Source organism: Sceloporus occidentalis, unplaced genomic scaffold (assembly GCF_023333645.1).
Source record: "Sceloporus occidentalis isolate IW3139 unplaced genomic scaffold, rSceOcc1.0.p SCAF_1, whole genome shotgun sequence".
Taxonomy (NCBI): Eukaryota; Metazoa; Chordata; class Lepidosauria; order Squamata; family Phrynosomatidae; genus Sceloporus; species Sceloporus occidentalis.
In genome coordinates, this window is record NW_028316981.1 from 189,971,151 (window position 1) to 190,080,229 (window position 109,079).

At 40.2% G+C, this 109,079-nt stretch overlaps 1 protein-coding gene across 4 annotated transcripts; it reads left to right on the forward strand.

Annotated features, from left to right (window-relative positions):
• Positions 1–7,455: 7,455 nt before the first annotated feature.
• On the forward strand, positions 7,456–106,381 carry LOC149323138 (DENN domain-containing protein 4C-like). 4 transcript variants are annotated; one of them, XM_089487800.1, is made up of 33 exons: positions 7,456–7,823; positions 33,365–33,686; positions 36,846–37,098; positions 38,942–39,011; positions 40,317–40,486; positions 42,164–42,405; positions 51,635–51,701; positions 53,305–53,363; positions 54,094–54,238; positions 56,047–56,222; positions 66,794–66,894; positions 68,431–68,649; positions 70,324–70,469; positions 71,988–72,023; positions 72,359–72,489; positions 74,629–74,761; positions 75,127–75,333; positions 78,547–78,675; positions 79,429–79,573; positions 79,854–80,000; positions 82,008–82,133; positions 85,731–85,877; positions 87,716–88,866; positions 93,410–93,590; positions 94,848–94,957; positions 96,672–96,847; positions 97,253–97,432; positions 98,271–98,466; positions 100,160–100,405; positions 101,433–101,550; positions 102,950–103,103; positions 103,686–103,750; positions 104,594–106,381. In XM_089487800.1, the coding sequence occupies exons 2-33, from the start codon at positions 33,382–33,384 to the stop codon at positions 104,728–104,730; spliced, it is 5,868 nt and encodes a 1,955-aa protein (XP_089343926.1). In that variant the 5' UTR covers positions 7,456–7,823; positions 33,365–33,381; the 3' UTR covers positions 104,731–106,381. The 4 variants fall into 4 exon arrangements, with proteins under 4 accessions (XP_089343926.1, XP_089343935.1, XP_089343937.1 ...); XM_089487809.1 differs by lacking the exon at positions 7,456–7,823 and adding an exon at positions 10,794–10,859; XM_089487811.1 differs by lacking the exon at positions 7,456–7,823 and adding an exon at positions 31,736–31,750.
• Positions 106,382–109,079: the final 2,698 nt, after the last annotated feature.

Sequence of the window (109,079 nt, forward strand, 5' to 3'; positions counted from 1 at the left end):
CTCCTGACCATTACATTTATCTCAACTGACATATGGAGGGATTGATCCAGGAGTATTCCCAAACTGTAAACATAGGCCCAGTATAGACCAGTGCTTTGCGCCAGCCTGGGGCTGAAAGTAGGGCTCAGGAGAACTGAGTGTCCACACACTCCCAAATCCTATCGCATGCCGTGGGTGCCATCTTGGCACACTGCCGTTTACAGGGCGCACGTGATGATGACGTGCCTCGTGCACCATGTCCATATGGTGCAGCGCATGAGGGATGTCACAGCGCTGCTCCAGGATGCTTATGGTGCCTCGACAGCGGCAGAGAAAGGAGACGCATTCCACGGTTCCTTTTCCCCAATGCATCGTTGCTGTGCCATTTGGTTGGCACAGCCATGATCCAGGGGAGAAAGGGGCAGCCCCTGTCCACCCCTTGCTCCCAATCTGTATAGATCCACAGTCTTTCAGGGGGAGTGTAACTCCATCCAGAACTGGTTGACACTGGTGAAAAGATGAAAACAGGAGGATCAATCATAAAATCATAGAATCATAGAGTTGGAAGAGAGCACAGGGGCCATCCAGTCCAATCCCCTGCCCTGGAGGATCTCTCAATCAAAGCATACCTGACAGGAAGTTTCTCCTAATGTTGAGGTGAAATCTCTTCCTGTTTTCAGTGAGTTGGGATAGGTACAAGAGCAACTAAAAACAGCATATTCAGGGGTAGTCCAATTGCCCATGCAAGAAAATGCAACAAAATCCACAATCCACAAAACAGTGGGAATTTTACTGGACCAACTAAAAAACATAAAGCACATCATACAAGCTTTCAAAGATTCACTGGCTTCTTCATCAGGCAAATAACATGCAGCCCTACTCAGAAGCTGAACTACTTGGCAATGTGTTTCTCCTGTTCCACTCTTTGCCAATTCCTGCTTGCCTTTACTCCTGGCTGGCTCGCCAAATATGTAACAGAAATGTCAGGAAACTTAAATTTCTAGGATTGGCAGAGCAATAGGATTGGCAAGAGGACCTAGTAATTGAAAATCCATAAGTTTATTTCCAATTGTCGACAAAGGAAAACAACGAACTCAGTGGAATTCAAGTTCCAAAAGCTGAGACCCCGAACAAGACAAAATGGCTCTTTTTATATTATTCAAGACAAAGAAGCTTCTTCAATACACCTGATTGGCTAATTACAATTTAAACATACAGAATTCTTACAATCAGAACAGAAATACATGCATACATTAAAACTGCATCATCACTCCTTACCCCCTCCTGTAGCCTTCCTCCTAACCTTGCTTCTGAATGTCAACTATGTGTCCTTATCTCAGTAGTTTATGTTATGTCTTTTTACTGGTGCCAGCTTCCATCCAGGTCAAGATGCACTCATTATTCCTTTGCTCTAGTTTTTCTAAACTCCAAGCCTTTATTTCAAAAACCATCTCTCTGGCTGACAAAGGTGACTCCATCTTTCTATAGTTTTTTATTTCAACAAGGAATATTTCCACCACACTCCCTTGTGTCCCCCATCCCCCAGTAAAGCTCAATAGTAATACAATCATATTGTAATTTCCTAGATTTGTACACACACACACACACACACACACACACACACACACTCCTGCCCACAATGGCAGCAAGAGCTTTATGCTAAAGTATGGTGATATCTTTGGTTCAGGTCCCTATGCACTCAGACCATTTTTGGGGGCCCTGCCCATTACTGGAACGTGATCCTCCTGCAGAAAACCTCCCAAGTTTGACCCTCTGGTTGATAAAGGGGAGATGTCTCTTTTTCTGGTACTGTTATAGCCTTTCTGTTCCCAAGACAGCTGTCTTTCTAGGTTCTGTCCTTGGCAAGCACTGTTCAGTACTTGGGATGGAGAGGCCAAGAGAACGTCTCTAACAAGAGCTCAGCAAGAAGGCCCCATTTTTACCCATTGTTCAGCTCCAAGCCTGCTTTTAACTGTCAGGGCACCAAAGGAGCTAGGACCTGGAGCAATGGATGCAAGCTATAGGAAAAGAGATTCCACCTCAACATTAGGAAGAACTTCCTGACAGTAAGGGCTGTTCGACAGTGGAACACACGCCTTCCTCGGAGTGTAGTGGAGTCTCCCTCTTTGGAGGTCTTTAAACAGAGGCTGGATGGCCATCTGTCGGGGATGCTTTGACTAAGAGTTCCTGCATGGCAGGGGGTTGGACTGGATGGCCTTTGTGGTCTCTTCCAACTCTATGATTCTAGGATTCGCCTATGACTTTAGGAGAACCAAAACCAGAAAAAAAAGAACAACCTTGTTCTCATGGACACCAATTGAAGAAAGCAAATCTGACATTTTATTGTGTTTTCATTATTAAAAAAATCCCACTAACCATTCTTTGGTCATTTTCTTAAGCCAAACATTAACAGAATGCATAGTTGTAATTTGAAAGAGGACTGGACAGATATTTAATCAAACCAACAGTAGAAGGATTTGGAGTATGTTGGCTCATTTCTGGGATATCTACATATTGGGACAACACATTTGCCTGCACATAGCCCACGACACATGCCAAAGCCACATTCTTGGATTCTTCAATTGATACATTCCATGGAACACCACAGGCTTCATGTCCCTAGATGCTTATGCAAAAGTCATGCCCCATTATAGGGGCCCAGCAAGGACACTGTGAGCTGATAGCCCAATTAGTGGATAGGCCTAAACTGAAAACAAATGAATCACAAGTGAAAACGACTCTTTGGACCACTGTTACCAACATTTGCAAACACCTTTATTGTACAAAATCATCAAGGATAATGCAGGATTATTTAAGCACAATTAAAACTACAGAAAACAAAAACTGGATAAAATGATTATGAATCTGCTGCACAGGCTTATTACAGGCATATTGATTTTAAAAAATGACATAATGTACAAAGGTTTGATCTCCTACATCCCAAGCTTTCCCAAGCACTAAACTCAGGAGCTTATTTCCTAATGAGCATGTTTCTGTTTGCAAATTTAAAGAACATATATCTAGATCCCATGGTAAAGAGAGAGGCCGCAAATTTACAAGTGGTGTTAAATGTTCACCTATGTGTATACCTTCCTAATGCATGAAAGGCTTCTTTTAGTATTGAATTTTACAACAGTTTACCTCCCTTTTGATAGCTACAACTGGAGCCATGCTCCATTCCAGCACTTAAAATACACGGTGTGCCAAAAGTCATGCCTCATAGACAATTATTCAGGTTGAGTCTCCCTTATCTGGATTACTTCACTGGACTAAAACTTTGCTTCATACCTTCAGGCTATGTATATGGAACATAAACAATTAGAGCTGGGTTCTATATCCAAGATATCACACTATGTTTATGCAAAAGACTTCTAGACTAAATATAGGAGAGACATGGGGGAAAGGTATACACATAGGTGAACATTTAACACCACTTGTAAATTGACAAACCAGGGAAAACCCAAAAATATGAGGTCAAAGAAAGAAACAGAGAAGACTCCAGGAAGACCACAGGTGAAGGAGAGAAGGGGAAAGAAAAGGAGGAAGAAGGAGAAAAAGAAGTAATCTAGCCAATTCTAACAAAAGAAAGAGAAAAAGAGAAACAAGTAAATAAATAAATAAAATTATTATTTTTCTTAATTAAGGGGGATTAGATTAAATTAACTCTAAATTTTAATGTAAAAGAAGATAAAATGTATATAAAGATTATATGATGAACACAAAGGGATTAAATTCTGTACAAAAAAGAAGTAAGCTCTTTTGGAAAGAATATGTTGGGAAAGAATTTGTTTCATCATCACAAAAAAGAGAAATGGGTGTAGTCTTATATGCTAACCTAAAAATATAATCGAAAGAAATAATCAAAGATAGTGAGGGCCATTATATAGGAATAGAGGTTGAATTACAACCACAAAATATATTGATGGTAGCAGTCTATGTTAGAGAATAGACATAAGTTCTACAGGAAACTTAAAAACAGAGTTAATTGATTATAATTAAGAGAGAATAATAATGCTCAGGGATTGGAATGGAGTATTAGATCCTAAAATTGACAGGAAATAGAAGAAAAGGTAAGGAATAATCAGAGCCCCCCCCCCCCCAAAAAAAAAACTTGATGGGACAGTTTTCATTAGTTGATGTACAGAAGTAAAAATATGGATCAGCCAAAGACTATACAGTGGTACCCCGGGATACGAATTCACCGCGTTACGAAATTTCCGGGGTACGAAAAAGTTAGATTTAAAAAAACTGTTCCGGGTAACGAAAGATTTTTCGGGTTACGAAAATCTTTTCGGCGCGTTTCGGCGCGAAATCCAAAGCGCGGCTAGCGGCTAGCGGCTTTCCAGCGGCTTTTCGGGTTGCGAAATGTATCGGGTTACGAACGGTGCCGCGGAACGAATTAAATTCGTAACCCGAGGTAGCACTGTACTTTTTTTCTGACAGATATGTATCACTCTCATGAACTGACATGGTTTCAATGTCTAAAGTATTAATAAAGATAAATAGAGGTACAAAACAAGATTGCCCCTTATTCCTGATACTATTTCTCCGTGTAATTGAAATATTGATTAAAAGGATATGAGAAGATAAAGAGGTCAAGGGAATAAAAAGTGTGCATCAGGGAGATCTTCCGGCCTATGACGGAGGTGACCAGGCAGGCCCAGCTTCACCAAGGGCTAGCCTGAAGAAGAAGAGCCCTTCCTCTGGTCCATCTGCCTTGGTCCAGGCCTCAGAGGGAGAGGGGAATGCTGGACCTGATCCCCTCCCCTCCTCACCATTCCCTTCTCCTTTTGTGTCCTGTCTTTTAGATTGTAAGCCTGAGGGCAGGGAACCGTCTATTATCCCCTCTGTTGTAAACCACTTGGATTCCCAGTGATTGGGTGGTATATAAATAAATCCTATTATTATTATTATTGTGAAAACCAATATATTATGCTTGAGTAAAGTGGACAGTTCATTTCCTTTGCCTGTTTGGCATTCCTCTTATTTTCAATGTATGGTTGTGAAAGCTGGACAGTGAAGAAAGTTGATAGGAAGAAAATCGACTAATTTGAAATACGGTGCTGGAGGAGAGCCCTGTGGACTGCTAGAAAGACAAATAAATGGGTCCTAGAATAGATCAAGCCTGAAATCTCCACAGAAGTATAGATGACTAAACTGAGGCTGTCCTACTTTGGAAGCATCATATCAAGCCATGACTCACTAGAAAAGACAATAATGCTGATAAGGTAGAAAGCAGTAGGAAAAGAGGAAGACCATATTACATATTGATAGACATAACAGAGAAAGCCATGGCCCTGACTCTGTAAGACCTGAACCTTTGTATGTCCACAGAAACAGAATTCAACTTGCAGAATGTTACTGTGTTGTTGTGTGCCTTCAAGTCGTTTCCGACATATGGTGACCCTAAGGCAACTTTATCATGGAGTTTTCTTGGCAAGTTCGTTCAGAAAGCAATAGCATTTCCCTTTCCATACCAATGTGTAAGCCAATTGCCCACAACAAGCTGGGTACTCATTTTACCCATCTATGAAACGATGGAAAGCTGAGTCAACCTTGGAGCATTGGAATCGAATTTGCAACACTGTGGCTGCAGTACCAGCATTTAACCACTGCACCACCATGGCTTCCCTTCCAGAAAGGGTTTGCCATTGTCACCCTCTGAGGCTGAGAGAATGTGACTTGCCCAAAGTCATCCAGTGGGTTTACACGGCAGAGCCAGGATTCAAACCCTAGTCTCCACAGTCATAGCCCAATGCTCAAACCACTATATAATACTTGTTCTCCAGAATGTTACTGCTCAACCAAAGTACATTTTAAATTGTATAGCAGTGTTAAAACTCAAAGAGCGATAGACATCTTTTAAAAAGCGTTTACAAACATCACAATTTATTACCTGAACATGAGATTCTCTGGAAAGTTTAAGTTCTGTCTCTGGACAACAGTATGACTGAATTTTGCTGTCCTGATTTCTTTTTTGGGATGAATAACAAATGTTATTCCTGTTTCACCTGCATCTGTGGCTGGCATCTTCAGAGATTGCTGGCATGGGAGTGGGGTGTGTATGTATGTGTGTGCGTGTGTGTGTGTATATACACACACACTGTATAATAACCCTTAGTTGAGAGAAAGTAATTTACATGTTAATCTGTGTGTTGGTCTGTTGGTGAATGGCAAGACCTCCTCTCAAAGAAATCTTGCAAAGAAAGCCCCATGATAGCTTCGCCTTGGGGTCTCCATAAATCAGAAGGGACTTGAAGGCACACAAAAACAACCAACAATGTGTATTTTAAGTGTCTGAAAATGCACTATTTTCATTGTTTGATTTGTAGCAGATAAACCTTTTGTTATTTAAAAAGGATGCTGAGCCTGTCAGCAGTTAGCAAAAGAAAAAAAAGTATTATACATCTGTTGTGACTTTGTCTGGAAAACTGAGCTTCAGATATCTTTGGTGACCATCTCAATCCCACAATAGGTTCACTTTAGGGTTGCTATAAGTCGAAAACTTGAAGGCACAACACACAAGGATGACAATGTTGTTAAAACTGAAAGTGCAATTTCCTGGCTGGTTTCTTGTCTATACTTCAGACTGAATTAAAGGGTGTTTTGCAACTGTGAAATTAGAGAAAGAAGAAAAGTGATGGGGCCCTGCCTTCAGTAGGATTTGACTCAGAAGGCGCTGTCATTGGATACAAAATGGTTGTTGGTGTGCCTTTAGGTCATTTCTGGCTTATGGCGACCCTATCATGAGGCTTTCTTAGCAAGATTTCTTTAGAATAGGGAAGTTGCCATGGCCATCCTTTGAGGCTGAGAGAGTGTGACTTGTCCAAGGCCTTCAAGTCATTATGGCGATCCTAAGGCAGCCCTACCATGGGGGAGGTCTTGACAAGGTTTCTTCAGGAGGATTTTTTTGCCATGGGCATCCTCTGAGGCTGAGAGTGTGACTTTGCCCAAGGCTTTCAAGCAGTTCCTGACTTATGGCGACCTCTATCACGGGAACTTTGTTGTCATGATTTATCCATAGGGGTTATTGCCAAGCACACTCTCTCAGCCTCAGAGGACGGCCACAGCAATGCCCTTCTTCTGAAGAAACCTTGCCAAGGAAGCCGGAAACGGCACACAACAACCACAACCGCTTTACACCCAAAAAGGCAGCTCCTTCTGAGTCAAATCCTACTGAAGGAAGGAGCCTGTTGTTATTGTTTTTGCTGAGTTTTTCAGGGTTATGTGTGTCCATGTTCAAGAAGAGTGCTTCCTCATATTGTCTGAAGGGACTCATGGGAAGCAGAATGTCAAAATGTCCTCCATTTTGAGCATGACTGAAATGAATATACACACATATGTATGCACACACAGATTGTTATTAATGTTTTTGGCTTTTAGTTGGTCGTGTCCTCCATTATTTTTTGTTTTCCTTGAACATTTTGCCCTGGTCCTGTAGAAGGGAATTAGGGCAACCCTAGGCCCAGCAGCAGCAGCAGGGACCAAGAGGCCCAGGACTCAAAGCCCTTTAGGCCACGCAATGGGTGCAAAAGCGAGCTAATAAGCAACACAAGGCCCAGAAGTGGAAGTGGCGGCGGATGGTGTGGGACTGTGGGAGAGAGGATAGGCAGAAGGCCCCAAAATGGAGGCCCATCCTCCTCCCTCCTCCAGCCTAGGCTTGGGCGGGCCCCCCTGGATCCGCCTCCTCCACCTCCCAGTCCTCCTCCTCCTCCAGCCGAGGAAAGGAACATGGTGGACGGCGGACCCGTGAACCGCGGCGGAGGAGACGGTTGCTACTCCTCCTTCTCCTCCTCTTCCTGAGGGGCTCCCCAGCCTCCCCTCCATTGCTGCAGCCGCCTCAGGTGAGCCCCAGGCGGCCTCAGACTAGGGAAGGGAGGGGAAGGCCCACAACGTCCAAGTGGGCGCTTTGTAAACACTGGTTTTTATTATCTCTAGCCTTCTCTTCCTCCTCCCTCCATAGTTTTAGCCTCTCTTACTGCGTCCTCACTGGGGAAATAATCCGGGTTTGACACCACTTTTTTTTTAAACCGCCGTGTGGGGGGAGCCCCGTGCTATGGAATTCTGGGAAATTGTAGTTTGTTATTGGCTCAAAATCGGATAAAAATTGAAAATGGAGGGGGCATGACCAAAAGGAAAGGTTAAAAACTCTCCTATCAGGAATGTAAATTCATGGTTCTTAGGCTCAGGATGGAGGACTTTGAAGAAAAATGGAGGACATGACTTAAGGATAGCTAGGAATTCATAGAGATGTAAATTCTTGCTTCTTGGTCAGGCTCAGGATGGAGGACGTTGCAGAAAAATGGAGGACATGGCCCCAAAGGACAGCTCAAAACCGCTCCCAGGAATGTAAATTCATGCTTCTTAGCCAGGCTCAGAATGGAGGACGGTCACAGAAATGTAAATGCGTGTTTCTTAGGCTAAAAATGGAGGCCATTCAAGAAAAATGCAGGAAATGACTGAAGAAGAAGATCTAAAAACACTCACAGAAATGTAAACGCATGTTAGGCTAAAAATGGAGGACACTGAAGAAAAATGGAGGACGTGGCCAAAGAAAAGCTAAAAACACTAATATAAATGAAAATTCATGCTTCTTAGTCGTGTTAGGAATGAAGGGCATTTTGGAATTCCTCCTGGACAGAAGTCTGAAATGTAGGACATGTCCTGGGAAAAGGAGGATGTCAGGACACCCTGGGTGTGTGCATTGTGCCCCTAAGGCAGTGGGCTTTCATAGCTGAGCGGGGATTCGAACCCTGGTCTCCAGAGTCATAGACCAACACTCAAACCACTAGAGGACTTCTTTAAAAAGAGGGGGGCATCTGGTAGCTCTTATGTGGATTTGAAGGGCAAGAAAGAAGCAAGGTTTAATCTCCTGTGTGTGGCTTCTTCCTTCCTTCCTTCTCCTCCTCCTCTCCACACATGTCCTCACCTGCCCAGGTGAGAGGGTTCCCCTTCAGGTTAGGGCTAGGAAGGAGTATGGTGCTAGGAAGGCCCTGCCCTCTTTATTTTCTCGTTTCTCAGGTCCAAAAATAATCCAGTTTGAGACCACTTCAACTGCTCTGGCTCAGTGCTAGGGACTCCTGGGAATTGCTGTTTATTGTGGCACCAGAGCTGTCTCAAACTGCATTATTTCTGCAGTGTGTTTTGCACCTCACTTCCTTCCAAGTTGGTAAAAAAAAGCAAGCCTCCAACTTACCTGCCTCACCTACTCTCTACCTTGCATGTTTGATTTATTGTTTAATCTGAAACCCACTTGCCTGGGAATGAGAAGGGTGGTGTGAGGTTGCTTCCAGGTTGACCAGATGTCCTAACCCCAAAGGAGGACAAGACACCACAAAATGTAGAACATTTAAGAAAAATGTAGGATAGCAGTAGCAAGTACATTTCTACTCCCTAAGCGGTTTACAAAGTGTAAGCTAATTGCCCCCAACAAGCTGGGCACTCATTTTAGCCACCTTGGAAGGATGCAAGCCTGAGTCGAGCTTGAGCCCTTTGGGTGCTATTGAACTCGCAACCTTGCGGTTTGAGAGTGAGTGGTTGCAGTACAGCAATTTAACCATAATAGGATGTTACCATATAAAACTGAAACACACTCATATAAATTCATTCCTTCTTAGGTCCAAAACTCACTGCAGAAATAATCCAATTTGAGACCACTTTAACTGCCCTGGCTCAATGCTAGGGAATTTTGGGAACTGTAGTTTTGTGAGACATTGAGCCTTCTCTGTCAGAGAGCTCTGGTGCTACAATAAACTACAATTCCCAGGGTTCCCTAGCATTGAGACAGGGTAGTTAAAGCGGTCTCAAACTGGATTATTTCTGCAGTGTGTTTTGGACCATAGTCATGCTCAAGATGGAAGACATTTTTAATTTCCTACTGGACAGAAGGTTGAAATGGAGGACATCAGGTCATCCTGGTTGCTTCTGATCAGACATGCCTAGGATTGTGCTATTTGGACACTGTGTGACTGCAGGGATGTTGTAACACATTTGAAACAAACAGTGGGAAGAGTTGTAGCACAAGCTTTCATAGGCTTGGCCTTTGTTGTTGTTAGCTGCCCTTGAGTTAACCTGAAGTGTTGGTGAGACATCTCCAGGCTCCCCCATCATCCACTGCTCTGCTTAGGTCCTGAAGATTCAGGCCCGTGGCCTCCCTGATTTTGTCCATCCATCTGGCTTGTGGTCTTCCTCTCTTTCTATTACCCTCTCAGATGCGTGGAGGAAGTAGACCCAAGTCTCCCATAGCTTATCCTACAACTCCTTTTACACACTTAGTCTCAAATGTGCTACAAAGATCCCTGTGCATGCTGACATTCCAGACTAACACAGCCATGCCAATGACTTCACTGTTGTTGTTGTTTTGTTGTTGTGTACCTTCAAGTTGTTTCCAACTTATGGTGACCTTAAAACAACCCTATCATGGGGTTTTCTTGGCAGGATTTGTTCAGAGGAGGTTTGCCATTGCCTTCCCCTGAGGATGAGAGCGTGAGCCTGAGGCTGAGAGCAAGGTCACCCAAAGAGTTTCTGTGGCCAAGCTGGGAATCGAATGCTGGTGTTCAGAGTTGTAGTCCAATGCTCAAGCCACTACACCACACTTGTTTGATGCCAGTGACTACAGGGTACTTTCTTGCCTGGATTATATATTAGCCTTACTTGTGAATACCCCTTTCTGGTGTTCTGCTTTTCATGGGACTGTGGCCTTTTCAGCTGAACCTGAATTGCGAGTAAAATTCCTGCTTAGTATTATCTCATTAGATTTCCTCACAGCCTCTCCACTCCCTTCTTCGTTTGCTAGCTCTCTGCTTCCTCTGGGCCCAGCAGCTGTAGGATTAGTTAGTTCAAAGAACCCCCTCACAAAGGAGCTGGACCCAGGTGTTGAAGTAAGACTCTGAGCGCTTTCTATCTTATCTTTCTGCTTGCTTTCTGCTTCCCTGGCTCCTCCCTTTGACTCCTGGGAGATTTGACTTAACTCTTGCAGGAAATTGTGCAAGAAATCCTAAACTCTATTGCCCAGGAAACAGGGAAACAGAGTGTTTCGTATGCTGAGTGTCACAGTATCTGTTGCTCTGCGATCAGAGCATTTTAACAAAAAAGGACAGACGTGACATTAAGAAGAGTTGCTTTTTAATGCAGTTTTGAGTGGCTGTTTACGCATGTGTTACGTGAGCTAATGTTATCAAGTGTGCTTGCCGCCACCTTTCTTCATCCCTACTGGAGTTGCAAAACAATCCCATTCACTTCTGAATATGTTAGATGTTGTTTTTGTATTATATCTAGCTGAACATAGGTGGGTTATCCTTTCATATGTAATCTTCGGTTGGAATGAGTCCTGATCTAGTGTTTTGCTGTCTTTGTAGGTTTAGTCAATTGTTTATAGTGTGTGATCTGGAATCTATCTGTGCTGTTGTCTCTCTGATAGTAAACCAATTGCATGTCTTCGTGACACTGTTCATTGACAATTCCTGGGTCTTGTGTAACATAGCATTTTGATTACCACAGCTTTGCAATTATGAAACTCTTTTGGTACCTGGGCAGCTCTTCAAGTGTTGAGTGGAGGGGCGAATGAGCACAGGGGTTAATATTGATTTTTCAGTTTGAGCTTTGTAATATTTCAGTACACATTAAACTTGTTGTTGTATGCCCTCAAGTCATTTCCGACTTATGACGATTTTAAGGTGAACCTATTATAGGCTTTTCTTGGCAAGATTTCTTTACAGGGGGTTTGCTATTGCCTTCCTTTGACGTTTGAGAGAATGTGTGTTTGCCTAGTGGGTTTCCAAGGCTGAGTAGGGATTTGAACCCTGGTCTCCAGAGTTGTAATCCAATGCTCAAACTACCACGCTGGCTCTCACACATTAAATTAGGGCTATACAGTTTGGGAGCTGAATCTTTTCCTTGAATCTCCTTCCTTCCTTCCTTCCTTCCTTCCTTCCTTCCTTTCGTATCCTATCTCTCTCCCCCCCCCCCCCCACTCCTGGGACAGCTTGCAAAAGTTGAAACATATATAGCTGAAAAGTACACAGCAGGCAAAGGTTAAAATATAATGAAATTATCCATAGAATTAAAAGCAATTACAAGCATGCCCATTAAGACTGAATAACAATACATAGACAATGCAGCACATTATTAAAGGATCCTTCCATATGAGCAACCAGTCTTCAATTGCCTGTGGAAGAATACCAAGGAGAGCCTTAGCCTAGCCTCTCAGCCACCAAGCCTGGGAACAGCCAGCAAGAAGACCTTGTGTCCCATCACATGTACCTGAAGGGCCTCCCCACAAGATCTTAAAAACACAGTCCGTCTCTTAGGGTGCGATAGACTGTATATACTTGACTATAAACCAACCTCATGTACAAGTCAGGGGCAGGTTTTGAGGCCAAAATTATGGCTTTTGATGTGACCCATGGATAAACCGAGGGTAAAATTTTGAGGTATGCAACAAAGGATCTATTCTAAAGGATGAAGCAAAGGAAAACAATGCCAAAGAACCTACAAAATTCCAGCAGGCATAACTGTCTGTGCTCACACTAAAGACTGGATGGATGAGAGTAGGAGGCGGCCAGTGCTTCCAAGACAGGCTGAATTCTTGCCTTTCACCAGGATATAGTTCTTTTTTAAAAATAAGAGTTAAACTATAGTACTTACATTGACCCATGGATAAATCAACTCAGGTTTTGGGGGTCAATTTATTGACTAAAATTTCTAGACTTATCTGTGCTGGTCTATGATTGTAATAAAATTGAACTGAACTGAACAGACTTATACATGTGTATATACAGTAGTGTGTCATATTGACTGGATAGAGACTTTATCTAATATTTGGTTGACCTGCCATATTATAGTCAAGTTACATGTTATGATTTTTGTTACATTTGTACACTTGTTACCTTATAAAACATGTAATGACATTCAACATGCTGTTAATTTTTTTTTAACATTTATTGTAACTGGCATCCTGTTGGTTACTCCCAGCTAGAGTAGATCCATTGAATCGATTGTTCAATAGTCAGTCACATGTAGGCAAATCACATTGAGTCAATAAGTATTCTAGTCAGGACTAACAAAAAGTATTTAGGGCTGTATTTCATAAATATTGTTGTTTTTACATTCTTACACCTCCATGTGTACTTCAGGCAGTCAAAACACTTATTGATCCTGAATGTTTCTTTCAGCTCATTCTTCTTTCTCAACCTCTTGTCCTTGTTTGAATACATACTGTGTGACTGTATGAAGTTCTCATTGTTGGGTGATGACAACCTCTAGACTAGAGCCTGTCCATCAGGAACCTAAATCTTCAGATTTGTATCTGAAAAATAGTATCCTCTTGAGGATAGAGACAGTAACTATCTACACTTTAACTGGAAACTATAGATAAATTGCTTGCAATGACTCTGATTATCTTATGAAGGCTAGCTGTCTTCAATAGTTGCTCTGTACTTTTAAGCAGAAGCACAGTGTCAGCTGCCCTCCGTGTAAGTAACTGGAATAGACACATGACAGAGAAACTAAATTATGGTTTGTTTATGAATGTACTTTATCTTGGATGTTACAAAATAGTGACAAAACACAAATAAAAACTGGGCTGGAGGTGATCATATATGTGATTTAGAAGAGTTCTATTCAGTCATATAAAAATGAGAGGTTTGTGGGGACATTTTTAACAATAAAAATTACATAGGAGCTGGGAATACAGACATTTCCTGCTGCTAATAGTTCTTGGGGAGGAGGCTGTAGGGTGAAAAGTGGTACAGGTGTGTGGATTGTAGTGTATATTCAAGTTGTTTCTGAGGTCCAAAACACATTGCAGAAATAATTCACTATATACACAAGCCAGTATGGTATAATGGTTTAAATGTTGGACTATGACTCTGGACATCAGGATTCATGTTTTTGTGTGTGATTCTGTGGTCTTATAACTTGCAAGATTCATAACACAAATTTAACATTTTATAGCAAATGAAATGGATGTACATCAGAGTAATCAACCTATACTTCAGCCAAAAAAGTGCATATGGAATAAGTCTGAGTATTTGTGGCCAACTAGACCAGGGGTAGGCAAACTTTTTGAGTCGGGGGCCGGGTTGCTGTCCCTCAGACAACTGGGGGGGGGGGGGCGAAGCCAGGTGGTGGAGCTTCCACCCTCCGGGGGCGGAGCCGCACGCTGGGGGCGGAGCTTCCACCAAAGCCCCACGGGGAGGAGGAGGTGTGTGCCCGCCCTCTCCTCCTCGGTCCCTTCCTTTGGCCGAATGGGCTCCAAAGGGCCCTTTCGGCCGAAGGGGAGGGAGGCCAAAGGGAAGGGCTTGGGCACCCGTCCCAGGCCCTTCCCTTCGGCTCTTCCCTTCGGCCGAAAGGGCTCCAAGGGCCGTGGAGGAGCCCAGGAGGTGGCAGGCCGCTTCCGCGGGCCCCTTCTCGGCCCGTGCGGCCCCAGGCCTCCCTCCGGAGGGAGAGGCCTGGGGCCGCAAGGGCCCTGGGGGGAGCCCGCGGGGGTGGCAAGCCACTTTTGTGGGCCCCTTCTCAGCCCATGCGGCCCCAGGCCTCCCTCCGGAGGGAGAGGCCTAGGGCCGTGGGGGGAGCCCACGGAGGCGGCAGGCCGCTTCTGCGGGCTCCTTTTTGGCCCATGCGGCCCCAGGCCTCCCTCCGGAGAGAGAGGCCTGGGGCTGCAAGGGCCCTGGGAGGAGCCAGACAGAGCCACAGAGCCAGACAGGGCCAGACAGAGCCAGATAGAGCCACAGAGCCAGATAGAGCCAGTCAGAGCCAGATAGAGCCACAGAGCCAGATAGAGCCACAGAGCCAGAGTTAGTCAGACAGAGCCAGACAGAGCCAGAGCCAGAGCCAGAAAGAGCCATACAGAGCCAGAGCCAGAGCCAGACAGAGCCAGCCAGAGCCAGAGCCAGCCAGAGCCAGAGCCAGCCAGAGCCAGAGCCTGGCAGCCGCGGGAAGGGAGGGAAGGGGCAAGAGGACCCCCACCCCGTTCCTTCCCTCTGCGGGCCTGGTGTCGGCGGCAGTACCGGGCTGGGGCCGGTCCTGCCGCCTCGCCGGGCCAGATCCGGCCCGCGAGCCAGGGGTTGCTGACCCCTGAACTAGACGTTCTTGCTAGGCCAAGAAAATGATGGCTCTAAGTTCTTCTCTTAGGAAAAGTAAACCTATAATGGAACATTGGTGAAACAACCTAAACAAATTTGTGTAATTTTATGTGTGCTTCTATTATCATGCAAGTTGTCTAAGCCTGTGATAAATGTTTGTTTTGTTTTGTTTTTATTTATATACCGCTATTCCAAAGATCATAGCGGTGAACAGCAAGTAAGCTAATTAGCAAGTAAGCTAATTTGCCCCCAACAGTCTGGGTACTCATTTTAGCGACCTCGGAAGGATGCAAGCCTGAGTCGAGCTTGGGCCCTTTTTCTGGTCTTGAACTCGCAACCTTGTGGTTTTGAGTGAATGGCTGCAGTACAGGCATTTAACCACTGCACCACCAGGGCTCCTGTATGATTTTTATTTCAGCAGGAATATTTATCATGAACAAGTTGGCATTGTTGGTTACTTGAATGTCTTGAGAGAGCTGCACGCTAATCTCTCCTGTACCTTCACTTTTTTTTGTGGGACTTCTTTGCAGAGAAAAAATTACATGGACACTTTATCTTCTTCTGTGGGTCAAAACAGATGGTCCCTTTGCAGTGGCTTCCTGGCGGCTTGGGGAGCGTGTCGTTTATACGCTGCATGCCGCCAAGCCAGCAGGAAGCCGCTGTGAAGCTGCCCGGTGGGCAGTTTTGCGGCATTCCAGCAGTGCAGCATTCATAAGCTGCATGTCATAGGAGTGCTGCAAAGCCACAGCAGCAGAAAAGCAGATATTTTCTGCTGCTTCTCTTTGGGCTGGCAAAAAGCCAGCTTGAGGCTGCGGCCCCAGTCTGGCAATCAAAGGGGCGGCCTCAAGTTACCTCTTCAGGACCATCTGTTTTGACCCTTCCTTCCTTCCTTCCTTCCTTCCTTCCTTCCTTCCTTCCTTCCTTCCAAGATGAAATACATAAAGTGCTTTTTTAATGATAGTTGAGAAGTACAGTGATGCTCAACATTATGCAGTTCACAAGATGGAAGAAGAAAAAAGATAGAATCACAGAATCATAGAGTTGGAAGAGACCACAAGGACCATCCAGTCCAACCCCTCCCTCCAAGGAAGGAGACTCCACTACACTCTGAGGAAGGAGTGTGTTCCACTGTCGGACAGCCCTTACTGTCAAGAAGTTCCTCTTTTCCTGCAACTTGCATCCATTGTTCTGGGTCCTGTTCTCTGGAGCTGCAGAAAACAAGCTTGTTCCCTCCTCAATATGACATCCCTTCAAGTATTTAAACAGGGCTATCATATCACCACTTAACCTTCTTTTCTCCAGGCTAAACATCCCCAGCTCCCTCAGTCGTTCCTCATAGGGCATCGTTTCCAGACCCTTCACCATTTTAGTTGCCCTCCTTTTGGACATGCTCCAGTTTCTCCACATCCTTTTTAAATTGTGGTGCCAAGAACTGGACACAATATTCCAGGTGGGGTCTGACCAAAGCAGAATACAGTGGCACTATTACTTCTCTTGATCTAGACACTATACTTTTATTGATGCAGCCTAACATTGCATTGGCCTTTTACCTGCCACATCACACTGTTGACTCATGTTCAGCTTGTGGTCTACTTGGACTCCTAGATCCCTTTCACACGTAGTCTCATTCAGCCAGGTGTTCCCCATCCTATATCTGTGCATTTTATTTTTCCGCCCTAAGTGCAGTACCTTACATTTCTCTGTGTTGAACTTCATTTTGTTAGCTTTGGCCTAGCTTTCTAGTCTATTCAGGTCATTTTTAATTTTGATCCAGTCCTTTGGAGTATTAGCTATTCTTCCTAATTTGGTGTGATCTGCAAATTTGATAAATATGCTCCCAATTCTGTCATCCAAGTCGTTGATAAAGATGTTGAACAGCACTGGGCTCAGGACAGAACCCTGTGGGACCCCACTGGTCTCTTCTCTCCAGGATGAAAAGGAGCCATTGTTGAGCACCCTTTGGGTTTGGCCAGTCAACCAATTGCAAATCCATGTAACAGTTACTTTGTCTAGCCCACATTTTACAAGTTTGCTTGCAAGAATGTCATGGGGAACCTTGTCAAAGGCCATACTGAAATCAAGATATACTATATCCACAGCATTCCCTTAATCTACCAAGCTGGTCATTTTATCAAAGAAAGATAAAATTTGTCTGGCATGACTTGTTTCTCTGAAACCCATGTTGTCTTTTTGTGATTATGGAATTGCCTTCTAGATGTTCACAGACTTTAATGATCTGCTCTGGAACCTTTCCTGATATTTATGTCAGACTAACTGGACAATAATTGTTGGAATCCTCAGTCCAAGAATTGTTTTTAGTATGGATTACAAAGCACGACTCTGCTAACCTGAGGTAGTTGTTTTTTGTGCACAAAACAAGGGGTGGAATCAAGAATGCCTCACTACGTATATCGTCATTTTTAAGCTGCTTGGAATCAAAAATTGCAGAGCCATTGTAGGTCAGAGTGGAGTGAAGTAGATGGATCAATAATCTGACAAAACTACTTTTGTATTCCCATGTAATATGTTTAGTACCAGATCATGAAACACATTCTATTATGTCTGTGCCTGTGCATATACTAGGAGAAATGAAATACAAGTGCATAAAATCTCCTAAAGTAACCAATTTGATGACATTCCAGGCAATCATTAACAGTAATGCTGTGGTTTTGATTTTGAGCAGCTTAAAAATGATGATATAAGTAGTAATTTAAAAAGTACAAGCAATGTCAGCTTGTTTAGTAAGATCTGTAATGTGATTTTTCACATATCTTTTGCAAGTTGTCACATTTGAAACCACTCTTAGATATTATCCCTTTTGTGGCTATTTCTAACTCTTGTGTGGATTCATTAGCTTTGGTGGATTCTAGACTTACTCTTTAAGCAGTCCACAAAAACTATTGAATATAGTCTTTTATTAATTTACCTGCCAACATATACCTTAAACTTAGCAACCTCTGGCTTTAGGCTAGAGTATCAGTATTAGTAAAGTTCTTGACTTGGTTGTCTAGAAAAGACTCTTCTTTCCAGTCGTAATTAGATTGGTACATACAAGTATGTATGTATGTCAAAGGCAGACAAATAAATAATACTGCTTGGTTGAAATATTGCTTGGGTTTGTGCCAACAAAGTAACAGTCTATTAGCAGGTTTGTGGCACAGTTTCTACTTTTGAACAGAGGTAAACTGGTTTCTCAGCAATATTGGAAATACTTTGTGAAACAGTAAATTAACTGACGAACCACAGTGATGTAGTGGTTTGAGCATTGGGCAATGACTCTGGAGAACAGGGTTTGAATCCCTGTTTAGCCACGGAAGCCAAATGGATGATTTTGGACAAGTCACGTTTTCTCAGTCTCCGAGGAAAGGAAGGCCTCTGAACAAATCTTGCCAAGAAAAACTCTGTGATAGGTTCACCTTAGGATCATCATAAGTTAGCTGGCATATTGCTGCCTATATGCTACTTGGCATCTGATGTAGGTTTCTAGTGTATCCTTTAATCTTTGTCATGTATGTATGTATGTTTAAAGTGTGCAGAGTTTTGGTTAGCCACTGTATGATGTGTGGCCAGATATACTTGAGATTCAGGTGGACTTCTGGGAAATTTAAAAGGTGCATTATCAATACTGTTGTCTCTCTATCCATAGATATTGCATCCACAGATTAAATCATTCGCGGCTTGAAAACATTTTTTAAAAAATCCAAAAAGCAAACCTTGATTTTGTTAATTTGTATAAGGGCACCATTTTATTAATCTATTGTAGTAAACTGGAGCATTCATGGATTTTAGTATCCATGAGTGTCCTGGAACCAAACCTCAGTGTTTAAAAATGGCACACTGTACATTGCTTTGTTTTCTTGACTCCCATTTTGTTATTTTAATAAATATAATAATAATAATAATAATAATAATAATAATAAATATTATTGTTATTATTTTCATTTTGGGTCAGATTTGAATCTCAGGCAAGATTTTGTGTGTGTTGCCGAGTGTGTTATCTGGATGATCATTGGGATACAAGGTAACTGGAAAGAATCATTTGTAAAGTCCAACCCAGTTTGTAGTCTTAAGTGACACTCCAGAAAGTAGAATCTTGAGAAGCAGTGGTTATTGGTTCCTATTACTGAAAACAGGCATTCTTTTCTCCTTGGGCCAGTTAATTATGTTTCTGTCACATGAAGACTAGATTACAAGCATGGTTTATAGCAGTGTGTATTATGAGCAGAAGTTGATCAGTGATAAAAAGAGTCTTGGGAAGGCTCAGTTCATTTTATCGATAGGTTAACTGGTCTGTATAAGATCATATTGAGAGGCAATTGCAGTAACAAAATAGTCACAGAAAAGGCATAAGTGAGTCTGACCACGCTACAGCAGCACTGCTTTAGTTTGCTAGGAGTGACACTGATGGAGCTTTATCATATTTTTAATATAATATTTAAGTAGCCTTGTCTTGTTTGCCTCTACCTTTTAAGATGAGAAACGGAAGCTATTTTTCCTTACTCTCCTGCTTTGGTTTGTCTTTGTGTTTATCTCGTAGAGCAATCCTACCTTTTCTTGCTGTTTTCACTTAGACCAGGCAATGGAAATGATGTAGCCTTTCAGATGTTGTTGGAGTGCAACTTCCAATAGTACTCACCATTGTCTGTATGGCTAGGCTTGCTGGTGGTTGCTGTCTAAGAACATCTGGAGGGCCACATGATTCCTAGCCTTGATATCAACCATTATAATTGCTGACTGCTATGTTCTTGAAGTTTGGACCACACCCTTCCTACAGACAGGAAACCGGACCTTTTGGTCTTCTGGCTAGTGAAGACAATCTCTTACATAACATGTAGATCATAATGACGGAAAAATCTGTTCCTTCCTGTGTGTGTACAGCCATATCAGAAATATTGAAACATTTTCTTCTTTTTATGTCTAGTGTAGTAATTTCTAAACTGTCTGCCATAGCAGAAATGCCACTGAGCAGCCAGGAACACAGGAAATAAATGCTTCTTTGACTCGAAAGCACCACACGATAATCTGCCTGCTTATTTTCTCACCAGTTTATTGAATTGGTCTTTTCTCCTTCCATTCAGACACTGTAGGAGGATGGTAATGCTGCATCTCTTTATTGGATGCATCGTGCTTAGAACAGTAACTGAAACAAAATTATAGTCGGAGAAGGCAACTCCATTTTGTGTGGGGTGGGTTGTTGAGTGGGAATTAAGTTTTCTGCTAATAGGAGGCTACAGAAGGAAACGGAAAGCAGGTGGCTAAATTGGCGAACAGGTTGTTCTATAGTGGTTGCAAACAAATGGGTCTGCTTGCTGGAAGGAAACGAGAGCAGCTTAAAGCCAAACAAAACAAGCGTCAAGTTAGATGGTGAGGTAGGACATAATCTTTTGTTCTCCTGTGTTTTGCAGGTCTGTCTTCCCAACATGATCTTGCTCTTTCTAAGTTTGTTGAACTGGAGTCTTGAAAAATTAGGCCAGTATGAAAAGCCTTTTGGTAAAAGCTAAACTCCAGATTTCAATAGTTCTTTTAGAAAACAGAGACACAGTATCTGAGACATACAGGGTCTCAATAATTGAAATAACCCCAAAATATAATTAGAATTCACTTTTATAGCAGTACTTACTAAACCTTTTATTGATTTAAGTGGTAGATGTGAGATATAAAACATGTCAGATTTTTTTTTTTGCTTTTGTTTTGTTACAATGAAAGACAATTTAAACAAAGTATTGAAGATGGCCCTTTTATCTAGCAGTTCTGTAACCTGCTAGATAAAAACCTATTTTCCACTTCAGTATCTCAAAAATAAGTTTTAAGGAGTTTTATTTACATGTAATAAGTTGCCTCATGTGGGCAGAAAGTGGATCAAGATCCACTGATGACTTTCCAGTGATCTGGAATAGATCACCAGGCATTTCTGACTCCTATTTGTTGATCATGAGGTCACAGCAACAAAAAGAAAACAATTAAGCTGTGCTAAAATCAGTAAAGCCTGGTGGAGGAAAGATGAGATTTATGTGTAAAAGTTGTTGTGTGCATGTTCTTCTGCTTGTGGCACTGAAACCAAATTCCTTAGAAGCACCTACTTTAGTCCCGTGTCCCTCTTCCTGCATGGTTATTTTTGCTCTGGCTCTAGTTGTTGACTCTCAAGAATTCATGTGCAAAGCAAAGTTCATCCTGCCACCCAGAAGTATTCTTAAAAGATGGTATTTAAAGTTTCTCTGTTTTCTAATAGAACATAAGGAGTCTGAGACAGTGAACCCAATCCCCTCCCATTGTTTAAGAACATACAATCACCATAAAAGTGAGGGGTTTATTTAAAAGGAAAGATATCTTAGTCATTTTAGTGAATGGGTTTTAAGGGAAGAAAACCTCTGATGTGGAAAATGTATCAAGGGAATTATCTTATGCAAGTTGTAAACAGCAAACTTCAAGGAGATTATTACAGTTTCAAAGAAGTTCTTGGCAGAGTCTGTAAAAGATGAACAACATCTTCCTTCCACATGAAAGCCAGTCTTTTTGTGAGAGATAGGGAAGTGTCTTTTACCTTTATACAGGCATAACTCAGGGCTTGAACAGACAGGGCAAAATAAAGCTGCTTCGAGTCACTTTGGAGGCATGCTGTTTAAATGTTGCATGCATCCTAAGAGGCCAAAAGTCATGCCAAAGCCACGCTCCAGACCTAAGATCGCAGCTTCTGGCCTCTTAAGATGTGTGTGTCATTTAAACAGCATGCCTCCAAAGTGACCTGAAGCAGCTTTATTTTGGCCTGTCTGTTCGTGCCCTCAGTTAACAAAGCTTCTGAGGTCAGGATGAAGCTTTTACAATTAAGGCTTTTGGGCACACATGGTTAGAAGCATCTTCTTCCCTCTTGGTGAAAGAGAAGAGCCTCCCAGCGGCACCAACCCACCCACCAGGCTTGAAGCTATAGTGATGAATCAGCAACTTATCTGAACAAGAGAGTGACTCTTTAGGTTGATAACAAAGGTTTACTGGAACTAAAGCATATGTGTAGAGCCGATTAATTGTGCCTGTGGGGAGAGAGACATAGAGGGGAACTGGTTCTAGGAGATTTATAAAACCCTCCTTCCCAGTTCAGTAATAGGTTAACCCTTTGTGTTCTGGTTTTCAGTGACTCAGCCTGAGGTCTTCAACAGAGACTTCATATAAGAGTGTTCGTTTAGGTTGCTACAAAAGCAAGCTAGTCACAGTCTCTTAGCCTTAGAGGAAAGCAAAACAATCCCTCCCCCCCATGAACAAATTCTGCCAAGAAAACCTGGTGATAGGTTTGCCTTATGGTTAGATATGACTTAAAGGCACATAACAGCAATAGTATACTTGATATTGTAGGTTGGGTTCTCTTGCATATATAAGATTTGTTCTTCTTGTGGAAGGCTGATGATTAGAACATTGTTTTTCATTAGAACATTGCATAGCATGGGGTGATGGGGTGTTGTCATATTGCTTTAATGTATTTAAAGCATTTTAATCTTTTTAATCTTGATTTTAGCACTGAATTTGTTTTAATCATTGTGGTAATTTAATTCTCTTTCAATATACTATTTTTGTATGTTTTTAACTGTGTGGTGTTTTTTTAATGTTGTAAGCCGCTCTTGGGAGAATGGCGGTATATAAATCAATATAATAATAATAATAATAATAATAATGGGGCAGCACAAGTGAGACTAAATCTAGAGTTAATGATCTTTGTGGACAAATGTTTGTGGAGGCATGAGAAGTATCACACCGTTTCCAAGTTATAGAATCAGGAGCCAGATAACAGGGATAAATGTTCAGTTCTGACTATGGAGAGAATAGAAGATATAGGTTTCTCTGTGATTCTGTATTAGGGCTGGTGCTTTTTTCATACAGTTCAGAAGTTAACTAGAGTTAACAGTGTAGTGACATTTTGTATATGACATAAAATTATTAAGTGTGGTAGTGTGGGGTTCCTGGAAGAAACAGATTTCACTTTGGCTTTGGGCCTGACTGTGGAACAGAGACAGTTTTGGTCGCCTTGGTGGATGACCATCGCAGGAAACAGGATAGGGAGAGTGTGGCCCTGTTATTTCTGCTGGACCTCTCAACAGCTTTCAATGCTATCAACCATGGTATCCTTATGGGTTGCCTTTTTGAAATTAGCCTGGGGGGACACTATTTCACAGTGGCTCCAGTCCTTCTAGGAGGGGCAGACCCAGAAGATGGTGCTGGGGAACATACTGGCTAGTAGCCTCTGTTATCCCCCAAGGGCTTATTTCTGTCCTCTGTGCTGTTTAATATCCACATGAAGCTTCTAGAAGAGGTCACCCAGGGATTTGAGGTTACAGCATACTGATGACACCCAACTCTATTTCTCCTTTCCATCTGATTCCAAGGAAGCTTTTCCTGTTGTCAGTTGTCAGTAATGTACTGGTGAACAAATTGAAACATAATCCAGATAAGAGAAAGGTGTTGCCGATCAGTTGGAAGGCAACTCAGGGAATAGGGATTCAGCCTGTGGTGGATGGAGTTACACTCCCCTTAAATCTCAGGCTTACAGCTTGGGTGTGCTCCTACATTCAACTCTGAGCCTGGATACCCAGGTTTCAGCAGTGGTCAGGAGTGCTCTTGCACAGTTAAAACTAGTGTGCCAGCTGCACCTGTTCCTTGAGAAGTTAGATCTGACTACAGTGACCCATACCTTGATTACATCCTGTTTGGATATACTGTAATGTGCTCTACATAGGGCTGCCTTTGGAAACTGTTTGGCAGGTCCAAAATGCTGCGACCAGGACTGGAGTGTGGTTTTGGTGCGGCTTCCGGACTCTTAGGACGCATGCATCATTTAAACAGCATACCTCCAATGTGACCTGAAGCAGCTTTATTTGGGCCTATCTGAATGGGGCCTCTATTTTGGATTTTCATTCTGACTTATTTTTTAAAAATATCAAAGTGAGTGCAGTTTGTAGTTGCTTAACATCTTTACCTCTCATTCTAGAAAATATTTTCATATTCATATGTCCATTTCTTCAGTTCAACATATGGAGGATATCTTTTCTGTTAATTGGTGTGTTTATCATTGAAACCGTCAAGAAGTATGGCGAAATAACTTTTCATCACCATCTGTAACTTGATAAGGTTCCTTTGAAATTAAACAGAAAATAGTGTCACACTGTTTTGCAGTTGTATCATGATGCCTTGGTATTATGTTACTTCTCTTTTAAAGGAAGGAACACAATACTGTAACTTCTGTACATTCTATTGGTGTTACTACATGTCACATAGCAAGAACACTGAAGGAGTTCATTGCATCTCATGTTTACGTATACAGATAGAGTTTCCCTTATCCAGAATTCCAAAATCCAGAATACTCCAAAAACCAAAACCTTTTCATAAGTGATGGAGATACTGACACCTTTGCTTTCTGATTGTTCAGTGTGCATAAACTTTGTTTCATGCACAAAATTGTTTAAAATATTGTATAAAATTACCTTCAGGGTATGTGTTTGTATATATGCAACACATATGGATTTTGTGTTTAGACTTGGCTCCTATCTCCTTATGTATGTACACTCGCACTCACATTCGTGGACTTGGAGTCTATAGAGTTTTGGTCCTTTGTGAATGGCAAGCAAGGAGGGACAAAATGGCACGTGAGGGAGCGAGCCATCATTATAACCAATGGGGCTTGAATATCTGCAAAATTTCCAATTTGTGGGGGGATTTGGAACGGATCCCTCACAAATCGGGAGGGACGAGTGTACATGCAAATACAGTCTTTCCAAAATACTAAAAAAAAATCTAAAATCCAAAACATTTGTTGTCCTAGGCATTTTGGATAAAGTTTTCTCTTTATCTAAAGTGCTTTGGATAAAGGTTTCTCTGACAGAGAAGGCTAAATATCTCAGAAAACTACAAATCACAGAATTCCATACCCTGGAGCCATGGTGGTTAAAGCAGCATCAAACTGCATTGTTATGTTTTGCTTCATAAATGTAGGAACTTTGAGTTATATTGCGGGAGAACTAGCATTAGCCCAATCCTGCTCCCAAACAAAACCTCAAATGTTCAAGGATATTATTGTTGTTGTTGTTGTTGTTGTTGTTGTTGTTATTATTATTATTATTATTATTATTATTACTACCTATAAGATACATGATCTAGTGCCATGGAGGGAGAGATGCTGGCCCAGCTCCATCAGGCCTGGCCTAGATTAAGAAGCAGAGCCCTGCCTCCAGTCCATCTGCCTTGGTCCAGGCCTCAGAGGGAGAGAAGAACTGATTGACCTGCTTCCTTTCCCCACCACCATTCTCTTCTCCTTTTCTATCATGCCTTTTTAGATTGTAAGCCTGAGGGCAGAGAACCATTTAATTAAAAATAATAATAATTGTAAGCTGCTCTGAGAGCCTTTAGGGCTGAAGGGCGGGGTATAAATACCATAAATAAATAAATAAATAAAGATGAGAAATGTTTAGTCCATTGTGTTTCTCAAGCAGAACATCTGTTTACTTTTTGCCATGCATGTGGACAGTCCAATAAAATGGGAAAGCCATTCAGTACTAGAGTTAATATCGTATTGTAAGTGTTCTCTGTATGCATTAGCATGCAGAAAGTCACCCAGCATCTATTGTCTAATCTGCACTAGAAATAATGCAGTTTGACCCCACTTTAACAGCCATGCCTCCATCCTATGAAATCCTGAGGTTTGTACTTTGTTGTAGCACTAAATCTCTCTGACAGAGAAGGCTAAGTGTCTCAGAAAATTACAAATCGCAGAATTCTGTAGCATGGAGCCATGGTGGCTAAAGCAGTGTCAAACTGCATTATTTCTGCAGTGCAGATTGCATCTGTCTGGTTTGATGAAGCTGGATATGTATTGTTGTTAGAAACACTGGTCTAAAATTGCAGCTCTGAGGACGATCTCTTCAGATTACAGCTGCTTGCTGTCTTCCTCTATGATTGGTGTGCTCCCCTGTTATTTTTTTTTTTAATAATTAAAGTTACTTTGTCAACATAATGGTTAAGATGACAAGGTGGTTAGTATTGATCACACCTCTGTATTTTGTTATTTTAAGGAAATTTCATGTATTAGTTGATTTAGCTATTAACGTATAGCTGAACATGAGTCAAGTGTAGGTGTGAGCACAATATTGGGAGAAAGCAGCAATTTCCTCTGCTTGAAAAAAAAAGGCATTTATGCTATTCTTTTCACAGTCTGATTTCCCCCTAATTTGATGCTACTATTGATTCTGTCATAGAATTAGATTGCTGGGTCTTTTTGCGGTTCTGTCTTTTGATCACCATTGCTTCATTTGTTAAACCAAAACCTGAGATTTATTCTGCTTAAATGCAGGGATCACTTGTTTTTGAGCACTCCAGGAAATGGAAATTGTTTCTTGGGAGAATTTGGTCACCAGAGAAGATTAGAATGGAAGGAAATATGGAAAATGTTGCTTGAGAGGTTGCAAATTGCTGTTATGCCTGTATTACGGTGATTTGAAGCTCGCCATTAGAGATGCGCATTTGCAAAACTGTTGAGGCAACTTGAGGATTTCCATGTGATGATTCAGTGGAAATGAATCTGACTCACATTATAAGCATCTATTAAACTAGAACATATTAACAAGGAAAAATGAGACCAAATTCCACAGCTACCATTTATGGGTGGGAAAAAGTGAGTTTGTGAGGTAGGATATATAATTACTTTGAAAAATACATCTGAAAGTTCTGTTTATGGACAATACAGTTTTGTGTAGTTCTCCCTGCCTGCTTTTCTCCCTAGAGTGTTACTTCTGAATTCTAGATGCCTAAATAACATGTTTCTCGCTTGTTTAATTTGGAAGTTTTTAAATGTGTAAATTTAATGTGTGTGTATCATGTTGTGTTACGTACACTCAAAAGTTACAGCCGGCATACGGATAAACTGCTGGACCTGAACAATCCTATTCATCTCTACTTGTAAGTAAGGGGGCCCGAACAGACAGGACAAAATAAAGCTGCTTTGGGTCACTTTGGAGGTATGCTGTTTAAACGATGCATATGTCCTAAGAGGCTGGAAGCCACACCAAAGCCATGCTCCAGTCCTAAGGACTGCTTTGGCACAGCTTTGGCCTCTTAAGATGTGTGTGTCATTTAAACAAATCACATTGGAGGATGATCACGTTTAAGGTCCCCTTAATATTGTGGGTGATTCCATTAGGTCTTGTGATGACATTTCCTGGATAAATTTGTGGGCAGAGTTGGCATCTTGGTTTGTGGTAAAGCTTAGTACCAGTGTCCCCATCTGTGTCGTGTGTCTTCCTTTAAGTGAGTATCTGTTTAAGGTTTGGAAGCTATCTGTGGGCAAGTAAAGGTCTGCCACTAAGAATCCTTGAAAGAGTGACATTATTGTCCAGAATGGGTTGTAGTTTATTGATGATGCGCCCAAGAGGTCCCAGTTGGGAGCTGTATGTGACCACTAGTGGGGTTCTGTCATTTTCCCTCTTCAATCTGTTCTGTAATAGATCAATCCTGGGTACAAGTCTTGCCTTGTCTGTTTGTTTTTTCACTGCATGTGGTGGGTGCTGTAGTTTGCGGAATGTTTGTTGTAATTCCTTGAGTTTGGCATCCCCGTTTTGTGGGTCTGAACAGATGTGATTGTATTGGAGGACTTGGCTGTAGACTGTGGAACTGGTGCTGTGTTCAGGGTGGAAACTGGAGGCATGGAAGTACATGCAGTGGTCCATAGGTTTGCGATATAGTGCGGTGCTTAGATGCCCATTTTGTAGCTGTCCTGAAGGTGAACTTGTTCTGTAGATAGTTTCAGGCTGAGGTTGATGGTGACACGACAGAGCAACTTCTTTGGGCTGCAAAGTAATGGAAGAACTGGCCAGCATCATCTCTGTGCACCAGCAGAATCTTCATGAGCACAACTCTGTATCCAGTTCTTTAAGTGCTGGATGAATGTGATATTTCTCCAGAATAAGTGCAATCCTGCAAGCCGGTGTGGGATCCCTATAATAAAGGAATAGTAATAAATTAGGATTACCAGGTCAGGTCTACCCCAGGCTCTGAGATTGAACTCCTTGTGATGTCACTGGTGGCAATATTATTAAACATTGACAACAATGTTGGAGAATATGCCATTCAAATAACACTTTTACATTGTTTTTATTTGGAACATAGTAAGGAAAGTATATGTACATTCATTTTCAGTGCAGTGGTCTCAGCCTAAAAAGAGAACCAAGACCCTCATGTGTGTGTGGTCTGCCCAGAATGAAATCCCCTGTAGGGGCATTTCAGGTGAGTGACCCATTTGGATCTTCCTGTGCTTCAGAATGGAAAATGGATATTCAGGATAAGATAATATATAAAAAAAAAAAGCAAGGGAAATATCAGTCCAAAAGCAAGGGAAATATCAGTTTTGTTGTTGGCTTCCTCCTTAGAGATTGTTGTTAACTGCCATTAAATTGACTTTGATTTATGACAATCCTATGAATGAGAGGCCTCCAAGTCAGGCTATCATCAACAGCCCTGCTTAGGTCTTGCAGACTCAGGCTTCCTAGACTTGTGTCCATCTCCTAGATATCTCATTATGTATGTATATGCAAATAAAGGTATTCCAAAATAAAAAAAATCTGAAACCCAGAGCACTTATGTTCCCAAGCGTTTTTGATAAATACTTAACCTAAATACTATATTTTGCTTCATAAATGTAGGAACTTTGAGTTACATTGCCCAATCTTGCTCTCAAACAAACCCCCAAATGCTGAAGGATATCATTATTATTTGTATCCATTTGTAATGCAGGCTCCCTTTTTTATTACTGTCTTCTACCTTGTCAAGCTTTTTTTTCCTAATGAGTCAAGTCTCAGTTTAGTCTTCTTGGCTTCTAGGGAGAGTAAATGACAGAGAATGTGTTGTTATTGGAAAGCTGTCATTTTAAAGATAATCTTGAAGCCTTATCTGCATTGGCTCAGGGTCCCTGGAAGGTTGGGGGACAATAAATAAATGCCTTGAATAAATAATAAATAAAAGCAGTAGCCAATTTTTAGGGCTACACACCTCAGAGCAATGTAGAAAGGAAGAAACAAATATAAATATTTACACGTTAGCAATCGTTGTCATATTCCTTTGGTCCTAAATATTATTGTCACATTATTCTGGTTTGAATAAAGGGTAGAGATGTCCTGAGTTTGCTCTTCTGGGTTCAGTTTAACTTGAAAATGTTTTAGTATCATTTCCCAGAAAACACTGATGGGTCTACCTCCTTAAGAGCTCAGTTCTGGCATGTGCTGGGTAATCCTGCTGTCAAAGGGATTGTTGAGAAATACAGTACCACCTTTCCCAGGGTTTAATCCATTTACCATAGGTAGGAGCTGTAAGAGCTCTGTTAAAGCTTATTTTGTCTATTTAATTCAGGGATAGGCATGGTATTGAATATTTGCTATGGATAGATCTGCTACATAGCGAATTGAAAGAAAAAGCTAACCAAATACATTTCCTTAAAGACCAGGAACTAAGTAGAGAGGTGGAAGATAGGGGTTCTTGGAGGTGTCTCATCCACAGGGTCGCCATGAGCCGAAGTTGACTCAAGAGCAGATAACAACTACAACAAAGACCAAACAAAACACCTTCTCAGCTTAGTAGAAATGTATTTATTCCACAGATCAGGCACTGTCTGTGAGAGTGCCATCTTCACTTTAAGTTGGAAAGATTTCTGAAAACAGAACTAAACTGTAGTAAGAGAAAGGAATTCAGTTCATATACACTGATGAACAGGAGATGAGTGGTTTTTTTTAAAAAAAATACAAAGATAACCTCCTAGTCCATGAATGAAAATGAAATCTACTGTTGGCTAATACTTTTATTAGGATCAACCAAAATTCTCAAAAGTATGTAAAAGTAGTTTACTGAGATCCTCACAACTATGAACGTGCAAGAAGGAAGGCAAAGGCAGCTGTTAGTTTGTTGTTATACATGGTTGTACTTATGTTTGCAATCTAATAAACAGTTAATTAGAGGCAAATAACTTAATGATTTACCCCAGATCTAGCTTTACGTCTCAACAGTAAAAACCACATAAAAAGCAACATTTCTTCTTAAAGCAAAGCAAACTCCTTGTTAAAACTAACTCAGCTGTTATTCTTGAATCCTTCTCAAAGTGAAGTCAGCTATTCTTGATTCCTTGCCAAACCCAAAGCAAAACCAAACAGGTGTATTATAAATGCTAGGATGATCCTGCATCTGAATTTCTGGCTTATGATTGAATGGCCCATAGTGGAGTATAGTCTAGTATACTGATCTCCTATGTCAGTTAAAGTATAAATATAAAGATTATTTACATAACAGTTTAAAAAGTTAAACACATTAAACACTAAAAACATTACACGTCATTAAAAGACTACATTAACAACATTAAAAGTGCACCTCCATTTATTTCTAAAAGTGACAGCAAAAATATTTTAACTTGTTTGTTTGTTTGTTTACTGTTTATTGATGGAAAGAAAGCAAGGACAGGGCCGTCCTGGCCTCTTTAAGAAGGGAATTCCAAAGTTGGGAGCAGCCACTGAGAAAGCCCTCTTCCCTTCATCCCATCAAATGAACCTGAGAAGAAGATGGGACAGAGAGAAATATATCTCCAGAAGATCTTAGAGCTCTGATAGCCTCATAAAGGGAGATATGGACCTTCAAATAGCGTGAACCAAAGCCATATATGCCACGTCATTCTCCTCCAGTATTATTGTCTTTTTGTTGGAATACAGGTTAGATAATATAATGAAAAATTGGGAAGCTGCTTATTTAGTATTGTGCTGACATGCAGTACCTTGGTGCCAAGATTTTCAGTTGAAACCTGTCTTATGATTCAGAAGTGTGTGCCTACAGTACTGCTAACTGGCAAAGGATGTGAATCTCCTGTGAAATTTAAAAACTGACTGAACTGAATTATCACATGCTACATGGTGCTGTGGTTTGGACTGTGACTCTGGAGATCAGGGCTTGAATCTCCTCTTGGCAATGGAAATTCACTGAGTGACTTTGGGCAAGTCACATACTCACAGCTTTAGAAAACCCCGTGATAGGTTTGCCTTAGGATCACCGTAAGCCAGCAACAAGTTGAAGGCACACAACAGCAATAATCATCATAATAAAAATTCCCTATTATTTTCACCACCTATTTCATAGAATTTTTGATTTAGCAATTTTCCACATTTCCTAGATCATATTATCCTATCCTTTCATTTTCACTGTGATGGATTTGACATTGAGGAATCAGCTAGGTTCTGTTTGGCAGACATGAATGTAATTGTATAAACGTTTGGCAAATAGTGAAATATTATACCGGGTGAGGATGCATGTGGCAGTTAATTTTTAAATAAAGCATATACTGTATTGTATTACAGTGACCTTGAACATTCATTTTTCATAATTTCAGAGTAGTCTACATCCAAAAGTGTGCTAGTGGGCCTCTGCTTGAGCAGTGGACATGTCAGTTTTGTCCTGAAGCTTCCTGTGTGGCCTCTAAGTTTGCTTCAGAGGGTTCCCTAATCCTCCAAAGAAAATTTGGAGGGTTTCATGTTCATGGACTGTAGGGAGGAGGGGGAATTTGTTCTGCTTATGAATGCTGTTCTGTCAGTGGACAGTTGCCATTCTTTTAGATGAAGATTATTGTTGTCAGCATGGCCAGCCTTCCTCCTCTGTATTTGTTTTTTGCGGGTAGGGTCAGAAATAAATAGGTATAGGTAACTAGCAGAAATAATGGATTATAAGTAACAAGTTACTTTGAATGCTTTTTCTAATAACAAAAGTACAACCTTAGTTATATTATGATTTTATTATTTTACTAAACAAGTAACTTCACTTCTTTTGTTATGCATCTGTCAAGGTGTTTTCTCTTAAGGCTTCATTAAATGGTGGAGGAGGAATTTCACATATTGTCTGAATAAGTGTTGATGAGGAAGTGAGATATGACTCTGGAGGAAGTATGTAAAAAACATTTTTTGTATTAAATAGGAAGCTGTAGGTGTGCTATAGAGTGTCCCTGTTTTCTGTCCATTACAGAGGAATATAACTGTATGTAATATATTTATGTACCTGATGTACCTGGACATTTTAATATTACAGCAACAACAACAACAGAATGCCAGTTGTGAGAAGCAGAACCATATAACTATATAGATTTTAAACTGGCAACTTCCTTATAATTGTTCTCGCTGTTACGTTTTGGATGGAATCAGCAAGGAGGTCCCTAGATATAAAATGATGACTCAACTGTATTGAAACTTTTAAAATCACAGGCTGGTATAAATAAACAAAGTTGCCTTTCTGAATGCTTAAACTTTCTAAGCCAGTGGTTAATTAACAGAGCCAGTATAGTGAAGTAGGTTTGAATGTTGGACTCTGGGAGATCAGGGATCTGATCCCTGTTCAGCCATGGAAACCCATTGGGTGGTGCTGGGCTAGTCATACTCTCTCAGCCATAGAAGAAGGCCTTGGAAAATCTCAGAATAAATCTTGCCAAAAAAACTCTCAGAGGCCTGTTACAGACTGCCAAAATAAAGCTGCTTCAGGTCTCTTTGGAGGTATGCTGTTTAAATGATGCATGCATCCTAAGAATCGGGAAGCTGCACCAAAGCTGCACTCCAGTGCTTAGGACTGGAGTGTGGCTTTGGTGCGAACTCCGGACTCTTAGGACCCATGCATCATTTAAATAGCATACCTCCAAAGAGACCCGAAGCAGCTTTATTTTGGCAGTCTGTAACAGGCCAGAGTGGGTTGCAATAAATCAGAGTTGACTTGAAGGCATATAACAACATTAACTAGCAACATTTTTATAGTATTAAAATGGGAAGGATTTGTTTAGACTAGCAAATTTGTGTCATTTTTATACCCAGTATCTTCTTTTTGTTACTTTTTCTGTGTGTAAATATAAAAGCAATAATTACTTTCATTGGCTCTGTCTAATTGGTTATGGTTCATGTGTGTTGAGTGTGGGTGTGTATGGATGTGGCCCACAACTAAATTACATAGAAATGTCATGGCTGCGGCTATTTGGCAAAGGGATTGTTGTTTAGTCCATCAAGAATTTAGGAGTGGTAGCATCAAGGGAACCTTGTTGGAACGGAAGAAATGCTGTTATCTCATTGAGGCAGCTTGAAGCCAGGAAAGTTTATTTTGGCATGGTAACCCTCAACCAGTTGTATGCTTGGATGTGTTTAACATGTTGTGTCTTCATTTTGTCAGTTGTTGTAGTGCTGTTGTTTTTCTCATGACAGGGCTAAACAACTGATTGACTGGGATAAGATAGCTCTTGATGTGAACTTTGTTTCTTTCTTTTGTTGTTACCCCAGGAATCCCAGACACAACTATGATAGAAGATAAAGGCCCAAGAGTTGTGGACTATTTTGTAGTGGCAGGACTCACCGATACATCAACACTTCTGGATCAAGAAATAAATCGCTCTGAAACAAAGTCCCTTGGTCCGAAGGCTCCAATTACAGATCTTGCTGTCATCATCAAGTCAGCAGGTGAAACGGTTCCTGAGGGATACACGTGTGTCGAATCCACTCCAACAGCACTTCAAGCCAACTTGAACTATGGGAGTCTTAAAAGTCCAGAGCTTTTTCTTTGCTACAAGAGGAGCAGGGACAAGCCACCTCTTACTGACGTTGGGTGAGTTGGCTTTATATTGGTCATGGACAGCAGTGTTGTGGTGAGAAGGGAAAGGATCTATGTTAGTGAGAGAGACTTTGAAACATCTGAAGAGTAGAACTTTGATAATGCCTTCTAATCAATATAGTAGGTATTGGAAAGAAATGTTAGTGGTGGTTTGATATATCAGGAGGGTTAGGTCACTGATGTTTGAGATAAAGGCTGCAATTCTATGTCAGTTTGCTTGACAGTAAGACCTGTTAATTCAGTACAATTTACTGCTGAGTCTATGTATAAGATTGGACTGTGTGTGAAAGAAGGTCAAAGAGGAAGAACTGGAGAGAAGTACCAGGTCTGGTAGTTCACATGTTCCAAAATTTGCCTGAGGAGTTTTATGCGAAACTGTCTAAAGATATTATACTGTGCTCCTGATGATGTCAACCAGTGCTGAACTGAACATATTGATGCATGAAGTTGCATAGAATGTTCTAATTGACACATTTTGTTGGCTTAGGACAGTCAACAGTAATCAGTCAGAAAATAAACAGCATGTCTGTCCTGAGAAACAATACTAGAATTGGCATCCTGTGGTTGACACATACAGGCATAAGACCAACTTAGCCAGTGGGCCCTTGATGTTGGTTCCAGAACCCCCCGTGGATACAAAAATCTGTGGATGTTCAAGTCCCAATAAATAAAATGGATTGTAAAATGGTGTTCCTTATATAAAATGGCAAAATCAAGGTTTGGAATTTATATATTTTAAAAATATTTTCAAGCCATGGATGCTTGATCTGTGGACAATAGATAAAAAATCCATGGATATGGAGGGCCGAATGTAATCAGCACCACTGGAAGAATTCAGCTCTGCCAGCCATGATAATCTCCTGAGGCTTTCCTTTACTAGTAATTGTACCATGGCATCACCCCTGCCATTCAGTGGCAAGGGATAATGGGGTATGATCAGGCAGTGATTGCTTGCCTGCCACAGGAAGGTGATGTTACTTTCCTAGACCCCTAGAGGATCTCAAAATCATCCAGAAGGATACCTTTCTTATTTTGTGTGTGCGTGTGTGCATGTTCAAATTGTCTGTCAACTTAGGGCGGTCCCCTGAATTTCATAGAGATTTCTTAGGTAAGGAATATTCAGATACGGTTTTGTCAGTTCTTTTCTCTTAAATATAGCCTGTGTCACTTGGTATATGTTGCCGGTCTCCCTTCAAAGTACTAAACCGGGTTGACCCTGCTTATTTTCCAAGATCAGATGGGATCTAGTGATTTTAAGTGCTTAGGCTTTGTAGCCAGCTGATAAAGTGCATTCAACTGCTGCCTGGCTATCCCCTTGTCACCGCATGACTGGGGTGGGGACACTCCATCAACAGGAGAGATATGGGGAGACTCAAGGAGGGGGAAGGACATACCATTATATCTGGTGGAGCTTTGCACTTCCCAGTGTGATACAGAACTTTGGTCTATATATACATGTCTCTCTTTTTCCCCACTTCTGCTCCCATAACAGTTCTTGTAATTTAGAGATGAGGAGCATCTTCCGCTTGCATTGTTGTTGAATTGCAGTTCCTATTGCCCTGATCATTAGCCACAATGTCTTGAGATGATGGCATTGCAGTAAGACTATATGTGAAGGGGGGAATGTGTCCCCCAATTTGGTAGTAATCTAATCTGATGTTCTACTACTGTAAGATTGTATAAGGAAGAAGTGGCTTCTGTGTGAGGTTATACAGAGTTCAGGGGCCACATACAGAAAGTCTGTAGACAAGAGCCATGTTCTCTGCACTTTGACACGTGCTTTTATGGAATACAGAAACACTGAGATAGGCTTGATGTTTATAGATCACAATAGAGTGATAGCGCTGATAGGTGTTACAGTGCCACAGAATCTGGTGAATGATGGCTTCTGCCTCTTCGAATGTTATTTATAAATTACTGGTTTTGGACCCTGGGCCATTAGAACAGTGGTTCTGTAGCAACAGTAGTAAACCCATGGCTAGCATAAAACGTAGAAAGTTCATGGTCCATTACATGCTTCCATGTTTGGGCTTGTTAGTCCAAATGTGATTTTTGCGTGGTCTGGAACATCTAGGCAGTCAGATACCCTTCAGATGTTTTGCACTACAAATGCCATCAACCCCAGTCAGAATGACCAATGGTCAGGCATTGTGGAAAGCGTATTCCAAAATATTTGGAGGGCACCAGGCTACTTGCTCTAGTTTAAAAAGTAACTTGATCCAGATGGATGCTTTTGCTATACAGTGGGTCCTCCCCTTACGCGGGGGGATCCGGAACAGATCCCCCCGCATAAAGGAAAATCCGCATATGCTCGCATCCCATTGGAAACAATGGAGCGTGTGTTTGTGGCGGCGCGGGCACCATTGTTTTTCTCTCTGTGGCTTCTGCTTATGCTGGAAGCCACGTATAGTGCACCCGTGTATGGCATGGGCGCGCACTGTATATTGTTCAAAAAGTTTGTGAAATTACAGTTCATATAAATATTGATTAAACTAGAGAAGAGTACAAAAACGACCTTTCATGTCTTTCACTTTCCTTATTCCCACTACATTGTTTAAGAGCGACACTGATGCTGAAGTGCTTATGACGTTTGCTGTAAGATAGCAGCAAATGGTTCTTTTTTAAAAAATTGTTGCTTGAGTTTAAAAAATGATTTGCAGACCCATCTTCAGATGAGATCTTTTTGTTGTTGTCATTATCACTGGCATGTACTCATAGTATCTTCTTTATTTCCGTGCATGTCTCCCCCCCCTCTCTGTGTGTGTGTGTGTGTGAGAGAGAGAGAGAGGGAGAGAGAGAGAGATTGAAATGGAAATAAGAGAGCTAAGTATATTACGGTGCATACACAGATATATTTCAAAAGTGACCAGTGGCAAATGAGTTTTCAAAAACTTTGGGCAAAGGGATGCCACATACAAGTGCATTAAACTGCCATTTTGAAATCTCTTGTCTTAGGTTTCCATTCAATTTTTGGAAAAATTGAACCTGCTTCTTGCAGCTGTTAGCAGGCAATCAGAATTGTCTTGATGTTCCCTATTTTGAGAGTCATTTTTTGCATTTGTACAGAGAGGTGTAATTGTACAGTGCATTGACAAATAACTTGATTTATATGTGTGAAATACTCATGTGTCCATTATTCCTTGCTCCTTGCAGAGTTTTATATGAAGGAAAGGAGCGTTTAATGTCAGGTTGTGAGGTGATCCAGGCTACTCCATATGGCCGTTGTGCTAATGTCAATAACAGTTCAGCCACTTCCCAGCGGATCTTCATCACCTATCGGAGGGCTTTTCCAGTACGACCTCAGAACTCCTTGGCTGTTACGGACATCTGTGTTATTGTAACCAGCAAAGGAGAAACCCCTCCTCATACTTTCTGCAAAGTTGACAAGAATCTAAATTGTGGCATGGTGAGAATAATATGTTGTCTAAAACAGTAATGAAGTGGTGGGTTGGGCAGAAACTCTGGTTGCTGCTATTGAAGACCTAAATCCAGTTACAACTGCTGAATGGAAAGTCAACACTTATGTAAATCCCATTGCTTCAGTGGATCATACTTAGATTTAGACCTTAAAAAAAAAAACTCTACTCTGCTCCTACCCAACATATTAAACTTTGGATACCATTTACCCCACTTCAATTTCCCCAGCTCTATGTTTCGCCCTTTCTCCACTGTTGCAGCCAGAATTATACCTGTGAGAGAGCCAATTACACTCGGCCCTGCACATTCACAGCTTTGACATTCACGGTTTTGATTATTTGTGAGGTCAAGGCTGTGTGTGTGTGTGCACTCCACCTCCTTCCTCCCAGACTTTTCTTCTTGAGGCGGGGAACCCCAGGAGGGAGAAGTTGAAAAGAGTGCGCACGCCAACCCTGCCTCTTTCCCCGTCAGATATCTGCCTTCCCCAGGAAGTCTAGGAAAGAGGATTAGAGAGGATGGATCCATCCCCTCCCTTTCCTAGTTGGATGGGTGCCTGGGCAAGGCAGGCTCCCATCTACCTGGGAAAGAGGTTTGGATAGGATGGATCCATCCCCTCCAGGTCTCTTTCCCAGGCGGATGAGTACCTTCCTTCCCCAGGCATTGATACACCCGAAAAAGAGGGGGGGGGTTAATCCATCCCTTCCAAGCCTATTTCCCAGGTGGATGGGAGCCCAGAGAAGGTAGGCATTGTCTGTCTGGGAAAGTGACAGGGAACCAGTTAAAGGGACTAGAGGGTGGGGGGAAAAGGGGAGTGTGCTCGCCTGTTCATTTTCTCCCACCCACCCCTCCATTTAACTGGCTTCCATGGGGTTGGGGGGAGTTATTCACATTTTTTCCATATTCACAGGGGTCTTGTGTGCCTAACCCTCGCAAATGTAGAGGGCTGAGTGTACTGTATTTTCCTTCAAAGCACAGGGTGGGAATAAAAACAAGTGTTGGGCTTTGGAAGAGTGCACATGTTGTACTGATAAAAACTGTGATTCTTAATTCTGACATAAATAACAGCTGCAATTATTTAAATGAAAATGAAAATAGATTTACCTTTGAAACTACTTTTATTTTCTATAATCTATTCATTGTCTCCATTGTGGATAATAAGTTAACTGCAAAATGCACTACTGAGTTTTAACATTCGTAGTGTTTGCAGTATTAGCCATAGAAGCAAACATTTCTTTTCAAAGTTGTTTTCTAAATAAAAGCACTTGGGTTCAGGAAAAGTAGACCTTGTGGTTCTGAAGCCATTAATACATGGCTTAACATAAAATACAGAATCAGAACTAATGAGTAATACCTCTGTTTTTTTTATGGCTTCATGGCCTTAACAACTGCAGCTTTAAATAATAGCTTGAAAGTTTTAATGAGGCATGAAAACAAAACAGAATTTTCATGTTGCCCTGCACACATGATGGTGGTGGTCATTATTGTCCCCATTTATTAAGATTTAAAAAAAAAACCAAGCAAACTCTAAATATAGCTATTAAAATAAACAGAAATTAAAAACAAAAACAGTGTATTTATAATGTAGAACTACATTTTCTCTTAAAATCAACATATCCAAAGGATTACCAGTTCATACAAGGCTGGTCTTTAAGACATTAGCCAGTTCTCCATAGAGTCAACTGAGTGATTATGCACACATGTGAACCAAATTGTGTGTGTGTGTGTGTGTACACAGATACACACCATTAGTACAAAACTTCAAAGCATTCTTGTATTTTTGTCCATGTTTTCTGTGTCTGAATTTGATATTGACCCTATATGTTCCCTTATAGTGGGGTTCCAGTGTATACCTGTGCTATAAGAAGTCTGTTCCAGCTTCTAATTCAATTGCATATAAAGCAGGTAAAGTTCAAAAAGTGCAGATATATGAAACATTTATGGAGACTGAAATGTATTTTACAGTATCAAATTTTCTTGTTAAATAGATGAGTTGAAATTACTTGATTTGAAGAGCTGCCATCATTTCCCTTTGGTTGAGTCTTGTGTTTCATTAAACAAAAAATGTATTTGAGCATACTTATTCTATCCTTCTCCAAATACAAAAAATGTATTTGAGTATGCTTATTCTGTCCTTCTCCAAATAAATTAGAGCAACTTGCATGGTGTCCTGCCCTATCCTTAATTGTATACTTTTAATAAGTTGAGTAGGGATTTGAACATGTATAGCAGCCTGCTCACTGCATCATACTGGTTTTCAGTTCAGTCAGAATGAATAGCGCAGAACTGCAAAATAAACCAGTTGGAAATCCAGGCCCTGTTGTGCTAGAATGGATTATGCTACCTAGAAACATATTCTTCCAGATTCCTGAAGTCAGAAATTCAGGAGTAATTGGGCAAACTATATTTGTTGACCAAAAGACACTGATTCTCTTGACTTTAGATCTGAGTTCCTCAAAAAGTGGAGAGTCAAAGTAGACATGTAGGCTTTCAGGCATTGAGTCATACAGTGTGTTACTGAAGAATGCTGCTTGGCTTCACAGTATTTTGATGGGATTAGCGGGGATAATACAGAGAAGGGCCACTAGTACATCTGGTGGATAGACAGAATGGACTGCAACACAGAATGATGGGCATCTTGACATTTATTTATTTATTCATTTATTTTTATGGTGCCTTTCTCCCAAAAAGGGATTCAAGGGGTCTCACAAGATAGAAACACTTTAAAATTTTTACAATTTTAAAAAAATTAAATATAGACAGATATAGGAAAGCTTTAATTTTGAAGTGATTTACATCAGCACATAAAGAAGTGGAGCAAGCATAGATTTTGGTTTAGTTTTTAAATGTGCCAAAGCAGGCACTGGTGATAGTTTTGGTTATAGATGCTTTCTCTGGCCAGTTTCCAGGGATCCACAAATCCCTCTTAGTTTCCAGTCCTATAGGGCATGCCTTCAGAGGTGAAGGACTAGGAATGGCTAGCTTCCATTGTCCCTTTTGTGAATACATTAATGTGGATAAAACTGAATGGATTTTAAATTTTGTTTCATATCATTGTTTCAGATTGCATTATTTCAGATAGATTAATAAGGTTTATCTCCTGATACAAGGAAGTTATATTCACTTTTTATTAGTTGTATTTGCCAAAAGTATATGTTGTAATCTTGATAAGATAATAGACATCCTTTTTAAAATATTTTCTTTTAAAAGGCCTAATATTCAGATATCCAGAAGATGACTACGAGTCCTTTCCCTTGTCAGAATCCGTACCTCTGTTTTGTCTTCCAATGGGAGCTACCATTGAATGCTGGGATTCCCAAACCAAATATCCACTACCTGTATTCTCAACATTTGTTTTGACTGCTTCATCTGCAGAAAAGGTATGTAGCAATAGCAATAGGATTTACATTTCTATACCACTTAACAGTGAACTCAGCACTCTCTAAGCAGTTTACAATCTGTAAACCAATTTCCCCCAACAAGCTGAGTACTCCTTTTGCCAACCTATGAAAGGCTGAGTTAACCTTGGAGTCCTGGGATCGAACTCTGTGGCTGCAGTACCAGCAGTTAACCACTGCACCACCAGGGTTCCTTTGTTGGAGTAATGTATTAATTTTTTTTTCATATGACATACAAACAATTTATTTTTTATTTATTGAAATGAAACATCTTGTTTCTTGAGTTTTGAAATCATGATGTTGTATGCTGTTTAAAATACACAATATTCAGTTCAGATTTAGCCAGTCCTCCATCTCCACTTTTTTTTTATCCATGAACTCCATGGAATCCATGGATTCAAGCATCCATGGTTTGAAAATATTTTAAATTTTTAAAAATGTTTTAAAAATATATAAATTCCAAAAAGCAAACCTTAATTTTGTCGTTTTATACAAGAGACACCATCTTACTATGCCATTTAATGGGATTTGAGTATCGATGGATTTGGGCATCCACAGGGTGCCTTGGAACCAAACTGCAGCATTTACCAAGAGCCCACTGTACTTAAGACAGACCCAGTGCAGTCAGTGGACCTTAAGTTAGTTGTTTTATGTGGTGATTATGAATAGATTTTGTAAATGCATTTTAAAATTTTTAGGAAGTATTAGGGTTGAAAATCATGACATATACTTTAAGCTGATTGTGCAGGAGATCGGGGTGGTGTGAGAAATCATTCATAGGTAGCTTTTTTTTTCACAGTGTGTTTTTCTAAATATTTTTCTTGGGAGTGGGAATAAAAGCAATAAATATATCTAAGCTTAAATGCTTCATAACCCACTGGGTGACCATGGGCAAGTCACATGCTCTCAGCCTCAAGGGAAGGCAATGGCAAACCTCCTTTGAACAAATCTTGCCAAGAGAACCCTGTGATAGGTTCACCTTAGGGATGCCATAAGTTAGGAATGACTTGAAGGCGAGCAACAACAAAATTACTTAACTAGGTAGGCTTTAAATCATGGCTCAAAGAAAAATATTTGACAGCCTAATAGATACTTGTTTCTGGCTCTGGGAACCTCTTGGTTAACAGAGGAGCAGAGATATAGAGCACTTTACTGAAACTGCTTTTCTTCATGTCTTCCCCTCTGTCATTCAGCACAGGTATATCACATTGAGTCCAAGTTGTTGAGGCCCCCATGCAAGCTAGTATTTGTGTAACACACTCTGATTAAGCTAAAACATTTGTTCTGAGCAGTCTTGGAAAAGGACAGAATAGAAGAATATGCATATTTAAAAACATAATCAAGATTATCATTTTCAGCTCTCTTTAAATCAGGGGTGGGTTAAGTGCAGCCTTCAAAATCCTGTTGGACTGGAGCTCCCAGCATTCTTCACTATTGGCTATGCTGTCTAGAATGGCACTAGGAATATTGCAGTCCAAATCACCTGGAGGGATGCATGTTACTCACTCCTGTTCTAAATTTTGATGCATTATTATTATTATTATTAACCTTTATTTATAAAGCGCTGTAAATTTACACAGCGCTGTACATACAATCTTCTAATTGGACGGTTGTAATTGTGGCTTTGTCACCATTCCCACTCTCTCTTTGTTACTCTAGGTATATGGGGCTGCTATTCAGTTTTACGAGCCTTACTCACGAGAGCTGCTAACGGAAAAGCAGCACATGCAGCTGGGCCTCTTGACAGCAGTAGAGAGAAAAGTAGTTACTTCCAAATCCATAAATTCCAACAAATGTATCTGCCTTCTATCACACTGGCCTTTCTTTGACGCCTTCAGAAAATTTCTCATGTTCATCTATAAGTTGTCTGTGTCTGGACCGCATCCTCTTCCAATTGAAAAGTAAGTAAAACTCCTCCTCCAAGGCAGCTCTTTGTTTTCATGGGTACAGTTTGAAAAATGAGAAACCATGATGTGGATCTGTCCATTCTGGCTGTCTTACTGGTAGAGTGTGGTATGACTTTTACAACTGCAAACCCATTATACATTGAACAGGCATCTGAGTTTTATTCTGTCTAGTCTACACAGATGGTGTATGGATTGGAGTTGACGTTCACATACACACAAACCCAGGGGGTTAAGATTCCAGTTTTGAATTGTTTGTATGTAGTCATTCAATAACTTAATTATAGTTCAGAAGCAAAAGTAGTGCTGTTGATAGACAGCTCATGATGCATTTTGCCCACTGTGCATTGACACTCGAATTAGAGAAGAAACAGGACTTTTTGTACTGTGGTGTTTTGTAACTTTGCTGTTGTTTCCTGTTAGCTTTGTGTTGAAGGATAGAAGAGCACTGTTATCACAACACAGATAGGATGTTCATTACCATAGCAATGGCATTATCAGTGCTTCACTCTCCAGATTACAAATTTTACCAGTTAGGTTTTCTACTACCATATCTACTACCATGGCAATCATGCACTGCTCAGAAATGAATGAATAGCACGAAATTGCTGTTCATACATCAACTGCAGTGTACCTGCTAATCCTACTCCATACCATTGTATGGCCAACTGGTCTTCTCATTGTAACTAGAGCATTAACATATTAACTACAGAGAAAATTGATAAGGATCTTGTTTAGGTATTTTTAACACACTTCCGGCCATTTCACATGAAGAAAAAGTCAGTCGTCCATATCTACATGGGTTCCGTTCTGATAGAAGAAAGTGCGGGACCTCAAGTACTATTATTGTCAAAGGATGCATAATGTGCACCCGACCATGTTGGCATGGCTGCATACATGTGCCACCACTGAGGAGATTATCACATGGGGGACGGGATCACTTCCCTGTCTGTGACCCCGATCTCCCATCCATGAAGCACTAGAGAAAGTGTTCGTGTGAAACACTTTCACATAATATCACGCTGATCCTGTCAGTGAAGTGTAATTGTATTAATGGGTTCTTCCATTAATACAAAATTACAGCAAATGACAGGACAATTCAATTTCACTCACGGCTGAATGACAGGATCAGCACGATGGGATGTGAAAACCTTTCGCACGATCACTTTTACTAGCGCTTCCTAGACGGCTGAATGTCAGGATCAGCATGATGCAATGTGAAAGTGTTTCACGTGAACACTTTCACTGGTGCTTCCCAGACAGGTGACAGGTTAGCTGTGAAAGTCTTTTCCATGATTGGGCGGGAAGGAAGAGACAGGGAAGGGACAATGACCTCCTGTCTGCCGTATGATAATCTCCTGACAATAATGGAGTGGGCCATCCGCGGATGCTTCAGTCCATGGATCGCTAGCCCACTGATGGGCAACTGTATTTTTAAGAGATCCCACAGCCCATGTAAATGGTCTGGTTCCTAAATGTTTGTTTAAACATCCAAAATGAGGAGGAACAGCCAAGAAACCAAGAGAAATATTGGTTAATAAGTCCAAACTAAATGCAGCATTTATTAACTATGTGGACAATTCCAGTTTAAAAGTAATGAATTTGATCCAACTGAAATGAAACACTTAATACATTAAATCCTACTGATAATTAAACATATTTTAACCTGAAACCAGTAAGGCTTACAGTGTAGTCTTAATAACATGTATCGGAAATTAACTTCATTGTCTTTAACAGGATTTACCCTTAGTATGTTTGTTATTGTTGGCTTAAGCACTTTAGCTAGATAATGCATCATCTTCAGAGCCTTTATAGATTAAAAGTAAGCTCACATGTTGTTTCTTGTTTGTAGTTAACTTTTCCATGAATTCTTGTCTAGTGTTGCAATCCATAGAAGATGAAAAATTAACAATCATTTTAAGTCTCACTCACCCTTCCAGAGGCCAGAACTACCCTATTGCATCTCTTGAGAGCCTGTGATTGAAAAACATCATAGAGGGGGAAATTTCATGTCATTAGTTTCTTTTGGTTGTAGTTCATCAGGAGCTCAGTGATGCAGAATTCTAGCAGATGCTGGCTTGAAAACAGAAAACAACAACAACAACAACCCAGCGAAATTAGATGTATGAACAACAGTTCACTGTTTCCTATGGGTGATGAGGAAGTGTGTAAGCTTGTGTTGATATCACAACTAATGGTGTCTTTCTTGCATAATCAAAATGATGTTTTTCACATTATTTTTGTGTCAGTAGGCTTTTCAGATCTACAAGAGCTTTTTCAAAAGATTGTGCTACCAAGTTTTTAAAGGCACTTTTTAGGTGTGAATTTTTCAAAATCATTGTTCTTTTCTCTCTCTCTCTCTCTCTCTCTCTCTTTTTTTTTTTTTTTTTGGGGGGGGGGAGAGGAGAAGCTGAAATGAGCAAGAAAGTGTTCCTCCTTCAGATGTCCGTATTCCACTAATAGCAACATGTTCTGGACTTCTTTCTGTTCCCCATCAATCTCTCTCACAGTCTCAAATGCTCACTAGTAGTTATCTGAGGTGAGATAACCCTCAGTTGCCCTTCTCCAGCCTCTTTTCTACCACCGCTACATTCCCCATCTGTTCCCCTCCCTGTTCCCTGCTGCTGCTACATCCCTCTCCTGCTCTTCTCTTCGCTTCCTCTTTCCTTACTTGGAAAGGAAGGGAGAACAAGGAAAAAATATCTTTATTTTCACTGTCTGACACAGCTTGCTACAGAGCTGGCCGCCTCATGCCTGTGGGTCTTCATTGAGTCAAGGCTAGGGAGACTTGGGAAATCACCTATGTGCTTAAGAGTCAACAGATGAATTTTGTGTATGGGTCCAGAATAACACAAATGTCTAAATCTGGTCCTTAGTGGTTTACACTGCTTGAAAAGGAAAGTTCCTGAATATTTCAGAGTATTGAGCAATCAGTTTGGGAGGCAACTTCCCAGCAGTCTCTTTACCAGAGATGAAGAATGGGATGTGATTAAAAGTTACTTTAAAAGCAAGGATATTGGATATTTAAAAGAAAGGAAAACATTCTTGGTTTTTAAAGTTATATTGAAGAAACATGTTAATAAATAGAAAAATTGTGTAAAATATATTTAACAAGTGTCAAAGAGAAAACTCTCAAATTATTGGATTGGAGAACTTTGTAGTGTGCAGTAGACATGGAATAGGTCAGTAGACATGGAATAGGAGGGAGATGATGTATTTTAGAAGCTTGCATGTACTGATAATAATGCATTTAGCTAAGGCTGTACTTATATATATACTTAATTGGTAATCAGTCCTATTAAATTGTATGGAACTTACTTTTGAATATAAGATAATATTGTGCTGTGTGGACACCAACATCTATCCCAAACAATATTTTTAGTGTTACCAGAAGAAGTTTCTGTTTCTTCTCTAGAGTTCCCTAATTACAAAGTAATGATTTTGGAAGCCTTATCTAAGTGGTCTTGTAATTTTGAACCAGGGTTCAAATACAGCAGTCTGTTGAAAAATCAGTGGTCCCTCTACATTCACTGGGGTTAGGTGGGAAGGACCTCTGTGAATGTGAAAAAACTGCAAATAACACCTTTATTTTTACCTAAGAGAACACTTCTCTAGGAATCTTCAGGTCCTCCAGTGCAACTCTGTCGTCAACATCTGCCAGATGTTGATAATAGAATCGTGCTGGAGGACCTACAGATGCCTAGAGAAGTATTTTCTTTAGGAACTTCTAAGTTCTCCAGCAGAACTATACGGTCAGCTTCTGGCAGAGATGCGCTGGAGGACGTACAGATTCCTAGAAAGAACATATTAATTACAAATAAGCAAGTCTGCAGAAGTCAAAGCTGCAGATGTGGAGAGTCAACAGTGATACAGGAAAAAGGGTTCCTAAAACTCCAGTATTCCTCTTGTTTAGGCACGTGAAGTGTCTTTAGATAATTGTGTCTGAAATGGAATTGTAAGAAAACTAGACAGTGTTTAACATTTATGCCTTCTGCTTGGTCTGTATATAAATTCTTCAGTGTTACAAACAGTAACTTGAGATCCTCTAATCTGTCCCTTTTTAAAAAAAATGTAATTTTAATCTGATACTTTTTGCATCAAAGCATCTAATCTACCCCTTGTAAAATCCAGTTGAAAAACCATGTCTTTTATGATCAGAATGATTGTCAGGTACTGTGCAATCTCTTATGCTTAGCAGATTAAATACAGGGCAGATAGTAGGTGCTTTTAATATTACAATAAATTTGGGGATGGGGGTGGGGATCATGTATACAGATACACTCCCAGTCTTGCAGAGAAATACCTTCAAAAATCTCTGGTAGCTATGATATTAAAATCACAGAATTCAGCTGTGTAGAATCTAGTTTATTTTTATTTTTTTAGCTTTCAAGCAAGCCAGACCCTCCTCTCGGGGTTTTTTTTCTGACCCGCAGGCATATTGGAATAATTTCGTTACATAATTAAAACATTGGGTCAGAGGGAAACCTAGTTCAAGCCAGATAGTTATGCCAGAAAAGCCAAAGTTACTGCTAGTGGAGTTCTTTATTAAAGTGGATTTATTCATAGAGTTTGTGTTTGTTGCTGCCAGAACTCAAAGCTGTTTAGCTAGGAATGCTATGGAACAACCTCTCAGGAATGAAATTAAAAAGAAGATGTTGACAACTTTGTGTTGATAGTTCCTTGTGAACTGAGTTATTTGCAAAATCCAAGCAGTTACAAAGGGTTTGAGATCAAAGGAGGTTTTACTCCAGCCTTCTAATTAGATCAGAGCTATTCTTACACTTTGTTTAAATTGGCTTTGTTGGAGATGGAGGATTCTCTAATTTATACTCTTTTGTAGTAATATCTTCAAGTTTAAACATGGCTTTTTCGAGAGGCACAGTCATCCTTGAAATAAATCTGAAGTGCAGTTGGCCCTTTTTATATACTGATTTTTTATACACGGATTCAAGCATCTACTGTTTGAAAATGTTCAAAAAAAGTATAAATTTCAAATATCAAACCTTGATTTTCCATTCTTTATAAGGGACACCATTTTGTTATGTCATTATATTTAATGGGACTTGAGCATCCAGGGATTTTGTTATACATGGGGGATCTTGGAACCAAACCCCAGCATATAACAAAGGTCCATTGTATGTGTACTAAAGAAGGGAGCTGATTTTATTTTTAAATCTGTATAATTTACCATAAAAATGTGCTGAGGGTGACAGAAGGTAATAAAATACAGTTTATAAGTAAAATCTTAAGTAAAACATGATGTAAGACCTCATTGACTAAAACATATTTTAAAACAGATCAACCAAAGAAATAGATAGCACCCAACCAATTAAAGCCCTCTTCATCATTTGACTGTCTTAAATGTTGAAGATTTGACTGATTGAAAAACATTATTTTGCTGCTAGCAGAAAGGCAGCAGAAAAGGAACCAAACCTTATTCATGGACTACAAGCTCCAGAACTTGTAAGTGGTCACTGAGAATCCCTAGTCTTGCATCCCTACCAACCATGCTTCCAGGACCCTCCCCTGAAGATCTCAGACTCAGGGAGGTTGTAATATGAGAGAATATAGTCTTCATATAATCTGGACTATATAGGGTTTTGTAGGTCATAATCAGCACTTTAAATTGTTCCTAGAAAGAGAGAAGTGAAGCAGTCATATAATTCCTGTAACCAGCCTTGGTCAAGAGTTTGTTCCCACCAGGTTTTGAACAGTTTTCAAGGCAGTGGGGTGGCTGCAAGAGTCCAAAGTGTATGAAACTAAGGCAATGTATTACCATGCTTAAATCAGACATCTCCAGGCATGTTTGATGTTGTAGCTTCAATTGTACAAAGGCAGTCCTGGCCACCCCAGAAACTTGGATATCCAGGTTGAGGACTGAATCTAGGACTACAACCCAGACTTTGAGTCAGACTTTTCAGGGTTGTGTGACCCCACCCCACGCAGGTGGAACCCCTGTTTCTTGGTTTGCCTTTCAGCTAGCTAGAACCACCTCTGTCTTACCTGGATCACATTTGAATTTCTGTCTGTCTTATCTGTCTGTCAGGTCAATGTTATCAGCATATTGGTATCAGTCAACCTGAAAAACTCCAGCAAAACTCTCCCAGCAGATTACAGTCAGCCTTTCTTATACACAGATTTTTTATACACAGGTTCAAGCATCCATGGTTTGAAAATTTTCAAAAAAAGTATAAATTTCAAATATCAAACCTTGGTTTTCCATTCTTTATAAGGAACACCATTTTGCTATGTCATTATATTTAATGGGACTTGAGCATCCACAGATTTTGTTATCCACGGGGGATCTTGGAACCAAACCCAGCATATAACAGGGGTCCACTGTAGTAGAATCTAAAGTTTGCAAACCTAGCTGAAAAACTCAGTTTATAGAAACATTTACAATAATTTAGAAAGATGTTAATGTGAATTCTAATAAAAATGTAGGAATATCCTGTGGGCACATCTAAGTGGGTGTTCTGTTTTTTTAAGGCTATATATGCAGATTTTAATATGAAAGAAACCTAGTATTAGCAGTCTTGTATTCCTGTGTTATGAGATCTTAACACAGTTGTGAATCTGTAAGTTGAGAATTTGATAGTATTCCCAGTTTACAAGTGATGAAAAGGCTGAGAAACATTAGGATGAGTTAGCGAAGGTGCTCATATGTGAGTAATCTTGCTCTTTGTAGTTTTGCTCTGTTCCACCTTTTTTTTACAGAAGGCTAACACTAACTACATTTATTTTGGTAGAATATGATGCTGGCTGGGAACTAGAATGGAGTTGTGATAAGGAGACAAGAGAGCCTTATGTGTAGTGTTCTAATATGTGTAGTATACCAGGAAACCATTGTCTCTATTCAACCCACTGTTGATGGACTGGGGACTGGGAAATATTCCAATTTTCTGATGTTTTTCTGTCCAATCTCCCTTTGAAGATTTTTGTGGATGGACTGCTGTTCTGAGGACTACGGAGATTCAATCCAGGAAGATTCAAGTGTTCTGCAGCTGTGGAGTCGAAGGCTTTCATGGCCGGCATCCATAGATTTTTGTGGGGTTTTCAGGCTATGTGGCCATGTTCTAGAAGAGTTTCTTCCTGATGTTTCGCCAGCATCTGTGGCTGGCATATTCTCTGAAGGAAGAAACTCTTCTAGAACATGGCCACATAGCCCAAAAACTTCACAAAAAACTATGTTCTGCAACTGTTTTTGCGTATTCTCATCCTTAATGTCTGATTTATGTGAGTTTCTCCTTTGGTACAGAGACTGGCCTGTTTGCCCCATGTAGAGTGCTGAAGGGCATTTGTGACAGATGGTGGCATATATCACATTAGAGGATGAGCAAGCAAAAGTACTTTTAATGTTGTGGGTGATGTGATTAGATCCTGTGATGTTTCCCGAGTAATGTGTGAGTAGAATTGGTATTTGGGTTTATGGTAAGGTCTTGTACCTGTCTCCACAACCATGCTGCATGTCCTTCTGTAGCTAAGTAATTTTTTGAGCTTGGGAGACTGTATGTAGACAAGTAAAGGACTGCCATGAAGAGTGCTTGAGAGAGCAACATTGGCCTGTTACAGACAGCCAAAATAAAGCTGCTTTGGGTCTCTTTGGAGGTATGCTATTTAAATGATGCATGCATCCTAAGAATCCGGAAGCTGCACCAAAGTTGCACTCCAGTGCTTAGGAATGGAGTATGGCTTTGGCGCGACCTCCGGACTCTTAGGACCCATGCATCATTTAAATAGCATACCTCCAAAGAGACCCGAAGCAGCTTTATTTTGGCAGTCTGTAACAGGCCATTATTGTCCAGAATAGCGTGTAGTTCATTGATGATACATCTAAGTGGTCTCAATTCGGAGCTGTATGTGACCACTAGTAGGCTTTGCCATTTCCTGTCTTTTGTCTAATTTGTAATAAATCAGTCCTGGGTACAAGTCTTGCCTTGTTGCTTTTTTAAAAGATTTCATATGGTAAATAACGTAACTTGAAGAATGTTTGCTGTAATTTGCTGAATTTGGCATCCCTGTCTTCTTGGTCTGAGCAGATGTGAATGTATCAGAGGAGTTGGCTGTAAACTATGCATGTGATAGTGCCTGTCTTTTATGTAGGTTTGCTTTAGGATAGGTCACAAGGGGCTATCCTCTAGATTTTTGTATTCAATCCAAAGCCTCCCCCCACAGCTGTCAACCCCTAGCTTGACAGTGGGAAGGTGAGAAAGGAAGTAGTCAATACTAGGTCATCTCAGCTTGGAGGGAGAAGGAAATAAGAGTAGGCCTGGAGATGAATTCATCTGCAAGCCTACTCTTGTTTTCTTCTCCCTCCAAGCTGAGATGAGCTAGTATTAACTCCCTGCTTTCCCCTTGAAGCTACATGGTCTGAACTGCCCCCCTTCACTTCTTTCTTTCCTTACGTGTAGGCAGCAGCAGCCGCCTCTCTTTACATCTGAGTGCAGGGGATTTGGGGCACCAGAAGTTATGGAATAGCATCTTGCACTCTATCCAAAAACATTATTATTATTAAACAGGATGTTACAGGTCCGTATCATTTCACTCTTTCCTATTCGCTCTTGTCATTAGAGATTTTCAGGATTATTCCTGTCCCCCCCCCCCCCCCTCCTTGATGTGGTTGACTTAATTTGTATTTTTTTCCTGAGAAGATAATTCCTTTTGCTGTGTTTGGACAAAAGAGTACTTTTTAGATATTGGAACCTCCTAGAAACTATTTTTCCCATTTAGTCATACTTCTAGATTAATCTATGTGCATAGATTGTGGGCATAAGTAAGGAAGATACAAGCTGAATAATTTTTGGTAGATTGGTCATAGTTGTAACATTTGATGAATGGTACATAAGACTGTTGTTCCTTTGTCTGAAACATTATTGCTTTAATGAAATAACAAACAACCGCACAAATCCAGGTTCTCATGAACTAGCAAGAATCTAGCCGTGAAAAGTGCCTGATCTCTATGAGTATTTGTCCAAGTTTTTAAATGATCCTGTTCATTGAAAAAGCAAATTAGTGTTTGTTGATTGCATTATCCTTTGATTGAAGCAAGTGTTTCATAAAATATTATTAAAAGTCAGTTGTGTTACGAGTTTGACTAATAAATTAATATAGTTTGTTTACATGATTTTTTTATCCTCATTTTTAAAAAATTCAGTGTCAGTGTTTAATTTAAATACAAAAAATGTTGATTTTGAGGCAGCTTTTACTTTTAAATATTTCTTTACAGGCATATATCCCATTTCATGCATAACATACCTTTCCCATCTCCTCAAAGACCAAGAATCCTTGTACAGGTAAGTGTCCTCTTCTCTAAATAAAGCCTGTTGCTAGCTTTCATCTTCTGTCTTAAGCTGTTGCTTGGAAAGTACAGTACCAGTACATTCAAAACATTAATTAATCACAGTTGTACTTCCAGCATCCTCCAAAAGTAGGTTATTCCTGACGTTGTTACTATTCACTCTTTATTTTTTCATTTCTCAAAAGTAACTAAATATTACCTTTTTTAATTTTTAAGGAAGAAAAGGCCAAAAAAACTAAAAACCTCTTCCTTGTGGTACAAAACATGGTATTCTCCTGTGTGCCTCATTGTTGCTTTGACATCCACATCAGAGTATGAAGCAGCAAAATGAGATACAGTGGGAAAGGTCTCTTGAAGTCTGTTTTTCTTCCTTGATCAGTGAAGCCATACTGTGTAACTAGAAAAGTAATTAAAATTAGTTACACAGCAAAAGGAATGTTATTTTCCTTCATTAAGTTACATTATAGTCCTACTATAATGTAGCCATACCTTTGTTAAATGAAGAAGGAATTAATCACAAGTAACTAATTACTTGCAATAACTGGTCACTTTTCAAGCTCTTTGCTAATTGTGCATATTCAATGTTCCTTTTATCTTTTTATATTATACACATTTGAGATATCATGAAGAAGTTTCTATCGCCCTTATTCACATATTTATCGCTTTAAAATGTACAAGTCTATGCTTCTAGCTACATACCAGTGTGAAATATTCACACAAAACAACACATTAGTATACCTCAATGGAGAACCAGTGCACTGCAGTTAGTTGCAAAATAATCTTGTGCATCTACTGAGATGTAAGTATTATTGTTTTCAGCGAACCATACTCACTGGTAAATATATGTAGGACTGCAGCCTTATCCTGAATCATGAAGCAATAATGTTCCTGGTGTTTAAATTAACACTGGCAATATGGCATTAGTCATGCTGACCTACCGTATAGGCCAGGGGTAGGCAACCTGCGGCCTGCGGGCCGGATGCGGCCCGGCAAGGCCTTGGGACCGGCCCCAGCCCGGTCCTGCCGCTGATTGCCGCCGGGGCCTTTGACCTCTTGCACGCAGGGGCAAGGGGGGCAATTGTCTATAGGCGCCTCAGAAACATGCATTTATATTAACATTTTTTTAAAAAATCAGCATTTTTTTTTGCATGTCCTCCACTTTTTTTAAAAAAGTGTCCACCATTTGAAAATGTTGTCCTACATTTGTCCTGGTTTATTTATTTATTTACATTTTAAAAAATTTATTTAATTATTTATTTTTTGGCTTCGGCCCCCCAGTTGTCTGAGGGACAGCAACCCGGCCCCCGGCTCAAAAAGGTTGCCTACCCCTGGTATAGGCTTTTTGTATGGGTTATTTGAATAATGTGTGTTAAGTTCTTTGAGTACTCTCGAGTGCTATAGAAGTACTTTCCATGATTTCTATGCTGGTAGAGCTCATATGTCTAGTCACCTGTTTCTTGATCATACATTGCTGTATGACATCTACTTCATGGCCTAACAGTTAGAATACATGATTAATTAGAATATTCAAATTGCTGTTTTTTGAAAGCTGTCAAATAACTAATATTTGTGGGGTGCTTTTCTTTCCTATTTTGCAGCTTTCTGCACATGATGCATTAATACTGTCTCAGCCAGTTGCTACACCCCTGCCACTCAGGTAATGATGGTCAATGTCTAATAGTTTACAGGTGGAAGCTGGGTAAAATCTAACTGAATTTTCAAATTACTGAATCTTAATGCATAATATACAGCTCATTGGATTAAAACATGAACATAGCAATTCTTATGTAACTGAGTCACAACTAATGCCACTAAAAGCAGTGTTCCACTCTGTTTGTGTGTGAAAGTGTACTAAGGCTATAGTGATTTGTTTGAATAAGTGATAACTAGTTTCTGTCAATATAACAATGTTTTCCATAGTGCTGATATTGCTAAGAGAGAAAAACTTTTGAGCATAATGGAAAAGCTGAGTACGTCCAACAAATGAAATCCTACATATCTGACATATCAGACTGAGTTCAACATTGCAAGTGCCAGTGCAAGAGGATCTCTGTTTCCTCTTCTCTTTCATTGAAATGCTGAATCTAAGACACTAAGAGAGACCATGTGCAGTGCTACCATAGAATAACCTTCTGTTGCCCGTACTAAAAAAATGAGCATAGGTGACCCCCCCCCCCCCAAAAGAAGGAACAGATTGAATTGAGCTGGACTTGCTTGCCTGACTTACATAGGATACATACAGTACTTGTGTCCTAGAGCATTGGGGTGCCACAGCTAGAGATAGAGGTAGGATGTAGTTTTGTGTTCAATGTGGTGTTTTTTATTATTAACTATTGTTTTTATGAATAATGTATGTTGTAGTCCTAAGCTTTCTGATCTCATTCTAGTGGAGCAAACTTCAGCACTCTGCTAATGAATCTTGGACCAGAAAACTGTGCCACTTTGCTCCTCTTTGTGTTGCTGGAGGGCAAGATCCTGCTACACTCTCTCCGTCCAGCTGTACTGACTGGTGTAGCTGAAGCTGTGGCTGCTGTAAGTACACGTTGTTCTTTTCAAAGATGCACCAGTTATATTTACACAGATTGTGTAATGCCCTTTTCATTTCAGTAGGCAGACCCATTCTGTTTCTGATCTACATTTTGTTTTGGCTACAGAGCTTGAATGGTAAATTTTGTAAGTCTTTGCAAGTATTTTGAATTAGCAATCTGCTTTGTTCTATTAAGCAACCTTGTGCATAATGCAGCATTGTCTATATAGTACATGGATGGAAATCCTGTGGTGCTCTAGATGATATTGGACTGCAACTCCAAGCAGTCCTTACCATTGTATATGCTGGCTTCAGTCATCTGTGACTTGGAGTCCAGTGATGTCCAGAGAGCCATGCCTGATCTAATAAAATGTAGCAAATTAGCATGCAAATGAGAGAAATAAGTAAAGAGTCAGATAGTGAGATATTTACTATTATTACAGGACCAGTTAAAGCACAATTGCAGAAGTATATTACTCCATTTTGCTTCAATAGAAGAAAAATTACCTTTAAGAAATGGTTGATCCCCGAAAGGGAGCAATGTATCAGGGCAATTGGTAGTGTTTTCTTTGCGTGGGGAATTTTGTGGTATGGTTAACACTTTGAATACAGTGGTCCCTCCACATTTGGTGTGGATATGGGCACAGCACCCCCCATGAAAGTGGAAAAACCACTATTGCTTTTACCTGAGAGTGATTTCTATGAATCTCTATATCCTCCAGGGCAACTCTGTGGTCAACATCTTCTGGAAACTGACCATAGAGTTGTGTTGGAGGACCTACAAATGCCTAGAGAAGTGTTCTTTCTGGGAATCTAGGTTTTCCAGCACGACTTTTGGTGGAAGTTGACAACAGAGTCACGCTGGAGGACCTAGAAATTCCTAGAGTTAACATATTAATAAAATCTGCTAGTAATTAAATCCACAAAAGTCAAAGCTGCATATGTGGAGGGCCAACAGTATTTGAAAAACTGGATAGTAACCAAGCAGTAATAGTACCCAAAGTTGTACTTTAAAGCTAATTTCAAATGCAACTTTTTAATGGGGGAGTTTCTATTTATCTTTTTGTTTCTATTTATAATTTTATATGGTCCCTTATATTTCATAGCTTTTGAAAACGTTTATGCCATTATTTTATAAATTCAGTATTACAAGAAAAAATATGGATGATAATCAGGTTGCTTCTTCATTCCTTATGTTTATTCTCTTAAGTAGCTTCTTGATAATGGTTAAACTTATTTTTGGCCCTTCACCCACTGGGCACAATGCAGTATACATAATGCCAATAAAAACAATATAATACACCATAATAATAAAATCAAAACAGGAGCTAGAATATTCATCACATTAAAATCCAAAAATGGTGTTATGTTTTTGGCAGGATTCTTTGTACATCATATAACATTTATAAGTCCTTAAGACTTGTTTTACTAATTCTTTAAATTGTTTATCTTTAACTGAATTATCACAGATTTGCTTCCTTTACATCAAAGTGAAAGTTGACTTGAAAAGTTTACAAAATACTATTCAGACTATGAAAAAATTTCCAGTAATTTTTTTTTTTTTTTGCTTCAACAGGTGGCTAAAATCTTATTGCTTGGGTCCAAAATTACATACTTCTCAAGTGTGCCCCCACCACTCACATATCTAAGCTAGACGGTGTTTCAATAATAGGTCTGCAGGAGCAGTTTTGAGTTGGATATTATGTATAGGTGGTTGTCTTGTCCTGATGTTCTACATTTGTTAGCATTGCTTGACATTACAGAGTTTAAGTTGACTTTTTAATACATGAGTTTCATTTCATTTTTCCTTCAGATGATCTTTCCATTTCAGTGGCAATGTCCCTACATCCCCCTCTGTCCTTTGTCTCTGGCAACGGTGCTCAGTGCTCCTGTCCCATTTATAGTTGGAGTTGATTCACGGTACTTTGATCTGTATGACCCACCACAGGATGTTGTTTGCATTGACTTAGACACAAATATGGTGTACATGTAAGTGTGTTTCTTTTTAGTTTTTGTTTATATCCTCTGTCTTTGTGTATGTATGTTTTCAGGAATTAATGTAAATTATCAGTGTATTTATTTTATTCATTTTATTCAATCCTTCCTACTCAAAATAGATAAAAAGTCAATAAGGCTTGTTTAAACATTCCCACTTGTACTTTGGACTGCTCTGTTCTTTGTTTGTGTTTTGTTTTTGTTTCCATTACCTTATCCTAATCAGTTCAGTTCCTTACATCATGCCAAGAATTTGGGGAGTAGTTTGTCATATAGCATAGCAGATTCTTCAAATGCTAGGGAGGCATGAGGTGAGTTTCAGAAGCCTCTGTGTATGACCTGGGCAATTGACAGTGTTCCTGCCAAGCACTCTTTACTTAGGTGCAGAGCATGGGCTCCTTGGTTTTCTGAGGAGCTCATAGTAATGAAGACCTTGGGTAAACAACTGGAGTGACAGTGGGGGGAAATTCAAGATGAATCTGACTATGCACAGGTTAAGGCCCATTTTAGAACCTACTTTACAGTAGTATGGGTGGGGAAGAAATTATTCTTTTGCTTCCTTTGCTATCTCAGCTCAGTCTCATCCAGTACAGCTGTTCCAGGTAGTTAAAGGACTGTTATATCATTGACCTCAGACTGCTGAGGAAGAAACCTCAGAAAAGCACTGCAGTTGGATTTGCTAAATACATTCTGGAGAGAATTGCTCAGATTTGTTCTGACTTGGCATCCACATTGAAGGTAGAAATTGGGGGTTAACAGGCACGTATTTGTCTGGATTTGATGGATGAGTTTCAGGTTGTTGCTTGTAGAGATGAGACCAACCACTTGTCTGTTAGATCCATGTCCATCCTGGCTAATTAAAGCTACCAGACAGGACTGGCCAGTTGGCTGGTGGAAGTTGTAAATGCTTCTTTGAAAGAGGGCTATGTTCTAACCATTCTAAAGGAAGCTATTGTAAGACATGTGTTGAAAAAACTTTCATTAGACCTCACCTCCCCAGGTAACTATCAGCCAGTCTCTAACCTCCCCTTTCTAAGTAAGGTCCAAGAACAAGTGGTGACAACTCCAAGCATTAAATGGGTTACCTGGACCCATTCCAATCTGAGTTCTGGACTGGTTATGGGACAGAAACTGTCTTGGCTGTCTTGGTGAATGACTGACATTTCCTAGATTACTGCACTACCCTCTTATAGTGCTGCTATTCCACTTTAACAGCTCTGGTGGCCTCCTGTTGCATTCTGGGTTTTGCAGTTAAAGGAAGGGCATTTAGAATTCTCAATCAGAGAGCTCTTAGGCCTCATGGAACTGCAAACCCCAAAATGCAACAGAAGGCAGCCAGAGCAGTAAAAGTGGAATAGCAGCACTTTAAGAGTGTAGTGCGGTAATATGGTGGGGGTTGGACAGGGGGAATATGTCCCTGTTAGTCCTCCTAGATCTTTCAGGGCCATTTGATATTATCAACGATGGTATCCTTCTGGGTCATTTGCTTGATATGGGACTTGCGGACATTTCTTTGCAGTCTTTCCAGTGTTTCTTGGCTGAATGTTCGCAGAGAGTAGTGCTGAGAGATTGTTGCTCAGCCTTTTGGTCATTACCTGTGGTGTTCCACAGACATCAGTTTTGTCCCATATGCTTTTCAACATCTACATTGAGCTGCTGGGAGAGGTCATCCAGAACTCTGAGGCTGGGTGTTATCAGTATGCTAATGATACCCAGCTTTATCTCTCCATTACAACCAATGCCCAGGAGCCTGTGATGGTACTGAATCATTGCATGGGTACAGTAAAAGACTGGATGCAGTTTATTAGTCAAGATGGAAGCGCTAAGGTTCATGCCTTAGTTACCTCCTGATTAGACTACTGGTTTTAACTGCCTTTAATTCTGTTCTTAGTTTGATTATATTTTTAACTTTTGTATAATGTAATTTTTTTATAATAATATATAAAAATAATGATTTATTTATAGCCTGCCCAATCACTAAGAATCCAGGCGGGTTACAACAGTTAAAATGCATTAAAAATACAATAAAATACTAATTGATCCCTTCCCAACCCCCTCCCCAATATTAAAACTACAATTAAATAATCAAAGTTTAAAAACAATAAAATGCTATACAGCATTAGATTAAAATTAAAAGCAGTTTGGCAGGCAGAGAGACATACATCACAAAATTGAGATCATATTCATAAACATACACAAAAGGAGGAAGCTAGAATTTATTAGCTAGTTTGGGAAGGCCTGCTGGAAGAGATCCGTTTTAAGAGCCTTTTTGAAGGCTGTAAGAGTGGGGATATGGAGGATCTCTTCTGGCAGGTCATTCCACAACTTTGGCGGAGCAATAGAGAAGGCCCTTTGAGTGACAGAAGTTAGCCTAGCTCTTTTTGGCTGGAGTAGGTTCTTACTTGAGGACCTCAATGTGTGGGACGGGCAGTACGGAAGAAGGTGTTCCCTTAAGTATTCTGGACCCAAGCCATGTAGGGCTTTAAAGGTAATCACTAACACTTTGTACCTTTCCTGGAAACTGATTGGCAGCCAATGAAGGGATTTCAGAACAGGTGTTATATGGTCGTTCTGGGAAGTACCTGTGATTAGTCTTGCTTTTCCCTAGTTGTATCTCTTTTAACTTTTGTAAGGTGTCTTGAATCCCAAACTGGGAAAAAGGGGGATGGAGGAGGTGGTTGGAAACAATGACAAAGATAAAGGCTCCTTTTTAGGAGCTAAACCAGAGGTGGGCAAATTGCAGCCCATGGGCCACAAGCAGCCCTTGGGATGTCCCCAGAAGACCTCTGCAGTTCAGGCAATTTCTGGACAGTTTTTTTGTCCCCAAACAGGCCAAACCATTTTTTATCCTAACCTGCCTGAACTGCCTCAGAATACCAAAAAAAAAAAAAAAAAAAAAAAAAAAAAGAGAGAGAGAGAGAGAGAGAGAGAGAGAGAGAGAGAGGGAGGTTCATGCCCTCAAATCAGCCAAAGTGGTGGCTGGGAATGACATTACATCAGGCACATGGAAACTTACTGGTGCAGCCTGCCAGGTGGGCACAGAAGGAGCCTGCCCCTGTGCAGTTGCACCCCCTGGGTTAAACCATGGGTGGAAACTTATGGCTCTCCAGATGATGGTGGACTTGAGTCCCCATCATCTTTCACCAGTTACCATAATGCCTGGGGTTGATGTGAGTTGGCGTTCCACCCAGAAAATCTGGGTGGTGACAGATTTTCTATCTTTAATGTCTTGAAATATAAACCATGCTTAATGTAAATGTACAAGAAACCACAATTTGTTCTCCTACTGATAAAAATTGTAAGATGAATATTGCAGGGGAAATATTGTAATTTATTCCTGGAATATAACACATTTGTGGGCTTGGATATTACAATGAATGCGTAGATACTATAGTTCTCTGCATCAATGCCCCACAGTTCCCCAAACAGCAAAAAATACTCATTAAGAGTATTTTTACAGGGCTGGGTAGTAGGAGTAAGGAGTATGAATAGGAAGAAGGAGTAACAATGTGATAGCAAACCTCCACTGAATAAATTATGTCAAGAAAACCATTGGATAGGGTCACCATAAGCTGGAGTTTACTTGAAAGCACATAACAACTGCAATAACCTAGCAGAATATATATTTCTGGAAATTTCTGCAGAATTTTTTGTTTAATAGCTTGATCTGATCAAGTGAAGCTGAAAGAGAAATTGCTCTAATAAACATGAGCAAAAAAACCCTAGCTCAAATTAAATAGAATTAAATCATGCTATGTTGAGGGATTAGTCCACCTTCTAAATGTGTTTGAAAAATCCCTACTGTTCACTTGCTATTCCCCCCCTTCCCCTATTGAGAGGGCCTTTGTGAAACAAATACTTGCTCTTGATCTGACTTCAGGTAACGTGCACTAGGACATTCAGAATTCTCTACATCTGTATTCAGAGGATGTAGGTACTTCCCACAGGCTGGGTGATTCCATGTTCAAATGATTCAAGATACACTTCTAGCACCTTCCTGCATTTGTGATAGTGGGAATGGGGTAATTAATAATCTAGAATCTGTTCCCACTATCATCACACCAGTTAGGGTTCAATGATAAATAAAAAATGTACAGATTTAAATATTATAAATAACCCCTTTTTAGGAAGTTGTGTTTATACTTTCTGATGTGACCAATTTTTTTCTTATCCTTCTAAAGTTCAAATTTATTATTATTATTATTATTATTATTGAAATAGTAAAGTTCAAATATCTTTATGACTTGAAATAATTAAATTATTGTTGAAATCAGGTTGTCCACAGCAGTGATATGTAAGCTCTTCCCTGCTTTACAGTCAGAAGCACACTCCACATCTGGTCTAATTCTTGTTCTAATGTCTGGATTTGGGACTTCCGGTCCCTCCTGGGCAAAGTGTAAGGGCATGCTCTGCCCCCCCCCCCCATCCTGCCAGTCTTGTCAGGACCCCAGGTAGCTGGCTATGGCTTCCCTCTCAGCAAAGAAGCCTCGGTCGTGGGCCACTATCCCATCCCAGCTCCAACTGGGTTGGGCCCTCTAGGAAGGATCTGTTGGTGACTCTCCACCGCACTCCCCCTAGCTGAGAAATAAATAATAATAATAAAAATTTTATTTATATACCGCCCTTCCAACGATCAGGGCGGTGAACAACATATTAACAATACCAATACAATACAATACAATACAATACAATACATATTAAAATACAGTACATTACACAGCCATATTAAAATCAATACTAAAAACTCCATCAGCCAGCTGCCATTGCTGTCGAAGGGGGGGAAGACTAGCTGGAGCTTGATTCAGGGAATGCTGATCGAAATAGGAAGGTTTTTAACTCCCTCCTGAACTGGGCCAGGGAGGTGGCCGAGCGGAGCTCTATGGGCAGCGTATTCCAGAGGGCCGGGGCGACGATGGAATATGACCTCCTCGTTGTGGAGGCTAGTCTAGCCCCTGGAACCCTCAGTAGTTGCTGCCCAGATGTTCTGAGGGTGCGGGGCGGAATGTATGGAGAGAGGCGGTCCTCCAGGTATCCTGGGCCCAAGCCATGTAGGGCTTTATAGGTTATCACCAACACCTTGTACTGTGCCCGGAAGCGAATGGGCAGCCAATGCAGATCTTTAAGTATAGGTGTAATATGACTGGCCCTGGAAGTGCCAGTGACCAGTCTGGCTGCCATATTCTGTACCATCTGTAGCTTCCGGGTGTGGTATAAGGGTTGCCCCATGTAGAGCGCATTGCAGAAGTCCAATCGAGAGGTTACCAGAGTGTGTACCACCGTTTCAAGGTCTCTCTAGGCCAGGTATGGGCGCAGCTGGCGAATAAGCCGAAGCTGATAACAGGTGCTCTTGACCGTCACATCCACCTGAGATGTAAGGTGAAGCGACGAATCAAGAAGCACCCCCAGAAGTCTTTTCCCTGGACAACATCAAACATCTGAGTTGCTTGCTCACCAAATGCCACAATCTCCTGGTATCTCCAGTCCGTAGAGACCTCCCATCCCAGCTCCAACTGGGTTGGGCCCTCTGGGAAGGATCTGTTGGTGACTCTCCACCTCCTTAGCTGAGAAGTCTCTTCCCTGGACAATACCAAACATCCAAGTTGCTCACTTACCAATTGTCACAATCTTCTGGTATCTCCAGTCCGTAGAGACCTCCATCTCTTGGATTGGCGAGTTTGGGATCTTGTGTTGCTGATGTGTCTGCACTAACAAGACTCCTGACAGTTTGACATATCTCACCTTGGAGCCATGTTAGTGCAGACATGCTGGCACCACAAAATCCCAAATTCCCAATCCAATGGATGGAGATCTCTGCGGACTGGAGATACCAGGAGATTGTGGCGCTTGGTAAGCAAGCAACTCAGATGTCTAGCATTGTCCAGGGAAGAGACTTCTCAGACAAGGGTTGGAGGGCCCAACCGAGTTGGAGCTGGGATGGGGTGGTGGTCCATAGCAGGGCTTCTTCGCTGAGAGGGGAGCCACGTCCGGCCACCTGGAGCTCTGATGTGACTACATATCAGCATATCAGCACTCCTTACACAGATCTGAAATATTTTTTTAGAAATATTTGCAGCAACACTTGAAGACAGGAAATTTTGAAATAAAAAGCTAGGTTTTCTATAGTAGAATAGTGGAACAGCAAGATTTTTTAGAACTGTTGGGACCCTGTATAATGGGGCAACAAAACTTGGCCAGATTTCATGATAAAAATATTGGGAACCTGCCAACCTGACAAATGTGTTTTTGGTTTCTTATTGTTTAATTGTCCTCCACATGAGTTCTTTCTCTTTTGTGTGTTTGGTTGATTTCCTTTCTTTGTGTCAGGTTTTCCTATAATGGCAAGAGAGAAAAAGGGAGCAAGCAAAATAGAAAAATACCATTGTAGTGCTACACGCAAGAGTCAGCATGGTGTATTTGTTTGAGCATTGGACTCTGACACTGGAGACCAGTATTCGAATCCCCACTCAGCCAAGAAAACCCCCTGATAGGTTTGCCTTAGGGTTGCTAAATTGGAAACAACTTGAAGGCACACAACAAAAACAGAGCTACAAATGGCAGACAGGCCAAACATACAGTTCCTGTGGGATTCCCCCCCCCCCCCCCGGTTTTTTATGTGGTGTAGTTGGCCCCCCTCACATTTGCTGGCTTCCTTTCCACTTTTGGGAGAAGCTGACAATAGAACCACCCTGGAGGACATAGAGATTCCTAGAGAAGTGTTCTCTCAGGTTAAAAAGAATAGAATTTGCTATTTTTATTTATTTATATTTGTAGTTTTCCACCTTCACAGAGATATTGCCCCTAACCCCTTCGAATGTGTGGGGTGGGGCTGACTGTACTGACTGCTTGGTAATAGTGTACCCTTCCGCATTGTAGTCAAGGTCTCCTGTCACAGTGTAGGACTACCACTGCCCCCTCCCGAATTCATCCTTCCTCGCTTGCTGCCCCTTACTCCTGGAACCTTCTTCCCCCACATGCACACCTCATCACTTCTCTACCCAGTTTCAAAACTGAATTAAAGACTATATTGTTTAGAGAAGCATTCCCAGAGGTGAGCCCCTCACTGACCCAGGAAGCCTCCTTTTAACCATCCATCAAGAAGCCAAGCCCTTCCTCCAGTCCATCTGCCTTGGTCCAGGCCTCAGAGGTGGAGAAGATCTGCTGGACCTGATCCTATTCCCCACCACCACTCCCTTCTCCTTTTGTGTCGTGTCTTTTAGATTGTAAGCCTGAGGGCAGGGAACCATCTGACTAAAAAAATTATGTACAGCGCTGTGTAAATTTACAGCGCTTTATAAATAAAGGTTAATAATAATAATATAGTCTATACCTGCCTAAATAAATAGGGTATATTTCAAACCACATTTTTTTCACTTAACAAAAGTAGAGCTAGTGTGAACAGTAAATGTTTTGTAGAGTCATGAATTTATGCTATGTTCCTCTTCAGTTGAATTTTTAGTGAACTGATTTTTTTAAAAAAAACTACTACTGTCTTTTGACTAGAGAAGGAAACTTTTGTATTGAAGTGCTAGTATACTTCCTACGCATGTTCAGAGTGTCATGCATACTCTACTTTTCCCACTTGCTTTTTTGTCTCTTTATTCAAAGCAAGCAACAACTATTCTGTGTTAAGTTATGTCTTGAGGCAGCTCTGGGGCAGCTTGCTATGAAAAGCAAGAGGAATTTTGCTTGACGTAGATCCACTAACCTAATTCTGATATCTATATGCAGTGCGTGCACACACCATGGCCTTTAATATGATCTCTCTTTCTTGTTACATTGTTGTGGCATAACTGACAGTGACACTGTGGAGCCTTGAAGGCACAGATCCAATGCCTTCATGTTCATCAGGCTGCCATTGACATTTTAGCAGAGGTTATAGCTTTTCCAGAATGGCTACAACCTAACTATTCAAAGATAGACACTGAGAACTTTAGAATTTAGAGCACTTAATTTTCCATCCACATTCCAATAATGATTGGCTGTCTTGTGTGTGTAATTAACTTCTAACTGCACAGAAGGTAACATTAAAAGTAGTGTGGGTGCCTAACCACCACTGCTGATCTCTTCCTAGAGGCAGCTTAAGGGCTTGGGCAGGAGAAAAGGAGGAAATAGAGACTGAATACAAAAATGTACACAGTCACTCTCCCAGATTGTGTGCTATGCTAGATCTCAAGCTTTGGATTTTTGGAAATATTCTGCAAGAAATTCTAGCTGAGAAGAGGTGTGGATGTTTTTATGCTGTCTTTATGTTAGGCACTTATGCATAAGTCTCTGTATTTGCTTTTAGAATCCAGTGTGGTTTGTCTGATTTTAATGTGTTAGGGCTGCAAATGTGTATAATGTGCACCTCCTTCTGTAGTATAGTATAGCTACTTAAAATGCACAGATGTGTATAGTTACCTGGATAATACAGATTCTGGCCTAATAAAAGCTTGTCGCTTTGAGGAATATCTTTTGCATATAAAGTAATGATTACTAAGATGACTTTGGATTGAAGAAGCAGGAAAACTGCAGTTAAAGCAAAGCACTGTCACAGACATGATGCACAGATAAGTGGGTCTTCTGTATTGAGTGCTAGTGGCTATAATGTAGTATAGTGATGGAAACATTACAGGCTGCCAGAAAATTGCTGAATAGCTTTCATTCAGCCGACATTCTCTTCATTGTGTCCCTTCAGTTGCTTTCAGAGTCTATTAGCAGAATTGACAATGAAGAGAAACTCTTAGTTTTGATAGAAGATCAATCTTTAGCATGCTATTTTTTTTATTTTTTTTACTGCTTAGGAGGAGGTTGCTTATAGGTTGGTTTTAGGATTATCCTAAATATATGTCTGGTTGTTACGGAACAGCAGTAATTTTTATACTTGCCTTGACATGTTTTTATATTCCTCTTCTCCCCTATCTCCTCCAAATCCTGTTTTGACTCATGAATTTCCTGTTCTTTGCGTGTAGAATAGGGAAGTGTATGCTATCTCACCTTAAAGCATTTTAGTTCTCTCAGAGGCTTTTGATAATTTTCAGACAGTAGCACAACATGTATTAGTAGGCAACAGTCATTTGGAAGAGTTCTTGAACACGATCTGGTACTATTCATTTATTTTAAAAAATATCTACCATGTCATTGCTTATTAACAATATTAAAACAACAGTATACCTGTTATGGAATAAAGCAAGATAGATAGTAGCCAGTACTGGCTGAACAGGTAAATACCCTGAATACTGCTGGGAAAATGTCTCCCTTGTTTGCACCCTAGGGGGATAGGGAGAAAGGCTTAAAGTGATTAGGACTCCAGCTTGCATCTAGTTGTTTACTTCCATTTGAAAAACAGGAACGTATTGTAGCTACTGCCCTTTTAAGCAGGGCATGCCTTATTTTAGGTCCATTTAATTTGTAAAGTCAGTTGCATGTGATTTGCACTGTGTGGTAAATTTTTAGTTGTTTCTAATCACAGGTGAACTCTAAAAAAACCCTGAAAATAGAAATTTACTAAGGTTGCAGTGGAGCCACTTAACATCCTATGGAACTTGGAAGATAGGTTGCATGTCTACACATCATTCCTAAGTCAGTATTGATTCTTGATGGAGGAAACTCTATGCTTATTGGCTCAGACCTTCATAATACTTTTTCTTCCTCTTCAAATTTATATTTCATCAAGTGAAGAACTGAATGAGCCAGACTCTACATTTTAATGTGCCTGTGCCTCTTCCTGTTAAGTGCCTATGTGAGATTCTTCTTTATGTCTTGGACTAATTTCCCTATAGATGAATTGTTCCCATGTTTACTCATACATTGGTTTTGTGTGAAATGATAACATTTAGGATGACTTGGATTCTTCTGTGTTTGGGCGTGTTCCATTTCTATACTAGTTTTTTCTAAGACAGAGATTAAAGCATTTTTAAAAAATTGGATGGCAGTGCATTCCTAATATGTGAGCACCTCATTAAAAACAAAGCTGCTGCCCAGAAATGTACAATTTCTAATAATAATTACATTCAGGGGAAAAATAACATACAACTCTATCACCGCATTGGGTCTATGTATCTTAGTTTTCTGTGTATTTAAGTTTTCAAGGTAAGGAAATAATTTGTATCTGAAAAATTACATTTGGAACAGTTTCCACATACTGTACTAAATGCTTTTATATTCAAGACTTAATAAAACAGTATGAAATTTTATGCTTACTATATCTAATTGCATCCGAGGAAATACATTTGTGGGTTTTTGGTTGTTTTTATTTATTTTATTTTATTTTTTGCTGGAACAGTAGTCCAAATTAAAATGTAGAAATGGTTTTTAAAAATGCAGTATTGAAATGTGAATCTTAATCAAACTGACAGAAAGATCAGTGTAATGAGATTAAATCAGCATCCACTTGAAAGACCAATGTTGCTTTGTGTTGAAATTAATTACCAGATGTTACACTTTAGAAAGGAGAGGGCTTCTAGAAATAGAATGGAAGCTTTTGAATTTCCTTACTTGTTCTAGAAAACTTTAGAATTAAGCCATACATTTCCTATCTTTAAATACTTCCCAGTTTTGATTTGGTGTATTCTTGTCTCACTTAGCTCTGATGACAAGAAGAGCATGAATTGGAAACAGCTTCCCAAGAAACCATGCAAAAACCTTCTCAGCACCTTAAAAAAACTGCATCCACAACTGGCATTAGGTAAGGCATGGGAGAGAGTGAAAAGCTGAGCTAAGTGAAAGCAGAAAATTATAATGTTGGAAAGACTTTGATGCTTAAGGGTTTGTTTTCCTATAACTTAGTTTAAATGTCCTTCCTCTGCAATGCTGCTTATTGTAAAAGAGCAGGTGTTTTTTGAGCACCTAAAAGTTCAGGGCCTTCCATCTCTCCTTGTAATTTTTTTCTTTTTGCTCCTGGCCACTTTCTTCAGTAAAAAGGATAGTATCCAAATAACTCATCTGCTAACAGAACAGTTTCCATCAGCAGAATTCATCATGTGCCTTAAAAACCGTCTCCAGATGTTTGAGAAACCTTAAGGAACAGATTGTAATGGCTACATTGGACAGGGGGTGAGGGAAACATCTCACTCTGAAAGCAGAAGTCTGCTTGCCCAACAGTGATTGTCATCCAAAGCTAATATCAGTCCGATTCTGTTTGGAATCTCTTATTAGGACCTAAGTGAAAAATGGAGGAATAAAAACCCTTTGTAAAAGAACAAGGTTATTTTTGCTTATTGTTACCATTTTATCTCTTCTTTCCTTTCCTCCAAAATTCTAAGATTGGATTATGTTATCTTATTTATCCTCGCCTATTTTTTTAATAACCCTGTGGGGCAGGTTAGACAGTGACATATAAAAGTTTAAATTATGGCTGCCTGTCCATTTTGTTGCAGAACCAATAGGTAAAAATTTACTTTTTGTTCTGTGGGTGCATACTTCTTATCAGTTTACTTCCAAGTTAAACTGGAAAGCATAATGGGAAAAATAGGATGTTTTGAGCCTGAAGCTTTTCTGTGCAGATCCTTTTTTTCCTATCTAAAGGGGATTCTCTTTTGCTATGGGTTTAGGTAAAACAGATGGGATACAGTGGCTTAGTGATTAAGGTGCCAATTCTGACGATCACAAGATCAGAAGGTTGGCAGTTCAAGGCCTGAGTGCTGCATGATGGGTTGAGCTCCTGTCACTAGTCCCAGCTTCTGCCAACCTAGCAGTTTGAAAGCATGCAAACGCAAGTAGATAAATAAGTGCCATTTTGCTGGGAAGGTTTGATGCAGTCATACTGGCCACATGACCACCAGGGTAGTCCTTGGACAATGCTGGCTCTTCAGCTTAGAGCACAACCCCCTAGAGTTGGTTATGACTAGACATTCATGTCAAGGGACTACCTTTACCTTTTACCTAGGTAAGACAGACTTTTTTTTTACTTTTAGTTTTCAATGCACAATGCAAGCTATCAGTAACCAAACCAGCATAGCGAATATCATTCCTTTGCCTTTACTGGGTATGTTGCTAAATAATATAGCATAATAACTTGAGATGAATGAATCTTTAAACTGTTAAAAAAAGAAGGAAAAAATTCTAAATTGCTTGTGTGAAATATACTGTCCTAATTTTTGGGGCAGTAGGGAAGAACTTCAATTGAGGCCGAGCCTTTTCATAAGTACCCCTTTAGTTTTGCTAGGATAACTGTATTTTTGTGTGTGGGATTCAGCTTGTCGTCTTGCACCCTCTGCACTAGTTCACAGAAAGGCTCAAGAAGGCTCTGCAGTTGAGATGACACCTATAGAGGCAGACTTCTCATGGCAGAAAAAGATGACACAATTTGAAATGGAGATTCAGGAAGCCTTTCTGCGTTTCATGGCATCTATTTTAAAGGGCTATAGAACATTCCTCAAACCAATCACACAGGCACCTTCAAATAAAGCCACTGCTTCAGACTCCTTGTTTGACCTTCAAGGTGAGTTTAAGAGATCAATGATACTTGCTGAAATGAAATACTGAGTGTAGTTTCCAAATATCCTGAGTACAGTCGGCCCTTCTTATACACTGATTTTTTTTATACATGGATTCAAGCCTCCACGGTTTGACAATGTTCCAAAAATATATAAATTTCAAATATCAAACCTCAATTTTTCAATTTTTATAAGGGACACCATTTTGCTATGTCATTATATTTAATGGGACTTGAGCATCCACAGATTTTGTTATCCACAGGGGATCTTGGAACCAAACCCCAGTGTATAACAAGGGTCCACTGTACTTCCATACCTCTATATGACAGCTACAGGAAAAGAGATTCCACCTCAACTTTAGGGGGAACTTCCTGACAGTAAAAGATGTTAGACAGTGGAACACACTCCTTCGAAGTGTGGTGGAGCCTCCTTCTTTGGAGGTTTTTAAACAGAGGCTGGATGGCCATCTGTCTGGGATGCTTTGATTGTGGTTCCTGCATGGCAGAGAGTTGGACTGGATAGCCCTTGTGGTCTCTTCCAACTCTAGGTTGGAGTGGATGGCCCTTGTGGTCTCTTCCAACTCTATGATTCTGTGATTCTAAGTCTAGAAGGGATTTATATGGAATGAAGTAGATACATTGCATGTTTCATATAGCTCTTTAGATAACATTGCATGTTTTGTATAGGGCTTCAGTGCAGGATAGTGATACCATTCAGAACATTTGTGCTGCCCAGCACAGGTCCATACAGCATGTTAGATGTTTTTGTTTCTCAATCTGAAAAATGAGTACAATATCTTAAAAATATGTCAACTTTACAGAATATATATTTCAACCCTTTCAGAGTTAAGTAATAAAACATACCTGGTGCACATACACCAACCAGCTTGTCACAGCTTTCTAAATTTGCCATTGGAGAACTATACATTTCCACCCCCACCCTGTTATAGCGGCATAGAAATATAAAAAGGATGGTTAGTTTAACCAGCTCCTTGATTGCCTAAAATGTCTTTATGAAGGAAGCATCAGACTTTCTCTTACATAATGCATGAAATCTCAATAATATAATCACATTATCCTGTTTGAAATAGCATTTAACATTGTGTAAGAGGCAGGTATTCTTCCAGCAGAAAGATATTGCTTATGCTGCTTCATTGTGAAATAGTGAAACCATCTCGGTTATGCCTTGGTTATCTCATGTACTATTAAGCCAAGTGTCAATAGTTTGATAACTGAAGAAAAGGTGGGGTTTGGAATAAATAGGAGCTATGAGACCCTCGGATGCTTTCTTATACAAGCTTAATTGAAATAAATTGGAGTTATATAATCCCTGTTCATTTCAATGGGTCTATACGACTAAAACATTTTAATTTAATGCACCAGCACAGAAGGTAATTCTAGATCTCTCCCCCCCCCCCCCTTTGCATAACCTATATCCCCTTCTAAGTGTTGTGTACTGTAATTTGTAGAGTTTTTAAAAGAGGAGTTTCGCTGTGGTGCCCAAAGGGCTTGTATATGGGGGACATGATTTTAAGTGTAACAAGGCCTAGAAATTAAGTGCTTTTATAATATAATGAAAAAATTCTGATTGCTACAGTAAAAATAGAAAAATTGAGAAAATTGTGAACATTTTATCTGCAGCATATATTTTTAGCAGTTGTTTTGTATGTGTTTAACCAGGATTTTTAAAAAGTAGAGACCGTGCCTACACAAAATTCTACACGGTCTTAACAAAGACACAGATATTTAGCCGCTTCATAGAAGAATGCAGTTTTGTGAGTGACAAAGATACCGGATTGGCTTTTTTTGATGACTGTGTAGAAAAGGTAAAGATTATTTTTCCTTTCTAAATAAATTTGATAGTATAAGCCCATAACTTTTACAGATCTTCAGCTTTTGATTTTTTGTAGTAAAGTAAATACTTCCTAGGTGACTTCTTATATGATATTGTAGGAGATTTAAATTCCATCTTCTAAAGCTGCTTGGGTTGATTTTTTTCTGTTAATTCCTTGTACAGGAAATTCTGAAAGATCCTTTCCACTTGGATGTGGGTGTTGTTAAATACAAATGTAACATCAATCCACATTTATGAAACTCACATGCTAGAATGGATTGAACAGGAGTAGTAGTAACACACATGTAGAACTTTCACAGCCTGTTTTGATGGTGTATCTACAGTCCCCATATGATGTGATGGGAGCAGAATATCAACTGAGAACCAGAAAAGGGGTGGGGGGACTACAAAAATAAAAATTTAAAAATGTGACTGTGGGTGCATCTGAACTGTAGAAATAATGCAGTTTGACACCACTTTAACTGTCATGGCTGCATCCCACAGAATCCTGGAGTTTGAAGTTTTGTGATGCACAAACCTTCTCTTCGGCAGACCTTGTAAATCTACAGGTCCTAGGATTCCATAGGATGGAGCTAGAGCACTTAAAGTGGTATCAAACTCTATTATTTCTCAAGTGTATATGCACCCTATGGCAGTAAATAGTACTGACAACAAAACCATTCAGGCAATACAATATAGATGAAATCAATCTATCCATTACAATGCAAGATAACAAAAAACAGTAAAAAGGACAGCTGACATGAAGGACACAGGGCAACCGAAGACTATAGACAATACCATGTAGCTGAATATCAGTGAGTATTGTATAATAAAAGAAAATACAGTACCATAAAGGATAAATGGATGTGCAAAACAAGGGCTTCTGCATTGTAGAAAAATAATTCAAACCCAAATTTATGAAGAATGGAATCACATCAACATCCAGGTCCATTCAAGCATGCATACAAATAGTGTAGCTGAATATAGTCCACAAGCTGTATGTCACTGAAAGGGCTGTAATGAAGAGCTGTAAATGATATTCCCAGAAATATAGAGCTGTTTCAATGAATCTTCATCAGTAGTTAGATGAGAATACGTTTTTCAAAGTTAACCAGTGTTCATATACGGGATATACTGCACACCAATTATACTAAGTATTGTAGAAATTAGTCATAGTAACATAGTATCGCAAAAGCTAAATCAAACAAACAAACAAACAGGCATACAGAAATAGCTAAATACCAAACAGTAGTAAACTTCCCACCACACAAAGTAAGCAAGCAGTATCAATACTTGGAAGATCATGATGGGGAGCAATTAATGGCTATTATTTCTACTCTCCTTTCCATTATTGAGGTGGAGTTTTCCATGGCTCTGTGAATCTTTCTTATTCTGGGTAATATTTGTCTGTTTGGTTCATTGGCAAGAAAACATATGAACTATGTAAGAGGAAACTGCATTATGCTCATTAAAAAAAAGATTCTTACTGTATTTTTGCTGCCTTTTCTAGCTTTTTCCTGAGAAAGGATCAGAAAAAGGAGATAAGGTGTGTATTTACTTCACATTGGGATGTCTTACATTTCTGATAGTTAAGCTTGTATGGTAATAATATGAAGGCAGAAAACATAATTTTTAAATGCTTGTTTTAGAATCTTTGATATGTTCGTTCAGTGCATCTGACATATGTAATTTGCATGGATTGCATGCTTGCACTGCATTGATCTTCCAGTAGTCCTCAGGACAGGCTCAGCACATGTTTGGGAAGTGCCAGATATGGCTGTCCTCATATCTCTTCTTCTTACCACTTCATGTAGTTAGAATTGCACGCTAAGGGACTGAACTGTTGTTTTTACCTAAAAGTGGAATATGCTGTATTTGCAGGTTGATCTCGACTCTGCAGAGGATACACGGTTGATTGAGCTTGATGAATCCCAGAAGAGTGAACACACAGTGTTTATAATGCCACCAGAGCCACCTCCTGAAGATGAACAAGAGAGGTTGCCAAAGTACAGGTATTCTGTAATATAGGGATAGGCAGTTGTGGCAGGGCTGAGGACCACTTTTCAATTGGACAAGTATTCTTTTTCTTTTGAAAAGTTTAAAATTGTTTTAGAGATTAATGCTGGAGCTGATGCTGGAGCCAGAAGAATGGAAATGGAGTACATTTTGTTTTTCAATTTTTTTTTCACCATATGATAATGTATTCTATTTCCTTATTTTATTTATTTATATCCCACCTTTCCCCTGATACAGGGACTCAAGGCAGCCAATCACAACTTTAAAAACAAAAGCATTAAAATATAAATATAAAGTTTTAAAAAAAGAAATTATAAGATTAAAAAACTTAAACATTTAAAATATTAAAGTGTATTAGAAACTATACAAACCCTAAAATCTGAATCATACAGCTCAATCAGTTTGAAAAAGCCTGATGGTACACAAATGTTTTACCTGCCACCAAAAGAAGAACAGGGATGGAGCCATTCTGTGTAGCTATATTGAAGAGAAACTAGGACCTATAGTTTTCTGATAGAATCTCCCTTCTCTGTTCCTACTTGGCAGAATTCTTTGGAAACTGAGTAGCTGTCAAACCCAATATGTGATAATAGCGTCAGGATCTGCCATTCACAGAAAGTGTCTCTGTGTATGAGAGAGAGAGAGAGAGAGAGAAAGGAACGTTGGGTACTTACCGTGACACGTTCATTTCCTGCAGAGAAGGGTCCTGGCATCCTGCCCACCCGGGTGCTGCCTGCGGCCTCCGACCCTGCCTGCCTGTTGGTGGACCTGCCTTGTTCTTCTTCTTGTTGCTGGATTGGTTTTTCTGAGTTCTTGTTTGTTCTTGGACTAGTTTTTTCTAAGGTGTTCTAGTTAACCCTTAGCTGATGTTACTAAAGTTCAGTTCCTTGATTTACCTTGCTACTCACTTGGCTTGTTATTGACTGAGGCTCAGGGGGGCTAGCTCCTCCCTATATAGGGGCCGGTCTTTTGTTTATAGTCCCTGCCTACAGGAGCAAATAGGAGGAGCTAAACCCATGGCTTTTGGCTGGCCTGTCCTCTGAACTCTGGCTGGGCAGAGATGCTGAGGAGGGAAGTTTCCATGACTTCTGGCCAGTTTCCTCACTGATCCCTGGCCTTAAACAGGCTGGGCAGAGGTGATGTGGAGAAACAGAGACATGGAGGGGAAACCCCTCACCATCTCTTCCCACGGCTCCCATGTGCTGCAATGCTGTTTGCAGAGATCTCCTGTGCTCCCACCATGAAAGGGGGCAGCCTTGGAGGAGAGGGAGAGTCATTGGCAAAGCCAAGACCTTTCTCCAATCCTGGGAGCCCTTGCCATTTTAAGTCTACTTCATGCTTCCAAGGCTGTAGTAAAGAAGCTGCAGAGCAACAGCAGACACCTCCCAATGGGTCTCCCTCTGAAGCCAGCTCCCTCTGTTGAGCTGGCAGACCCTGAGCTAGGGAAGCCTGGGTTAAGGATGGCCCTTCACCCATGCTCTCAGGGTCCTCTGCCATAGCCACCACCAAGGAAGGGGGGGAAAGGCAGGAGAGAGGAGAAGAAGGGAAGGCCAAGAAAATCTCAAACCGCTTTTGTAGAAAGGAAAAACTTCGCTGGCTCGAAGAGAACATCCTGCTAGGAGCTTAGGCAGGAACAAGACTGAGGCTCAGGGGGGCTAGCTCCTCCCTATATAGGGGCCGGTCTTTTGTTTATTGTCCCTGCCTACAGGAGCAAATAGGAGGAGCTAAACCCAGATTACAGGAGGACAGGACCCTCTCTGCTGGGAAATGTATACTCTCTCGCTCTCTCTCATACACATATACACACACAGAATGCTTGAACACCTTAGCACAGTCACTATTGATTAAAAGTTTTACTGGCAGATCCAGTATAAATCACTAGCATTCCCCAAAGCAGTAACTTGAAATTAACCTATCAATTTCCTCCAGTGTGTGTTCAAGTGCAGTACTTCTGTCAGCCCGAATTTAATATTATTCACCTACAGTTATTCCTCTCTTAGAAATATGGTAGATAATTTATTGAGAAACAGGCTTCTGTTTTTGTGCTGGGGTGGTGGTCTTAGGCTACGTATATTGTGCTGTGACAAATGGAAGGCTGGCTTACAGACTTTTAATTTTGCCTCTCTCTTTTCCAGCTATAAAACCTTCCCTAGGCTAGAGTTAAAGCTCTTTGACAGACCACGGGAGCTCAGGCTTTCATTCAGGAGACACCCAGTTGGAAGCAACGTTTTGAATAGTCCAGCACTCATGGCAAAGAGGACAAAACAGGTTTTTAAAATCTTTATATATACAGATCCATAAGCATTATGTCTTCTAGACTGTAAACCTAAGTTTTGGGACTGTCTTGTTTCCTGCTGATCTGTGATCAACTCTTGAAGTCTTTTTGACTAAAGAGCAGGATAAAAATGAATTAATATCCTTATTAGATAACTTAATAAGAAGCCTATATAATGTAGAGTACATACAGTTAACTATCCAAAGTTAAGTATCCAGAACTGGGGAAAGACCTTGAACATTGACGTTCATGAAAATTGATCATACTGTTTTCCATGTTGCATGTTGTTAAAGGAGCATGGATCTGTGAGATGCCAATTGAGCACAGTTAATACTTTGTTTACCTTTCTGTTTTGTAGGAGATAAAAGCTGCCCACAAGTTAGCCAAGAGGTACTACACAAGTCCTCCACAATGGGCCAAGTGCCTCTTCAGCCATTGTTATAGCTTATGGTTCATTTGTCTCCCAGCGTACGTTAGAGTATTCCATCCCAAAATCAAAGCTTTACAGCAAGCATATGATGTACTTATCAAAATGAAGAAAACTGATGCAGAGCCACTAGATGAAGTAAGTTTTAAGAAATACTATGCTATATGAAGTACATACAAGTATTATTTAATCTGTACATAATAATTATGTTACTGCTTTCTTCCAGGTTTCTTTAGCTTTGGACTTAATGCTCATCAGGTTACTAGTGGAGTTGAACAAAGCAAACAGATAATAGTGTGTTAAATAAGCAAGCCGAGGGGGGCGGGGTATTTGTTGAATCATTTTGAATTCCACCAGTTCTCAGAACTACTGATAGCAGTACTCCAGATCGTTTTAAAATAACAACTGGTACCTTAATACTTGTCCTTCACCATCGGGCATTTTCTAAGCATACTTCATCATTCTTTCTCATATCTAGATATTTTCAGCAAACTCTAGTTATCCTCTCTCAGAAAGATAAAATCAGCCTAATTCCTTTGTCAGGCATGTATCCAGATACTTCCCTTTCTTTTAGCCAACCATCTTATAATTTTGGGTTCTGCCCATTTTGAAGAAAAAAGTTGATTATCCCATTCTGCTCCTTGGCATTCCACCCAGAAAAATAAAGATTAATAACTAGATGACAACCAAACATTTCTTAGGGGGTGGGGGTGGGGGTGGGGGTGGGAAGCATTAATAAAAGTGGCATTGGCAGCTCTTGGGTGCATAAAAGGGAGATTGTTTCAAGTGGCTCATCTTAAACCATCTGTAAACTTTAAAAGGTTATTCTGACATTGTTTGTCTCCTCTTCCACTTGGACTGTAATGAGCAATTCAATAATCTTGGCAGTAATGCATCATCAAAGGTTGAACGGGCTCTCTTTCATGCTGACAGTTTCCCTTTTTAAAGCTGTCTTCATCCTGTTTTAAATTTAAAAAAATCAGAAGATATATCTAGAGATGCAGACTAAATTTCATATATATGACATATATGTGCTGTATATGTGTATGTATCAGTATATGTGTAGTTCATAGTGTCAAATTTGACAGATTGGGAAAAAATTGAATAGTACTTTTGCTGCTGAATTAGTTCTAGTGAAGTAATCTGCCCAGACCTGAAACAAGGCACTGCAAATTCCATTAGTCATACCTTGCTTTTGAAACTGTTGTTTCAGAGTGTTATGAGAACATGATCTGTGAAGAGGTTTTACTTACCTTTCTCTTTCAAACAAATCACCTTGTTGTCAGGTTATACACATAGATTTAAAAACTGTATTTTCAGTTATGTATGCTGATTTGAATGTTCCCTTAGCCTTTTCTTTTTAACTTAATTATAATATAAATATTAATTGTGGCATGTTTCAGGTACAGTTGTCTCTTGACATTTGCAGCTTTGACACTCGTGGTTTTGATCATTCATGAGGTCAAGGCCGCTGTGCTTGCACTGCTCCTCCTCCTCCCTCCCAGGCTTTTCTCCTTTGGAAGGAAAAAGCCCAGGAGGGAGAAGCTCGGAAGGGCATAGGCCCACACTCTTTTTCAGGCAGAGATCTGCCTGGGAAAAGAGGCAGCTCTCTGCCCTGGGAAGGGGTTTGTGGAAACAATCCCCCACCCCTTTTCAGGACAGATTGCTGCTTGGGGAAAGGCAGCTCTCTGTCCTCGGAAGGGGCAGGGAGCCAGATGAAGGGATGGGAGGATAGGGAAAGAAGAGGAGCATGCACACTCCTGCTCCTCTTTTCCTGCCCACCCAACCCTTTAACTGGCTTCCTGGGAGGGGGAGTTATTCACATTTTTTCCACATTTGTGGAGGTCTTGCAACCCTAACCTCCGTGAATGTGGAGGGACGACTGTAGTTATTTTGAGAGGGAGTTTTGATGGTTGTCAAATGTAATGGTGAACAGCTCTTGTATTCTCTTGTCTGGGACAGTCTGGCAGTAATAGAATGTGCTGATCGTGGTACCTCTTATACTAAGTCACTGATGTAAGCTACAGTACTTCTTTTTTACAACATGGAATATCAACAGCCTTCACTTGTTGTGGCACTGGGATTGTCAATATTGATGTACAAATGTTGCTTTTTGTCTCACTTCATGCATTCACTGTGACAGGCCTAAAGAACTGCTTTAAATACTGTGTTTAGCATCAAATCAGCTTTATCTTAGTACCAGTTAAAACTTTTTGTTATCCTTTGCAAAATAATTCTTGTAGTGGCTTCATTTTATTCCATACCAGTTATGGTCTGTGATTCAGGGTGCATCCCGTCTCTCATGGCTGATAGTGTCACAGTGCTGACTTGGAATCAGAAGCAGGTAGTCAGATATGCATATCATAATGTTGTATGCCACATTATTGACACTAGCAGTGCTGGAAATCTAGGGACCGGTCCGGGTCCCCCTACAGATCAGAAGGCTCCCAGATTAGAGTGGCAGTTTCTTCTGCTTTAAGAAAGATAAAAACTTTTTAAAGAGCACTCTCACAGAGTAAATATCCATTAATAGTACTTCCATCTTCATTTCTTCATTCCAAAGCACTTCTGGGACCCACCCAAATTGTGTATGGGACTCTGTACCTTTACCTCTATCAGAAATGTGTCCAGCCTGCCATATGTCTGGGGGCACCCTGAAAAACAGAAAGAGAAGATGTTGTGTCCTGGTCATTATTTGACAACAAATTATGAGGAGCCAGTATATCCAGCAATCTATATAAGAAGTCCTAAATGGAAAATATAGAGGGACCATTTTCACCCTTTTTTTTTTTTTTTGGCCTGATTTTAGTGTGTTTGTCATGGAAGGGTTTTTATTTATTTTCTTGGTCAAGACAGAAAAGTACACCGTTTTTTTCACTTCTTCTTCCTACACAGACACATACCTTTTCCTTTGTAACTTAAAAGGGTATGCAGGGAACCGGATGGCATGAGAGGAGATTGAGGGCACACGGGCATCTTGCCATGGGTCCCCTGGATCTTGCAATATCACATATGTCATGGATTTTTTTTTATCAGTCAGCTTTTACCCTAGATACTTTTTTCAGTGAAGCAGATCATAGATTCAAACCAGAGGGTGTTTAACAGGGAAGGGCGTTACAATTATACTGTTCAGTTTTATGTTATAAGCAGATGACAATGCCTTGGCTTGTGTGATCACCAGATGCTGAATAGGATTTCAGAATGATTTGCTGACTTAGCTTAACTTCTTCTCCCTCTACTGGTTGTAGAGGCATACATACAGTCTTTTTCCATCTTCTCTAGGCACACTCATTTTGATGCATAAGTTACTGCATATCTAGTAATATGACCTTTTTAAAAAATCTTTATCAGGTTTGCTATAGAGTTGTAATGCTGCTCTGTGGCCTTTGGGGCCATCCTGTTCTGGCTGTGCGGGTTCTCTTTGAAATGAAAAGTGCTGGCATACAACCGAATGCAATCACTTATGGTTACTACAACAAGGTAAGAAGGCAATGAACAATAAATCAAATAAACAGTATTGCACAATGATGGTTATTTTAATTTTCCATGGGGGTAGAATCCAGAGACATAGTTGTGTTAGTCTTGAATGTATCTGAGGAAGTAGCCCAAGTCTACGAAAGCGTATGCTACAATGTCTTGCTCAGTTCGTCCCAAAGTTGTCACAAAATCGCTTTGCATACTTTTACTTTCCATGATGACCTCCTCAGGTTTGTTTGTTTGTTTGTTTTTTGCATGATGCCTGAAGCTAGACCAGTGATAAGAAAAACCAGAGTTGGAGCATCTTCTCATGGCCTCCTTTGGGAAACTCAGTTTCTGGTTGGGAAGTAATTTTTAAAGGTAGCATACAGAGATAGTACATTCCTTCCATAGATAATTAACTATGTGGAGGAGGGAGACTGAAAGAGACAGTCCACATCCAATCCATGGTTTGGAGATTCCTTGTCAGTTTATAGAGGTCTATGCTCATACAGCACAGGAAATTGATTTCAGGTGGCTATTCATAACTGGTACCCATCTTAGCAGCTATCTTCAATGGACTTGTCCAGTTAAAGTTACCGTTCCTACTTGTGTAACATATAAGCATCTACAAGCTCATTTCAAAGAGGGGAGCCATAAGCATAGCATTTATTGGCACAGGTTTCAGAGGATGAGTCAGAGTTTTGTGTGTTTGCTTACGAAATAGAGCATTTTTACTATATGTAAGAATTGTATTTAATAGTTTAACTCTTCCAGGCAGTTTTGGAGAGCCCATGGCCTAGCAGTAATCGCAGTGGCATATTTCTCTGGACAAAGTTGCGGAATGTGGTACACAGCATGGCACAATTTAAGCAATGTCTCAAAAAGTCTACATGCAGTTCACAGGTTGCTTCAGTACCAGGTAACTCAATTAGATGTAGCTGCTACAAAATAAGATTTGCTATTCCAAAGTCATCAAACCTTGGCTTTATGGTTGATGGCTTTCAGGTGGTGTGGGAGAATTTTAGGAAAGTGCCATATAAGTGGCTTCAAAGTATGATTCTAGAAGTATAATACTGTATCTTGACAAAATAATATTTAGAATTATCTTTTTGCTGCATGGTGATATTATATAAGCTTTAAGAATTGTCTTTTCAGAATTCACATTTTTGTAACTAAGGCACTGTTGTTCGTATCCTCAGCTCCTCGGATGGTCACTGGTGGAAGTGATGGGGACACGGTGAGCCATGGTAGTGTGGATAGTTCTAATGATGCTAACAGTGGGGAGCACACACTCTTCGTCAGAGACTTAGTCAGGCTTGATTCCATTGATAATCACTCTAGCACAGGTACTAGATATGCTGGGTTTCACTAACTTCACACCTTCTTTCTAATATGTTGCTGACTTTGTTATCCTGAATATGATTCTCTCTGTTACAAAGACCGTATATACACAATGATATCTTGGAAACTGTTATGAGGAAAAGAGACTCTCATGAATAATGGGATCCACATTACAATGTGTATTCAGCCATAAATCTCTCACTGGCATTATCTTGTGTTGTGGACTGTAAGGGAGGAATAATTAATAACAATATTAGAAGGAAGGGACAGAGGGAGATGGCAAATGGTTGTGTTATTGTTTCATAATAAATGTGTTTTTTTTTCTTGGCTTGGACTTTGCATCCACTCACCCCACAACAAATTTCAGTGCCGTTGGGTGGACATAATAAAAATTCTTGTACAGACATGTAGCCTGTCTGATAAGAGTACATCAGGCTGTTCAAATTACAAGTTGGCAAGCAACTTAGTGGCAGGAAATACAGTATATTGTGCTATAACCCTGAATTATAATTGCTTGTTTGAACTTGGCTAAGGTTTTATTAAGGGAAAAGGATAAAAATTATCAAAAAACAATTATATACTGAGTATGGAATATAGTGTTTCACATGAACTGGTAATAACTTGCATTATGTGGAGTCAAATATTAGGTGGCCAGAGACAAGTTGGCAGTTAGTTTAGCATACTTTTCTGAATAATTTTAAAACATATTCCTGTCATCTTCCTCAGCCTTTCAAATGATATAAACTATCTAAAAAAATCAGGATCTCCCCCCCCCCCCCCTTCTTTAAAACTAACTGAAGCACTGCCATATACATCGTCCTCCTTGTGGCCTTAAATGTTTCTCTTCTTCTCTCACTTTCCCTACTAAACTTTCTGACCTCTTTTCTTTTTTTAAAGGTTGTAGTCTCCTATGTAGATGGCTTGCTGTATTTGTCTAGTAGATGACTAAACATTCCTTCTCTCTGGTCTTTGTTGCTCTGCTTCTTGCTCTGTGCTGTCTCTTGGTGCTGCATTTGTCCTTGGCTGTCATGGTGTGGGGTACAGACTTGTATGGCTCGAAGCCTTGGAGGCACATGTGCGTTAATTCTGCCTTTGAATGTTAACCACTCCAGGTAATCTCCCCGTTTATCAATGGATTTATTTGTTAATTTGATGCACAAGGAGTGGGGAGTGTTTTTTTTTTAAATGTGAAATTGTAAATAATAGCCAAATGCTTTGACACATGTAGATGGTGTCCTTTGGTTGATGTTGGTATATTATGTTGCACCCTTTCAGATGAGCAAAAATGCAGATCATATTTATTGTTTAGCAACCCAAACCTTATTATGCCTTTTTGCCCCTGACTAATTTCTTGTATGTAATGGGTTGAACAAAGGAAACCATAGTGGAGAACTGTTGAATTTTCTTACTATGGGCAAACATTTGGGGGTTGTTAGATTTCGCCACAAGTGATACCCCTGTGCCTGCTGATCCTAGAAAAAGAGCAGCAGCACTGTGAGAAGCTGAAGGTAGCTGTATGGGCAGTAACAGAAAAAGGCCTGGAGTGAAGGCATAGCAGAGGTTGTGACAGAATCATTCTGAAGGTGTGTGAACTTGTATGTTGTATACAGTCGAGGAACTAACGGTTAAATTACTAATCTCTCTGAGAGAGGAATAGAAGGATAGATATTCTCATTTGGTACATAAAATGGGACTGATTTTTGTTTTCCTGTAGAGAGTGCCTTTTTTCAGTTTCCATACCATCCTACTAAAACCACTCTCTGCAGATCAGACCTCCAACAAGCATTTTCACTGCATCTTTGCTGTTGTTCTTTCCCTATTATACTTCAGATACTCTTTGTGTTTATCTTTGTGCACTAGGCATTGGCAGTTTTGCTTTGTTTTTTGCTTTAAGAAAAATAAAAACTTGCAACTTAAATGGTTTTCCATTTTATACTTCTTAAAATGTCACTTGTTGACAGTACAGTTTGGGAGAGAAACAGCTAGACAGTCTGTTGCATTCTGTTGTGCAGGTGGCCAGTCGGATCAAGGCTATGGTTCTAAAGATGAACTTATAAAGGATGATGGAGATAGTGTTCAGTCAACAGATCTACTTGTAAAGAAAGAGCTTGCTACTAAAGATGAAGATTTAATTGGAGGTAGAGTATTTTTTATGATTTCATTTTTATTTATAAATATGTTTTATTAAGTAGCAATGATGGATCCAGTACTTTCCTCACATTTATTAAAGGAATCTTGACACAGATATAGTATGTATACTACATAGCTGCCTAGTTAACTTTTTAACTTTGATATAGTACAGCTAGAATTATATAAATAATATAGTACAGCTAGAGTCCAATAAAGTACAGTGCGCTCACGCCATACACAGCTTTCAGCTTACGCTGAAACTGTGCTGTAATAAAAAGAATTGCACTTGTGCCCGTGGTGCTCACGCTGTGCTGCGTGCACAAGGCCTATTGTTTTCAATGGGCCTCAAGCATACACGTTTTTTGCCTTACGTGGGGGGGGGGGGGGCAGAATAGATCCCCCACATAAGGGAAGGGCCCACTGTACAACCAAACCAAGGTGAATGACCTCTGGGTTCTTGTAAACTAAATTGGACTGCCCAGAACATCACTACACAATGGGATTTACTGTGGTGGCAGCAACAAAACCACTTTTTTTAGGGGCAGGGAGGGCAATTACTTAAACAGAAAAGCCACACTGCAAGTCTCTTCTTGTATGCCTTCAAGTCCTTTCCAACCCTAAGGTAACCATAAGGTTAAACCTATTACTGGGTTTTCTTGGCAAGATTTATTCAGATGGGATTTGCCATCCCCTTCTTCTGTGTGTGACTTGTTCAGAGTCACTCATTGAGTTTCCATGGCTGAGTAGAGGATTTGAATTAACCACTATACCACACTGGAAGTCTAGGAAATATGATGAACCTTAAAACAAGGGTTTTGCCTTTTCACACTGTGTTGACATGCAAAGATCTAGCATATATATATATTTTTGGGAGGGGGGAGGTTGACTCTTGACAGATACCCATCAATGCTGACTTCTGATACTAGCTATGATTAAGGCCCTACCAGCAATCTGTCTGCCATCTGAGATACAGCAAGTGCCATCCTGTTAATGACACAAGAAAGCATAAGTTCAACTTAGTCTTCTGTATGTCTTCGTTTGGTCATTTTGAAGATCAGAATTAACTTTCTTTCTTCACAATGACCTAACCCTTGCTGGAAGACACCAGCTGCTGAGTGGCTATGGAATGGGGCTGTATCAACTAAACCATCTGTCTTGGAGGAGGTAAGAAGGGAACCATAAGGCGTGTTCCCACTATGATTTAAAATGAATCGCTGATCAGGATCTATTTATTATTATTATTAACCTTTATTTATGAAGCACTGTAAATTTACACATCTATGACCATCATTCCCATTTGAAGCTGGTTCTCATCCTGCTTTGATGGATTTCTGTCACGATAAAGCAAGGCAAACGCAAAAAAAAAAAGTTTTTTTCAGACACTAGGTTCCTAGCAGTTCTTTTGAAAAGAATCAGTTCCAAAGTGTGTTCAAGAAGTGGGAATGACGGATTTGAATCGCATAATTCTGGAGGGGAGGGACTAATGGCAGAAGGGTGTTTACCATCCCTCCTCAGTTTTTGGTAGATCCACCATACCCCCCCCCCCCCCCACAGTGCTGCCTTTGTGCTTGTGGTATGACCTATTTAAAAATAATAATAAAATTGATAGAAAATTTTATTCATTGATTTTTCAACTATTTGCAATCAGTGCTGGCAGATCCTCCATTTTTCGGTGCCATCTCGTCCTTTGTGGTGAGGGTATCCATCCACCCTGGGCTCCGGAGCTGCTTGGAGGTTGCCGTCGCCCTCGACTCTTAGCTAGGGATACCCCTTCTGTGAGCTCTGGTAGCACCATAGTCCTAATAGCCACTTACCCGTGAGTAAGTGCTGTTGCAGTAGGGGGATTTACATTTGAGTAGAGACCCAGCAAAGGACCTAGGGTTCAAATCCCCACTTACCTAGGGAAACCCCCTCTGTGAGCTCTAGGTTCTTATATAATACACACACACATATAATATGCGTCATTGCAATAGGGGCATTTACATCTGAGTAGAGAGCCAGCAAAGGACCCATTTTCCTGCTTGCCTAGGGAAACCCCCTCTGTGAGCTCTGAGTGTATGTGTGTGCATGTGTGTGTGTGCATGCACCATTCCAATACGGGGATTTACATCTGAATAGAGAGCCAGGCTGGTGTATGCCTTGAGCATTGGACTAGGACTCTGGTGACCAGGGTTTGAATCCCTACTGAGCCGTGTGAACCCGCTAGGTGACCTTGGGCAAGTCCCACTCTCAGCCTCAGAGGATGGCAATGGCACACCCTTCTTTGAAGAAACTGCCAAGAAAACTCCACGATGGGGTTGTCTTAGTGTTGTCCCAGGACCCTTCCTACATTGCAAGCTTCTGTCCTGGAGGAATACCGAAACACCCTACATTCTGAGCATGACTAGGAAGCATGAATTTATATGTGTGTTTTTAGCTTTTGTGTGTGTGTGATGTCTCCTATTTTTGCTGGCAGGTCCTCCATTTGAGTTGAAGGTTTGGCTGGGAAAAGAAATCCAGTCTTCTCTCTCTCCCCCCTCCCCCCTCTTTCTCTCTCTTTCTGTCATCTCTCCTCTCTCTTTCTCCCCCACTCCCGTTCCCCCTTGGTGACTCTTCAGTGGCCCAAATCCCTTGCCATTGGGCTCCCAGTGACTTCCTGCAATGCCAGCCTTAAATGTGAATGCATGGGCTCCGGTGCTAAAAGCATTCATATATAAATGTCTTGCTTCTTAGTCCTGCTCCAACTGGAGGACCCTTTGTAATTCCTCCTGGACAGAAGATGCAAATGGAGGGCGTGTCCAGGGAAAGGAGGACAACCTCTGGTCATCCTGACCTGGAGTCATTTCCCCAGTCTTTCCATTTAAACTATGGTTGTGAGAGTGGAGGAACACACCGACAGATGTGTGGAGGGGGGAGGGGGCTCAAAACTTTTTAACTTGGGTCCAACCCTGTAACCAGGGTGACCTGATGTCCTCACCGACAAGGAGGATAAGTTTTCCCCTTCTCTGGATATGCCTCACTCTTCCTTTTCTTGAGAGTGGTTGGGTGGCAGTGGTGAAGATCAAGTGGGAACAACAAATCAAGTGGGAACAACAGTCGTGTGATGGAGTAATGAAATAATACGATTCCATAGTGGGAACTACGTATTGGTATGAATTAATTCAGAGACCCAATGTCGATGCAAAGCCTGAAGCTATTTAAATGCAAGTGGGAATGGCCCCAAAGATTAGTTCCACCTGATGAACTTTTACACTATGGTCCACGATACAAGATCATGGCCAGAGAATGGAAATGTATGGCAGGTTCTTTTCATCCCTGGTAACCTCATTGTCAGCTTCTCTGAGTGTACAGGCAAATCAACAAATACATTTGGACCTAGGAGAGACTTCCATGTAAGGAATTTTATCATTGGCTGCTATGAGTCCCCTATCCCCATAATTTTTCAAAGTGTTTCTTTTACATTTTCAAGCATATGTTTTGCCATAATGGTCTTTATCATTTCATGGAAAGTAGCTTAGTCTAAATTGCATTTTCTAGAATTGTGATCCATTTTCTTTCTATCTGACATCAGCTACTGTCTTACTTATAGAGAGGTTAATTAATCTCCTGTTGCCTCTTTTGTAAAGAATTTTGTGGTGCCAGTGATTCTCTTGAAAAGCAGCATCCTAATGCAGAACTGCACAGTTCAGTGGAAGTGCCATTGCATCCTTCAAACAGTATTGTGAAAGTTCCCTCTGGCATTTTTGACAGCACCCGCAGGAAGAGTAGTGTTGGTAAGTAGAGAATACACTTGAGTTAATGTAGCTATAACACTATGTACCAATAATTATACAAGGTGCATCCTAGCTGCGAACATTAATGTAGTGTGTCAAGGCATTGGCATGTGTAAAGTACTAACAAGTGAAAGTATTTATGAATACATTCAAAATGCTCTTTCTCTCAATCACTAACAAAAGATTTTGATCAAATGATTAGGATGCAAGTGGAGAGATGACCATCAGCATAGTTCTTTATTTATGATTTTTAAAAAAAACCTTTATAAAATTAGGGTTGAGATTCTGCATAAGGAAAGGTGTGTGTAGCATACAGCTGCATGCCTGTAGCTATGTCTCCCAATGCTACCCCCAAAAAACAGTTTGTAAGCAGCACAGCATCCCAGTTATGGTAAGTGGAGGGATGAGTCCAGCTATCTTCCTGTAGTTGGACAAACTACAACAGGGAACATAAGTGATGTCGGGGGATCCTTGCAAGCTTTCTTCAGATGATATTGCAGCAGCTCCAGCTACAAGAAGATAGCTACACTGTCATGTACAGGAACGATCTAGTTCAGAGATCTAGGCTTTCTATAGTAAAAACCAGAAAAGCTTTATTCAGAAACTATGGATGTTCACCATGGGGCTGAGAGTTCACCATTAGTCCAGTATAGTTAAAGCATACAATAATTCAAATTTTGAGCAGGCTAGCAGCCATTAGTCCATAAAACCAACAAATTTCTTTCTGCCTCTTCCCCACCTTTTAACCTGTACCATCTATTCTCATGAGACTGACCTTGGATCTCTGGGCACAGTCTCTCCTCTTTTTCCTTTCTGCTTATTAACCACCAAAGGAATGTGAGCAGCAACAACTGTGTGTCCCATTATACATATTAGTACTACATAAAATGTTATAATCATAGAAGCTATGGCAGACAACCTGAGCATATTAATCATAGCAGTCAAGCTGAAAGACTCAGCTCCATATGCTCATGGGCTGGGCATGTTCATTATTCAACAGGAGCCATGGAGTACTAAGTGTCAGTTGGTAGGGTAAAACAGGAAAGGGGGTAGGGGCAGAGAGAATAGGCCAGCTTCAATTCCTGTCAGCATTATAGTTTAGCTTACAGCATCCTCTGCTTATAATATCCCAGGAAAAGGCTTGAGTGACTGGCTGGAACACTGAACAGAAACTTTACTGTTAGGGAATACTACAACTTTTTATATGTGTATGAATCCATGGTTTTTACCTGCTGCACCATGGGATTTTTAGCTATGCAATTCCTCTGCTTAGTTTTGGACAAGGGTGCCAATTCACTAAAACTGTCTTTGTGAAATCACAATAAGAACAATGTAAAAGACCAGGGAAGTGTGTGTTACACAAAAGCAGATCCCACTCAGATACAAAACTGGTGGAAGGTCTATATCAGTAGCATATAAATTCAAGCATTGATGTGAAATAATACCTAGGATGGCTGAGTACAGTATTTCTCTAAGGGCCAGTTAATGTTTGACACTCAATAAACTTTTCAAAAGCAAATTTAAACTACTTTTTTTTTCTTTTAAAGGAAACACAACGGTTCTGGGTCAGGGACCCAGAGGTTTGCTTTACCCTTAAAATAAGAAGGGGTAGTTTAAGCATGCTTTTTTAAAAAGGCCAACTGATATTATGATCAGTTAATTGAATAGCTATTCAGCTTTTTCTTTTCAACAGTCATTTATGTTTTTGAGATACCTCTTTTGGAAATGTGTTCTCCTATGCTTTTTTGCATTTGGAACTCTGCTTTATGGGAATGGATTTCCTGTGTGTAATGTGCTGCTGTTGTCCTGTATTTTCTTACTTTTTTTTTGTGTTAAAGGAACTGCAATCAGCCCGCTGCTCATAGCTCAAGATTCAGTAGAAGATCCAGTGTTTGATTACAATACTTCTCCCAAGAGAACAAGTGAAAAAGGAAAGAAAAGACAGAAGCTATTTTCAGAAAGGAGTTGCAGCTTTAGCACTGAAAGCAGGGCAGGCATGTTGCTGAAAAAAAGCAGCTTGGATTCTAACTTCAGTGAGGCAGCAATCATGATGGGCGCGGATGCAAAGATCCTTACAGCAGCACTGTCCGTGTCAAAAACATCACCATCGCACAGTTTTGACAATGCAGGTGGTGCACAGTTCTTCTGTGGTACAGATACAGATAGGACTGGTGCGAATGAAAATGTTTGGGAAACAGATTCCAGATCTTCACCTGTTTTGGAGGAGCCTGAGGAGGGGCAGGAACAGCTCAGGAATGGTCATGACACCAGTGCAACCAAAGCAGAGGGCATGAACTTAAATCATCTTGATGCTAGTCAATCCAAGCCTAAGAAAACTGAATCCAAAGAGGCAGTGAATAAGAGAAATAGTTTTTATGGCATAGCCAAACCTGTTGAAAGGGAAGATGTTCAGGTGGGATTGGACCCTTTATCATTGCTGGCAACTGAGACAGTAGAACCCAAACCTTCTGAACAAGAAGAAAAAATGATGTCACCAGTTGTAGTCCGCAATCTGGCAGATGAAATTGAAAGCTACATGAACCTGAAAAGTCCTCTGGGAAGCAAATCATCCAGCATGGAATTGCACAGGAATGAAAGCAACCAAGAGGCCGTCTCTCCTGGTTCATTAGGACATTCTTTAGAGAGGAGATCAAGCTTGCCTTCTGATTCCACTCCAGCACCTCAAGTTCAGCATGCCACTCGGAAAAGTCCAGCTGTTTCCAGGTCCAAAACCTTTACTGGAAGACCAAAGCAACTAGCTCTTTCACGTGCCCAGAAAGAACGGTCTATATCTTTAACAGGGCTGGGTCGTTCTTCACCACAGGCTTCATTAGGTGCAGTAGTTACATCACTGTCAGGCCTGAAGCTAGACCACATATTATCTGGCCCTAAAATAGATGTCCTAAAGTCTGGCATGAAACAAGCAGCTAATGTAGCCAGCAAAGTGTGGGGAGCTGTGTCCTCAGCATACAGCTATTCAGATGATGAGGTGAGTGTATGCATGTTTCATTTTAAATTGTGCTTTCTTTTTTTAATGCCTTTATTAATTGTTATACGACAAATAAAGAATTACATACATATACAAATATCACTTAGTAAAATATACCTAAGAGAGGGAAAGAAAAAAAAATTGAATCTATCTATCATACATCATTATAATTGTTTTCCCATAATGTTGAAATCTTACCCCATTTCTCTTCATATTGTTGCAAGGTTCTATTATTTTTTGACATTGATATCATGTCCGAAGTTGCTAACTCATTCAGCTTCAAAGACCATTCCCTTATTGTTGGAGTTCTGCTGGATTTCCAGTTTTTTGCCCAAATCAATCGAGCAGCTGTTACCATATATAGTAAAGTACTTAATTCATCTTGAACCAAATTGTCCTGTATTCCATCAGTTATATTCAGCAAGAATAATTCTGGGTTCAGGGGTATATTTTTCTTTAGGGTACAAACTATATTCTTATGAATCAGTTTCCAATTTTTTTTTAACAACATTGCACTGCCACCAAAGATGATAGAAGGAGCCACCTTTTTTCTTACATTTCCAACATATTGAATTACCATGTTTGGCTATTTTAGCAAGCCTAGTTGGAGTCATGTACCATCTGTAAAATAGTTTATAATAGTTCTCTTTTAAGTTGTTACATGTAGTGAACCGTAGGTTTCTTTTCCACACATTCTCCCAACTAGACAAAGGTATTTCTTTCCCAATATTCTGAGCCCATCTTATCATATTAGTTTTCACTGTTTCATCTAACATTTCCATATTTAACAAAATGTGTAGATTTTTAAAATTAATTTAATCCTAAATTAATTAAATTTAATTAAATTGTGCTTTCTAAGGGGCAGGTGATACTTTGGTTTCAGCCACTTTATCCATTCAGTTTGGGAAGGTGGACAAGAATGAATGTCCACCTTCCCCATGTCATCTATAGCAAGTAATGTCCAGACAGTGGGTTTTTATATGGCTGAGGCTAGTGAACTCTTGCATGCTTATATACCGTAGGTTACTCCTACAAGCAAAGATGTACTAGACTTAATGGGTGACACCCAGCTTCATGCACTGGATTGTAGGGGGGATGTGGTGGTGGAGGTGGAAGTGGGCCAGTGGTATCTTCTCTGTTAATGGACATACATGTTCAGATTTCACCCACATAGTATTGTAATTTAATATTTATATTTACAAGTTAATCATAAAACAAATTCTGTAGCAGCTATACACATTTTCAATGAAATAACCATGAAATAAAATAACAAGCTCTAAAAACGCAATAGAAAAGCAACACAGTAAAAAAAATTAAGGCAAATCTGATGAAAATACAGTAATAAAAAAGATTGTAGTTTGTTACACAGGACATTCATGATAGATATGCTGATGTTTTCCCTTTTTGCCTAAAGTATGTGTGTCCTTGTTGCATTCTGCATTCCTCTCAATTGGTAACTTTCAATTTCTGTTTCCAGCCTTCTTCTATGCCCCCCTCTATAGCATATGTTATCTGCAGGATTTTTTATGTTCATTTTCCTTCACTTGCTGTTCTACATTGCATCATTCTATTCCCTATTCCATATGCAGTATTGAGCTTCATATTTAATATTTTTTGAAATCATACTTCCATGCTTGTGACAAAAATAGGTTCCCAGAACAATTTACAAATATTAATAATAAGACAATCTTCAGGGGGAGAGGAGGCACTGCACAAAAGGAAACAGATTTGGAAGGTTCAAAGAAGAAAAAAAGGAAACTTGGACAGTTGTGACACCTGTAAGATGTTCTTTCTGGCAAGAAAGACAAAGCAAGCTCCCTGCAGCTATTTTTTTTACCTTGCTGATGTATTGTGCCAGGTAAACTCCCTGATTCCAAGAGGTTCAACCTAGGAAGCAAGGAATGCATGCTCCCAGTGTCCTTTTCTATATCCTGGTTAATGTATAAGGCTACTGTGTGCTGCCCTGCATCTTTGCAGTCCTAAAGCAACTCTTAGACCTGAATACAGTATTTCAAGCTCTTTCCAGTTGTTTCTTATCTGACAGATGTGCATGGCCTTTCCTTTTGTTCCCTCTAGAATACTTTATTGTTCTACATGTTTTATTACCCACTGTATGTTTGTAACTCTTTTCTACTCCGTTCATAAAGTCTGCAAGCTTTTTTTAAATGTAAAATGGCAAATTAGAGGAGGAACCATTTCCACCTTTTTTTGCCCTTTATATCCATCTTCTTGGACCTGTGAATCTCCAGATGTTAGTCTACAGGTCCCAAGGTGCCAGTTAATGGAAGACTGGCTAATGTTTAACATTAAAAACCAATTCAGTACTATTTTGAAAAATAAAAAAGACCTGTGATACCTTAGCTTACTGTAGCTTTTGCAGGAAAGAGGTTCCCTTATTGCAGCGGTTCCCAACCTTTGTTGGGCCGCGACCCCCATTGGGGAGGAAAGTCCCACCCATGGCCCCCCTGGTAGGTTGGGAGGCCAGGAAGGGGTGCGATTTTCGGCTGCATACGAGCCCCAGCAGGCTTTGTGGCCGGAAGTCCTGCCCCTTCCCAGCCTCCCAACCAATTAGGGAGGCCACCAGGGGAGAAGGGGCAGGACTTCTGGCCGCAAAGGCCTCCGGGGCTTGCAGTCCCGTCCCCCTTCTCCCCGTGGTTGCCTGGCAGCCGCGGGAAGAAGAGGAGGAGGCAGCCCTGACCATCCCTTCCTCCCCGTGGCTGTCTGGCAGCCATAGGAAGGGAGGGAAGGAGCAGGAGGACCCCCCTTTCCTTCCTCCCCGCGGCTGTCTGGCAGCCGCGGGAAGGGAGGGAAGGAGCAGAAGGAGGCCCCGCCCCATCCCCTTCTCCTTGCGAGTGCCTGTGCCAGGGCCAGCCCATGCAGGGAGAAGGGAAAGAGGAGGGAGCCCCGCCCCCTCCCCTTTTCCCCATGCGGTGCCTGCGCTAGCGCTGGCACCCACGGAGAAAAGGGTAGGGGAGGCGGGGGGGATTCCCAACCTGGCGACCCCCAGGTTGGGAACTCCTGCCTTATTGGATTGTTTTGGTGATCAGCACTCTGAGGCCTATTTTATGTAAAAGGGTTGCAATATGGAGGGTTCTTGAAACTGTGTTCTACATGTAAAACTGTTCAGGCTCACCATATGGATTGGCAGTTTCAATACAGTTTACTCTAAGTTGCTGCAAACTGTTCCCATTGGTGCTTTACAGACAAATAAAATGCTTTCACAGCATCTCATCCAAGCATAAATGTCTCCCTGTTTCTGTAGTGCAGTCATCAATTCAGTTATGTTTCAAGAATTCCCATTGGTGAACCATTTGTGTGTGAACTGGGCCTTACATTGTGCCTTAGTTAGGTTATTTTGCAAATTGGAAGGAAAGAGCAGGAGCTGGACCAGGAATGAGTTTGCATGATAAAAACATGGTCTCTTAGAATTGCTAATTATAAAACTATCCATTAAAAAATGAGACTGGATTTTTTCACACACACTTTCATAGTTCCATTTGTAGATAGCATAACACTGTCACCATACTGTGTTGTACTTTCATGTGTTCATATATACTATGTTAGAAGATACAGCAGCTTCTGTATTTGTTCTCTGTGCTCTCTTGTCCATTAGGGATAAGATGGCTTCTTAGTCATAGAGAGATTAGTAACTTGACCTTCTTGTCTGTCTGTTTCCGTTGTCAACTACCTATCACAAAGCATTATGGGCAAGTTACACCATCTGTTTCAGACAAGATTACTTAAGTGACTGCTCTGTGTTGTAAAGAAAAGTAACGCCCTTTTCATGCCGGATCGGGGCTATGTCAACCGCATGCTGTGGCCCCAATCCAGCCTTTCGATGACACAGAAAGGAGCCGTAAAAAGGGGCTCCCTTTTGCGCCCTCAAAAGGGCAGCATAGCCATGGCAGCATGGCTATATGTTGCTCCTTTTGTGCTCCGTCATATGGACACACACCAGAGGAGCACCATGATGCCACATGCCATACAGGGCCTAACTAACCCAAGCTGAACTCTTTCCATCTTATTTTTCTGACTTGTGCTGTCTGCTGTTTCCCTCTTCATGAGGAGGACTTACTGTGTGGTGGATGCAGTGTGATGGGGTGCAGTTCACTCCTGGTGCAGAAATTGAGTTGGTGCATTGTCCCCAAAGACATGCAGTGCAGCATGACCTGATACCACTTGGGATGAAAAAGATCGAGCCCAGGACTTCTCCAGTCCAGTTTAAGTAAGGCCTGTCCATCCCCTTCTAATGATGTCATTCGAAACACCTGATAAACTTTTCTACCTGAAAATGAGCAGAAGTTTAATAACTAGATACACTTTCATGCAAGGGCTTGGTTTCATCCAAGGGCTCATTTGCACTTTCTTCTCAAAATACAAGGAGGCCAGGAGGTAAGAAAGACAATAGATGAGCTTGAAGCCTGTTCCTGAACTATCACTTGCACTTCTTTTATTAGAGCAGTAACTAAATATCAAGGAAACAAATATGACTTGGAGTTACTAAGAGGTACCATATCTGTTTGCCTTTTCTTTTCTACCAAAGGAAGAAAACAGTCAACCTGATTTTACCTTTCCTGCTGGGTTTGAAGATCAAATTTTAGGTGTCTGTCAGTCACCAAAAACAGGAATCACAGGGCTTGCAGCTAGTGAACTTGCCCAAAGTACCACCAGTCTGGGAAGCAGCAGCAGCAGTGGAGACACAGGAAAGCCACACTATCAAACAGGTATGAACTTCCTATATCTGTCAAACAGGCATGAACTGTCAGTGTTTGAAATCGAGATTTTGAAAGCTGCCTGAGCTCAGTTGAATTCTTGCCGATCGTTACAAGGCCTCTTGGATATATGTTTGGTAGCACTGAGGAGGCCTGGAGTGGACCCTGGTGGCGTAGTGGTTGAATGCCAATACTGCATCCATTCACAGCCACAAGGTTGTGAGTTTGATCCTAGGCAGGGCTCCAGTATCCACTCAGCCTTGCATTGTTCCATAGGTCACTAAAATGAGTACCCAGCTTCTTGGGGGCAATTAGCTTACACATTGTAAATTGCTTAGGGAGTGCTTAAGCGCACTGATAAGCAGTATAGAAATGTATTTGCTATTGCTATCACTAGGTAAGACAGTAGAGGGGTGTGAAGCCTATTCATGATCTGTCTCTACAGTGAAGACAAAGAAAACCACAGTTTCCTTAATGCAGTAATTCTCAAACTCTGCTTCTCCAGGAGTTTTGGATTGCGGCTCCCAGAAGCCTCAGCCTTCTTGTCCAGTGGTCTGGGATTCTGAGAGCTGGTGTCCAAAATACCTGAAAGACCAGAATTTGGAAGTCACTGCCTTAGTACATCACACATTTGGTTTTAAAGACATCCAGTTGTGTGGAAATTGTGGGTGTGATCTTATAAGTTCTGCTGACACATGCTCCTAATTATAGAAGGCTAATTTGCATGTTACATTTAGGCTGTCCCCCCCCCCCCCCCCCAATCAGCTTCAGTAAGCAGCCTGGATAAACTAGTAATTATTGATGGAAGGAATAATTCATTATAGGGATGCCCATGTCCTGAGGGTTTAGAGTGTGCCTCACAGCAGTGTCTGCATATGAGAATCATGAGCAACCAGCTTGCAGGTTATGTGAATAGGGACAAGTCCTTCTGAGTGAGAAAGCAGTACAACATAACATGAAATTAAATGGCAAAAATCTGCTTCCCAATTTAACATGCATAAAAAAATCCACAAATACATTTATTTGAACGTATTGGTGAGTTCACATAATTAAGATTAATAAATATCTCTTCAAGAAAGCTACAGCTATTTCTACAAACAAACCGTTAGCAATACTAATATGTTAATAATTTATGCCAGTATGAAAGCGATTTCTGAGGCTCTTACAAGGATGCCAACTTCTCATTAACTTTTTAGCATTTTTGCCTAAGCCTCATCCATGATTGCCTTAGCCTCATCCTTGAGTATAATCATATTTCTTTTTATACAGGTGAAGTTCTCTTCCCAAGAGGTCTGAAGGCTCCAGATTCTGATAAGTCTGAGCATGGCTCTTCACACAATACCAGTTTGTCCAGCATCTTCCAAAATTGTGCAATGGAGGTAAAAGAGGTTTATCATCTGCTGAAAATAGATACTAGAAGTTGATTGCATTTCATGGTTATTATAAATCTTTTAGTACCTTGTAGTCTCTGATTATATTTAATTTTATGAAAATTAAAATCTTACAAACAAGAAAAGATTTTTTTTAAAAATCAATGAAAATAATGTAATATAAGGATTTAGGATAATTTTTAAAGTTCCTTGGGAGAATGTTCACTACGTTGGGAAATGTTATAGAAACGTTCTGTAATGTCCTATACAGATCAAGTCCAAATTATTTGAAGGGCTGTATCTCACTAAATATATTTTGAGATCCAAGCCCCTAAAATTGTCACATGATCCATGGCTGAGGCCTAGGTGTATAGATTTGATTGGCTCTTCAGATATTAGTTTTTTATGTGGCTATGTTCTGGAAGAGTTTATTCCTGACGTTTTGCCAGTATCTGTGGCTGGCATCTTCAGAGAATGTTGGCTTGGAAGTGAGTGGGGTATCTATACTGTGTGACCCTTGGTTGAGAGGAACTAATTTGCTCGTTAACCTGTGTGTTGGTATGTTATTGAACAGCAAGGCCTCAGGGTGTCCATTTAATTAGAGATCTGTTGTCTTCTGGGAAACCCCCCTGACCCTGGGTGGTTTTCATTTGCATTTGCTGGGTTTTCATTTTGGTGTTTTTCAGAAATGGTAGCCAAACTTTATCTACTTTCAGGGTTTTGTCTTTCCTGTTGTAGTTGTCTCGGTGTTTGTAGATTTCAGTGGCATCCCTGTGCTTTCTGACCAGATATTTGTTGGCATGGTCCAGAATTTCAGTGTTTTCAAATAGCATTTTATGCCAAGGATGGTTTATAACATGTTCTGCTACTGCTGATTTTTCTGCTGACCCAGTCTGCAGTGTCACTTGTGTTCCTTGATTTGTGTTCAAACATTGAATTTGGTGGTCCCTATGTAGACTTCTCTGCAGCTGCATGGTATGTGGTAAACTCCTGCGGCCATGAAAGGGTCTTTCCTGTCCTTTGCTCAGCGCATCATTTGCTGGATTTTCTTGGTTGGTTTCTAGATCATTTGGAGGTTGTGTTTCCTCCCCAGTTTCCCTATTCTGTCTGTGACTCCTTGGATGTATGCTGAACAAATACCTTCTTCAGATATTGTTTACACAATCAAACCAGTTGTGTACAACATGTACAATAACAGGTGTTGCAAAACAAAAAAGGTTATTGATGCAAACAGGCATGTGAAATTAAGCCTGAAAGCACAGTGTGCCTGTGCCATACGTGGTTGCAACTATACATGGCTTTCAGCATATGCTGAAAGCCGTGAGGGAACCTGCGGGAGTACGCAGGGCGTCTCATTAAGGTTAATGGGGTGTGTGCCCATGGCGCGTACGCCGCCGCGCCATGCACAAACCCCATTACTTTCAATGGGGCTCGAGCATAGGCAGAGTTTTTTTTTTTACCGGGGGGGGGGGGGGGTCCGGAACAGATCCCCTGTGTATAAAAAGGGCACACAGTATAAACTGTACTCTTGCATTCATGTCTTCTTTGCAGGGTTTCTATAGGCATCTGACTGGCCACTATGAGAATACTGGGCCATGCAAGCCTTTCTGTATGAGCTACATGGAATTCCTTATATTATAAATTTAAAAACAGAGGTCTGCGTTTTGGATATTTTAAAGTGGATGCCTGTGTGAGTTTATTCTATTTTATTTTATTTGGACAGGTCTTAATGTCAAGTTGCTCTCAGTGTCGAGCCTGTGGAGCACTCGTTTATGATGAAGAAATCATGGCAGGCTGGACTGCAGATGACTCCAATCTGAATACTACCTGCCCATTTTGCAAAAGCACTTTCTTACCTCTTCTTAATGTGGAATTTAAAGACTTGCGTGGTCTTGCTAGGTTGGTAGATTTGCTCTATGTGACACCTTTGTCATTTTATGCATATTTGACAGTCTTATGCAGCTGATTGGCAAATTGAATTTGACAGTAGTTAGAAAAAAAGAACTGAACATTTAAATGCCCATTAAATTGTTGCTTGATTACTTCCTAAGCATGGATACTCTTTTATTTTCATGAGAAAATAAGTGTGTTTATTTCTATGTCAGTTTTTGCCTGGACATCGTTAATATCAGTCAGAGTGTAAATCTTAACTAGGATGGGATGCCTGTTTGAATCCTAGAGTCCAGTGTAGTTACATCTGAAATTATTGGTAAATTTGGGGGTAGAGTTAAAAGATACAAAGGACAGTATTTTGCATTTCAGCCTTTCCATTTTGTTTTGCTTTTATTCCTATTCCTTATTTAGCCTGCTTTTGAAACCAAGTACCTCTGGTGACAGTTTACACAGCAGTAACATTCCATTAACCACTGATTCCTTGGAGCAGAAGCCTGTTTCCAGCCCTGCCACTGACTTTATGAGTTTTTCAGAAACCTCCAATGCCAATCAGACCATCACTGAAGAAAGCAGCACCACAGCAGTGCAGAGGTATAGCAAGAAAAGGGGCAGAAAAACAGACAAAACTGAGCCACTTGAAAACCAGTCACAGGCAGTACCCATCCAATGTTGGACTTCCACTGATAGAAGTGTGGATCCAAACACAATTGGGAGAGGGATGATCTTTCTTGCTACAGTCCCTGTGCATCCCAAAATCCAACTCTGCAAAATGAGGAAACCACCCAGAGGCAGTTTGTGGGATGCTCTGAGGGCTACAGGAAGGAGGACATGGGAAAATGATTCCATCATGCTTGCATTTAGAACATGTTTTTTAAAAACAACATTTGGTTCTAAATATGTTTTATGTACTCATCATAGGCACAGTGCTGTGCACAAGAAAACTATATTCATTTATCAGGTGCAAGACAAACTGAGACAAGAAGTATTGTAAGGCTGAGGCTCACCACCATTTATGACATTTCCTATATAATGAGATAGGCAGAAATGTTTTTAACAGAATTATTGTGATAACGTGCAAGCTAGGTTTCAAAATATGTTGTATTTTGAAAGTACTGTAGAAATCCTTTCAAGCAAATATTGATAAATAGTGTAAACAGAATGGAACCACTAAGAAATCGGAAGTTCTTGGTCTACTTGGAAAATTCCCAAGGATTGCAGATGTAAAAAAATATTTAGGGAGAAAGTACCTAAATGTTTATCCTTCCCCCGCTCCCCCCCAAAAACAGGCTAATGAAGATTGAGTGGGTCACAGAATAATTTGTCTGTTAGTGGGAAGAGACACAGAAGAGGGAGGGAATAAAAAGAAATTTTATGGATGACAACATGATGGCCTGGAACACTGCAACATTTTATTGTATTGTGTTTTAAGTACTGGTATAGAGGCAGCAGAGGTTAGAGACCTCAAAGACGCACGGCCATCTGTTACAAGCAACACATCAAAACGAGGGACTTCTCTGACTCGGAGCCACAGTGTTGGTGGCCCCTTGCAAAATATTGATCTCCTCCAGAGGCCATTTCATGGCATTTCAACAGTGAGCCTGCCTAACAGTTTGCAGGAAACAGTGGTAAGTTCTTTGCTTGTTTAACTAATTCACTGTTGGCAGTAGAGATGCTTTGAGATCACATGTGTGTTATAGAGCATCTTGAGCCCCTCTTTCTGCCCTTTCTTGCTAAGAAATAAAAATGCATGTACATTTCATCTCAGTTGCATTATAATTTTCAAACATGTTATGGAAGATTCATCTTAATTATGCATAGTTGGATTGACACTATTCCCACAGTAATACAGCTTATAAGCAGCAATAAGCAGTTGTAATGACATGATGAATTGTAAAGGGTTAGACCAATTAAAAGTTGACACAGTGGACTTTACAAGTAAAGATAGGCCCGTTACAAACGGGCCTTTGCGGCGCCCCCGTCATGTGCTAGGGGTTGGCCGAGTACCTAGCGTCCATACCGGCCTCACCCCTAGCACATTGGCACCACCATTTTGACGTATCGGATGCATAGCGTCTGTATGCCGCACCCCGGATGTGACGCTGCGAGTGCGCAAGTAGCGCCTCGCAGCGTCCCATCCGGGGCGCAAGAAGAAGCGCCATTTTGGTGCTTCTTCTTCGCTGCGTCCGGGAACCGCGCGGTTTGGCTGCTGCGGTTCCTGGACGCAGCAACTGGTGGCGGCAGAGCGCCGCTTTTCGGCGGTCTGTAACCCGCCATAGATACTTATTTTGGGGAAATAATTTAAACAGTTGATGGGCAAAACCCTCAAAGGAAAAAATCTCCTGTTCTTGTAATATTTTTTGCTTTGTATTCCTTTTTTTATCCTTTTTCTTTACTTTCTCTCATTTGTAGAAAGCAGGAACTAAAATAGGAGAAAACGAAAAAATGACAAAACTGTAATAAATTAAAGGTACAGCACACCCTCGGCTTACGCGGGGATCCGTTCAGGACCCCCCCACATAAGCTGAATTCCGTGCATGCTCAAGCCCCATTCACATGAATGGGGCTTGTGCATGTGGCAGCACGGCGGCACACACCCCATTCATGTGAATGGGACGCGCCACCCCGCGTGCTCCCACACGGCTTTGCACTTATGATCAAAGCCGTGTATAGCACGCCCGCGTATGACGTGGGCGCACTGTACTCTAAACAGGTCTGCCTGTCACAGCAGGAAGTTAAAGTTTTATATACAGTGGTACCCCGGGATACGAATTCACCGCGTTACGAAATTTCCGGGGTACGAAAAAGTTAGATTTAAAAAAACTGTTCCGGGTTACGAACGATTTTTCGGGTTACGAAAATCTTTTCGGCGCGTTTCGGCGCGAAATTCAAAGCGCGGCTAGCGGCTAGCGGCTTTCCAGCGGCTTTTCGGGTTGCGAAATGTATCGGGTTACGAACGGCGCCGCGGAACGAATTAAATTCGTAACCCGAGGTAGCACTGTATACTAATTGGAATAAGATCATATGTGTAATCATTTAAAACAGAAGGAATATATTGCATTGAAATCTCTGGTTTACATTTTTTGTGATTAATGTTACCATATTATGAGATGTACTTATTGAGTATATATAAGATGTATGTGTGTATTATGTTTGTCTTGTTTATATGTTTTCTTTGTATTAAAACTCTTTAAAATAATAATAATAAAAAAGTAATACAGCTTGCCAACTTCTAGCAACTTTTCAATTTGACAGAAAAGAAATTGATATAAAACCTGATCCAGGGCTGTTTGAAAACTAACTACCAGTTATGTTTTTTAGGATCCCATGCCAAAAAGGACAAATCCTCTGCCTCTTTCTGTGCCCTATTTGAGTCCATTGGTGCTTCGGAAAGAGTTAGAATCTTTGTTGGAGAATGAGGGAGAACAAGTGATCCATACCTCAACGTTCATCAATCAACATCCTATTATTTTCTGGAATTTAGTGTGGTATTTCCGGCGTCTGGACCTCCCAAGTAACTTGCCAGGACTTATTCTGACATCAGAACACTGTAATGAGGGTGTGCAGGTAGGTCCTGGAAAGATGTTTAATGTATTCTGTGGAATTTTCTTTCTTGTAATGATGGGCTAATACACTGGCTGATTTTGAACCAGCATCCTCTCTATTCATTCTGGAGAGAGAAACAAATATTGAGAGTATTGAATGACAGCGTTGAAATAGAATCATAGAGTTGGAAGAGGCCTCAAGGGCCCTCATGTCCAATCCCTTGCCATGCAGGAAGACACACACAAACACCCCCCCCCCAACAGATGGCCATCCAGCTTCTGTTTAAAAACCTCCAAAACCTCCACCACAGTCCAAGGCAGTGTATTCCACTTGCAATTTAAAATCTGTTAATAAGATTAATTTTAATGGATGCTGCTGATAGTGAGAACTTCAAAAAGTTAATCCTTTCCCCCTTCAACATGTTGAAGGGAAAATACTTAGACCCCAAGCTAGAGACACATCCCATGGGTTTCAGTAAAAACAAGCTAAACACTACCAGTTATTCAGCAAAATAACTAAAATTGAAAACAGTTTACCTTGGTGTTGTAATTATCAACCTTTAAATGCTGACACAAAGAAAATGAGAAAGAAAAAGTAGTTTTAGAATGATGATGTGACCATGCAGTCATTTAAGAAATAATATGATTTGGCTGGGAATGAGCTTCAGTGGACAGGTCATTTAGCAGATCATGGTCATTATATGAGGCATTTCAGTTTGTAAATGTAATCATATGAGATATCCCTTGTTGCTGTGAGGATCCTGTCCGCTGTGTAAATATTCCTAAGTAAATGTTTTTTCCCGTCCCACCTAATAATGAACGTGTGTGTGTGTGTGTGTTACGGATATGATGCAAATCCTTTTCTACTTTTGAATTTGGCTTGGATTTAAATCAGAAGGCACAATCTCTTTTAGTGAGCCACTCCCAGTTCTTTAGAGAACTCAGCCAACACAGAATGAGATTAGCATTGTATACTTGGCATTGCAAAACTATTGGCAGAGCTCTGTCTGTGGGAAAGTGATAAACAAGTGTGTTTCCTTCATGTTTAGCTTCCTCTGTCAAACCTTTCTCAAGACAGCAAGTTAGTGTATATCCAGTTACTGTGGGACAACATCAATCTTCATCAAGAACCTGGAGAGCCCCTGTATGTCTCCTGGAGAAATCTCAGTGAGTAAAGTGGATGTTTCAAAATGGAGTCTAGAAACTATGGCATGTGTTTGCTTTTTTATAGAAAAGGCTCTCCTCACTTGTGCCCAAAATGCATCATATTTTCCAAAATGACCACCTACTTGAAAGTACATTGTTTATTCCGTTGCTCAGATCACAAATGCCTTATGTCTCGCTGAGGCAGGTCAGAAGCCAGATTAAACAATTTGGGCACTTGCTTCTATAATTTATTAAGTCTGTTTAAGGCAGCAGGTATTTGTTGCCTCATTTTTAGTTTTCTAGTAAAAGCCCTCCATAGATGCACAATTATTAAATATTTGAAAAACAACATTGTCAGCGCTTAATGGTACCATTTTTTTCTATCTAATAGTAACCAGGTTGGAAGAATTGTTGGTTTTGTTTCCACTGTTTGAAAGTCAAAAGACAGTGGATCAAGTTAGTCAAATCCTTAGCTTTCCAGGTAAAACTATAACAGAAGGGATCAATTGTAAAAAGCATTTCTTCTGATCTCACTTTGTACAATTCAACCTAAACAAGTTTGTCAGCCTCATCTTGCTGTTTGCGGCACTTAATAAAGGAATATGGATCTCTTGTACATATAATCAGTCTGTCTGCTATGACACACACACATACACACACACACACACACACACAGAGAGAGAAGCAAATGCTATTTTTAAAGAAGATTTCATTGCAATGCTGAATTGGGCAATACAAAGAACCAACATACTAAAAACAACTGGCAGACATCAACTCCATCCAGTACCTCAAAAAAATCTTGGTATTACTTCATAATGTCCAATCTTTTCATTTCTTCTTCCTTCCTGCTTTCTTCCACTTTCCATGCTGTTTCCTGGTTTCCCCCCTGCCCTCCTTGTTCTCTTGTTTTCCTTGTCTTTTAATAATAAATAATAATAAATTTTATTTTTACCCCGCCTTTCCAAAAAATGATCAAGGCGGCTTACAAAGGTTAAAAGCAATTACAATATGAAGTAAAACAAATTACAATATAAAAGTTAAAACATTACTACATAAAATGGGAACAGGAAACAGGAAAAATACACATGTCAAGGGTAAGAACAATCAAATCACAATGGTCTGGGGTCAGAAGAAGGAAAACTAGGGGCAGAGGAAAAACAATTAACTAAATTGGGAAGGCCAACCGAAATAAGTATGTTTTTAAATTCTTTTTAAAAGAGTCTAATGAGGCGGCGGAGCGAAGCTCTATGGGGAGCTTATTCCAAGAGAATGGGGCAACGATGGCAAAAGCCATCTTACCTCTTGTTAGTCTCCTTTCTCATATTCTGTTTTTTCTTCTGTTCTTGTTACCTTCCTTACACAGCAAACACATAACAATTCATATTTTACTTCATCTTTTCAATTTGTTGTTTTTGTGCAGATTCCTCTGAGAAAAACCCCTCAGTGAATTCAGAAGAGCAGCAAGCAATAAGCACTTTAGTTGACAATATCAAACTGAGTATTCAGCATAATGATGTCATTAAACCAATAAACCTCCTTGTGGAGAAAGTTAAGCAGGATGGAAAACGACAAAGGTAAATCATAGGGCCACTTAAAGCTTCTAAATATGAAAACAAGAGGTGGCTGCTTTCTTGGAAGTTTCTCAGCTGTCAGGCATGCTTACATATGAATCATGTTTTATGTGTACTGATGTTTTTCACTTGAGGAAGTTAGTGTAAGGGATGGAATAGCTTACTGTATGAATATATCGAGTTCACTGTTACAATCATTCTTAAGAAGCACCTATATATATTTTTTAAATGTCTGTGGCCAAACATGATAAAAACCGTTCAAACTCAAGTAAAGTCTGGAGCCTTAGAGAGTGCTTCCTTGTTACTCATAGATCAGCAGAGGATATTTTGCTTGCAAGGGCAGTGCAGACCGATTGGCATTACTGCTGCATGGTAAATTGATTATTAGAAAGCCCTGTGACTATTTGACCTGTCAAATTCCTTAACAGTGAGACTTGCCAATGGAAATCTAATTCACATTCATTCTATGAAAGGTAGTATAACCAATTGGCAGCATGATAGGAAAAGCTAAATTTGCCTTAATGTTGAAGTATATTTTTATAGGATTGAACTTTTCCCTAATATGTGCATTTATTTTTTTAATAGGAGTTTTTACAGAGAAATCCTTTTCCTGTCTCTGGTGTCCCTTGGGAGAGAGAATATTGACATTGGTAAGAAATCATTGGTGGGGTGTGTGTAATTTTTTCTGTATGTCATGAAGGAAATGTTTAACATTCTTGTACTGATCAAGGAACAAGCCTGCCATAGATTTCCAAACGTTACTAGGTTTATGGCACGTAGGTGACACCTTTAAAATCAAGGTGGTTTCAAATAATAGCTCTGAATGTCATGTTTTTAAAAATGGGGATGGGGTGGGTGTCAACTGTTTATTTGAAGAATATGGGAAAGCCCAAGATACAACCCAAAACCATATTAACACCTGGTACACATCATTATCTGAATGGGTGCAGAATCATTTTGTGTTACATGTTAAAACTTTAATTGTGCCGAATTCTTGGCCCGAAGATCAGTCACCACCACTCCTCTTTTTGACCCACAATAAAAAAGTGTGTCAGTCGATAACCCATCTTACTAGTCATATTTAAAAAAATATATATTCAGAAGCCCAAAGAAGTCCTAACTATCTGTCTCCACCTGGGAAAGGATATATTTTGTCTGATCTGCACTGCAAAAATAATGCAGTTTTATACTGCTTTAACTGCCATTGCTCCATACTGTGGAACTCTGGGAGCTGTAGTTTGTTGTGGCACCAGAGCGTGTTGACAAGGAAGGCTAAATATCTCACAAAGCTACAAATCCCAGAATTCCATTGAGTCATGGCAGTTAAAGCAGTGTCAAACTGCATTATTTCTCCTCCAGTGTGGGTGGCTGACTGAAACGTTTATTGTAGGGAGCTAAATTATAATATAATATATTTAATAATATTTAAGGAAAAGTAAATGTAACTTCTACAAGTTTTCTGTCCACTCCAACTTTGCTCTTCTTGTTTATAGAGGCTTTTGACAACGAGTACAGAGCTGCATATAAAAGCCTTCCAAAAGAAGTCCTTGAAAAGATGCTAAAGATAGATGCACCACCCAGCAGTAGTGTTGAGTGGTGCAGGAAATGCTTTGGAGCACCAGTCATTTAAACTACCATCAAGTATGATGAAAAACAAAGGAGGAAACAAAACTGGGAATGTACTGATGTGGATCCAGGTTCTACAACCTGAGGTAAAGTGGCTGCGCCCAGTTCATTTCAGGAGTAAATGTAGCACTCTTCTGTGACAGTTTGGTAATCATACTAGCCCATGACATAAAGTAAATACGCTAGTTCAAAGAACCACTTGGTTTTGAATTGACTATTAATTTTATATACACACTCTCTATTCCATCCTTTTCCATCTCATGTCTGGAAGAAAATGATGGTGGAAACTGACATTTATTTGGTGACTTCCTTTTAAAGACTTGGGATGTTAGAATATTTCATTTTAGCTGCCCATTTGCCCAAGAGCACATTAAATTAATTTATGTAAGGAAGAGCCCTTGTTTAAAGAGGCATCTGTTCACTGCATGTATGTTTCAATTGTGAATTGCCATTCTTTTCCCTTGGACTAGAATATCAAACTGTCAGTTTTGTTAATACCCATTATCTCTAAATCAGTCACCATCCTGGGCCATAGTTAAAATGTAGCCTTGGTTTTGGTTCTTGTAAACTTGTTATTTACTCATTTTCATACTATACTACTTTAAATAATTTTAAACTGTATATACAATTGTTCTTTTCTCCCAAACAATGATGGGTTTCTACCCTGAGTGATTCTAAGGCCTTTGTGTAAAAGAAAGTGGAGAGTAAATGAATCTAGGGTACATAAAAGGGTATGAAAGGGTATACCATATACATTTTTAGAATTCATGTAAAAGTATAAATATGCACATGTGTATGGGAAGGGGGCAAAGAAAGCTTCAGGTGCACTAATGCCTCATCCATGCTCATCTTTCTAACCTGTGGGACAATATATATTTTTGCACTGTCCAAGTTAAATTCTTTTATCATAAATGTATTTATACTCACACACTTGAAGATGTGTTTACTGAGAGTGAAAAAAATTTGTAAATGTTCTTAAATTTTTTAATATCCCTGGTTAACTGCCAGTTGGTCTTTGGGGGGGGGGGTTACTTGGATTTACACCCTGTATTTCTTGACAGTCCATGGATGTTTATCTCTAACATCTGACAGCATTGGTGTGTAGTAGTCCTGCTTCTGTTCAGCCCACAGGGTGCTGTAAACCTTAGGGATGTTCATGGATTGCTTTATGAAGCAGATCCACAGGGAGGAATTTTGTGGATAATGATTAAAGCACAAACCAATTGTGGTTATGAGTGCATTCTGCCTATAGTCATCTTTATTTTTCATACTTTTGTAGTACTAGCACAAAAATACAGCGCAAAGCTGGGCAGGATTGTGAGCATTTTAATTACAACACAATCATCCAGTCTAGCAGTGAGAATTTTGCACTTGTCAGAACAGTTTGGCACTTTAGGTTCAAATATATCTTCTGTTAATGCTAAGCAATGTTTCAGAATATATTTGCCGAGAATGTTTTTAATGTGCCCTTCAAAAAGCATAGTACGTTAGCAGTGTCCATTGTGTCCCTGCTATTTCTCAAAATGCAGATCACTAGTGTCTTAAACTTGCTTGTAGAATTGGTTGGTAGTTGTTTTTATCTCTTATCCCTCTTCCCTAAATGCTATGAACTTTCACATACAAATGATTGTTAATAAAATAAAGCCTTACAAAAAGACTTCTGTATGTTTATATTTCTGTTATGATAACAGTACTAGTCTGAGCATTGGACAACAGCTCTGGGGACCAGGGTTCAAATCCCTGCTCAGCCATGGAAACCCATTTGGTGATCTTGGGCAAGTCACACTCTTGCATTCTTAGAGGAAGGCAATGTCAACCATCACCACCCTGGCTGAACAAATGTTGCCAAGAAGACTCCACAATGGGGTTTCCATAGGTCAGAAATGACTTGAAGATGCACATGACAACCTATTTTTTTTTTTAAAAAACCACCATTGCATTTTTGTTTTGTTCTAAACACAATTTTCCACTTCACTTTTGGTGTTTCTAAATGATAGGTTGTAACTCACCACAGAATACACTATTGATAGCATGCAGTAGTTGTGGTTCCTTTGAACTATTGACATGGTGGTTGTGTTTGTTGAATGCAGATCAGGTGATGACACATCGAAGGCATGGTTTCATAATTGCTATGAAAGCATGGGAAACCCAGTTTCCCAAATGTAAATTAGCATGAGGAAGAGTTGTAGCATGGAATCCTCCCATGCAATCCACACTTCTGACATTATTCTGGCAGCATGTTTTGGAGCAGTACTAGAACCCACGTACTAAGCCCAACTCTTAATGGATTGAATGCTGTATTTTGGGCCAATACCAAACCACTTTTCTATTGTAACGTATCACCTTTTACACCTATAGATCCATGGAAGCAATTTTCAGTTTCTTTCAACCACATCTTGATGGGCAGAAAATGTCAAATTCAGTTTATGCCCACAGGACTAGAAATGTGCTTGAATTCAGCTATGCTACCCATTTGACATCTGTAGAAACAAAACATGTTTCTACAGTGTGTTGCCATTTATGGTTTGGAATGTAAACAAAAAGACAGAGATAGTGATTATGGGTATGCAAGTTATGTGACTACATGCTATACTTCACAAATATTGTACCCACTACCTTAGCCTCAAATGAATGGAACTAATTTGACCTGTTTTTAAAATGCCAGCCCTGAATTCACCTTCTAATATTTTAAATATCAATTAACACTTCAGAAAACATTAAACCCATCAAGGCAACTGACAAATGAGGTAAAGGCAAATACCTCGCATATATTCAAGCAAGATAGATTATGGGCAGCAGCCTGAATGACAAGGTAATACAAATCAACATCAGGAATGCAAATATTGTAAACTTTGTACACCCAGAGCACATGACAATCTATTTTTAAAAATGCCACAATGCCAGAGCGTTTCTGAAAGGGCAGTCTAGCCTAACTATGTGTATAAATGCACTGTCTCAGGAGCACATTTTGAAGGGATGGAGCTGAAATACCCAAGTGGTGGGGGTGGCAATGCCCAAAAGAGAAACCGTGATACCTCCCATGGAGATAAGTAAAACATATACAAACTAGACAGAGAGGGGCATGGTGTGAAGGAAGGACATCATTGTACCTTGTCGGCATATGCATGGGCACACTTCACTGGTATTATTTACTACGCTTGCATAAAGCTAACATTTCTGTGTCCAGCTTCAAGTTATTTCTTTGTGTTGAAACTAATTATTTATAAAAAGTGTCCAAAATGTAGTTTGGGTTATTCATTAATCAAAGACCATACTTGCAACATCTAGCCAATAAGCTCTTACATTTCTTTAGTGTAATAAGTGGTAAGCGTTCAACCTGTCCCAATTTGGAAGTGAAGATTTCTTAGGGCATCTTAAAGCCTTAACATTCACAGGTTCACAGGGACAGCCATCCAATGGGATGGTAGTCACCAGCACTTTGCTCGAGATGGATCACATTGTATCAATGCAGCAAACTCATGCTAAGAGAATTGTTCTAGTTCGTGCAGCTCTGATCCTATTCTGCTATGCATTCATTGTTCTCCATGCCAGAAAAGAAGGCTGGAAACTACAATCATGTATTTCAGAGCAAGTACAAAAGGGAATATTTTGTGTTTTTACAATTCAAAGCAGCAAGAGTTCTTTATGGACCTTAAACTGTTTATTATGTCAGGTGGGCAAGGAAAGATTGAATAAAAAGATTTAAGATGGGAGATTTTCCATTACTAATGAAATAAACATTGTACAGAATTCAGTTATTTGAATTGTTCAAATGTGGCATGAATTCATTGTGATCTAACTCACGTTTTTGTAGATGAATTTTAAAAGGCACTCATATTTCCTGTCTACTTTTGTATGGGTATTCTACATCATTTGCTAATGTTATCTTGAAAATTAAAGTATACAAGCCCAACTTCTGTGTTGCTTGTTCTTTAAAAAATTAAAGCTGTATGTCCAGAACTACAAAGCCTGGCAGAAGAAATGCTATAACAGGTATTTATCAACATATAATTTGTTACAAGATATAGTAATCACCAATGTAAAGTAACTAAGTGTTTGCACATCAACTTCAAGTGTAGGTTAATAGTAGCAAGGCATATGTACACCTAATGGTAGGTATATTAGAGTATGACCTAAAATAGTTGTGACTGCTCAGTTTTTCACTATTGGACTTTAGGATATGGTCCTCTCACAGCATAACCTCAGAGTAAGGAAGGATAATCCCCCTCCCCCCACCAATATTGCTGGGTTGCAAACATCAGCATGCCTTACAATTGGCTGTGCTGCTTATAGCTAATGAGACCTGGCTGAAGGGCCACTTTCCCCATCCCTGCTTTAGAGGTTCTGACTTAT

Excerpts from the sequence above, each read along its gene's own strand:
- LOC149323138 (XM_089487800.1), top strand. The coding sequence starts at position 33,382 with ATGATAGAAGATAAAGGCCCAAGAGTTGTGGACTATTTTGTAGTGGCA. Across the intron at positions 94,958-96,671 it reads TCCAAAATTGTGCAATGGAG|GTCTTAATGTCAAGTTGCTC; the intron begins GTAAAAGAGGTT and ends TTATTTGGACAG. Across the intron at positions 103,751-104,593 it reads GAGAGAGAATATTGACATTG|AGGCTTTTGACAACGAGTAC; the intron begins GTAAGAAATCAT and ends TCTTGTTTATAG.